This window comes from Pieris rapae, chromosome 15, assembly GCF_905147795.1.
Source record: "Pieris rapae chromosome 15, ilPieRapa1.1, whole genome shotgun sequence".
In the NCBI taxonomy this organism is placed as follows: domain Eukaryota; kingdom Metazoa; phylum Arthropoda; class Insecta; order Lepidoptera; family Pieridae; genus Pieris; species Pieris rapae.
In genome coordinates, this window is record NC_059523.1 from 8,227,075 (window position 1) to 8,371,253 (window position 144,179).

General features: G+C 32.1%; 1 protein-coding gene and 1 long non-coding RNA gene across 2 annotated transcripts; one reads left to right on the top strand and one right to left on the bottom strand.

Moving 5' to 3' along the window:
- The first annotated feature begins 37,733 nt into the window (after nucleotides 1–37,733).
- On the top strand, nucleotides 37,734–64,656 carry LOC110996626 (chaoptin-like). The gene is made up of 6 exons (XM_022264388.2): nucleotides 37,734–37,914; nucleotides 57,598–57,774; nucleotides 59,361–59,505; nucleotides 60,003–60,113; nucleotides 60,359–63,351; nucleotides 64,133–64,656. The coding sequence occupies exons 2-6, from the start codon at nucleotides 57,600–57,602 to the stop codon at nucleotides 64,417–64,419; spliced, it is 3,711 nt and encodes a 1,236-aa protein (XP_022120080.2). The 5' UTR covers nucleotides 37,734–37,914; nucleotides 57,598–57,599; the 3' UTR covers nucleotides 64,420–64,656.
- A 10,902-nt stretch (nucleotides 64,657–75,558) lies between these two features.
- LOC110997897 lies at nucleotides 75,559–76,007 on the bottom strand. The gene is made up of 2 exons (XR_002600350.2): nucleotides 75,888–76,007; nucleotides 75,559–75,802 (listed from the first exon to the last, which is right to left on the bottom strand). It is a non-coding gene; the product is annotated as an uncharacterized LOC110997897 (long non-coding RNA).
- Nucleotides 76,008–144,179: the final 68,172 nt, after the last annotated feature.

Below are 144,179 nucleotides of genomic sequence, written 5' to 3' on the forward strand. Positions count from 1 at the left end.
TCATTGAACTATATAATCCCCTTGTTTTGTTAGGCAAATATTCATATTTACAGGTCAGTTTATACAATGTAAAGTATGCATAAATGTTTAATCCGAGTTTAGAGTTTCAATTGTTCGTGGAGTTTTGTTACATTTTGTTCAGAGGGTTTTACCGGGTTGTAGAAAACCCATATCACGAAATGCACGATATAATTATTTTATTGTGTATTTTGTTTACTATAAAAATATATTTTTAATAACACTAAATCCAAACCTAAGTAAGCTACAAAAAGCAACACTTAAATGTCAAGAATTTGATTTGTTTACACTATTATGCTGACATATCGCTTCCTACTTACGCCCGAACCCAATAATTAATCCACAATCTCAGATTGCTTTCAATCTGAGATTGTGGACTGATCAGACCGTGACAGTCGATTGATCTCCTATCTGCATCCCAATAACCAAACCCTACGAAGACAATTCATTTTTGGCGACGACTAGTATGCAATCTTTTCTCTCTTTACACTCACATTTCATAATCAATATAAACCAAATAAAGTAAATAAATCCGTACAAATAATATTAGAATTTACATGTCTATGATTAAAACATATCATATAGCTTTTTAAATTATTTTAAAAGCTGGTGTAAGTTGAGATATTAAGATATTGGCACACTTGATCTGTCATTTTTACACAAAGGTATCCACATCCGACCTACCATGGATAGCTTGTATCGACAGATGGTTATTACAATCGATTGGTTATTGGCTCTTTTATCAATATTTTAATTAAGATGTCTATCTTAGATGGTAAAACTGGATTGAGATAGGTTATTGGGTTTGGGCGTAAGCCGAAATCATTGTTGTTTCGCCGGTAACTAACTCCAAGACCTTCGATTTCCATGTGCTACTATTTGTTACTGTATTGATAACTAAAGCGCTATTCAATACTGTCAAATACTAAGACGTAATTCGGAACATCTTGAAGCACCTTCTAAGGTTAATTTACGTTGTGGAAAATGTACGAGAATGTCTCTTAGTGCAGCATTTCAAGCCGAAGGCTCTACTGCGGAATGCTTCAGTAAATATATGCTCTTGGTCCTTTGAGTCAGTACCGAAATAGCCTAGCTCCATTGGGCGTTTGAGATCCTAAATAAGCTAAGAACAGACAGTTAAAAAAATATTTACATTTAAATTCTAATAGGAAATAATTATTTCTTCATATTTGGTTATTAACGTAATAACACATTCAAGGATTTTTAAGGATTAGATATCTTACGGTAATTATTTTGTAAATCGGGTGAAACTCCCGTATTAAAACATAGGTTGCCCGAAAAATGCCCGTGGAAGAAATTATAACCCATCCCTACAAGTACTGCACCCTATCTTCTGTATTTGTTTGGTACGGTCTGAGAATCCTTCTCAGCTCTTGCTGTAGTCAAGTATTTTCACATACCAATAATGGGTGTGGAGAGGCGGATGCAACCGCCATATCGCATTTCGGGAAGCGGATAAGGCTTTGCTGCTGCCGCATTCCGCATAAGGCGATTGTTGGTGGCACCTTGGGATTTTAGTGGGTATACACAAAAGCGAGTCCCATATAACGCTCCTGCACCAAGCACTGCGGTAGAATATGCGTAACACAATTCCCAAAGAAGAAAAAACGATAGCTATATATATAGCTATATAGATAGCTTTATAGTCTTGTGTACAAAGTTCACAGTTTGATCTTCAAAAAAACAATGTTTTTTTTTTTGAAGATCAAACTTACCAGTTTATAGTTTATATCGGCTTATGTGTACCTACACTCTGCAGCTGCAGATAATAAAAAGTCAATTAATAGAAATTACATTTATTTATAATTTAATTATTGATATATTTTATAGTTATTTTTGTAATATATGTGCGACCTTACCGCTATTAATTACAGAAATGATATTGCGATTATATATACCACTGTCATTTACGCAAGTCAGCAAATCCTTTGTTAAGTGCATTCAAACGTGATTCATATTGTAAATGGAATCGCTATAGATGCTTTTCTAGCTTCGTTACATTTGTTTTAATTATATAATTCAGTTTAAATTTAATTTAATTTATATAATGTCTAATGTACTAACGAAATAGCTAATAAAGAAGTCATGAAAAATAAGAAAACAAGCATGGTAATTAAAAGAAAGGTCTTCAATACTTGTGTACTACCTGTACTAACATATGGATCACAAACTTGGGCGCCTACTAAAGCGCAGTATACAAAGGTACAGGTGTGTCAAAGAGCGATGGAACGATGTATGATAGGGAAAACAAGAAGAGACAAAATAAAGAATACAGTATTAAGGAAAATAACTAAGGTAACAGATGTTACAACAACGATCAAGAAGCTAAAGTGGAAATGGGTGGGACACATCGCAAGAGGTACAGAAAAGTGGAGCAAAAAACTGCTTAACTGGTGCCCAAGGTACAGCAAGCGCAAAAGAGGGAGACAACTGAGAAGGTGGATTGACCACATTAAAGAAACGGCAGGTGGTACATGGCAGAGAGTGGCACAGTGTAGAGAGGAATGGCGGGATTTGGAGGAGGCCTTTGCCAAAAAAGGGCACACAGATGCACCTGAATTAGATTAAAATGAAAATTTGTTTAAATGTATAAAATATGTAATGTAGATTATCTGAATAAAGGCTATTATTATTATTATTATTATTATTATATAATGTCTAATGTACTAACGAAATAGCTTAAATGTCCTTTCTCGTTTATGTGTTTGCAGTGGCACCAAAGTAAACCACATAATATGGAAATTGTATTCGTTTTTACGACAAAATCCCACGCGAAATTAGAGAATTATCACTAAAATATTCAAAGCCCTCGTTAAAAGCAAATTACGAATACTTAAATGATCCTAATCCTTGGGATTGATTTGCTCCAGTTCAAACAATTTGTGTGACTCAAAACTTAGCGATTAAAAAGAGTGGCGGAAAGTTTGTAGCCAGTTCTTCTTGCCCGCTTTACGCCCTTGACTTGCGAACAGGTAGTAAATGTAGATTTATAATTGCTTTCATTTATTTTTCTTGACGTTCATAAGTTTAGTTGTTTACATATACGAAATATAGAAGATTAAAGATATTTTAGAGTTTTGAGTTTGAAAAAGACAAAACAATGCCTAGTTATTATTATATTGTATATTTAAAATAATTATGATACTTATTATAAGTATCATAATTATACTTATAATAAGTATCATAATACACTTTGCTAGCAGCAGAAGGTCAACTAGTGTAAACGAATAATATAAATAACCAATATTAATAATTAAAATAAATAATTTTTAATTCCAAAGGAACAGTCAATTAAAATACCTTTAGTAAAAATACGGAATTGAATTTGTTTATTCTTGTAACTAACAACTTACTCGGTGTTTGAGAAAAACTCGCAATTTCCTCTAACACTCGGAAAAGAGTGATATAAATCGAGCTAATTAGCAGCTGCAAGATAGTTTTTATTTGCTCGCAACGCAGAGGAAAAATGTGAATTGACAGAAATTTAAAAACGGAAGCTAGACGGAATGGCCGTTAATAGTGTTGCCAGGTAAACTGATTTAGGTTTTTATATGGAATACTTTTGCACCTACGCACGCTCGTATCTGCTCATGTGTTTGAGAGACGATACCTGAGAATATGATCTTGACTATACTTTTTAACTATCTAAAGTTCCTTACAACCCTAAATAGAATTTATAATCGTAAAACCCAATTTAAATACTAATTTCTTTTTATTCTAATTTTCAAATCCTTTATTAAAATCATGCGTTCTTTTTTCAAATTTATCGAATGGACCGTGGCAACACTGGCCGTAACTCGCGCCAAATGAAATGTTGATTTTGCGTCGCACTTCACGTTCTACAGTCGGCAGATGAAACAAAATACACGTTCATTAGCGCTGTACGGAAATTATATTACATTCAGTACTTGATTATGAAATCACCCACCCGTCCTATATTGCAAGCGTACTTCGAGCTCGGAAGTCATTAAGACGTAAATAATGCTATTATTGCCTCTTAATCGTTCATTATTGATACGTTTAATTTATTGTATTCATTAGGTACTTAATGTTTTATTAAAATTATTAATAATCAGTGTATAGATTGAGTTGCAGTAACAATTTGGTTTTAGTATTGGTTAGTGAACAAAAAAAATGTGATATATATTGGTGCCTTGTTTTTTGTCTGCCCCTAAATTTAACCAAAAAACCCACACCAGAATCTCTTCTACTCAGTGACTGGGTGAGTAATACCCACTAAAACCACCTCGAATAGTTCCAACAAAGCTGAGTTACAGAGATTTCGGTCGGAGTAGCTCTCGCATTCTACCGGGACCTCAACGGTTGTACACACTATATAGAAGGTAGGAGCATATCTTCTTCTATATACTCCGCGATGTAATGGTGTCTACTAGAGAGGGTTTTTATTCATATTTAATTTTATCTATTTATTGGCGTTTTTCCGAAGTGGTAGGCAGACAACACATAGCTCCATTTGTCCTTCAATCATATAGATTGGATTTTATACTTTATTTCTCTTGGTTATTGCATCATATTACCAAAAGTTCTTGATTCGAGTCTTGACTTAAATTTATTCGATATAGTCGTAGAAAAGTTCCTTGTTTGGCATTTACGGCACTTCTAAACAGATATTTTGTTAGAAAACTTATGTAAAGTAATGTTCAGAGTTGGAGTCACTCTTAAATAATAGTCCTTATATTTAATTCAACACACTTATCACCCCGAGTAGTGTCGTCGGTAAGAAGCCTTAACCACGACAATTTTAAAAGATTTATATGACCTACCCTATGTGCTCCATTTTACATTAAATATGTTTATAAAATAATTTCATCTACTTTTTTAAATAAATAGTAACAACGCAATATAGATTTTTGTTTACTTACATTTATGAAGTAAAATACCTAAAAACTTTTATTATTAATCTCTTAATGATGTAACCAAAACCTCATCAAAATAGTAGGCTAAAGTAAATCCCTATTAAAACCAGAATATCATGATACACTTTTTGTTAAATACGCCACTCGGCGTGCTAATTAGATCGTAATGGATCCTGGCAGAATTTTGCTTGACTGCTTTTGTGAAACAGCACGCATCGCCGCGCCCTGACACAATCGTATTTTAAAATAATTTTAAGGCGCAGTTATGAACGCCGTGTAACATTAGCGTCAGTGTTGGCGATATGAAACAGAATCCTCTCTGCGACAACTTAATCCCAGGTAATGGCACGTAATAAAATGTAAGAGGCCAGAAGTAACGACAGACGTGCGCGCGTGACCCGTTATCTCAGATGACTTAAGTAAACACATCTTATAGCTAAATCATTTAATATACTTAGCGATCCATATTTGGAACATGGCGATAAATTGAGTCATTATAAAGGTTTAGGACGGTATCCTATGCTAATCGCTGTCGGCATTCCCTTTATGACGGTGGGTTTTGACAAATTAACGCGTCACCAGTGAGATACGGCGCGCGTCCCAGGGCTACCCATCAATATCGGAGCAGCAGCCATTACTCAATACCGTTCAAGTGGAACTGCCCAATTTACAGCTACATTTAACTGATTTGATTGAATCCACCGAAAGTTATCTCCCCTCGGTCCGATGTCCGCGAGCTCGTATTTTTCCGGTCATCTGCGGGGCCACCTGCTTATTGCCGCGATACTGAATATTTATTGCATCCAACAAATTTTAATATTTCCCGAAAATTGTGTCTCGCTGGAAATGTACAATGGAATTTTTATGTATTTTTTGTATCTATTACGGGTCGTAGCATCTATAGAATAGCTATAAAACAAACAGTGTAATATTCAGGTATTTGCGAGTCGAGCAAAATTATATCATCTTTTGTTCTATTTAATTTCCGGCATATCATTGTTTCCCTTTAATTCGCGCCGTGTCACAAAGTTAAACACGGAGAGAATTTCCGGATCACGTAAGGGTGGAGGTTAAGTTATGTATGGAGGTAAGACAAGTGATGTATCGCGGCGCGCCGAGCGCATGTTGGACCCTGAATATTTACGAGGAAGGCGCGACTCATCGGCCCCTATATGTAAATGATGCCACTATTATCGCAAGAAGTATAACGTGATGACAATATCATGCCAATTATGTATGTATGTGGACTCTGACGCACTTAGACGCTCAATAGGTACGTTGTACGTTCCAATTATGCCAATACAATAAATTACCATAATATAAATAACCGACCCGATGATATTTCAAGCGATTAGGTTGCAGCGCCATCTACCGGGCTGGTTTGTGAATCCAAGGCTCCACCCATACGCATACAAAAAAACTCATTCAAATCGGTCCAGCCGTTTAACTGCACAGGGTGTGAAATATTGATTGAGATCGGGTAAAAGTAATAGGAGTCCAAATCAAATCAAATCAAAATATCTTTCTTCATATAGGTAAACATGTACACTTATGAACGTCAAGAAAAACAAATTAAATTAACTGTATTAATATGTGTAACATACATATAAGGAACATAATATAATCAAAGCATAACTGTATTTTTTCTATAGAACAGGGGGCAAACGGGCTGGGAGGCTCACCTGATGTTAAATGATACCGCCGCCCATGGACACTCTCAATGCCAGAGGGCTCGCGAGTATTGATTGTTTTTGAGAATGTATTCTTTGATTTAAGCTTTTAAACATATATTTAAACGTAAACGAAGTCACTAGCGTTATCTTGTATATCGTGATACATTTCAAAGCGCTGTTTATAATGTACCCCGGCTCATCTCGTTGGTCTACTGTCGAGTACCGCCCGGAGACGTGTCGCATTATACATGAATAGTTAACTATGCTTTACAATACAACTTTCAGAAGACACTCCTGTGTATACGTTGTTCTAACCAAGATCCAACAGCAATTAGCTGAAATATGAAACTGCTCCGAAGACTTGCTGGAACTTTGAGTAATTTGTCTTAGTAATTAGGTGATGTATTAATTAAGGTCATTTACGAAATTGTGAACTTTTAAAATATCATATTTCTTTCACGGGTTGAAGCTATGTATTATAAACTTATTACTCCGGGAAATAAATACAGATAATATAACTTTTTCTACAGCTGTGATACTTTTTACAGATGTGATTCAATAAGGTATTGAATGTCAAAATGTGTGTGTAAATGTATGAAAGTTATGTTAGTAAAAGACTTACTTTAAGAATTACTACATTAATAAGCTGTAAATGTGTTTAAATGTTGATATATTAAAGTATTACTTTGGCAATATAAGAATTGTTGGTTAATATTATTAAGATATCGACACTTTTGAAGAATACCCATAAATCTGTAAGTCAATAAATATTTAAAAACAAGGCAATTACTTGAAAGAACCTTACCCAATGGAGTGAATAAGGAGAAAATGAAAACATAATGGTTCCCACTGTAATTTCTCTCGTGGACATTTTGTTTTCTTTATTGGTTATATTTATTATGGCCTGAGGCTGAAAATAAATCTTCCCTCGTTTCAAGTGAATCTTTTGTCTCACACTTTTCTAGATTAAGTATCAAAATATTTTACCGTTATTTTATCACAATATTAATGGTTATAATGTCTGTATTTATTTTAATTTAGTAATAAATAAGATTTAATTTCGATGATCGAACGGAAAAATATCCAGAAGTCATACGTACGCATACATATTTATGATAGTTTCGTCAAGTATTCGTATACGTCAAGAGGATAATTTCAGTTTTTGACAGTTTGATCTATTGAACTTTTCGTATAATTTGTATAGTACACGTATTTTATTAGAACGATACATGTTTGCGTTAGGAACTAATTTGATCAGATAAAATAATTAATGGCGGCTTTGCTATTTCACATACAGTTTTTATGCAGTTACGGTAATAATAAATATAAATTTATTAATAATTACATACATATAATATTACATAGATTTATTAAAAACACAATAGTGTAATCTATTAGGTATGTGCTTCAGATCTCTGTACCTTTCTGTATGCTGTTTCACTATCATTTGTTTTTTGTAATAGACAAGCCACCTTATTTCATCAGATTTCGTTCTGGTCCAAGTCCCACCCTCCATTTCTTTGGTCTAAGGTATGCCGGTTTTAACACGAAGAAGATTGCCTAGATACAAATAAAGTACATTGGTGCACGGCCGGGGATCAAACCTACAACCTTATGAGAGTCGTACGATGAAGCCCCTAGGCCAATACAGCAAATCGATTTATTAGCTAATGACAAAATAATGTTTTTGATTTTCACGTTTATGAGGTTTTGATTAATGATTTATTGAGACATTAACATGTAATGTAGTTATCAAAAGTCGTGATTTATTACTCTTTTGTTTCGAACTATAGTGGTCACGCACTAGTGATTAGTGAGTAGTTTTTTAAGCAAAGAAGCAGCCCCACAAGGGAAAAGCGCTTACTGTTAAATCAAATCAAAATCATTTAGGTATCACAACGAACGTCAAGAAGAAACACATATGTATTAAATGATTCTAATTTTAAATCTACTGCCAGTTCTCAAATCAAGGCGCAGAATGGAAGAGAAGATCTGTCAATAAACGTTAACGGAGTTAAAACAAAGTTTTCATGAATCATTGAAAATCCCCTTCAACAACATCATATTTTGCTTTAGTCACCTTTTAGTTCTACAGTATGTATTATTTTATGTTGGACATAAATATTAGTTAGTAAAATTTAATTCTTTTTTAAGTATATTTGCTTTACCAAAAAAATGTGAGAATGTTTATGATAAGTATTATGTGAGATGTCGATAAACATATTCTTCCGAGATTATTTTTGTCAAGGCAAGTTATTCTGTGACAACAAATATTAAGACTTGTTTGTCCTACAAAAAGATTTGGACCCAACGCGGTCACACGGCTACAACTGAAATTATCTCTAACGAGTTAGAAGTGAAACTTTAGCACCAGAAACATCTAAAGAAAGTTAAATTGCAAAAAAAGTTGCACGATAGCGCGTCCTGAAATCAAAGTGCCTCGTAAAAACATACCTAATTAAAAATAACTGTCAGAAAGGAACACCACACGATGTACAGAAAAATGAACAAATGTGGTTAGCCATCGACGCCGCCACAAACTGCAACGAGCGGCAGGGATAGCTGAGTAAATGCAGTGCCGGATTGCGTGTTTAAGAATATAATTACTCCACTCTAAAACATTATATTCTTGGCGCAAAAAGAACAATTACGCCAGATTTCTTTTGTCTTTAAATGAGTTAAATTTCATTTCATTTAACGCATAAAATTCTATAAAGTCGCTAATTGTTTACTGTATCTATATCGTTGCGGAGTGCGTGATTAATGGGTTGTCTCTGTGGTTAGGGGAAAGATTATGAAGAACGAATTCTGTACGGCAACATTTTGACATACTACAGTCACATTTGGTTACTGAATTATAATGAGAAATGATTAATACATACTACTGATTCAAACGAAATTAACGGGGTACTTATCATACTAGCCTAGTCTATCCGTAGCAACTCTATGACTCAACTCTGTTGTCGTTTTGATGTGCTTTATATTGAATTGTATTATTGTTCATTCTATATTTAAAAATTTGGAAAATTTGTTCCGTGTCATGCAAATTTTATGTGTAAATTTGCATGGAACAAATGAGTACTTATAGAAGAAACATATAATTTAAAAAAAACACTTACGTAAAAGAAAAAAATAAATAATACGCTTTTATTAGTCTAGTAGTATCTGTTTATGTTCGATAATTTTTGTAGCGAAGACGCTCCGACTCTGTTTCGTGTAAATGAAATACACCTAATGGTATGAACTCTACTTATAACACAAACATTTGCACGCCCGCATTCTGTACTGAGAATTTCCGCGAATGGCACGGTAATGTTGACAATACACCATATCATTTAGAATACATAAATACGATATTCGTTGACAATGTGTTCACGTGAAAATGTGACCGTTTATAAGGAAGGAGTGGCGTGAAAGCAGGGTGCATAATTTTCTAGGAAAGTAAGCGATAGATAAGCTCATAACGAATGGCTTATTTTTAAAGTGTTGACTTGGAGACATGGAAAGGTCGTGGGTGATTTATTGAATGTATTAAGTAAATATGCATATAATTATATACACGCTCGCAATAGAATTAAATTTAAATATGTGATAGCAAGTTATGTTTAAGTCTTAGAATCTGCCATATTATTTTAATTTTATATAGGCGTATTCATTATTGTAGAATATTTTGTCAAAATATTGACTATATATAATCAATAATCTTTTTTTTTATATATAAGTTTACTCATGTAACGAAATAAATAGTAATTAAAGATATTACTAGAGTTCTATTGTTTATATTTTGTCTTTAATATTAAATCCAAGCAGTTTTTAATCATAAAACGTGCTAGGGAAAAGTGTATTTAAATGCTAAATTCTAGACATACACATTATAATATATCATTTATTAAACAAAACACGATCATATAGTTACATTATTTTGATAAGAATTATAGGTCTTCGCCGTTCTAAATTCAAATTAGGTCAAACATACGAACCTGAAAATTGTGAGTATAATTAAAACAGTCAGCCATTGAAACTAGGTTTTTCAGAGAATCTACATTAGATTTAAAATGTTGAGGTCAAAACATACCTCTAAGTAACAAATGAAGCTCTTGCGTATTTAACGGTTATTTTAATGAGTACCTGATAGGTTCTTTTATCGCAAATAATTAGTATCGTAATTTGAATATGTCAATAAAAATTGTGTCGTTATAACAAAAGATTTTTTTGCATTTCATTAACACTGATTATTGATTAGCTGAGTTTTTGAAACAAAAATGTATCCCGAGATTATCAACCCCTGTTTGAGTAAAAATAATTCCATTTTAAAAATAACTCAGCATATAATTTAAAAAAAATAACAGGATAATATAAAATGTCTCAATTTTATAATAAATCAGATCAAATACAAAAATCATTGACTAGTCATAATAGTGTCAAAGTCAAAAACAACTTTGTAGCCTTCTCAAATTGTCAATTAAAATAAACGATGTACATTTCAGTTTAACTCGTTTTATAAGTTGAATTATTCATTTTGTATAGGAATACTTTGCTATATCAGGATTTAAACCTATGAAGACAATTAATATGTAATAGTATTTTTTTATTTAACTTCAGAACGCACATTAAACTAAACACGAAAATTGTAAAATACAAATGATAAGGTGGCCTAATCTTTAAGTGTAGAGTTAAAACACACCATGGGGAATTGCTAAAAATCATGTTAGTATACTTATTTATTTATTTATTTAATTATAAGTAATCTAACAGCTTATAATTATACATATTATAACACAAAATATTAGGACAATACAGAAAGCCAAAACAAATTACATAGATAGACAATTTATGTATAAAAAACAGAAAACAAACAAGTTCATTAATAGATAGGATAATACATTTAAAAAAAACAAAAGAATAAAATTAAAGTAAACTGAAATTTGAAATTTAATAGACCGAACATCTTCTCTGAACACGCTCCATATCAGATCATGCCATCACGACAAAAAACAACATCACACATTCTATCCGGAGGCACACAAGCAGCCACTATTAGTTTAATATATACTTTCGATGAGCATCTGCGGCACCAAGAGATTCGCTAATGCGTTGCCGACCTTTAAGGTAAGTTTATTGGAGGCCCCAAGGCCGTTACTATTCGTAACGTAAGTTGTCGTAAACTCTTAAAAAGTTTTCTTTCGTGGGACTCCAGACGACAGGATAAAACAGGTGAAGGGATAAATATTAAGGTCACAAACTACGCAACGCAAAAGTCAAAAATACAAAGCCAGGATGGGTCGCTAGTACTTAATAATACAGCGCGGCTTCTAACCAGTTTCCTTTTCCTTTTATGCGGGGTGAATCTGTCTTGTTTAAAATTCAATTTTTTGTTTGGGTAAGTCGTCGGACATCAAATTCACCTCGACACTTCCGCATCGGAAGTGTATTGAATTAAACAACGTTTCCCGAGACGCTTGAAAATAAAAATATATTTTCACCGGTAAAATTAATCGGGCAGAAAATTTACATATTTTTTTAAATGGCAATGATGGATCACCGAATCTATCGTCAGTTAATCGAGAGTAAATCTCTTCCGTTCTACGCCCTTGATTTGAGAACTGGCAGTAAATGTAAAATTAGAATCATTTAATGAATATTTCTTTTTTTTTTTGACGTCCATAAGTGTACATTATGTTACCTATATGAATAAATGATTTTTGTTTGTTGGTTTGTTTGAAAAAAAAAACAATTTTTTTACCATATACAATTCTATTGGAATTGTTGCTATACCGCCGTTTCGCACGGAATAACAGAGCTATTCCTAAAATAATATAATGGTGTCAGTCAGTCAGATCATCTGATTTCTGTCATTTCACAAATATTTATTCTGTGTTTTAATTTCAAGTTAATGCAACATTAATAGCCTGGCATTGTATAATGGAACATTTAAATAATTTGATTGATCGTATTGGGGATGAGGTAATTAAAATAAAAAAAAATATTTTTTTTGTTGTGTTTGACACCTACCAACAGCTACTTCTTCACACTATAATACGGCAAAATCGAGATGACATGATTTATGCAGTATCCCGTTATAGAACAATATTTATTTTCCGAGTTTTATTTTAATACATAGTATACTATCGATTAATGTAAATTTTATGTGCCCTTTTTTACTACAAAAAAGGGCACACAGATGCACCTGAATTAGATTAAAATGAAAATTTGTTTAAATGTATAAAATATGTAATGTAGATTATCTGAATAAAGGCTATTATTATTATTATTATTATTATTATTATTATACTATCGATTACGTGGATAAATTACTATGGACTTGCTCGCGATTAAAATTAAGGAATAGATTATTCCTGGTATAGTTACTCAACATATAAATTGTAGTTTGGTTGAGCCTCTAAGAGAGTGGCGCATTTCACGTCAAAGCAATGATCTAAACCAATTTATCGAATCTTCAATCCGGCATACAGTTCCGGAGTCCTTATTTTGATTCCCGATAAAATAATAAATTTAAGGAAGGCTATGAATTTTGAATATTCGACTGTCACATAAGAAGTTACACAATATTTAATTTTTCAACTGGATTTTTCTTTCCAGTTCAGGTTTTCTAAATTTATGTACCTACTGTTTTTTTTTAGAACGCAATAATCACTTCATACAGACGAAATCGCGAGCCTCAGCTCGAAGGAGGTTAATAATAATAATTGCTGAAATTATCATCACATTAATTCGTTTACTATTTTCTTGTCACTAATAATGGCGATATTCTATTAATTAGGACCATTCATTACTAAAGTTTGTTGCCATTATTATGTTGTTCAGTATTCTCAGAAACAGTTTTGTTTTCCCATAGTTTTATTTCAGAATGAAAGAATTACAGATAATTATAGTTCTTAAAGTTCTAAAACTTTACATAGATTTCAAACGCAATTTGTTAATAACTATTAACACTGGGTGTATATGATCCGAAATATAAATATAATATAAATAATTTTATTAAACATATTACACTTAATAATGGTCAATAGTAAAAAAAAACTTTTACCCTTAAATTTTTGGCTTTGGGCTGTCGGTTTATGGGCTTCACTGTGCCTGAAATATATTGTCGATTTCCTGGTCTACATCATATAATTTTTAATTTTTACTATATGATTAAGATATATGACGCTTTGAATAAAGCGATGTACGGCACTCATGGACAGCTGCTACGCCGTAGCACAGTACCCACTGTGCTACGGCGTATCTTGCCGTTCAGTGGACGGTACGCTCTTTTCTTAAAGACCCTTATGTCGTATTGGTAGGAAATGGAGATAACTAATCTCTACGCCAAGCCAAAAGATCACGATCAGAAAAAGCAGACTCCCTACGTTTGGATGCCATCAAATGGAAAGACCTGATACCGCGGAGCTCTCGCTCAGAGGTGAAAGCATTGCTACATGTGGTGCACCTCCAATACAATTTAGCTTTTACTAATCAAAATTCCTACCGTATTGTCGATTTTGGACACAGTCAAATATTTTCGTAAATCACCTGATGACATTTAGTAAAAGAGGTTGTATCGAAGTCAACTTGGAAGGAAAAAGTTGTTTAGTAAGTACATCAGTGGGTCCCTCGGGAGCGGGGCCACAACAAATTACTCGCAAACAACTTCGAAATAAATTAACTCTCAACTTTCAAGTATTCTTTTTATACAAAACAATTTCTTTGTATTCCGTTAAGTGATTTCAAAAGTGTCGTTTTGTCCTCTCAATCTGAATACATCTTAAAAATATCTTCCTAATAAAACAAATCATATCTTCTTGTGTTGGCATCTTTCGTGGATATTATCCGAATAACTGCTGATAGTCTGTAAATTTCAATAGACGATACGAAATTCTGTATACAGTCTCGATGTAGCTTCCTCAATATCTGTGAAGCTGGAAGCACAAAATGACATTGGGATCGCGTGGTGCAAAAATTGAACATTAAAGTTAGTATCGCAGTACGTAAATAAATTATAAAAACTACACAAATACAGTAATAACTTAAAAGTTTTAGCAACACTGGTTTTATCTACGTAAGTATTGATTAGTTATAAACGTAAATTTTGCAGCGAATATTTAAAAGTTAACAAATATACAATAATATTGATTCCATTAGAATTCATTTTGAAAGTCTATGTGACCAATTAGCTGGAAATCTAAACACCGCGATCAATCAAACGGATCGGTCCACGAACGGAGAAGCTATGCTAAACTACAAAATGGGTATTATCAAGGTAATTTGGCTGTTTAAAGCCAGTTCAAAGTCAATGACTAAAAATTTAAGAGAAATCCGTTGGCCCTTCCAATTCCATCGTCTTATAAAAAAAAATCTGTGGCGCTACAACCTCTATAGGTCTTGGGCTCAGATTTCTGAATCCGTTTCATGATCATTTTTTAAATCGAATAGGCAAGTAGGTGATCAGACCTGTAACAGATCAGTGACCAGATCAGTGCCTAAAACACGTAGTCGACTCTTTGTGTCTAAGACATGTCGCTTTCCTCACGATGTTTTCCCTCACCGAGCAAATGTTAAATGCGCACGTAGAAAGAAAGTCCATTGGGGCACAGCCGGGGATCGAACCTACGACCTCAGGTATGAGAGTCGCATGCTGAAGACATTAGGCCTACACTACTCATTGTCTTATACATAGATACAATACAATACATTCATACAATACAATACATAGATATAATATATTCAACAACCACCCTTCGCATGCTATAGCCTGCGTGGATACGGGTGACTAAACGTGTTGATTGTCATTGGAGTGACGCCGGAATTAAATGTTAGCTAGTGATATTTCCCTAGAGATGGTATATAGTTCGATGGATAGTATAAGCCTAAGCCTTGTTTCTTTTTATCAATTTAGGGGAGGATTTCAGTGATGTTTGGTAATTATTTTAACAGACAATTTTTTTTTATTAAAGTATTCCTACAGCTTATCATTAAACAATATTCAAATTATTATTTTATACACAAAAGCTAAAACGGAATACACATTGAGTTAATAATGTAATAAATGTGATAAAGCACATTTTTAGAAAGCACAAATTTATATTAAATTCTAAATTATAAGTTCTGAGATTGATTGATTGATAGATTAAAATACATATTTAATTTCAAGGAACAAACAAGGACTAAAGAGGACATATACATTTATAAATAATTATATGATTAAAACTAGATTAGTATCAAATAAAAATTCAATTTTGTATGTTCTAAACTTAAAGCATAATATAAAGAATTGTATAACTTTATTTTATTTGAATGAAGAAGACCGTGTGAAGGACCTACGCGAGCTCCAACTCCCTGTTTGGCAAGCGGAAGCGCTCTCTGGCAAAGGTGGTATTCTCCAGTTTCAGAGGCACTGGTTCACTTAGGATAAGTAAAGGATCACAGATTGTTAACTCTCTGGTATATACGAGTATATGTATGGTCTATAGACAGATAGGCAAACACGTGGGTACTTTGTGACATCTCCATTTACTTTATTGAAGCAATATAGCTAATTTAACCATAACTAAACAGTTTTTTTTAACATTATCGAAAACACACATTATTGTACATTAAGGATTTATATTAATAAATCTGATGTATGTATAACTTTAGCATATTGTAAAAGGGTTTTTCATGATATTAACAAAGTAATTTCAACTTCTCCTGGGACTTGGGGTACAAGATTCCACTGAACTTAAGTATGTAATTAGCCGTAAATTGCATTCGAAATTGGTCCTTCGGATATTAAGTTTAAATGTCTAAATTAGACCTTTAAAACTGAAATAATAGAAGATTGTTTCACGATTTATTAGGCGGTCCTTTACCTTTTGTCTGCGGCCTGGAGATAACTACCCCGCTTGACAGTCGATTGTTTTTAAATTAATGGTCTGTGATTAGTTATACTGATGTATACACCGCTGATATAATGCTTTTATTAAAATATAGGTACTTATAGAACGTATGAAAGTGATTTAAGTTTTCTACATGTTTTTAATCTTATAACTGTAGTTTACTGTACATTGGTAGTGTGTGTATATTCACTTACTACTAAAACTGTAAACGCGTCCAGTTGTTTGAACATATTCATAGTTTAATATTGAAAATGTTTTTGTATGGTTGAACGAATCCTACTAATAAGTTTTAATTATAAATTTAAGAAATAAATACTACTATGAAATTACGCTTTGACCAAATTGTTAGAGATGCAACGCGGAATACAATGATTCAAATCCGTTTAAAAATAATAACAACAGTATATTTGATAGATTTTACTAATAATGACAAGTTTAATACACTTACAGATAAGAGTTACCATAACGATACGGTCGTGGTTCGGGGTTCCAAGTAATCGAATAAATTGACAAGTAATTTGGCGATAGATTCAACAAATCCCTCGCCTCGAACACGAAAAATTAGATTATCACCAAACAGTTGAATAGATTCCATACTAGCTGGAAAAACTTTTATAGGCCATCTTTCAAATGTTGCTTGAATTTTGTTATTATTACCAGCATTTTCAATATAATTATTATTATCTTGAATCAGTAAAATAAATATCAGTTGCGCTTCAACTTTAGGTCTTGGCCTCAGATTTCTGAATCTGTTTCATGATCGTTTTTTAAATCTAATAGGCAAGTAGGTGATCAGCCTTGTGACACACGTCGTCGACTTTTTGGGTCTAAGACATGTCGGTTTCCTCACGATTTTTTCCTTCACCGTTCGAGCAAATGTTAAATGCGCACATAGAAAGAAAGTCCATTGGTGCACAGCCGGGGATCGAACCTACGACCTCAGGTATGAGAGTCGGACGCTGAAGCCACTAGGCCAACACTGCTCTTGAATCATATAAATAAATGTTTTAAACCTTGCTTATGCGTTGTTACACTTCAAACTATCAAGTGACCATATATTTTAGTTTATATTAATATTGATAAATTGATTTTAGGTGTTGTTACATAAATGTTGGTGAAAGATAATTTACGACTCCCTTTCATTTGAAAGTCGGTTTACAGCACCTCTGGAGATAGCGTCAAAATGTTGTATTTTCAGAAATGCAGATATTATACTGAATCTCTAGCTCTGATTCCAGTGAAAGATTTGTTCAAAATCTTAGTCATCCGATTCTATATAATACCGTAATTAAATTTAAATTTCTATTTAGTATAAGTTTAAGTTTGCGATTTTTGTTGTTTTGTCTATATTTTTATTTCTAAATCCCTACGTTTTTTCATTGATTGTTTTTAATTTAAATGTTCTAATACAATTAATAGGTATGTGTCTAAAAATTGTTACATGTTTGTTTCTACTTACGATATTGGTAATAACTATCAGATTAATCTTAGCTACAGATACTTCAATATAATCTTATAATCAACAGGAAGAATAAATTCTTGTAATATTTATGTTTATTAGTCAGAGGCTACATAAAATTAAATTAGTATTGATTGTTGCATCTCCTGCACTAGCCGGACATGATTGATGGCGCATTCATCTTACATAGCCATCGTATACCTATTTGTTTTGAATCAAATTTTCTGTATATATTTCAAATTTTCTTTGTATATAAAAGCTTTTTAGAGTCTGTGCGGTAAGAGAACCGTAGAGAGATTAAAGATCGCAGTAATATTCTGTTATGTTGATAATAATGATACTATAATATTAATATAAATAATAAAAAATAATCATTTCACAATTCGCAGTTTAATTATACAGAAAAGTTAATCGATAGTTTTTGCAAGACGTCCGTCGTTCCACAACCAAGCGATTCTTGACGCAATTTTTGCCGCGCACTACCTCTATGCGGAACCCGCTGCCCACTGAAGTATTTCCTAACCAATTCGACTTAGGGTCTTTCAAGAAAAGAACGTACCAATTCTTACAAGGCCGGCAGAGCGCTAGTGAGCCCTCTGGCAGTGCGGGTGTCCATGGGCGGCGGTGTCACTTAGCATCAAGTGAGCCTCCCTCCAGTCTTCCTCCTGTAACATAAAAAAGTGAAAACATTTGTAAGGCAAACCTGTACTCCGTCCTAAACGCTGGGGATTGATTTATTTGATTGTTATAACTAAAATAAATCAAATCTTATTGGTCCATTCGAAAGCTTTAAAATATTGCGCGATCCGTATAGCTAAAACGCTTTTTCGAAGAAATATAAGGCCTTCAAGGTGAAAAATTGGTTTTACTTAGAGTCATTGTACATTCGGAGATCTATATATAAAGAGTATTTTCCTGAGATTATTTTTAGCAGTCAAAAGGGTCAAATAATCATTTACCATATCGGTTAATGTCATAGAAGTATGGGTAATTTTTCGGATATAAAAAGGTTTTGTTTTCACCACAACTATATAGTTTAAAACATAACTGTAGATGAGTTTATGTGGGTAGTATAGTATGTCACGAAACGCCCAGATATGTAAGTATGTAATAAACTGGTCTATCTATACGTGAACGTGTATTTCAATTTGGGAGTTTTGAATTATATATGGATTAATATATAGATGCTTCGTTGCTGACCTCGACGTTGTTCGACGTTGCTCAGATATGACCTGCCTAATTAGAGAGACTAAAGAGAGAGAAAGATGGAGCAACATATTTTTGTAAGGGAATGCTAGGATAGGTAATTAAAAAAAAAGTATTGCTTGGAGCACAAACATTACGTATAATTTTGCCTAAACGCCATTGTCATTTCATGACAATATCAATGAACAATATACGAGTATTTTCCGCAAGTCGACGGCGTGCGTCAGACGTAGGAGACTGATCCCCTAGATACCTATTACAAATTAAAATAAGCATATACTGAAATCTTAGACCCAGGCCTAATAAGTAATACTAACATAGCAACTAAAACTAAATATGGATATAATCTGAAATAAATTTTAATATTATTCTTACGAATTAAAGTAGGACTTAACACGAGTATTTCATATTACTGTTATTAAAATAATCTTGAAAAAGTCAACTACATACAATATACTATGTCGACGTTGGAGACTAATGAACTGTTTTGTTAAAATTGGCATCACGTGCAACCTTAGAACCCTCTTTAAAATAATTAGCATGTTTTTTTAACGCGACCCCTTGAACTTCGGTGTTATAAAGTTTAAAACTCTTTACCTTTTAAAGGGTGAATATTTCATTAAGGTTCAATAATAGGGATGTTTCTGGACAGTGGTTGTTTTGTACAGCCCCTAATAGAATCTATAAAAGCAATTGATAGGAACTCAAAATATACAAATATTTTTATAAATATATGACAATATATTATATTAATGAATACGTGTCGTTTTAATGACTTAAATTAGATTCTATGTCAGCACTTGGCAAAAATATTATTTCAACAGTGCAACTAAAAAGTGATGACCAAAAATAAATAAATTACTAATTAAATATAGAACTTAAATTTCAGTGAGAATGTTTATGGTAATTTTACGTGGTGTTTATTAATATATGAATATAATGCTTATATATATTATATTAAAAAATGTGTGCCGTCACGGGACGCCTGGCAGATTGTGAAACATCGACATTATTTTGTAAAAGTAATAAGCAGAAAAGAACAGATTGTGGTGACTAAATATGTCATAATGATCAAATAAAATATTACGATTTTTTTCCAGATAACGATGACTATTTGTTGAATAAACATTATTTTCATTAAATATTTTTAATGTGAAATTTACTACTGCATTTAGACTGTATATCATATAGCGTGGCGACTGGCGACGCGTCGCCACGGCATGCGTCGCCACGCCAGAAATCGGTTTTACGTGCGGCTATAGATGTTTCACATCAATAATTTATTTGAACAAATTGTACATATAGTAATTTTAATATACCTAATAACTAACCTTAAAATTTAATAATTAAAATATATTATTAAAAGGAGTCCCTGTAGGCAAGGTTCCGAAGATACTGGCAGCGTTCCCCCTTTGAATAGCTAGACTAATTCTTTGTCCGAGGTAGCTGCCAGCTTTTCGGTCTCCTGCGATGTCGACTAACCTTTTCGATACTATAGGAATATGTATAGGAATATATACTTCTGAACTAATTACTACTATTTTCTATAGTAGTACTATTTTAACTAGTATTTTCACACACTTAGCTCAGATGATCATCGTGTCTCGCGATAGCCAGATATTATTTCCTTAAATATTACATCATCTATCGTCATGAGAATGTAACACGTAATTAAAATTCTCATGAAAAAATTCCCAATAAAACACACACACACAACATGACCAATTATTTCATAACTAAGCTATAACGGCAAAACGTAGTCTGAGCAAGAGAAATCTCTCAAACATTTATCGTTTTGAATTCGAAAATTTGATTACCATAACGCGAATTTGAATTTTAAATCTTCTCGCAAAAGTACTAATTTCCTGTAAGTTTATAAAACTATGTAAGCAATGCAGGTACTACGTCCGTGCAAGCCTGACACCGCAACGCTAACAAGGGACGCACTAATTAATTTCTAGTTAAGTTTACGTCTCGGAAACTTACAGTTTCTTCTAATAAGGTGTATTATTTTCAAGAAACCGTCTCGGAGCCCTTTAACTGGATTCTTTTGTAGTGTCGAGTTGAACTCAGCTCGACTCGACACTTGGAACGTGACCAAAGGTACATTCTGTATGTTATGTAATTACATTTTGCATACAAGCAGGTGTTGTGACTCTGTCCACGTAATCTTCAATCAAATGAGAAATAAAAATAATAAAGCTGGTGCTACGGTTTCTTTAGGTCCTGGCCTCAGAATTTCATTTCTTTCATTTCTGAATCTGTTTCATGATCATTTTTAAATCTAATAGGCAAGTAGGTGATCAGCCTCCAGTGCCTAACACACGTCGTCGACTTTTTGGGTCTAAGACATGTCGATTTCCTCACGATGTTTTCCTTCACCATTCGAGCAAATTTTAAATGCGCACATAGAAAGAAAGTTCATTGGTGCACAGCCTGGGATCGAACCTACGACCTAGGTTTGAGAGTCGCACGCTGAAGCCACTAGGCCAACACTGCAGATCAAATGAGAAATACCATACCCATAAAGATTTGGCTCAGTAGTGTGACGTGACCCAATATCAATATTGTGTTGTTGTTTAAGATTAAAATATTATATTACGGTAAAATTGTTACTGATACTACTAAAAAAAGATGTCTAACATTTTATTTTTAATAGTTATAACTACAACAGTACCGACTTGTCGCTGGTCTTGTCTGTAATGCCCATGCTCACTGATATTCAAATATAATCAAAAGTTTCCCAAGGATAAATCAGTTTCTCTTTAAGATTCATCAAATTATTCTCCATTTCAATAATTTTACCTCGTCTACGTTTAATAGGAGCCGTGGCATCTTAATCAACGATCTACGAATATTAATTTAATATCTTAAAAGTTTATAAAAACTTTTTGATGAAACAAGAAATTGCTAATGTACCAAGAGTGAGAGGATTTTTAACGATCGTAATTTATTTAATTTGACTTTTAAACGAAGTGTTATAAATGTATCTTTGTTTTGGTTAGCTGTTCGGAGACAGGTGCATTGTCAAACTTAGATTACTAATGTATGGCCCAATCCACGCGACATTTTTAATTACAATCTTTAAAAAATGCGGGTTTAATGTTTTCTTTTCGCAGCAATTCACTGTAGGTCTATCGTAAGTCTCGTGTATTAATTAAAACTCAATTTTATAATTCCTGTTGTCAGAATAATAAATGTGCGTATGTTTGCATTGTATGCATTTTGCCCAACCAAGGCCTTTTTTGTTTCAAGTGAAACAACAACTGAGATATTTCTTTGTTTTTGTTAAATAAATATAATTATAGTTATATAGTTGTTGGCAGCTACCTCGGACAAAGAATAAGTCTAGCTATTCAAAGGGGGAACGCTACCATTATCTTTAGAACCTTGGCTAAAGGGAATCGTTTTAATTATAAATTAGGAATATTAGAATTAAGTCCTTTTATATATATATAAGAGTGTCCATAACAACATCAGGTGATGTCAAGTTATACTGCCACCCATGGATACTCGACAGAATGCCGGTGTTTTAGGAACTGGTACGCTCTTTTCTGGAATGATCCTAAAAAGTCTACAATTTCTTCACTTGCTTTAACCATTAATTATTTATTTGATACCCAGGCAAAAGTCAAAATTAAATTTTGGAAAGTAACAATTAAACTGTCAAAACTAAATTAACTATTTAAAACAAACCTATTAAGCATGCATACATTGTCCATTGGATCTTCAAGTTAGTCACCACAGCAGCTGCTATTTCCTCAAACAGTTACAGCATCTAAGTTTAAGAGTACTCACGTAATATAGTGGAAAACTATAGTGGAACGTTTCTCGTAAAGTATCGCAGTAAACAGTCTATGTATATTCATAACTGGCGTAGCTGGGAGCTTCCGAAGTAAGATGAATTACATCGCACCATCAAATACGCCTCGCTGAATAAAGATTGGCTTTCGCTTTTACAAAAGATTTTGTTAATACATATTTGATTAGTACGAGTTATCCTGAACAGTTGTGGACTTAGATTATTTAAATTAAAACCTTTGAATATGTACCACTGCACGTAGTAGCAAATAATTGTGAGGCAGAAATAAAATCATGAATACTGTTGTTAGTAGAATTACAATTCATTATATGATCGCTATTTATGCAATTAATAAAATTATAATGTGGACGTCATTAGAATGATCAATGACGTTGTATTTAAGGAACAAAAAAACAATTACTTTAACATGTATACAAATGCAGGTAAGTTTAAATAAAATAATGTAAATTTGTAGGCATCTTGGCCGCAGCGACCTCTGTTTTGGCAAAAACAAACAATTCAGCTAAACCTAATAAAGGCTAATGAAAATTTCAACCAAATTACGCTGTTGCCTTGAATTTTGATTTAACCAACGAGAAACACAATTTTGAGTAAAATACTGTTATAATTTAAAATGAAATAAAATCGAACTGAATCTACAACATTATTTATGGAAAGACTAACAAACATTTAGGGTTGCCTTTAGTGAGAATAAATAAAGTTGGCGTATATTTGTTGAGTCCATAATTAGTAAAACTGTCACTTCCGTATAAGAAAGTCCTATCTTCTATATAGTTTATATACAATTATACTTTTAGAATACTTAGGGCCTGTTTCACAATGTCTGGATAAGTTCCAAATAAGCTATTTGTTACTTATTGGTATGATAAATAGTATTTTTGCGTTTCACGACTGTCAGCGCTATACGTCATGAAATTCGAAGTATCTTTTTTGGAACTTTTATCTTTCGAATAATTTATGTGTTGCATAGCTATTTGGCACTTTATCCATACATTGTGAAACAGGCCCTTAATGTATTTAAATTACTTAAGCCGAACTCAATTAATCGTTTTAATTCCCATGCGTTCTCTACTACCGTAGCAGTCGTAGCAGATTCGTAGCACATAGATACGCTCTCTCTGAAGGGACCTTAAATGTGTAGAAACATAGCCAACCGCTGTGCCAAGCCTTTGTGAATACTTAATGAGCGGCCTTCTGGTAATTAAAACTGTTTGTGATAAAAATCTTTACACGCTCCGCAAAGTACAAATATGTTTGTTACCTTATCTGCTTAATTATTTTATTTTTAAATCCCGGGAGAAATTGCGATGTAGCAGCTATATTACCGATTGAATATTGAATGTGTTCTATACTTCTACATAAAATTATATGACCTCATATTAATTTGTGAAACGGTTCGTTGAAATATTTGTTTTATTAGCTTTATATATTTACAATTTACCGCAATCCATTAAATCAAAATAAATATTTTTCAACATGGGTTACGCCTACAAACATTATATTATATACAGAATTATTACTGTTTATATTTTTTGTTAGCGCCAATATCATTCTAATTAAAACACTAATTTCTTTTTATTTAATCAGACACTCTTAAGTCTATATAGATATTATTGTGTTGGTTACAATATTCTCTTAGATATTATACTAGCGACCCGCCCCGGCTTCGCACGGGTGCAATGCTGATACTAAATACAATACAGAAAATCTGTGAACGTTGTATAAAAAATGTGGGTTATCTATAAGAGATAGACATATACCATCAGACTTTTCTGTAGACCTTTTCAATGTGTACAATACTTAGTACATTATTTTGATAAAACTCGTAGGGTTCAGCCTGCGTTTGCAATGTAAGCGGAAAAAATGTAATTATTTACGACATCACATTAGAAACCTCAAAAATAACAGTACTTCTCTACTATTTAATGGATGTTATTATACATATAAACCTTCCTCTTGAATCACTCTATTAAAAAAACTGCATCAAAATCCGTTGCGTAGTTTCAAAGATTTAAGCATACAAAGGGACATAGGGACAGAGAAAGCGACTTTGCTTTATAATATGTAGTGATAAGTAGGTGAGCTTAGACTATATTAAATCATTAAAATTGAAAATGGCAATTGCAGTCCCTGTAAGACTTAGGATAAAATAATTTTATCATCTGTTAGATACGTCTAACATATAAAAGCAAATTAAAACATTTTTTTGGAATCCAGAGTAATATTTAAATGTACTTTACTGGTTAATTAATTTATAAAGATAATATTTTTTGTCTAACTAACCAAGGTATGATGAATTAAAATACTGTGTAGTATCACCATTTCAGTATTATTTCAAAACCGTGTCACAGTTGAAGATTAATTATTATTAATTCTTAGCAACCCAATTCCTAAGCTCTGTGACAAGCCCCTATTTTAGTAACGTTCGAATGCTCTAGTCAAATTACTGTGCGCGGAATTGAAACAAATCTACTGAGGTCTCAAACTTTCAATTTAAGCTCGACTCAGCGTGCTATTGTAATTGTTTAGGGATTCAACCCATTAACAGTTTTAATGGATTAATTCTAGTTCTTTCTTTTAGATTAGGGTACGGAAACATTAATTATTAATGTTTATTACTTCAAACCTTGTGAGAGCATTCCCCTTGGAGAGAACTTGCTTATGTTTGTGTATAATTAGGCTAATCGTGAATTATCGAGATTAATTAATATTAACGAAACATTGATTAACTTAAAGTATTGTTAACATAACAACATCTTTAAGTGCTATTGCTGATGCTACGCGTTCGTATTTTCAATAGAATCAAATATATATTTATCTTTCTTTACTAACTAATTTTATTCATATTTTTTATTGGTCCGGTTTCTCACTGTTTCGATTTTTTGTTCGTTGTTGCTAATCGTTGTCGGTTTTTCAAATACTTTGCACTCAGACAGTGAAGAAAAATATGGTCAAGAGTTGAACTTAAAGACGAAAATTAATTGTGTGTGTGAAGTAGGTCATTTAAGATTTACATTTATCAATGAAACAGATACAATAATAAAACAATATTTTAGGCCGAAATACTTATAAATGTATATTATAAACGAAATAGCTTTATTCAAAGGTTATTAAAAACTTAATTTCAGCTATTATGGATGAATATTTTGATTTTAGTTAAGAACTGTGATTATTTACAGCCCAATGGCCGATTTTTAACTTTGACAATAGTTCAATCCTTATTTTTATGCCTCAGTAGGAACGCAGTGTATAAAATTGTAGAGCCTCGGAAGATATATTGATATGTGATTTCAATTCACATAGCTTTCATAGCAATATATCATGCTAAGCATGACATAATTGAACAATTACTGCGATAACTTCACCTTTGCGTGTTTTCATAATTTATACTGAAATAATAATTATCATCGTCACGCAAATACATAATTATTTGCTACACGCACAATTTGTATCTTCTAATAAAAATGTTGACAATTGCTCTCACATTATTATTAAGTACCTGGATGACCAATCCTTAATTAACATGTTCTAAATTTGAAATTTATTTGTACTAACTATTATGAATATCTGATCTCATATTTTATTAAAAATATCTAAGTGTTGATGAAGTAAAACAATTTTTCAAAATATAACAATGAAAAAAACTCATTTTGTATCGCGCAGCCCGGATATACAATGACCACTATTTAAGTCTTGACTTGTTTAGGCTATCACGGAATGTGGTTAAAAAGTGTATTAAGAATATCCTTAGCGCAAAATCACCTGTATCATGCGCACACCTCATATACACACTATCACGTAGGTACATACCCTCACTTTTACACTATCACACAACACAGCCAAATTAGGTATCACTTAGTTAAATGTATTGAATACTTTTTCTTTGTTTGTTCCTATTTGTTAATCTTTGAACATTTTTGTAGTAAAATGTACCATGTATTCCATCTTTGGCTATATTTTCAGTGTATTTGTTTGTTATATATAATTTATGTTAGCTGTAGAATTACGAAATAAATAAATAAATATTTCAAAAGCCTTATTACATTGGTTCATATAACAATAATACAATCCTTTTTAAACGCTTTCCTTGTAAAATATAATGGAAATTTGGTCTATATCTATTAAGGTTTATTCGCAACACACGAAATATTTTTCTGAATTACACAAAGTTTTAGATTTAGGTCAGATAATAATTTAAGGCTATCCAATCCAACTGTTTGTAATTAAAAATGTAAACGCAGTCTTTGTTTGCGAAATTATGACGAAAGCCCATCTCGCTAGAACAATAGCACAATAATGCGGCCGGAATTTTTGGTACCGTTCGAAATGTGCATCCATGTATTCATTAATTTAATCCTTAAGGATGAAAACTCCGGAAATGCACTCAGAGACGAGCTCGACTTATAAATTATTCAAGTAGCGAGACACTTCAAATATAGAACAGCCGTTGAACGTTATTTTGAGAACAACGACTCTGCCGACATTGAGCAGTGCAGGCCGCTAATAGACAATATGGCTAAAGTCAACCTGCCTTTGATATTGGCTTACAAGCCAGCTGACAATATCTTATGGTTAATCAATTTAGTAACCTTACATATAAAGATACATAGATAATATTTAAAAAAAATAATAAGACTATATAATTTTTTTTTAATATTTACTCTCTTCTCTCTTGTTTTAGTAAAGACAAGCCTATTTAATAGCTTAAAAGCTTTTTTGGATAAGACTTATGGGGCGACTTGAATTTTGGTTGAAGTTTCGTTGCGACCAAATCATCGTCGGTGAAAAACGGAAAATTGATTTGAATGAAAAAAACGTAGTGAATGAGATCTTTATAACAGAAATAAATAGCTTATTTCGTTATTTCTGTTCTTGTAGTATTTATATTACTCATTGTGTTTTGGAGTTGCATTTTGTTAGATAAAGTACAAGCTTCATCTTGATACGCCTTCTGAACCCCGGGTTTTATTTGGCTGCATTGAATATAAAATTATGTATACCTATAAACACTGTCACATCAGCTTTTTCCGAAATTATACCAGTACAAGTTCCAATAATTCTAAGTGGCCCTTAAAAAAAATACAATTACATAGATTTTGTAAAAAAAAGAAAGCAATAATACGCAGCATTCGAAAACTAAATTTAAAATTTGATTTTTTTTCATTTGATCCATAATTTGTAGGTTTTCAAAATCCATCTGATTTTTAATTTTATTTTTTACCTACCCTGTACCGTATACTTGCGTAAGAAATGGGCACGATACATCCATAAGAATATAACAGTAAGTATATTAGTTTTTTCTTTAACTTTTTTTTGCAGGTTTATACAGCCAGCACTTACAAGCATTACCAAAAAGGTTAAAAATTCAAAGAGTAATTACAGGCATACTAATTTTGGATATACTAGAATAAAAATATTGTCTGGCTCAGTCCGGCACCTCGACAAAACTGCTCGAAATATTAAATTGGTTTTGAAACTTTACGTAGTTTCACTAACGGGAGTTTCAAAACTGAAAATAATTTCAACACAACTGCTTCTCATTACACAATATTACTGTAACTTATACAAGGATGCTTTCTTTTAATGTTTATACTCTGAGATGAATAAAGTTTATGCAATAATATTTTTTTATATTAAATTTCATGTGAGTTTAGTTCTATTATCTGTGCGATTAAGATGGCGATTTGAACATTATCAAGTTTCATTGTATGGGACAGTATTGAGGGTATAGGATTTAACCTAAGAAGCCTTCATGCCTATCAGACCAAAACGAAGGCAGGGTCCTAGATCCTATCCTAGATCTAGGACCCTTTGGTTATATGTCACAAAAACAAGTAGGCCTTTATAAGATATACAATACATTGATGCGATAAAAAATTTAACAACACTAACAAATAACAGTTGGAGTCTGTCACGGAATCGATTTGTACAAAGTATAATCTATGAACATTTAGGGATCAATAAAAAGTAATGATAAGTAATGACAGCAATTAGTAAAACTAACTATTATTTAAGTTATACTTTGTCATTTATGTAGCAATTAAATGTATAATACAACCCGTTTCTTTATTACTAAATACATCATTCAAAAACGCAAATAATAGTAACTGTATGAACGACAGTTTTGTACTAGATATAGGTATAAAGAAAAAGGGAGAAGACTAACCAAAATTATATACAATGTGTAGCAAGTTAATACAAATTGTTTTATTTTTGGAATCTCGCTGTTTGCCTAAAGGGCTGGATATCTCAGCAGCTTAACAGTCAGCCGGTTCCTCTCTCTGGCTTTGCCGCGAGGATAGATTTTAATAAATCATTGTTATGGGATCATCCAGACCCATTTCACACTAACAGGTTAAGATGATGTTCAGCCTTAATAAAGTATGTGTACGCCAACATCATCCATTGAGCTATGGTAGCAGGTCGTGGTGAAGGTAGATGTTCCTGACGTAGACAGGTGCCTATCGACGTGATTGCTGTTTGTACGCGATGACACCTTTCTTTGTGATATAAACAACGATATCATTTGCAAATAACTCCACAAGTTTCCAAAGTTCTAGAAATTGTCGCCAGTGAATACATGAATAGAACCGACCCCTGACTCCAGCCCTTGATGGGTTGAGGGGCTAATAGGGGCCCCTTTATCCCGCATCGACAGAGTACCATGTACACGAGTCTTATTGGGAATTGATGGTGGTAGATCCTGTAAACCAAACCGTTGTACCAGACCTTATTCCAACGCTATGTTGAAGAAGAGCGCACCTGTTGTTCTCGGTTTTAGGAAGCTATTCTGCTCCGTGCTCCTATGGACTTGATGAATGCACGAGTAGGCCGGCCTAAAGCCAAACTGCTCGTCGGGAACTGACTAACCTTATGTCGTATTGAGTGTTTCTCTTACCATCCCAAGGGTCTACTGTTTTAACGACACAGTTTCCTTTTTTGGCCATTTTTCCCCTGCTTCTTAATATGTATTCCACTTGATGCCATTTCAGTCTTCCATTAGTATTTTTCTATACTTAAATTAAGTTTAATATTACTCTTTAGTATTCCATTAAAATCTATAATAGTTATAATGTTAAATATAAACGGTTCAGAGGTTGTTTGTATAGAAATTGTTACAATATACCTTAAAATTTGCATTGATATTTTAGTGTATAAATAATAACTGCTTTTTAGTAAGGTCTGCAACGTGTATACAAACTCTTCCTATATATATTTTATGTTTTCGTTTCGTTCTTGTATTCATTATATTTTAATTTATCTCTTAGCTTAATTTGTAAGGAACTTAAACTAATTTGTACTGTGATGTAGCCTTCAGGCACCAAGCTTAGCCGTCAGTGATGTTTTTAGTCTAGTGTTTTATAATGTTTAAGCAACAATACTAGCATTAGAATTACGTCGAAAGAATTATGAAATATGATTTCGTTTATGTTTAAAAATCCAAGATATATATGGCAGTCACCTGATATACATATGCCATAATTGTTTTGTTTTATTAAAAATAAAATAAAAATAAATAAAAATAGCCTTTATTACTGATTAACCTGATACAAATATACATTAGATTTATTTCAATTTTCGGTATCAGTTTGCCTTTTGGCATAGGCCTCCCCTAGGCTTTCCCATCCATGTCTATCTGCGGCTTTTCTTTGCCATGTTGTTCCAGCTATGTTTCTAATATCGTCCTCCCATCTTGTTTTTGGCCTTCCTTTCTTTCTTTTCCCATCCCGAGGATACCATTCAGTAACATCTTTTGTCCATTTTCCCTTCTTGTTTCTTACCATATGGCCTACCCAGTTCCATTTAAGCTTTTTCACTGTGTGAGTGACATCCATAACTTTTGTCTTGCTTCTTATATTCTTAAGTTTAACTTGTTTTGTTTTATTACTTTTGTTATAATATAAAGTAGTTTTATTCTAGGAATACAGGTTTTCACATAATATAATTATTTAACTATTTGTAAAACCTATTTTAAACGAGTAAGTGTGGAGTTTCTTGCCCATTCCTCTCCACGTGAAACTACCTTCTGGAAGGGGCAACTAGAATCATCTATATTTTATTTAACGTTCAAAAGTGCCATTTTAAGAGGTCTAATTGGAATAAATGATTTGACTTGGCTTGAATATTAATTGTAGTTATTTTACGTTGTTAGAACTTATCAATCGAAACATACATAAAAAATGAATTACTTAACACTCATTAAAATAATGAACCTTTCCGCTAGAAGTTTCTAATTGTATACTATTCAAACCTAGATTAAAGAATTCCTGAAGAAATGTAGTAAATGAATGTTGGTAGCTATACTGAAACATTTATAAACGATCGCCAAAAATAAATTTAGATTGTGTATTGATTTTTAAAGGGCGGCCGAATATTCATGGAAACAGTTTTATTTTAAAAGCTCTTGGTTCACCTCACAGTCAACATGAAATTATATCCTTTAAAAGCGAAACGTTGAAATTCTTTTTTAGTGATTTCAATGAATTGATGTCTAGAATTTTTTTAGTAGAAAAATTAAAGCATATAGATCTTTTTACCAAAATGACTTTTTCGCCGGAAAACGAATGCAGGACATACTTAAATGAAACAAACAACTATAAAGTCATGGGGGTGATATTTTTTTTTTTATTAAAATTAAAAAAAAAATTAAACAATACAATAAATTTAAACAATTTTTATTATTCTTTATTTTATTTATTCAAGTAAATGAAATCACCAAGTCTTTGCTTAAACAAAGAAGTTGTCTAGGAAATAGAACCATAATTTAGAATATAATCTCTACGTGATATTCATAATATCTGAGCATGGCATAAAGCAAAAGTAGAAAATGTTGTCCGTTAAGTTATATTAAAATTTATTTATAACTAATTTATATGATACGAAGGACATTATATATATTATTACATATTACTAAAAACTTGGACATACGAAATTGTAATTAACAAAGAAATTTAAGAATATGAAATACGAACCTATAGTTTGGGGCGATGTAAAGTCTTCAAAATTCAAAAATATTATTATTAATCTTAAATTTAAACGAATAACAATAATTAAGATAGTGTAGTTATAGTGTACGCGAATAAAGCCTATTTTAATGTTTTATTTCATTTAATTATTATTATTATATTGTATACTAAATGTGTTATTTATTATGGCTTATTCTGGGACTTTACGCCCTGTTCCTACTAGGGCGCAAACGCGGAAATGTCTATTTCTGCGGCTGTTTCATTGATTATTTAAATTAGAAGATTGATCAAGCGAACTACGTTATTTAATCATCATCACAGCGTCACTGCAACTTGATTAGTACGACATTCAATTAAGAGAAACTCCTTACAGAACCATGGAGCACAGACAGTAGTAATGACCTTGATTCCATCTGACGTCAAAGCACCACCACTAAGCCAACCTGTAAAAAGGGTGCATAATAGCAATATCCTTACAGAGTAATTACTCTCAAGCGCCGTCTCCATTGCAATTCATATTCCATGCAAGACTGAAATAATACACTGCTTTGTAAGATTTAAGTTCTTTGTAGTTCCCCTCCACTCATACAGGGATATGAAAATAAAGGACACGAAGCGTAGATCAACTTCGAAGTGCAAATTAATAAAAAACTTTTGACGCAGAATAAACTGCTTCCAAACTTCCGACCTCGAAAGAGCCGAGAGTGATGCTGTGACACAAAATAATGACACAAAGGCTTTATTTTAAGAACCGTTATTATCTTTCCGCTGCACGACTCGTTTCTCCAGGCAAAATTAAAATATCTTGCTGGTACTCGGTTTAAAGGCGAGTTCTTTGACATTGTTTACAGAGCGATAAGGGGTAGAATAAATCACCTAGGTAATACGTACTGTTTTTATGATATATACTATTGGAATTTTATTGGAGATTTATTATACAATATCCAACATTCCTAAATGTCTTGATGATTATGAAAATGTTTTTTTATAGAACAGGGTGCTCACCTGATTGCCAGCGGGCTCGCAAGTGTGTTGCCGGTCTTTTAAGAGTTGGTAGACATTAATAAGAAAAACTTACGACATTTTTGTTATAAATTTAAGGACTGATCTCGTCACCAAACTCCAAAAATGTACATTATTTCTTTTCATTTTTCGTCATCATTTCTTGAAGTAGGGAGAACGAAAAAAATATATGGTGGATATAAGTAGTTTAGATTTTGTGGAGAGATTGGTGTAAAGGCGGTAGTTTTCTAAACACAACAATTCTATTTATAACAGAATATTATTGTTAATCAATTTAGAATACCAATTCACAGAATTCTACTGAAGTAAACATCTTGTTAGCATAAAAACTGTTTATATTAAGTCTAGAGCAGGAATTCGCTTGAGATTTATCGGTTTAACCGTTCAAGTCAATGCGAGGGAGTAGGGTGGCGCATATAGGCTTATGAGCACTCGTGGGTACAATCTTAACACGGTCGGTGCCCGCACTTGGCGTCGGCTCAAAACCTCTTCATTCCCCTATGTCTCGCCGGTAAATAATTGCGGCGGTACCGCACACCACTCACCCCGACAATTACGTACACTTTATTTAAAGGTGCTTCGCGTTTACTGTCTTACCTTAGGATCTTTGTAATTGTGGAGAAGAGAGAGACAACATCGGTATGATGTAGACGCACAGTTTGATGTTTAAAAATAATCTTCGGTCGACGCGAATAAGTTGGCGCGCACATAATGCACATAAATAAAACTAACAAAGGTGCTTCGCGTTTACTGTCTTACCTTAGGTCTTAGGATCTTTGTAATTGTGGAGAAGAGAGAGACAACATCGGTATGAGATATAGACGCACAATTTGTTGTTTAAAAATAATATTCGGTTGACGCGAATAAGTTGGCGCGCACATAATGCACATAAATAAAACTAACAAAGGTGCTTCGCGTTTACTGTCTTACCTTAGGTCTTAGGATCTTTGTAATTGTGGAGAAGAGAGAGACAACATCGGTATGAGATATAGACGCACAATTTGTTGTTTAAAAATAATATTCGGTTGACGCGAATAAGTTGGCGCGCACATAATGCACATAAATAAAACTAACAAAGGTGCTTCGCGTTTACTGTCTTACCTTAGGTCTTAGGATCTTTGTAATTGTGGAGAAGAGAGAGACAACATCGGTATGAGATATAGACGCACAATTTGTTGTTTAAAAATAATATTCGGTTGACGCGAATAAGTTGGCGCGCACATAATGCACATAAATAAAACTAACAAATTACATTATTTACATAATTCACGTTTCGAATTTTTTTTAACAGTTGTGTTCAGCGATTCACAGTGACAGGTGACGTCATCGTCATTTAAATAAATTATTTTTATTTATACTTATAAATGTGAATTTTTTTTTTATGACACTGTACTTAAGCTATTTTGATGAATGCTTTGTTCATTAAACATTTTACAATCAATTAAACAACAAAACATTATTAATTTATGTTAATTTATGTATGTTTTTTTGACGTTCATAAGTATTCATGTTTACCTATATGAATAAAGATATTTTTGAGTTTAAGTTTGAGTTTGAAACATTCGGATCGGTTCAAAATTTAATATTACATATAATCACCTTTATAACCTTATCCCTATGCAAACGAAGTAATCGACAAAACCAAGTCTGAAGACATCGTTGTTCCAACGGCGTCTATAAAGAGTAGACGCTCTCGAATCGAAAATTATAGTTCAGATAAGGCCGCTTAATACCGCTTTATTACTATTAACAACATCTTCCTTTTCAAAAGCGGTTTATACAAGTGCTTGGTACTGATAAATATTTTCACTCAAGAAATCCTCTATTCATAGTCTCCCTTTTTTGTTTATGCACTCGCCTTTATGTTTACAGACAAACATTTGGTGAGGATATTCCGAATATGTAAAGTAGGCGTAATAAATTGTTAACAAATGTCAGCCATGTTGGTTTTATGCGCTTATACATTATAAAATATTCATTGGAGTTTGTCAACGTATAGGACCAAGAATTACCTTATGTATAATGAAAATCTGATTCGTAGAAGGGACTTTTTCACACGCTGCTGATGCGCTGATGTAGTTTTGTTTCAGTGACGCATTATAAACAAACATTTAGAAAAACAAATGACGTTAGGACTGGCGGTTGTTTTAGCCAAACCGACAAAGTGATTATTTTCATAGAACAGGGGGCAAACGGGCAGGAGGCTCACCTGATGTTAAGTGATACCGCCACCCATGGACACTCTCAGTGCCAGAGGGCTCTCAAGTGCGTTGCCAGCCTTTAAATCATTGTACGCTCTTTTCTTAAAGGACCCTAAGTCGAATTGGTTCGGAATTACTTCAGTAGGCAGCTGGTTCCACAAAGTGGTGTAGCGCGGCAAAAACTGCCGTGAAAAACTCGCAGTTTTATGCTTGAAATGATAAAATTAAATAATAATAGTACCATCTCACAACGCCTGAACTAAAGTACGGTGATATTAAAAAAATGTCCAGGTTTACAAAAGATATGTTGACCTACTTGCCATTATAAATCATTCAAGAAGTCACAGAGACACGTTTGCAACTGGGAGTATATTTTGTACATTATTTTTCTGATGATTGTTTAATGATATTTCCTTTCGCGTACAAATTAATAATATCTTTTTCACGTATCCGAGATCAAATTGAACCTATGCAAGATTATAACTAATATATTATAGTCTAAATATAAGAAATTATAGTCTCAATTCACAGCCGTATCGATGTCAATGAAAAAATCATGACTGGCTTACTTTATGTATAAAAATAGGAATATATAACATTCTAAGTATGTAGTGCGAGTACTACATACTTAGAATGTTATATATTCATATTGTACTATGAAGTTTCGTAATGAAGTCAGTTCCGCTACTAACATATAAAGGCTCTCATTTAGTTTATAATTTGTTTAGGTTATAGGCACGTGTAAAACTGTTTGCAACCTTTAGTACCTAATTAGTTATATTATTGTTATGTATAGCGCCGAGGATTTAGCTGCGCCGACGCCGCCTCCAAGTGGGTTATGCGTTCTATACATTTTTTTTTAATTATACAGTTTAAACGTCTCAGCATCGCTGCAGATTCATCGCAATGGAGTTTGTGTCTAGAAATGTAGTTTTATTTAAGTGTCATTTACGTTGCCTTTTCGAGTGCTTTTCAAAAGACGTGGTCAGTATCTTAAGAGTTATAAATTCGCGGAAAAAAAAATATTTTAGAATTTGTATTTTGAATTGTAAGGACTAAATTATAAATAACGCGGCATTTTAGGTGAAGTAAGGTTCATAATATTTGTATATATATCTCTCTTTTTTATTTATTATAATCTATATAATTAGTAATACCAAACAGTCTTCATGTAATTCCCAACTAGCTTTTAAACTATTAACTTAGCTGTTTATAACAAGTTCTACGTTCACAAAGTGTCAAGAATCAGTAATGGAATACATAACTAAGGAATGTCAAAGCCAAATTCAACGATTTTCCCGATAGTATTTAAACTTAAGCCTCTGGTGGTCTCCTGGACCTAGGTTTATCCGATTGCAGCCAGCTTAATCTACATTTAGCCGTTTAGCCACTTGTAAGCCTAAATAATCCTAGATATAGGCGCACCTCGTAAACTAGCTACCCGCCTTGGAAAAATAGATACGTTTTAGAAATTTCAAATGCAAGAAATTGTGATATTTGAGCAGTCTAAAGATGCCAGAGTTTAGGAAACTTTATTAAGCAATAGTTATATAAATCTTTATAGGTAAAGTAACCTTCTACCTTTCAGGTCATGGCCTCAGATGATTCTGTTACACAGATAGGTAGATAGTTGACCGCCTGTCAACTTGTTTTGCTGCACCCTACGAACCTCTGTCACATGCACATAATGCTCAATTTGTGCTCAACCGGGGATCGAACTTACTACCTCAGGGATGAGAGCCGAATTCTGAAGCCACCAATCTTACCTCTTTTAATCTTTAACGAATACAAACGAGAATGAATAGTATTATATAATTATGTATTCGCGTATATATTGTTTAAGTTTTTTAAATATAAAGAACTCACGATAACCGTATAAACATTTTTTAGATACATTTTCAATTAGATTTATACCAAAGAAGTTTCGACATCTTTAACGAGCTGTTCGAAATTTAATTTGATACTACATTATAAATAAAAACAAATGAAAACACATACCATTTTAAAATATACCTAGTAGAGGAGGCTTTTCCGCATCAGCCTGCTGTCAAAGCATGAGCTATATCCACTTCAAGCCAACCTTACTATAAAACCAAAATACGTCTTCAACTGCCGTACAGACCAGGTTTCGCATTCTAGCAGCAGTCAAAATAACAAATGTCTTAATTTAAAAATCTGAAAATTGTATTAAATAAAGCCGTTTTTTTATATAAAATTTTTTAACATTTTATCGCTAAAAATCTATTGAATAATTGAGCGCTCGGTCAAATTCTCGGGTATACCTTATAAAATATTTACCGATGTCATACCAATTACGTTTTAAAGCTGCAATCTAAAACAATTACTACCCTATATTTCACTAAAAAATATTTTTCGATACACAGTAATATAATTTTTTTATGATTTATTATTCTTGGATATGGAAATATTAATATTATTCCGTTTATAGAAATATTGGGGAAGTACGAAATAACTACGGCATAGTTGAACACAACTGGCCAGGTAGCTGAGGTGGAAGATGAAAGGCGGGCGGCGCCTGCCCAAAGCGGCCTTTGTAGGCTACGAAATTCAGTATGAAACCTCCTGAGCGACTGAACGGACGTATGTGCCGTACTCAGGCCCTATACAGCGACCCGGCAAGTTCAAAATGTTTCGTTATCAATTAAAGGCACTGCAGGCATCCGCGAGTGACGGATAGTTGCGGCAAACGTTCACGTGTAGCTAAACTTTGAATTTGGAACTTGTGTTGAGTGATGTGATTTTTAACTATTCGTAAGTATTTTTAAATTCATAACTGGCAAATGCCATTTTTGAAAACGAGTAACGAAATTCTATTTTTAAAAATTATTAGTTTGAAATAGAATAGTTTTGGGTAGTAAATTGCAGTACCGTTATTAATCAGTTGGTGTAATAATTGAAAGTTAGTTTATAGCCGGAATGGATACTACATCATGTATTTAGAACACCAATTCATCAAGCCCTAGTTCGTTAGCTCATCTACGAGCCCCAGTTTGTAACAAATAGCCTCTTGAACTAGGCGCAGTTTTAATGAGTAAAATCCCAATTAATTAATTTTAAACAGATAGTGGTCAGTTTAATTATTGCCGAAATTATACAAAAGCGTTTCATGTACATTCCTACACTTTTCACGCGTCCTTTAACTGCGTTATGTTTAAATATATGTATTACAATCTGCTTAATATATTAGAACTTATAACTTATTAGAACGAAATGTATAAAATATTTAATGTATGTAAATTAATAAGCTCAAGATTGGTATTCTTAAAATTGTATTCTCATTATAATCATAATTAATTTTATTATATTCACAATTAAGATATTAATTATGTTGATTAAAGCTGTTCGAAGCTAATTATAATTACCAAAACTCCTTAACTACATCTCGTGATCTATAACGGAATATTATATTGAGTTTCACTGTCGCTTGCCAGTACTTCGTATTAATTTTATGTCGCTAATTCTTTAAACGTCAAAAGGATATATTCTGCCCGTAGAATATGTTTAATAATGTAAACGCATTCCTTCTGAATAATTAATCAAATCGCGCGACGAACTCTTAAGATTAAGTTGATTAAAACCATATGCTAATAGGTAATTTATATTATATATGACTTAGGTAATTTACATACAAATTTCAATGCGAGTATACGGCGTATGCCTTTGCTGCTCTTGCCAATATCCAAATTCCATTATATTAATAATAGAAATATTCAAGAATTTGATAGAACGAGTTAATCTTAATAATGGTGCAAAATAAATTCGTTTTTTATTTCATAGTCATAGTCATCAAGGGTAAAAAAGAAATTTATTTGCTAATATTCTGGTCAGTTAATGTTTATTTAAAGTCCTTAGTTTTATTTTCTTTATAATACACGTTATATTGTTCTCACGAGTATGTAAGTGCGTGCTCCTATTTCACCATGCCTCCTGCTGATAGAGGACAAATCTTTGTTTTTAATTTATTTCTTATTTTGTATTACTAAAGATGTCTATGGAAAATGGGTTAATGGATGCAGCTCCTTACAAACGTTGTGTAAAAGAAAAAACTTGGCGATTAAAAAGAGTGGTGGAGAGTTTATTGCCAGTTCTTCTCTTCCATTCTACACCCTTGATTTGAGAACTGATAGTAAATGTAAAATTATAAGCATTTACTATATATTTCTTATTTTGACGTTCATAAGTGTACATTATATTTCCAACATGAATAAATGATTTTTGAATTTTGAATTTATCTAATTGTATAATCTGATGCTTCGTTGTTGACCATGGCGCTCAAAGATGAGCTGCCGATTGAATAGAGAGAGATTTTATATAATAATAGTATTGTCTAACAAAAGCTTCTATAGTCATATCATTTAATTTTGAACAAATCTTATCAATTATCATTTAGCCCTGCGGTTTTCCCAGGTTCTAACTCGATGCTATATAAACCGTAAGTATCTGGTATTAATTTAATAGTCACATAATATACATCTCACAGTATCTTATATTTATTATAAAAATCCTTTATTTAAAAATATGCAACACTTTGGATATTCATAGTCGGAAGTTATACAAGTCGCTGATTCAGTTTTATTTATATCGTTCCTCACAGCGTTTCGTATTTTACATAGAACATAAATATGAGATTTCCGCTGTAGATTTAAAAAATGTAGATACATTATGCGTCGTTAGTTACGGGGAGTGGAAATTATTTTGATGGTGAGCTCAAAGAGAAATTCCATTCGTCTATTAATTATTACATAGACACATTACCAGAGGTCGGTAGCAACGAAATTTACTATCTGCTAACGATGCTTGATTACTCTGTGGTTTTAAAGATATTAATATTCAATGGTACATCTGTAGCGAAGTTGTTAATTTTACGAAAACAATATGCTAATTGCTTGAAAACAAAACACAACGGTATATTTTGAAATTTCGAAGACAGAATGATGTTTTTAGTTTATTTATTTTTTAAAGTTTACCACAACATACATAGAAGTATAGTAGTAGTAACTCTACGACATAATATTTTACAAACTTTCTATCTAAAATTTATGGCAATTTAAGTAAACTTAAGTATCACAAAAGAGATATTAAAAAATGCAATTAAAATATACACAAGATAAAATACAATGAAAATATTTTTGTCAAGCAGAAAAAAATATTAGCAAAACAGCGAATTAGGCATCCAACAATGCTTTCTCTAAAACCGATCCGAAAATATAAGCGGATAAGTACTAGTTTTAATAAAAAAAGCAAGTATAATCTAGTTTTCTACGTTTATTATTCTATCGTACAATAACTTAATTAAATCAAAATAAATTTATTTATTGCACAAGAAATCATAAGGTTTAGGTTATAACACTGACATGTACATTTCCTGCCTTCTTACCTTTTACATTTATTTTTGTAATTTTAAATTATTTTGCAGTTTTAGTGAAACCCAATGTCTTAATTTTATTTTAAAAATAGGTATTTAATGAATCAAAATCTAATTGAGAGCTTACAAAAATACTGATGATATAAGACATACTATCTTTATTTTTTCCATTATCATAATGGTTTTATTGTGGTTATTTTGATATTAAAGTTTAACTTAGGCGTAGGCGATAGGAAATATTTGTAATAACAAAAGTAGGCGTAGACAAATACATAAACAAAATTGGCGAGGTTTTCCGTTGATGTTATTGATAAACTATATTTTTTTGTTTATGTTATTGCGGTCACAATTGTCGTACAATCCAGTATTAAATATTCTACTATCTTAAACAACTGTATAACCTAAAATTATCAAATAATACACTACTACTCAAATTCAAATTCAATATCATTTATTCATATAGATAACACAACGTACACTTATGATCGTCAAAAAAATATTCATAAAATGCTTCTAATTTTACATTTATTTATTTATTTATTAAGAAGATTCACAGCACAATACAGAAATAGATGTATATACATATAACATTACACTTTTTTAATCGCCAAGTTTTTGAGTTCATACAACATGTTTATAAGATATATCTTCTAATCAAAAGTTCCAAATTTAATACATATAACTTCTGTTTACAATGTTTCCACAAAATACTTAAATAAAAGACTGTGTTCATTCATATCTGATACAAACGACTCCGTCCAGGCAACCCTTGTAAACATAACAATCTATAAACAATATGTAATATATGTGAACATTTTGCTATTCTATACTAATATTATAAAGAGGAAAGGTTTGATTTTTTGTTTGTTTGTATGAATTGAATAGGCTCCGAAACTACTTGGCAGATTTGAAAAATTCTTTCACTGTTGGAAAGCTACATCATTCCTGAGTGACATAGGCTATATTTCATTTTCAAAAAAAATAGGCATCCTTACTAAAATTACGATAACATAAACATTTGTTTATTATTTGATACAATTCTAACAGATGGCGCTGAGTTAAAGGTAGTTTATAATATCATAAATGGAAAAGCAATTAGATATTTTTTTACCTTAAAATAAACTTTATTCTATGTAAACGAAGTCGTGGGCATCGACTAGTATATCATATAGAGCTGTTAGTCATATCATATCTAGAGCTGTTAGATAAACTTTGTTATAAGTACATGGACTCACGTTGAGCGCCACTATACACGCTAAGATGCTAGCTCATTGTACTGAGGATTACTCTTTCATGGACGACAAACTCAACTACAATGCTATAACTGAGTGCTGAAATAAAGCGGGATCGTATTGTTTATTTTCTTCTCAAGTCTCGTTTCCGCTGGAAGTAAAGAGAAGGTATTTAAGAGTGTCTGTAAAAACTAAAGATGATAGAAAGCATTGAACAAACATTTATATAAACATTTTGCAAAAGAACACAACATTGTTTACTTTTATAAAAATGTAAACAAAGCAAACCAGACAAAACGTACGAATGTATCTATTTTGAAGATCCCGAATAAAATCGATATAATGATAAATTTATTATTTCCGTTTTATTTATATTTATGAATAATTAAATTAATGGTTTACGTTTATTTTGTATGAGTTTCACGAATAATTTGTAAATCTTCAATCCTAATGCTTAGTAGCCGTTAAATAATGACGTAAGCAGATTTACTTCAATTCCCCCTCCCCCTCTTGTCAGGAAAATAAGGTAAAGCTTTCAAAAAAATAGTTATAAACGTATTAAGTTTTTGTAGGTACCCTTTATGCATTTCGGTTTCCAGCATAAACAATGTGTGGGTAATATGTGTAAAAAAGTAAACAATTACTGATGACGTTCTCGCCCCTATTAAAACCCCTCTCCTCTCGTGTCTATGAAATTAGCAGAATACTTACTAGCAGAACACAAAAAACAGTTCGGGCAGAACACATAATAGTTCTATAGTTCCTGATAGTTTTTATAAAGAGTTCTAGATTTTTAAGTCCAGAAAATATTTTACGTAATTTAAAATTAATTTAACGTATAACATGTAATCTTGAAAATATTACAATCATGGCTTATTTCAAATCACATTTATACCTAAAATATTTTTTTTTTTTGAATGCCAATTCCAAACAAAATAATATGATAAATATATTTACCCCACTCTTAACCCTCCATATTTAGTCAATACGAGTATTGTATGTATTGAAAAGCCTCGTGTTACGAAATAAACTACTTAACACTTAATATATGGATCTATAAGTATTGGTTAGTCAATTCAAATTACTGTGCAACGAAGAGCAAAAATATTTCTATAAAAAAGGAATCCATTAAATACATAACACGAGTTAGCAGCACGCAAGAATTATTAAAAGTCACCATGCTTTGTAATATGGCTAATTTGCTTTAATACAATCCAGTTACTGAAAGTGTATGACTTAAGTAATTTCATTAGTACATTAGCAAGCCAATACAATAAAGGAATACAAAAGTCACTGCGCATTTAACTCCAGTATTAATAATACTAGTGTGAAACGATTCGTAGTCCATTAGTCAATTCAAAGGACGGGTGTCATTGGATAAGCGTGGGAATTCCTGTATACTGTGCGCCTGCCGAATTTCCGATAGTTAACTTCCCTATCTTACAATAAACTTTGCATCCTTGACATTATAAGTTTGAAAGAAACTTTATAATGGTAAAAATGCGTGCTCTATTGTTCTCTATTTAATTCAAATGTTCAAATTTAATCTAATAAAGATCTTATTTCACGTGTATATTAATTACATATATATGTATTACTCATCTAATGAATGTATATTTAGCATTGCCTATATTGGCAGTAGCTAGTCTGTGGTATAGACATCACGTTTCCAGTGCTATGTTCCTAAGTTGTCTATGGACACATCGTACGTCATGCGTCAGCTGTCAGTTGCAACAGATTCCGCCAATATCCCTTCCTTAAATGACGGATTGCACACAGAGCCTAAATGTCCGGAACTATATAGATATTATAAACAATCTACTATTTTTTTTAATGGTTTCACAATTATTACATTGTAATTCATAGTTAAACATACTATTTATATTTGAAATCTACTTAACGTTTCCTCACCAGTCACCAGAGAATCACAGTGAAGTATTTTCAAACCAATTCGACTTAGGGTCCTTCAAAAAAACAGTGTACAAATTCTTAAAAGGCCGGCAACGCACTCGCGAGCCCTCTATCATCGAGAGTCTTCATGGGCGGCGGTATCACTTAACATGAGGTGAGCCTCCTACCCGTTTGGCCCCTGTTATATTAAACAAAGACACCTATATATTACTTTACTGTCAAAGTCTACGAAAATCTATTAACTCAACAAAAATCCCACGAAATCTAGTTTTTAATCCGCCAAAAAAAAATTGTAATAATAAAACTTAACAATTATTCTTATTTTAACCTTCAATTTTACCTATTTACTTCACACCATATTACACAAGACTTTGTTACCGATATTGCCAAGTTTCAATAATACTATTATTATCATTTCCTACTTAGTATTAATATATTCTTTTTTTTGCGATTGAGGCGCAAACTAGCTGATGTGGTCTCTGGCAGAATGACCAGCGCTGTGGAACACTCTGCTCCTCAGCATAATGCTGAGCCAGGGCCATTTACAGCCACAGCACACACGCAATATATGCTTGAGACGAGCCGAAGGGGAAAAGGAAAAAAATAATATACTTATCTTTATATCTTTTATTTAATTTTTTCTCTTTGATTACTGCTGTGTTGTGTATTTATGTGTGTGTGTTGTGTTAAATAATATGTCTATGTCTATGTCTAAAATGGTTGTTAAAATATAGGTACTAAATGGAGCTAGTAAGATCTCATCGTAAAGATATATTTGTAATAGTAATCAATCTCCGGCCCTAATATGTCTATTCGAAAGCTCGATCTACGCAAAAACAGGTTGCAGTTGCTTTATAGCCTGATTTCGATATAGCATCAATCACGTTCCCCATCCTCTGCATCAATGCTGCTTGCAATATCGATCACTGGCGCCAAAACTCACAGTATAATTAAGTTATAAACACACAATTTCTTATACGCGAGTATCGCAATAAAATATCTATTATAGTAACTATAATGAAGGATTTTTTTTAATATATATTAACCTACTAAACATCTAAGTCATTACCTGTTGTATACAGTAATTTGCCTTACACGATGCCGGGGTCCAATTTATTCATTTATATTAAAACTAGCAAACAAACTTCGTTTCTGCTTAAGATAAAAATAAAAACGTAGGAGTAGACTACATTTAACATTTAGGGAATTGAGATGTCCGATTTACAGATCTAAACGATATGCATACAAAATTTTACTAAAATCAGTCGAGCCAATTCGGAGGAGTTAAAATACAAATAAAAATATATGTCCGGCCGTACGAGCCTATTACGCCACTAGTGTTCTCATAAATGTACAAAGTGTAAGCAGAATCTTAAACTTTCGTAAACTTTCATCCTTTTAAGCAAACAGCGATCTCTTAAAAATCAATTTCACAATAATACTTTCTACTCGAATTAAACTTGCCAAATTGCGTTTTAGCAAATAAATTTTATTTCCATAGTCATTCATCATCCAAGTGTCGAATGAAACGATCGTGCTTGAAACCATTAAAATGCCATCAATAAAAAATTAAATGCTGTCGAGTGGGGGTGGATTATGTATCATCGGATTTCGTGACAGTTTAACCTGGGTAAGTATACGTAGATTTTCGTTTAATTAATTAATTTGCATTCATGACCTTAACATTAATTCTCATTAATATTATATTCTAAGTTTATGCACTAAATACACACTTTTTCATTTATTCTATTTACGTAAATAAAACCGGATATTTTACTTCTAAAAGGTTAAATTAAAAAAAAAACATAAAATAATAAAATATAACTAGTCGTATAAATAATATACGAATACGCTTAAATACGAATAATATAATATTAAAAAAAACTGCGGAAGGAAACGGAAGCTGTATTTGGGTACTTATTAGTATGAAACTTCTTCGCCTACGAGTCTACGATTAGCATTAATATAAACGCCACTGACATATATATTTTAACAAAGAATATATTTATGAAAACTCTAAACACCGAGATTAACTAAAAACATGTTTTAAAACAAGATTTAATGTTAACCAGTCAGCACATTTGAAAAGAAAAATAACCCATGTGAAATTTTGTCAAAATTTTAAACACTTTAGTAAATTACTTTTTAAATCATTTTTATGAATTTAAATAATTTGCGAATGTTCCAAGGATATGAACGAAGTTTTAGGAACACTCAATATCCCTGCAGGCGTTCTTTGAAATATATTGTATATCATAAGCATATTATTTCCCTGTAAGGACCATATTGATACCAAACATATCACCTTACACAAATACATATATATGCTTTGAATTTAGTGCTTTGATTCCTAAAATATATTTTTTTAATTAAGGCTTTATTTGAATTCCGTTTTCCATGCAGATACTTGCTTCATCAACAGTGAGTGATTAAGGATATTATAGTAATAATCTTACGAGTTGAAAGAATGCTTTCCTATTTCAACTCGATCGCTATTGTAGGCTACCAAAAATATCTGTTATATGATTAGTCATTGAATCATCATCATGTCTGCCTTGTAGCTTGATTACTAAAAAATCGTTAAAGTTTGCGCGTTTGCTCTTTTGTTTTGATTCACGTACAATAAAAGCGGTAGAACGGTCAAATATCAAGTCAATGACGCATTTCTTGACCCCACGTCATACATGACGAAAAGTTTGATTTGACAAAAATAGCTTTTAATATATATTAACAGTTATATAAGAAGCATTCATGATTTTAATACACAAGTTACAATTTTCCAAAGATCATAGAACAACTTAATATGACAATAATGGTCTCTGATTCATTCATTTGTTTAATTAGTCATTATTTTCTAGGGATTAGGTACCAAATTATTGGTTCAGCAATCTAATCCAGTATCTCTGAGATTAATTTTTACACGCTATTTTATAAATGATGTACTAAAATGCACGTAATTAATCATACTAACGTTATATTTTATTTAAAGATTAGTGACGTAAACATTTTTTGGTATTACTGATAAAATGTTTGTAGTTTAAGATTATAACATACATTTTCGTATGAACTACATTTAGAAATAACATTTCTGTCTGACCTTTTTCAAGCCGAAAAGCCTTTGAAAATATGTTCATGAGGTTAGTGTTTCCAAATTTATTGCTTGGCGTATACCACATTATTAAATTAAATCTAAAGTTTATTACTTTTGAAATAAAATTAAAATATATCTTTACGTAATAACATTGATGTTCTCTCATATAAAGTGGTGTTTTTTAAGCCTGAAAAAACTTTCCATAGGACATATATATTTATATGTATTTATTATTTATTTATTTATTAACACTTCGTTGCATTACATAAAAGAAAAAAAAAACATAATTTAATGAAAAGAAACTGGCGGCCTTATCGCTTCCGAGCGATTTCTTCCAGACAACCACTTGTTACATGTATTGATCATAATTATGACAAGTAACTGACCGTCTAAATACTAGAACTTTTACTTGTCATCGAACTAGGTCTTAAAGTTAGATAGATCACGGAGAAACTGTGATACTTATAAATAAGGAAGTTTTGTAATTATGACAAATAAATAAAATGTTTGTCTGTATATGCGATTTCTTTAAAGGCCGGCAACGCACTCGCGAGCCCTCTGGCATTGAGAGTGTCCATAGAGGTATCACTTAACATCAGATGAGCCTCCTGCCCATCCATATCAAAAAAACCTGATCTATATGATATGGAAATTGGGATACCATAATAATAATGCAGATTTACCTATTTATACTAAAATATTTATTTACGAAAAAAATGAAAATTCAAAATCATCATTTATTCTTTTAGGTAACATAATGTACAGTTATGAACGTCAAAAATTAGTACATTTAAATGCTAATAATTGAGAATAAAAGTTCTCAAATGAAGGGCGTAGAACGGAAGAGAGGAACTGGGTAACACTCCACCACTCTTTTTAATCGCCAAGTTTTTTGTTTACACAACGTTTGTAAGAAGCTTAAGCGATTACATCGTGTTCCGCATGACATTTTGAGCAAAGATTTGCCTCTATTAGCAGTAAGCATGGTGAAAAAAGAACAAGCCCCTACATTCTCGTGGGAACGCAAATACATAGTTGAAATAAAATCACCGCATATACGAATTCAAGTTCGATTAGTCACCACTATAATTAATTTATTAACAATTCGGTACAAAAATAAATTATTAACGAAATACAAGTGGTCAATAGTATGATTTCATCGGAATAATCGGAAATAAATTTTCACCGACTGCCACAGATTAAATTAAGAATAGATTAAAATACTTGCTGTTTGTTTTAAACAGACCACAGATTGTCGTTAACATTTCTACTCACAATTATTTTCCGTTTCTTCGTTATAAGCTCTCCGCTTACGGTAGCATTCATTTTTAATTTCTTTCATTTGGTTGTTTTTTTTTTTCATTTCCATTTTATTTAGATTTAAGGTCGACGCTGATGAATATTCAGTTCTCTTTATTTGCATTATTAAATGTCTACATATAATAAAAACATAATGACTAGGAAAATGGTAAGGAAATGAGACGCAGCTCAATACGATGGACGGACTAGATAGGAACTAAATTTTGAACAGAATCTTGAAAATATTACAACTATGTAATATAGGAACAATAAATGTAACCTTTATATATATTTAATAAACAAAGTGTGGTGTGGTTTTATGAAACCACGGTAAAAGTGAAACTTTTTTCACATTATAGACATTTAACTAAAATATTTTGAAATAATATTAAATTCAATTAAGGGTATAAAACCGCTTTATCAATCTGGAAAATTGGAATGATAATGGGACTAATAAAAGTAGACTAAGTCTCCAACTAATATTTTTATTGAATTGTGTCTTAGAAAGTACGACATACATAATACTTAACAATTAAATAATCTAAATTAGATTATATACACATGTTAAAAAAGCGTGGAGCACTGGCACAAATGAATAATAGTCTATACACTACACAATATGTGCGCCGCCATATTGGCCTTGCCTGCTAAGATGAGCGCCTTTCACTTTATCCCTACTCCGCGGCCGACCGTCACGTGACATGCGGCACACAGACCAAAAAGTTTGAGACGATAATAAAACTTTCACTTTAATAATTTCTTTAACATAAAAACGAGAAGACGGGGTTTTCAAAAGAAAGACTACAAGGATCTTTAACTGATAGAAGTATAATTCAGGCTTCCAACATGAGTTAAGGCAGAATCTAGAAAATAGCAACGAAATCATTTAAGAAATTAAGCAATATGCAACAGCTTAGTTGACAACCAACATGTATAATATAAAAAAAAAAGGCAAAACCTAGGCACTAAATTCTCTCACGCCATTTTCTTAGCTGGAGACGAAGGCAGCCGTATCTTTTACAAAGGGGTTGGCAACGAGCAAAGCAACACGAGAAAGTTATATTGTTTTATTTTAGTACTTTCCTTTAATTAGACGTATTTTAAATAATATGTTGATTATACATAAATAATCTTTATACAAATGTCGATTTTCCAATTAAAGTTCGGCTGTGAAGTATAGAAGAAACGAACAAGCCGGGACCACATTCGCGAATCTCCTGGTTATCTAACATGCCCATTTCTGGGCGGCGGTGTCACTTTATATAGAGTGAGGAGACTTTTCAAATATACTTTGCCACTTATAATTATAGCTAGTATCGGACTAAAGTTGAGATGAATCACATTTAAAAAAGAACCTTAGTAAGCTGTTTGAACTATTATAAAACTACAGTTTATCTATCAAAATTTCAAAAGAAAATTTTGCTTTACTTGATCAATAGATTACCCAATAATTGACTTCATTTTGCTGGCTATTACATCACCGTGTAAACGAACAAGCTGCAAGTCTTTAATTACCCGAAACATTCCGAGTAAACATGAAATAAAAGCACTGTTATATACTTACAGTTAGCACTTTGTTAATACCTTGTCTGTACCCTGGTTTCGGTGCCATGTTTCGTGTTTCGACACAACTAAAGGTTTAGTTTAAGCTCGCTTAATTTGAATTCTCTGTACTCTATTTGTTATTTAAATTAGACTTGGAAATAGACATTGTTGTTTTTATAGCTCCACCCTTCGAACACCTGTTCTGTTATAAACCTTTATATTTTTAAATCCATAAATATAGGTTTATAATAGCATAGCATTAAACGAGCAACTCTTGTATATATATATATCATTGGAATGTCGGAATCGGCTCCAACGATTTTCATCAAATTTAGTATACGGAGGGTTTCGGTGGCGATAAATCCAAGTAGCTAGGAATCATTTCTAGAAAATGTCATTTTATTCGTGTGTTATCAACTTAAGCATAAACTTACTTTTTTTTATTGGAAGTAAAATAACAAAAAGGTGGCGTTTGAGTAGTCCCAATTTAAACTGAAAAATGACTCTGCCTGACAACGATCGGCGAATAATAATACTATTTGTTTTTTATTTTCTTTAACGACACAACAATACTAAAGCTATTCCAGCAAATAAAACAGTAATTTTATTTGTATGTAATTCGTACTTAAATAATTAAATATACCGAGCAAAACCGGTCATCCTGGTACTATATTATTAAATATGGCCAGATACTAGGTAACTATTTCCCTGCGTTTGAAGTAGACTTATCTCCATTCAGTTTAAACAATATACATTTGCCTACTCTGACAAATGGTTCCTCAATTTATTATAAAGGATTTCTTAAAATTTATTAACATCATTTATTTCCTTGTTTTATCATATTTTTTGTTCCATACACCTTTTCCCCAAAGTGATAAGCGGAGATAACACACCTGCTCGTCAAAACTTTGAAATATCAATCCAGATATAAACAATAGCACTATCAGTAAGAACAAATACATTTAACATAAACATGTATAGCAAGAATAACCTCATACTTTGTGGTATAGCCACAAGGATGGCACATACGCCCTGTTGGAGTTGTTGATATCAATATTTTCAGCGCCGCTTATTAATTAAATATTCAAATAATTACTCACATAGAAAATTAAAAACTAACTAAAAGAGATCCAATATTAGCAATATATATTATGAACATTTTTTCATGTCACATTTGCCTCTAAGTGCTTGTCACATTAAAAAATGTATTTTGTGTTTGTTTTTACCAATGTGTCAGTGTGAAGAGCGTTGGCAAACTTTATCAATAAAAAAAAATATAAAAAAAAATATGCTTAGGTGGAGTCTATGGCACAGTGATCTTGCGCCTTAATAACACTTTGTTACTCATAAAAACGTGGTCCGTTTAATTCAGGCTACTAAAACTATGCAACTACTTATTATAAAAATAACTCTACAAAATGACTTCGTTATACAGAACATTAGTGGTAATATATTATTCATGAATCGCGCCAAGAATTTTAAATTACCGAGTAATTTGCCTTTAAGTATCCGCCCGAGTAGCGTAGATGAAACTAGGTACTCTCAAAAGTTTTTCATCAATACGGAATTTGTTAACAGTTCTCGTTCTATAAAACAGTTTCTTAATTGTCATAGTAAAACTTAGCAAGAACAGAAATTATTGAAGCACTAATATAAGTTTGAAATTTTAGTCATTTTCATGCGACATATAGAATTTTATAGCATTTAAACATTCCAATATTCCATGATGTCTTTACTAAGACATCATGGAATATTAGGATCTAGTCTAACTTAAGACTAATAGGTAATTTAAGTCTAACATAGTATACTAATAAGGATTTTTCACATAAGGTCAAAGAACACTACTTACAGTCTCAATTTTTTATAGAACAGGGGGCAAGCAAGGAGCTCACTTGATGTTAAGTAATACCGCCGCCCATGGACACTCTCAATGCTAGAGGGCTCGCGAGTGCGTTGCCGGCCTTTTAAGCTGCCCACTGAAGTATTGCCGTACTAATTTTTCTTAGGGTCCTTCAAGAAAAGAGCGAACAAGGCCGGCAGCGCACTTGCGATCCTACGTTAGTGTCCATGTGTGACCGTTTGCCTTCTATTACATAAAAAAGTAATACCGGTCTTTTCAGTTTTACAAAATTCTATTAAATTATAGCGAGTGTAAGGAAAGTGTTGACTAAAAAACAAAGATTGTTGTTGATTATAATAACCTTTCATGAATTTATTTCACAAATAACTTCAATTTCTGAAGCGAGTCGTATTATAGCGTATGAATAATACAGTGGATCTACTCTCTATGGGTCATAGCTTCAGGTTGAATATTTGATACATTTCCTTTATAATATCCTTCTATGGCTGTCAAACATCGTCGATTTCTTCGCAATGTTTATATTTACCGTACGAGTAATGCGTTTTCTATTTAGGCCATCTCAAATGCGCATATTTCAGAAACCGGGGCTCAAAGTAAATCTGATATTATAACAATCATTTTCTGTATTAGCTTAACGTACGGCGCAGCAAAACTATTTAACCAACAGTTACATAAAATATTGCACAAACATGCAGCTAATAAAGGCAGAAATAAGTTCGTAGCGCAAACTAAGCGTAACCAAAACTTTTGCTGCAATAACAGACACGACATAATATTATACGCCTCATTATAAGTTGCAGCTGCATAGCAGATGTCGATTGTTAAATAGATTTGCGGCCGCGGCAAATTTTAGGGCATTCATCTGGGCCATAATCACTATCGATCTATGTAAAGCCTCTAAAAAACCCAAAGGGAAATGGGGTCAACGTGTGTGCGTCAGTTATGGCATTAGATAAATATTAAGTCATCTTGTCGCCAAAGATCTTCATAGATTAATCAAAGTGCATTCGCTTAAACCATCGCAGGAGAATTCGAAACGTGTCACAACTGACAGAGGGCTTTTGTAGACTCACTCGTAAGGTGTTCAATTGTGAACGTTTGTAAGATAAATGTGATAAGTGTTATGCCGACGAAGTGTAAAATAATGAAAGAATACAATTTATTATACTTCTTAAAAAGGGTGAATAGTTAAAAGAAAAAGTCCACTAACCACCACAGTAGGATGTCGAATGGAAGAGACTAGCTAGTCTATACATATTAATTATTTAAGATACTTGGCTTAGTAAATTCTTGGTAACACTTACAATTTTTTAATTCAACTACTGCTGTATGAGAAAAATGTGTTCACTTTCAGAATAAGACAAGTTTGGAAGATATTGCTTAATTTTAATTGCTTTCGGGTGGGATTGAAGTAACTTTTACATGAATAGTTTCTAAAGTCTCTAGTTCGGTTCCAGGTCAAAACGAATGTGTATTCGCCGGGAGTTAAACTCGGGACTTTCCGGGACAAATATTCTCCAAACAAGAAATTTAATTTTAAGTAATTCAAAGTTTGTGTAAAATTAATGCAGTCAAAACCTGTTATAACAACATTGAAGATACTACTAATATTTGGTCGAAAAAAATCGATAGACGTAAATATCAAGCACGTTATTATTAAGAACCTAATACAATAGAATTAAGCCGGGACCTTTGATTTTGGTCAATATAACCGATATGTCGTTCTTAACGATGTCGTTGTAAACGGTTTTGACTGTATTAGTTACTAGTTCTGCCAGTAATCAGTGAAGGGTTGTATTCCCACTATACCTTTTGCTATTAAAAACCCTCAAATGTGCCTTACATATGAAGTAAGAAACGTGGTTTTTCATTGAAAATACAGAATGTAATAACGCTGCCTAATATATAAAAGAAATTGTTTCCACACTATTGAATTATTTTCACGCTGTCACGAGGTAATAGTAGAGGAAATAAAATTTGGAAGCTCGCCAGAAGTTGCTAGAACGCGAGCACCGCAGCACGATTCAAAGACTACATTTGTGCATTGCTTTTCTTATGCAAATAAGTTTGCAAATGATTTGCAAATTTACTCTCATGGCGTGGAAACATTAACCCTATGGATTTTTGGATTATATTTAGATATGTGTAGGTTCTGTTAAGTTTATAACAACCTTATACAGCATTCAAAAATTAATTTAGTTGACTTTTACTTGCATCATCGGATGTAAAGGCAGAATGCAAATTTTTTATTTATTTATTTTACATTTTTTTATCTTAACAGTAACTACTAATACGATAGAATTCCAAAATAACTCACTTAATAACTAAACTTATATTCCTAAGGGCCTGTTTCACAATGTATGGATAAAGTGCCAAATAGCTATGCAACACATAAATTATTCGAAAGATAAAAAATCCGAATAAGATACTTGGCATTTCATGACAAATAGCGCTATCTGACAGTCGTGAAACGCAAAAATACTGTTTATCCTACAAATAAGTAGCTTATTTGGAACTTATCCGGACATTGTGAAACAGGCCCTTAATCGCATAACTAACAATATAGCAAAATTCCATCGGTATCACCTCGACTAGGCATTCCGTTTTAGTAGCTACCTTTTGTACCTTACTTTCTTCAAGAAAAAGCGTTTTCTTAAAGGTTGAATACAGACTCAAAAGCCTATCGGCGTTGTAGGTATTCTTTTAAAACTCATCTATATGAACATTTCCTAACCTTATCCTATCCTGATTAATCGTGACCTGTTTAATTATATTTCCTCATAATATTTCCTCTACTTTTGTATTACATCACTATACGCTATCTAAGATGATATCTATGAATCCTTAAGATTAGCTTTTTAGTTTTAGTTAGTTATTAATATTGTTTTTTTTTATTTTCTCTAGATTAAGGTTCTATAAATTTAAATAAATAATTTTTTTATATAACTTCTGGTTATGCACTTTTTGCACTCATCATTTTTATTTTTTGTTTCTTTTCTTACTAGCGTTGCCTGGAAGAGATCGCTTGTTAGCGATAAGGCCGCCCGTTGCATCCCTTGTATTTTTATGTATTGTGTTATTTGTATTTCTTTGCAACGAAGTGTGAATAAATAAAAAATAAATAAATATTGTTTGTCTCTCAATATATCATATAGTTTACTCATATTAAATACATTATTTTAACTAGTCAACTAATTCTGAAAAGTAAAAGGGTAGAAACTATCACATCATATGTCAACTATTACATGAATCATCAGATAAAACTATCCATTTTTTTTAATTATTAATTTTGTTCCAAGCCACCAAAATTGTACCCATCATTACTTGGGGACGTTTTACCTAACCCTATTTATCTATCACCCGCTAAATTTTATTGCATGAAAACGCGTGTATATTTTGAGCCAGTTTCATTTAAATTTATTTATACGTACGTGATATTTTAGTGTACGTGATGAGGGTTTTGAATAATTCTATTTCAGAACACTTTTCAGATGACTGTTACATAAATGACTCTTTAATGATTCCCTACGTGTCATATGCAAATAAACATTTACTCAATAAAGCCTGGCTCGACTTTAAATAGCGTGAATTCGTAAAATAAATATTTTGCTGTATTTAATCACATTTTTCAATTGCTGTAATGCAATAAAGCACGCTGAAATATGAATGGATTTTTATGTTAAGAGTTAATCCGTTTATTATTCTGAAAATTATTTAACAAGTACCTTAATTTTATAATGTTTTTAAAAATTATGTTTTAATTACTAGTATTTCTTCAACAAATAATTATTAAACCTGCATTCTGCATATTACACAAGGAAAAATAATATTAAAAATAAAATTAGACTGTCTTTGCACTTCCAAAACTGAAAATTAAAGATTGAATATAATGTAATATCTTGTAGAGACTAACTTAATGCAAACATTTTTTTCTTAGTGTGATATTAAATATTAAAAAGTTTTAATCAGTTTATTAAGATGCAAGTAGTATAAAAATCCTATTAGGCTAAAATTTAAATGTCGCTGATCGTCCTGATAGATCGACTTTTTCTTCAACATACACACTATAAAAACTTTTTATGAAGTTAAAATAACATATTTCGTTTTAAACTATGTAAGTTGCCATAGAGATAAATAAGTACGAACGTCTTAATAATATATAATAAAGCCTTTAAAATAAATCACTGACGCTACAACCTCTTTAGGTCTTGGCCTTGGAATCTGGTTCATGATCATGTTTTAAATCTAATAGGCAAGTAGGTGATCGGTGCTTGACACACGTCGGTTTTCACGCGATGATTTTCCTTCGCCGTTCGAGCAAATGTTAAATGCGTACATATAAAGAAAGTCCATTGGTGCACAGCGGTGCAAAATAAAAGTCAAGTCAAAGAAAAGTTGTAGGTTCGATCCCCAGCTAGGGATCTTTGGGGACCCCTCTGGGGACTTTTCTTTACACCTTTCTGTTTATTGGACCGTTTCTGCTTACTTCCTCTTATATCTTGCCCAGCCCACTTCGATTTCAACTTCTATAATAGTCTAATTTAATCTATCGTTCAGACTCAGACGTTCTGTCCCGCTCTAACGCGTATATGCCGAACCTATATTACGTAATCGTGTGTTAGGTTGATTTTCGTTACGGAATTTCTTGATTCGGTCGTCGCGCTAAAATCTATGCAATAGCTTAAAAATCAGCACAACTAGAAATATCAGTATTGTTAAAGAAATTCTAAGCAATTTGCCACGAAAACTGAAACAGGTCAAGGACACTTCAACTTGTTAATCTTAGCTCTGGCCCGGTTAACTAAAAATCTTTAGTAAAATTCATTTCGGATTTCGAGCCGAAGAAACTGCTGAAATTTCAGCTTTAAATAGCAGCTCCTTAATTAATAGAGCCGTGCTCATTAATTATTTAAAATTAATAAAGGATTTAGTTCCCAATTTTACGTATAAAATCTCCAACATCGGATTCCTTGAATCTGGGCATAATTTGCAAATAATATTTTTAATTGTAATTACGATTGTTATTAATTTTACCTCAGCTTTTAATAAATTAATTGATTATAAACTCCATATTTTGTTTATCTTTATTTCTACTATATATGTTTTTTGCCAGACGTACGGAAATTTAGATGAGTAACGAGGACAGTCGAAGCATCATCTCTATAAAGATTCTACATCGTACAAAACACTTTTAACCAAAAGTAAATTATATTCCGTCTATACGTATATATAGTCACTATGGTTACACTTCATTTTATATGGAAATAACATCGTCTTCGGGACGCTTCATGCTTTATAATAAGGTTGCTATTATATGAATAATTAACGACTTCGTATAGATGTCGAATTTGCGGCGTATAAGTCTAAATTGTTTACTAGTACAATAATAATAAAACAATAATTAGTAATAGTCCTACATCTGTGTTAACAACGTCACACCAGGAGTCCACTTCTTGTACACTGAGAAAGGACGACACACACATAATTTATATTGTATCATTTTGTTTTCTGTATTTTTAAAGGTATCTTATAAAAGCGTGTATGTAATAATTACAATAAGTTCTTCTAAACATCTCCCTTCGTTACATAAAAGAAAAATGTTGTGAAATAGTCACACATAGTAGAAAACGGCTATATTATACCACAACATTTTTCTTTTAGTATTCCATGAAACCTAAAAGGCAAATTCAATTTCATGAAATTCAGTTTGGAGTAAGCGAGAGCATATTTACTTTAAGAATTCAAGGCATTCTCTCAGTATTAATAGCGAAACGCTAAAATGACGTTACAACATATTATGCCCATAAGTAAAGGTATAAAATAAACTTCTTTAATATTCACAACTATAATATCAACCTTCGTACATAAAAAAATCTGTCTGTCTGTATATATATAAAATACAATTAGTTATTTGATACTTGACGCATTTATGTATGAAATGAATTAACCTTTATGAAAATCAATATATCCGTTGAATCAAAACAATTTCTTACTTTTTGAAGAATCTATCTATTGTTAAGCTGAGGCTAAGCTGGTCAAAGGGGATCCTTTTGTAGTTTTGTCACAAGGATATTTGGCTAATACTGTTCGATACAATAAAATATTTTATTTCAGCAATATCTTGTTTCAGTGATGGTTTTGGGCGATGGTAGTGGGCGGCATGCGCTGCGTTTGGCGGCTCTGGCCGCTTGCATCGTGGTGGGAGCCTTGGCCCCCGAACGATTGGAGCCCTGCTCAGCAAGCCCCCTTTGTTCCTGCAGGACTGCGCATATGTCCTGCACAGCCGTGCCATTGCATAGATTTCCAGGTATTTTTTCATTTATTTTTTTATGTCTTTAGTTATTATATCAGCGAGTAAACTTGTTTTTTTAATACAGACATTTGGTAAGGGATGAGATATTTTTTTTTACTTAAATTTAAAATTAGAAGTAGTCTTAACTTTATGACATCATTAATAAATCCCATGGTTTTTAGTAAACTCCACTTTTATGGCATTGACATTGTTGGCTTTTATTGATTATATAAAATGACACGACACATTATAATTATTTACGTGAATTATAACAATAATCAAATTTATGATAAGTTAAGTTAGAAATGAAATGAAATAATAGCAAGCGAATAGTAAAATATAACAACGCTGGGTGCATAACTTTGTTGTGTAAAATGAAGCGATGGTAGTCAAAATGGTGGGCATCTATGTCGTGATTTCAAATATGAATTTTACAACATGTGTTCATCCTTAATGTATATTAAATTACTCATTTAATATCACTCACAGTATAATGCAAAGTTAAAGTTCTGGAAAGTACAGAATATATTGAAGTGAAAACGCCTCCGTAGCTATTAAACAAGCAATAAACGTTGTGTTTGATGACCTAGGCTTTACAGCAGAGCCCAAAGTAGTGATAAAGAACTAGCCTGCCGTTCACAAAATACAACCGACATTAAATTCTTTGCTCGAAGAAAATATTCTCTTAAAATTAGTAACGATGTTAATGGCCCGGCTTATATGGGTTAAATGTAGACGTAAACATGTCAGTTAAAAACTATGTTACAATTATTGCTTCCGTTATAAACCGATATAACAAAAATCTTGCTTAAAACAATGCTTCAAAGATATTATTTAATGTAGTCAGAATGAAAGGTTTTAATTAAAAATAATTATTGTGTGATATGTATATGTAATTATATTGATTACACTTATTAGTGCGGCTAATTAGTGAGCTTTTTAGGTATTTCAAGGTTTTGATATATATTTTATTTATTTATTGCTTAAACATTATGAATAAAGGATACTTATGAAAACACCAAAAACCACTAAGGACCTTGGTGCCTGATATAATTTCTAAGCAATATTCATTTTCATTTTGTTTAAAAAAAACTTAAAATCGATTAATAAAGTTCAATTGATACTTCTGTATTTATTTGTTAACTAGGTGGAAGTATTTTTATTTTCAAAAAAATGTTAAAACACAAATTTTACTCAAAAACAAAATGTAATGCATGATTTTTTTTAAGATAGTAAGCAACGAAATATGTATTTGCCATTTTAATACAAATTTGTAAAGAACTATTTCAGGCATAAAGGCCAAAGTAGATCTAAAAATAGGTAAATTGGCCGATAGAGGCAATTCCCTATTCAAGACTTTCCTAAAGCCAATACTTAAAGATCGTTCAAATAGTTAAGTAGCTATTATATTTTACGTTACTATTTTTATAATTTTACTCTGAATTGAATCCGAAGAGTGATTTGTCTACTCTGATCATTGATTTCATTTGCGGAAAATTTAAAGATGGTATAAATAACTCTTTCAAACATATTCATTTGTTTTTTTTTCAATTCTATTTTAGTGACTTTTAGTTTCTGTATTGAGAATATTTTATTTTCAGAATGGCCTCGGGTAGAGCTTCAACACTTAGATATAAGTATGTCAAATTTAGAAATAATTACTGAAAGTGCACTGGATGGATTACATTTACAAACATTAGTTTTAGTAGCGAATAAACTACACTACATCGAAGCCCATGCATTAAGGTAAACATTGGAGTGTTTTATTATACACAAGTTAAAAAATTAAAAAACTAGTTTTAGGGCCTATTTCACAATGTATGGATAAAGTACCAATAGCAACACATAAATTATTCTAATTATTAAAGATACTTCGCGTTTTATGACGAATAGCGCTGACAGTCGTGAAACGCAAAAATACTGTTTACCCTACCAATAAGTAATAAATAGCTTATTTGGAACTAATCCGGACATTGTGAAACAGACCCTTAAACTAATTATATGTCAATAAGATTTATATACAACTCTTGGACCCAATGTTTGAGAGCTTTAATTTCACGGTCCATCCATGATTTTATATCTTCATAAAAATAAAAAATATTAATAACTATTTATAATAGACAATGTTCCACCGCGCAGCGACAATTTTATTGCGGAGTATATATAGAATCCCATTTTGCAATGAAACGAGTAGAGTGCCCGTTTATTTACTTTAACTTTTTAATATGTGTTTTTTTTTTCAGCTCAATGGCCAGTTCCTTGGCCTCTTTAGACCTTGGTTACAACGAATTTACAGAAATACCGGAACAAGGCCTAAATGATTTGAGAGTTTTGAATTGGCTCAATTTACAAAAGTGCGTATAAATTACATTTGAATAACTATGAAAGGCGCTTTTTGGTATTTTAACGTATATTAATATAATTTGATATAAAATAGAATCTCTAAGCATTTAGAGTCTTAAATATCAGTAAACTAACACTTCCTGTACCCTTACTGCAGTCTCAAAGAGCGTCGTTATTAACTTAGTCAACAACTTCAAAGTTTTTTTTTGTATGTTCAGTACAAACGGGTCTTTAACTTTCAACACTTTTATTTCAGCAATTTAATATCACATATCGGACCAGAAGTGAGATGGCACTACTTAGAAGATACACTAACTAGTTTATCATTGAGTAATAATCAAATATCACATTTGGAACCCCAAGCTCTCTCCACTCTTACTCACCTGTTGCAGTTAGACTTGGAGGGCAATTATTTACGGAGCATCAGTTATGATTCCTTGCCCCAGTCCCTCACGGTCCTAAAGTTATCGAATAACTTCCTATACGGCATCTCCTGTGATTTAATATTTAACCTCCCTAGACTGCAAATATTACACCTACGTCATAATTTAATTACATTTCACACGAATGACACTTGTCTACACAATAAAACAAAACGATTGGAGAAATTGGATTTGAGTAATAACAAATTAAAAGCAGACATAGAAATCAACCTATTCCGAGAAATTCAAATCAGACAGATAATTTTAGACCTGAACGATTTGATCACGATACCAAAGTCGGTATTTCTGAACAATCGAATAGAGCGTTTGTCAATTTCCTATAATAAACTGACGTCGATATCGCGAGACTTATTTTTATCGTTGAAGAACTCGCTCGAGCATTTAGAAATAGAGCACAACAAATTGTCCTATTTGCCGGACAGTCTAGCGCAGGTTTTGCGACTGCGTCATTTATCTTTAGCCTACAATGAGTTGGAGGAGGCACCTCCATTGCCGGCTCGTATTCAGACGCTGTCGCTTGCCGGGAACTTCCTAACTTCCATGCCTTCCACCCTCCACGCTCTCGAGCCCGGTTCGATTCGTTATCTCGACCTTAGCTACAATAAGATATCTAATTTGCTGCCCAATGAATTCCGAGATTGGTCGACTTCCCTGGGGACTATAAACTTGAAAGGTAACAGAATTGCACAGATAAATAATAATGTATTTCCTGTTAGCCTGCCAGTGAAAGAAATCAATTTAAGCTTTAACGACCTGTACTATGTACATCCACAGTCGTTCTCTAATTTATCGGGCTCCCTGCACGTTTTAGAGTCGTCTTCAACTCTCTTCAGTGGATACTTTCCGATCGAAGTCGACGATGGGTTTGAAAATCTCAGTTGGTTATCGTTTGACAATAACGATTTTCACATCCTTAAAATAAGCGAGCTTGCAGCGTATCCATTTCTAAAGTATTTAAATTTAGATTACAATAGAATTATAGAAATAGTGATAGATGACCACAGTAGTAATGTTTCTTCGACTATTAGCAATTTAAGAATGTCATATAATTTTCTAAGTTCTATAAGTAAACAAAGTTTTAGTCGTACCCCAGAATTAACAAATTTGGATTTATCATTCAACAAAATCAGTAACTTGACGAAATATACCTTTTCCAACTTATCTAATTTACGATATTTATCTCTCGCGAGCAATATAATTGACTCGATGGAGACAAAGGCATTCGCTAATTTACCCAAACTGGAGATACTGGAACTTCAATGTAACAACTTAAGTTATTTGTATCTCAACTCGTTACATAATGTCTCCAACGAATACGTAACTTTTACTGTAAATGTAAGCAGGAATATAATAAGATTTATAGAAGGAGATACTCCTATTTCTATTAATATTTTTGACGGCTCTTACAATGATTTTTACGAGGTGCCAACAAATTTTTTTATCGCTGTAGAATATACGATAAGACATGTCATACTATCGCATAATAAAATCACGCACATTGTAAGCGAAGCGTTCGGTCAGTCCGCCTTCCTAGAAATTTTAGATTTACATAAAAACAGCATTAGTGTAATAAAAAGAAAATCATTCTCCGATTTAGTGTCCTTGCAAATATTAGACCTCTCATTCAATGCAATATCGCAGTTATCTGTGGAACAATTTTATAATTTAAGAAAACTACGATACCTAAAAATGGACCACAATAACATTAGACTGCTGCCTAGAGATATCTTCAAAAACACTATAATAGAGCATTTAGATTTAGGTTTTAACGAGATATCGCTGTTTCCTGTCACAGCTCTGTCGCAAATAGGTTTTACATTACGACACCTAGATTTTACTGGCAATAGGATAGAATATTTAGACGGTAACATATTTCGGAACACACAATTCCTATCAAGCCTTAGCTTAGGAGGCAATCTGCTAACGGTACTATCTGATAACACGTTTTCCAGTCTTGGTGGCTTACGTCGCTTGGACTTAAGTTTCAACTCTATAAAGGCAAACTTTAAGGAGCTGTTTCACAACCTTCCCAACTTAAGGCATTTGAATCTTGCAAACATAAGTTTAAAGTCGGTGCCTTATCTACCTTTAACGAACTTAACGAGTCTCAATTTGACTTCTAATTACATTAACAGTTTTAAAGAGACTGATGTTAAACGATTAGTGAACCTTCGTCGCTTAGACATAAGCCATAACAGACTAACTTCTTTAGTGCCAAAGATGTGGATACATTTGAGAAATCTCAAGATATTAGATGTTTCATATAATCCCGTTGTAAGAATAACGCCTAACAGTTTTAAAGGCTTGCACGACTTGTCACATTTAAATTTAAATGGTCTTAAGTACATTGATATCATTGACCAAGATTCTTTCCGTCCCTTAACTTCCCTACGCTCCCTGCATCTTCAAACTTGGTCCGCAATAAATCATTCCACTTTCCGGCTCGCAAACATTACTTCCTCGCTTCCCTCACTGTATAAATTAGTAATACATTGGAAAGATAAAACAATGAATGAGCAGCTGCATGGAATTGACGCGAGAAAATTGCGATATTTAGAAATAAGGGGCATCAATTTGGAGAGGATACACGACGATGCATTCGAGCCGTTCGCAAGCAGCCAAGAGATATTTATCAAAATCACGGAGACGTCAATATCAAAACTTCCTCCTGCATTTATGAAGCACCTCGGGCAAATACCACAACTGGGCATAGACATCAGTTACAATCAAATCGCTAGGCTTAATCCGGCTATCTTCTACCCAAATTTTACGAGCTGGAGTCACGTAGCGACAAAATTGCTTTCAGGTACGAACATATTGCTGAACTTTGATAACATTTCATCATGCGAAAATACAAATAGAAAAACTATCGATTTAAAAGTCAAAACTGTTTTTTAAAAATTGTACATATATTGATAGATTATCCGCCGGAATTAATTTAATATTCAACTACGGATATAGCTTGGTGTTATGGTAATTAGTTTCAAAATCTGCGAAACAATTGTTTTGTGATGATGAATTAATATAATCTATCTTACTTTAAATTTATTCTGTACAAACATTACCTGTCCACATCCCTAAAATTCGTACTAACTACTCACTGACGTGAGACTGATCTTAATTTAGATTTTCGTGAATCATGTGCACTTTTTACTTTTTGTTTTTCACGGATCCAATATTGGTTTAGATTTTTTTTATTCCTGTTTAGTTTCTACTTAATAACTAAATGTAATATGTAATTTTGCACTTCTTGCCTACCGTATGTAATTGAAAACATTTTTCTTTCTTCACTCACATAGGTTGCCTGGAAGAGATCCTTCGAAAGCGATAAGGCCGCCATTATATTCTAATGTAAAGTTGATAAATAAATAATTAAATATAAGTAAAAGAATTAACATGAAAGTATAACTATCGCATTATATTAATGAAATTATATTATTTCATCATCAGCCAAATCGTATTTATTTATTAACCGAAACTATCAACAGATGGATCTTGGTAATGAGATTTAATTCTTAATACGCCACAATCTCGAAGAGGAAAATTGGGGTTGAATAATAAATAAGTAAACCCTTGTCACTGTTTAGGTGGTTTAATTCTCACCGGGAACCCGTTACGCTGCGAGTGCGGTTTGGCCTGGCTCGGGGCGTGGCTTCGCAGATGGTTGCAAGAGAACGAAGCTGGCTCCGAATTAAGAAGAGCTGTCCACACTGCAACCTGCACTGATCAGGCAGGACGACAAGTTCCGTTGTTACAGCTACGCGCGGATGAGGCCGAATGCCATGCTAGTGCTCTCTCGAGTGACGCTCAGCCTAACTACTCCAGTTTCATTTACAAAATGACGTTTTGTTTGTGGATCCTCATTCTTAGGTGATAAAACTAGTAGAAAAGTGTACATACGTAGTCAACCAATTGTAGAATTTATCAGATAGTAAGCATTGTATACCTATTACGTGTAATCAATTTTATACGTAAAATATATTCTTATTTTTCTGTAATAGATGTAGATTATAATTGTTTCGTTTAGATATTTCGTAAGCCACTCCAGTCAACTTTTGTACCTAATTTAATTAGTCAAATTTTAATGTTGTTTTTATTGACAGTTAATGTCCATATGAATTGTCATATGACACTGTAATATATTATGTAAATATGTGAATTAAATATTTTTCCTAAATATTTGGTTGTTTAATTTTCTTTGATAGTTTAATATAAAGTGAACTTTGTTACACTTGCGTAATAATGTTCTAACAATTGTTAACACAGAGTTTTAAACCATTCTCTAGACAGTGAACCTAACGATGTGTCAGATAAAACGATGATAGTTTTCTGTGAAATATTTTACACTTTTTGAAGTTATACTTCTTTTGGCGCGATGGAGAAAAATGATGAGAGTAAATTTTTACGATGCGCGCGCACACCTGAATTCGACATCGTAAAGTTAGGTCTAGGTGGCACGGAAATCGATAACTACACTCAAGTTATATATTCTAGTATTTTTAAATTTAGAAAACGTGTTTCGTAACAATACAATTAAACAGTGTGAATAAATATATATTATTATGGTGTTTTTAAATCTATCTAAAATTTCATATTCGACAGTGATAGTATTTACTAATAATTTATTTATTTAAATAAAATCTTTTTGATTAATATTAATATTTATCGTTAATCACTTATGCATTTCAGTAATTTTTTTCCATACGCCAAAGAAGTATAACTTCTAACGCGTGGACATAAGTACACACACTCTTTTCATATAGTACACAGAGTATACAGACAAAAAGCTCATCTAAACACTAACGTAATTTTAAAAACTACACCCGATAGTCACGAAATAGAATTATCTTCAACACTCCCGCAATCTTCATCCAGCAACGATATAGATTACAAAATCACAGCGAACTCTTGCCAACGACAGGTTATTGATTCACGGCTAAGCCATTTAAAAAGTAGTATTAAGGTCAACTCTGCCCTAGAGAGCTGCACCTCAAGCATGATTTGCAAGTGCTACTGCTGACATTTTAAAATTAAGATGAGGCAAATATTATTTTTAATCTTCTGCTAATATATTAAAAAATAAATCAGTGGCGCTACAACCTCTTTAGATCTTGGCCTCAGATTTCTGAATCTGTTTCATGATCGTTTATAAATCTAATAGGCAAGTAGGTGATCAGCCTCCAGTGCCTGACACACATCGTCGACTTTTTGGGCCTAAGACATGTCGGTTTCCTCACGATGTTTTACTTCACCGTTCGAGCAAATGTTAAATGCGCACATAGAAAGAAACTCCATTGGTGCACAGCCGGGGATCGAACCTACGACCTCTTGGCCAACACTGCTAATATATTAATAAGTTAATAATATATAAATATTAAATTTTAGAATCTGTATTATCCAGTTTCAGTTTTCGTAATTATTACTTGAAATGTGTTTGGAAATATACGTAATATTATATCATTTACCTATTAATAATCTCTGATGATGCATATGATTAAATTTGACTTAAATTAAGAAGTTAATCAATATAGCTGTGACCCGTATTTTAGCAAGGGTGATAGAAGTATTAAAAATATATTCTAAAGTGCACTTATGCAAACCGCTCTTCTAAACAATATTGTATACCACTTTAACAAAGGAACACTGAAGGACGATTCGAGAACATCAATAGCTTTGAGTCTTTGCATAAATCCTGATATTAAAATAGAATTGAATCTATTTCTTATTTACGAATAAAATACGCGCGTTTTATAATAAAAAAGGGTAAACTTACTTACTGACTTAATAGTCGTCGAAATAAACGTAAACAAATAAATAGATGTGGCTTAGCATCATTTTTTTTCTTTTCATTTTTACGGCGCAATTAGCCCACTCGTGATGGTGAACGCAATTATCGTGAGGAAACCGGCTTCCTATAATCGAAATCGAAAAAATCGACAGCATGTGTCACAGAGAGTGGATTACAAATTTGGAGACAAATCTGAAGCTAAGATCTTAATTAGCTTTTACTTTATTTATTCATGTTTTTTACTGTAACAACATTTAACTTAACCGTCTAGCTTACTGATAAGTAAATTAAGTTTAACCTTATTTACTAATATGAATAGTTAACATACGAAATCGCTTAAACTATTCATCGCAACAATTATTGTTTCAGATGCGTTGGCAAAGACTATGCTATATGAAAGACATAAACCAATCAAGTACCTAATAAAAAAGACGCTTAACAAATACACACTATTAGTAGAAAAGAAGGTAGTTTTTGCTGGAGAATGTCCACGTCAAGATACTGGTTAGAAAAATAGCTATTGAATAAATTAACGTCAAACAAATTAATATATTGTATAAAGTTAAGGAAATTTAACAACTGTTTACTACATCAGTGACAGTACAAAAAAAAACTATGCAGAGAAAAGTTTCATTTCCGGTCGAGTTTATTGTACTGATTACGACTATTCCGCTTGTTGCTAATGCTCCGGAATTCATTTAATTTTGCCCGCTAACTTTTGTTTTGGTTTCGTATAACAGATTGTGATAATGGCTATTTTAACGCCTAATCTGTTTTTAACATTTACATTTTTATAACCTTTAAAAGCTATAGAATGCTTAGAACTTTCATTTCAACTTGCAAATATTTGAGCGTTTACGAATAGGGATGATTTTTTTGCCGCATCAGCTAAAAAAGTTGTACCTTGGTAGAACTGAAAATGTTTAGAAAATGAAAAATGGCTTATTATAGAAAGTTGCCAATACTCTTATTGTTTTTGGAAGTAATCTCCGTTCCTCTGTACACATCGTCCCATTCGATGGAACCTTTAATAGATTTTTTGGGAATAAATGAAAGTCGCATTTTTTAATTTATATTTACTATTAAAATTTTAATTTTAAACCTTTTTATGCCTTACATATTTTTTTATGTTTAATTGGCGTTGTAATTGATTTTTGATTTGATATTTGTTTAAAAACACAGAGCAGATTAGGTATAGACGGTAATTGATATCTATAACAGTAATATGTATATAACGCAAGACAGAGTTCTATATATTGAAGTTATTATTATGTGTTGCTCGTCTGCCGGGGATATTACGCACCACATCTTTGCACGTAAGTACCAGTTCTCTAATCAGACACATTTTCCCTTTCACGCCTGAAGTGTATTTTAAGCTATGAAAAAAAAATGCTGTGCTGCACTAGTGTTCAATTTTCGTCGTTTATTTTCTTGAAGCAATTATTTTTACGTAGAATTTAGATGATATTTTTAGATTTAATCAAATTAATTCATAAGTCCCTACACTTGTACATATGGATTATTATTATTATACTTTATTTCTATACATTGAACACATTTTATATAATCGACGCAAGCATCATAAATATTCAAGCCAAACAATAAAGTGACGTAGTGTTGAAGCACCTGTTATTTTAAGCACGATAAAGTATTATTCGTTAATGCAAAACCACCTTATAACGGGTTAAGAACCCCCTGCGTCAACCTACTAGGTCTATAAGAATGCAAATTCATGCTCACGAAGGGTTTTAATTGAAAAGCCTACGTTTGAAGGCACGACATACAAAGTTGCCAAGTAAATTACTGCAGAAATTGTAGGTGTTTAGCGGTTCGACTTAATCGTCCTAAATTTTAAGTATGAATCCGATGCCATAGTCTTTTATGAACGAACAAAATTAATTGTTTTTTTTTGCATAAGGTTGGATAGATGCTGTCTGATTCGGTAATTATTTTTATTTAATTAACTATTTATTATTTTCACATTCATTGATGAGAGAAAAATATGAAAGTTTTGACTGCAGCGCCATCTTCCGGGTTAATTTGTGGATGTATGAGTCCAGGGCTTCACCCAAACGTAGAATACGTAGATGAGTAGAATTATTTATATATGTAGGCTATGCTATAGTTTAAGTTAGACCAAACTGCACACGGTGTGAAAATTTGATTAAAACCTACTAAAGGTTGGCAGTCCATAGCGGACAATATTATATTATAAATTAATATTATATATTAAAATAATATAAAATAATAATATATAGGGATCAAAAAGCTGCTTCTTCCATGCGTTTTTATCCTTATGTGTCTCCCCCATAGTGTAGTTAATCAGCTACTATACCAATTTCCTAATCCATTGAACCCTGGTTATGAACATTGACTGACCCTTTTTGCAATACACCACTAATAACTTCTGTCTACAATACTTAGTTGACTTTTTCGGCGGGCACAGAAGCAGGCAACCCTCTCTAACTAACTTAATATAGTGAATCTGCCAAAAAGTGAGTTCATTTTAATATAATCCAACAGTGAAAGACGCTCCGGGATCAGTAACCAAACTTCTAGATGTAACAAATATCATAAATTCTAAGCATTCTTCGTTCAAAGTTCGCCAATATCATCAACTGTGCCCCCCAGAGTAATAAATAAAATATCATTGCCCCAATCGTTTAATTTGCATACATTATGCAGCAATGCCTAATACCAAAGGACTACAAATGCTATTTATCATAGTACCATTATGATATCAGATAATGCCATATTTCCATAACGAAACAACGTGAATGCTTTTTGTGCTTCTCACTTGTTCTATTTGAAATAATTATTTACACACACACATGCAGTAGATACGAAAATAAATAAAACATGTCAAAGGTGAATACTATATTAGTTATTTTAGAAATCCTAATATATGAATTAAATGCAGTGTTTTTTGCGTATACTTACCTGAAGCGGATCAATTAAGAAAAACCTCTTCAGATATGAAATGTTGTTCAAGGGCGGATTCAGCTAGAGCGCCAGGAGTAAAACATAGTCGTGGTCAAGTGAAGAACTTAAACGTTTCTCATCATACAAAGTTATAAATAAATAAATATAGCCTTTATTGACAATCTTGTAAGTTACATTTTATCTTATATTAAGTTATGGAATGGTGCCCTAGACATAAAACGAGAAGAAAAGGTAGACAACATCGTAGATGGTAAGATGATATGAAAAGGTGGCAGGAGCCTTGGATGAGGAAAGCAAAAGATAGATCTTTGTGGAGAAATCTTGGGGAGGCCTATGCTGAAAAGCAAGACAATCAAGAAACCGGTGTCTATTTATTTATTTATTTATTTATTGGGAAACCAAACAGAGACATCCTTAATAAAAACAAAGTCAAAAATAAAACAAATACAAACACACTGGATGCATCCACAACAGGTTACACTTATATATGATACAAAAAATTGTTATGGGTTTTTAAACTATAAAAAAAAAACAAAAGAAACACATTTTGAAATATTTATGACAAACCTTAAGCTAAGTAAATACTAACATGCATTAACTAATTAACTAAACTTATAAACTAAAATTAACTTTAACTAATAGGTTATGGGCGCCAGGAGGATTTTTATACTTGGGTCATCCCACCAAAACCCGCTGTATGGTAAAGGAGTGTTCACAACACAGTGACACCAACTTCATCCAAACATTTGTTTGCTGAATATTAAATTTGAGGGCATTTCATAAAGCTAAAAAAAACAAACCAAAAAAAACATTTCAAATACTAAAATAAAATTAAGCCACAAGATAATAATAATAAAAAAAAACACATACCCCTCAACACAGTAAAAACACTAGAACCAAAATGTTAATATTAATTGTGTCACCGACACGTCCAATTATCGGCAAATACTAACCGTGTCTGTCCTCTCGTTCCTACCCTCTTACTATCACATTCCCCCTACATACAAAAGAAATGAAAAGGTATATATAAAAATAAAAAAAAACATTTTCATTTCTTTAACTGCTGCTCTCTATTCCAATATGGCTTTAAGTCCTTAGCGTGCCAAACCCCTAACGGTTTGCCGTAACAGTTATTCAACCTAAACACATTATTTGATAATTTTTCAACAATTATAGCTTTATCAAACTTTGGTGCCAATTTAGCCATAAATTTTTTTCCTGCGTTAGACAAAAATTTATTCCTTTTCCAAACGGTATCACCCACATTAAATTTAGCCTCTCTATATTTTAAATTATAGTAAATTGTACTTTTTTTATGTGCGTCTTTTATCTTTTGTTCAACCTTCTCATAGATACTCAAAAGTTTCTTATTATCTACGAGATATTGTGTTTCATTAATGCTTAAAGATTTGTCGAATGTATTAACTGTATCATATGAATTACTTGTGACTTTGGGGGGGATAGCTGTTTCTCTGCCAAAGAAGAGGAAAGATGGAGTGTAGCCTGTGGTTTCATGAACTGAAGTCCTAACAGCATGAGCAAAACTTTGTAAGTTTACATCCCATTCATTATGTTTCTTACTAGTAATGAAACTTGATATCATTGTCCCAATAACCCTATTCACCCGTTCTGTAGGGTTACTCTGTGGATGATAATTAGGGGTATACCAAATTTGAGAGTTATAACTATTAATTAATTCTTTAAACAAATTTGATTCAAATTGCTTACCATTATCTGAGATAATTGCTTTTGGAACACCAAAAAGTAAAAATTGGCTTTCAACAATACTGCAAATTTTATCTGCTTTACCAGTTTTTAGCGGAAATAGTAAAACAAACTTACTAAAAAAACAGGTTATTACTAAAAGCATAGTGTTACCACTTTTGCTTCTTGGAAACGGTCCCATTAAATCTAATGATATAATTTGCCACGGTCTATTAACATGTCTCTGATGACCCATGTGACCAAAAGGTAAACGTTGAGAAACTTTAAATTTTGCACAAATTTCACATTGACCCACGTGGCGTTTCACATCACTTAAAATACTTGGCCAATAATAATACTGTTTTACCCTAAAAACCGTTTTCCGAATGCCTAAATGACCCGCCTTTACATCATTATGACAGCGCTTCAAAACATTAAACCTAAGAACCTCCGGAATATATAACTTCCAATCATTAGCCTTATCAGGATATTGTTTTAAACAAATCTTTTTATACAATAAGCCATCCCTAACTCGCCATTTAATATCAGAATCACTATTCAAGACACTTTTAACTTTATCTTTATACCATTCATTTTTATGTTCCTCTCGTATTTGTACATCATCACCTTGAATTTCAATCGCGTTAATTGATCGCGACAAAGCATCGGGTACTACATTAGAACTTCCTGGCCTATGAACTATATCGAAACTGAAAGCTTGTAATTTCATAGCCCACCTTGCCAGTTTGCCATGGGGATCTTTCATTTTATGAATCATTTTAAGTGCGCTATGATCCGTCACTACAGTAAAATGAGACCCATCTACATATGGACGAAATTTTTCTACGGCATAAACAATACTTAATAATTCTCTTTCAGATGTAGAATATAATTGTTCTCGGTCATTAAGTTTTCTACTTAAATATGCAATTGGTTTTTCTAAACCGTCAATCTTTTGGCTTAAAACAGCACCAATACCTTTATTTGATGCGTCGCATTGTATTATAAATGGCTCTTTAAAATCCGGACATGATATAACAGGAGCCGATGTCAGGATGGTTTTTAAAGCAACAAATGCTTTTTCCGCATCATCTGTCCATATAAATTTCTTTTGTTTCCCTTTTGTTAGATTATGAAGAGGAGCCGCTACAACAGAAAAATTTCTTACAAATCTTCTATACCAACTAGCAATACCAATAAATCTTTTCAACTCTTTAAAGGTTTTAGGACGTTCAAAATTCAAAATAGCTGATACTTTTTCGGGATCAGTACGTAACCCATCTTTATCTACAATGTAACCTAGAAAACGCATGCTAGACCTAGCAAATTGACACTTATCAATATTTATAGTCAGACCTGCACCTTTCAAAATATGTGCAACCTTATCCAAAATAATTAAATGTTCATCAAACGACTCTGAAGAAATCACAATATCATCCTGATAAGCCCAAACTTTACCATCAAGTTCATGAAATAAAATATCCATCAGTCTCTGCTGCGTTTGGGATGCATTTACTAAACCAAATGGCATAACTTTAAACTGAAACAAACCCCGGCCTGGTACTGCAAATGCTGTCTTTTCCTTACTGGAATCCTCTAATTCAATCTGCCAAAATGCAGTTTTTAAATCAAAAGTACTAAGATATCGCGAATTACGTAAATTATCCAAAATCATTGTTACTCTTGGCAAAGGATACGTATCCCTCTTAGTTACTTTATTTAACTGTCGGCTGTCTAAACAGAGCCTGTTAGCACCGTTCGGTTTTTTTACCAAAACTATGGGCGAGCACCATGGACTGTGGGACGGTTCCACCACATCCTTGGCAAGCATATCATCAAGCTCTGTTTCTATTTGTTTCCTTATAATCGGTGAAAAATTATAGTGCTTTTGATAAATTGGCTTACTATCACCCGTATCTATAACATGTTTTAAAATATTAGTTCTACCTAAACCCATGCCAATAAAATGTTGTATAGCCCTTATTTTACTCTGTAATCGACTCAACTGGTCTTCATCCAAATCAACACAACCAATGAGAGCGGACGAATTATTCGACAACGAATCTAAATTAGGACCTTCTCTTTTAAAATGAAACTCAATACCGAATCGAATAAAGAAATCTTTACCTAAAATGAAATCTTGCGACAAATGTGGCATAACCAGTATTGGTATAATGTGAAAATTGTTATTAAAACTAATTGGCACATCTAACAATTCACGAATACAATGGTTTGATCCATCTGCAGTTGAAATATATATAGGCTTAAGACCAACTGTCTGAGACTCTATGCCCATGTCTTTAATTTTCTTTGCCATATCTAAATTAATCACTGACCTCGTAGCCCCCGAATCTAATAAACCGCTAAATTTCCTACCTAAAATATCTAAACTAACATACGACCTGTTATCACATCCCTTTTTAAAAGTTAAAGAAGAAACTATTTTAGAAGACATGACGTTATGAACAAACATTAACCAATCCTGCCATTCATTATTTACACTACCACAGGGAACACTCATTTGGCAGGTCCTTGAGTTTCCCTTTTGCCGTTTCCCTTACAAACACAATCTTTTAATGTCACCCCAAATCGACCACAAGCATAACAAAATAACCGTTGTTTAGGAATTGTACATGACCTAAATAAATGCCCTACTTCTCGACAATTCCAACATCTCATAGTCTTAACACTTTTCATCATGCTTTTATTACTTTTAATAAAATTCAACTCGTCCATTTTATTTTCTTTAGAATTTTTATAAGCTAAATCCGGTTCTAAGTAATCGAGAGAACTTTTTGGTTCTTGAAATTTATCACAATTTATCTTTGTTCTTTCCACCACTCTCAGAATATTACATAAATCAGCAACCGAATCAAACTCATCCCTACAGATTGCCCTTTGAAAGTATGGCTGAAGATTCTTAACGATGAACGAAATCTTCTCTCTCTCTGTAATTTTGTTTGGTAACCGATTAAATAAATTTTGCATGACCGAAACAAAAATTAAAACAGATTCGTGACTCCCCTGAGTTCTTGACCTGGCCTCCGCCAACAACTCTTCCTGATAAAAAGGGGATTGAAATGTACGTTTTAGTACTGCCACTAGCTCCTCCCAGTTTTTAATGTATTCCCTGTTGGCTCTAAACCAAATTAATGCGTCTCCTTTAAAAAAGTCTACAGCATGCCTCCACAAATCTTCATCTGTAGCATTTCTAGCATCTTTGAGTTCGAACACACGCTCAATAAAAGCATTTACACTAAACTTACCATCACCGGAAAAATAAACCCCCCATTGACTAATTGGCACCAGTTTATTTTTGCGAATTGTATTATAATCATCACGCGACGTAGAATTTAAAGGCAAATTAATAAACTTGTCAGAAACATGACCTTCCTCAAAAATATCGTGACCAAAACTAACCCGTTTTTGTTGATGCAGTAGAGCTATATTGTCGTTATTAGTCAGTGTAGCTTTATGATCCCCAATTGATGTACTTGGAAAATCGTTATCAATTTCATTTAAAATTTTTTTACTATCTTCACCGATTGACTTATGTAAAAGTTCTTTCATTTCATTAGTTATCTTATCATTATCCTCTATATCGTCCTTATTTTCTAATTCAGAGAGAAGAACAATAGCTTTATTTATAAGAACTGTACGCTTATCCTTATCGATTTCATGTAAAGGTTCCAATAGATTCAACCTATTTACAATATGAGACAAGCGTGAAACTAGTCGTTTATACAATTGTTTATCTGGTTTTTCATCTAATTCCGAAATGTAACGCAAAATAGTATCTAGCTTATCCGAGCAAACGTCTAAGTCTTTATTAGGGTTCTTTAAACAACCAGAAGGTAATTTTATTTCATAAGATACATCTTGTGACTGTTCAACAAATATCATCTTTTTTAAAATTAATCTTAATGCAGAAGCAAAACCACCTGGCTGCACATAACCACGACAAGCAAGCTCAAACTCAACTTCATCCTTTAATAAATATTGTGGATCCATGTTAAACAAATCAAAAAAAATAAATAGCAGCAATAAAAAAAAAATAACCTACTTTCAAAAAGTCACACAATATGCAAATTCAGTATAAAACATACCAAACTTGTGTACTAAATAAACTAATTAAAAAAAAAACAAAATAAATTCCACACAGTAATATACAAACAGAATACACTTATACAATAGAAAGTAGATGTTACTACACTAAAAACTTATTTCCAGTGGCCTTGCCCAAATTATTGTAACATAGTACATTCCATAAATATGATACAGCTAACACAAAGCAACCAATACATAAGGCAAATCTGAATACAATCCCTTAACTTATAATCTTACAAATAGAATGTACCTATTATATATAAAGAAAACAAAATTATATAAAAATACAATATAAAATGATTTTACTTAACCTTAAATATTACAACTATAAAATAATATTACTTACTACTTTTAATTTTTGAAACTTATGTGCATTTATTTTTATTTTACTTTATAAGTACATACTTATGCACATATGCACGTTGGGCGCCATGTTATGGGTTTTTAAACTATAAAAAAAAACAAAAGAAACACATTTTGAAATATTTATGACAAACCTTAAGCTAAGTAAATACTAACATGCATTAACTAATTAACTAAACTTATAAACTAAAATTAACTTTAACTAATAGGTTATGGGCGCCAGGAGGATTTTTATACTTGGGTCATCCCACCAAAACCCGCTGTATGGTAAAGGAGTGTTCACAACACAGTGACACCAACTTCATCCAAACATTTGTTTGCTGAATATTAAATTTGAGGGCATTTCATAAAGCTAAAAAAAACAAACCAAAAAAAACATTTCAAATACTAAAATAAAATTAAGCCACAAGATAATAATAATAAAAAAAAACACATACCCCTCAACACAGTAAAAACACTAGAACCAAAATGTTAATATTAATTGTGTCACCGACACGTCCAATTATCGGCAAATACTAACCGTGTCTGTCCTCTCGTTCCTACCCTCTTACTATCACAAAATAATACATGACAACAACACACTAATAGTAATATAAAGTTAAGACATTAAGAGTTGCTTTATTCTATTCTTAAACAAAGCAGAGCATTTAATTAAGATCTAATAGGTAATAATGTGATAATATTTATATTTACCTTAACCAAATTTCGTTAATAACTATAAGTAGTATATAAAGTAGATACAAAGTTATTAATTTATATAAAATTAATTAAATATTGAAGATATGTACTTACATAAAATCTGGATGGGGTCATGGGGATTATGACCCCTATGGCCGACCAATGGGGGGGGGGGGCAGGATCGGCTGATTATTGCCGTGTGCGTTAAATTATGTATAGCGGAATTATCTGTTTTATTGATTATTCCTCAGTATTGACGGCGTGTATCAAGCACAGAAGGCTGATTTCTACTTGTCTATTAAGAAAGAAGTTTATTTTGTATTCCTAAGCCATAAGAATTGCTAATGCACGCAAAAATCTATTGGTCCATTCCGAATACTTGACCAAACTATTCAATAGTTTGCGCTGAGTTTGAGGCCTCTTTACTATTCCCGTTTTAATCAAATTAATTTTAGGTCAATATCCGGCCCATCGCCACGCTTATTAAAATTGATTAATATTTTCTAAATATTAGTTTCTCTTGGGGCTCATCAATTTAGATTTATATAGTTGCGGTTATAAATTGCTAATTGATGTTTTGGTATAATTTTAATATTGACAAGGGCATTCTTAATACGTTATATTAGACTGTTATATGAAAAAAGACACTTCAATGGAGAAGGCAAGTTATCTCGATGTGATAAGTCACGATGCTTAAGCTGTAGGAGCGTGTAACCGTGGGGAAAGTTCGAGAAGTATGATCAAGCTTTTATAGGATACAAATAAGTCATTTTTTAAGTTCTTTGATTGACGACGTGTATGATTTGAATGTTTTATGGTATGGTAGTTTTGCTGGGTTTTCTGATAATGATATTATTTGATATCGTTAATTTCATTTAAAATCCCTCCTGCGTATGTTACAAGATACTCAAAATTGTTCAGTGTGCCTCAAAGTCGAATTACCTGCGTAATTCGCCAATGTATCGGGTTTTATCGAACTATGACAACCATTGTCAGGACATTGACCTTGTCTTTACCACCTCAAAAAGAGAGATGTCAAGAAGTACTTGGAGAAGCGGGAAGACTCTGATTTTTTTGAGAAGTAGTTTTAAATTCTTAGTATAATTTGTTGCTTTTAAATGTCAAATTTCAGTTTTTTAATTTTATTCTTTTGTTTTTTTATAAATTGTTTATGTATGTAATCTGTTTTGGCTTTTTGTATTGTCTTAGTATATTATATTTGTATTATAATATATATAAGTATAAGCTGTTAGATTACTTATAATTAAATAAATAAATGATTATTCTGAAGGTAAAATATAAGTAGCAAAGATTAATCAAGCCGATTTCCACTTTGGCGCCTAGGTTCACTACAATACTCTTTCATAATTTACCTCGAATTTATCAGCTATTATACGAGTCTTCCTATTAATTTCCATGTGTAAAATAACAAAAAACTCTTTGTTACTCGACTTTAAATACTAGAATTTTTCTTTAAATAAACTAGCGCAACACTATCACAGCAAACGGATATCCGGTTTGTAATCTACGGAAGCTAGAAGACAGACACAAGAACAATAAAACACCTATGCTAACACGCTTAGTGCTTATCTTAGAAATACAGTTGTTTGCAATTAGCCCGTATTTAACTTGTAACTAAAAGTCCGATTTTAAAGTTTTTTATACCGCGCTTAGCAGATTGTTTTTAAAGATTTATTGGTTTATGTTCCTTTGCATAAAATTATGAATGAAATAGCGATTGTGGCGCATTCCCTTAGAGCTAGGGACCCTACGATCCAAGGCTGTACATTCAAACATAAATCTAGTATCGATGTAGTTAACATTTTGTAAATGAGTTTGTATTAATTAATTTTGAAATTATTAACCGTCTAATTTAAGCAGGTTTACAATTCGGCCGATTATTTCATAGACTTCCTCCGTCCATTGACCGCTGTTAATGATTTGTATTAAATAACCCGCCAATACTAAGAATTGCGTCATTTGTAACTTTCTTAATCAACTTTTCAGAATAATAAAAAATCTGACATATTTTAGCATATAGTATAGATTATAGAGGATAGATTTAGTATTGTCATTTTTAATTTTTACACATGGAAAGAAAACACTTTTTGATCGTACTGAAACTAAGTAATATTATAAACTTATATTATTATTATTATTTTACATAATTTTAAATTTTTCCGACGTTTCACGTGCTATACAGCGTGCATGATCACAGTGACTGAAGACAAAGGGGTTTTAAATGTCAAAAAGTATCACAGCTGTAGAAAAAGATGATAGATTTGTTATTTAATATAGAGATAATTTACATAACTGAGAAATAACCTGCCTTGCCAAGCCGGGACAGGTTGTTCATATATATAAAATTCGTCAAATTCGTTTCTCAAGCCATAGTCTAAGCAAGAAATAGTCTCGAATTTATAATATTAGTAAAGATATCATGTGCACATGGCGCTCATTAGGCGAGTGATATACGTAATTAGAAGTAGGGAATATATCTTCGCTGACACATGCTTTCGAGAATCCCGCTGAGGTTGAATAACACTCAGTATTTATGCTAGACCTTATACACAAAATTCAAATTATACTTTTATTACTATAACATCAAAATTATAATATAGAACTAAAGATATAAATAATAATACTCCAGGTTCTTCTTTGAACAGTTTTATAGACAAATAGGAAGCTTGACACAAATACTATGAAAGTTTTTCTGTGTGTGTCTCCTATACAGATAAGAGTAACCAGAGACTATAGAGTATGGTTAATAGGTCAGGTAACTATTGGTAAAGGTGTATAAAATAGTACCTTAAGTTCGTTAAAGTATAAAGCTATTTTTCTTGTATTTAACGTTCTTTAACTTCAGCGTAAAGACTAAAATAAATTGCGCGTAGAAAGAAATGACATATGGTGCACTGTGATTCGAAGGCATGGTCTTAGAGTTGGGAGTTGCTTGAGACTAACACTAATCAAAGACTAAATTGCGTCAACACAATTATACTAAGCTAATGCTTAAATAATGTCAAATGAAAGAAGCAACTTCATAACATCATATAATATGTTTGTAAAGTCATGCAATCAAATCCTTATTTTTATTTCAAACTTTATTTGTCTGTATATTGTATGTGTTTTTTTTATAGAACAGAGGGCAAACGGGTAAATATTAATATGTTAATATATTTTTGTTGTTAATATTTCTTAAAGCTTCTATGGGCCTATTAACTGAAAACCTTTTTTGTTCTCAAGGTTGAATTTTCTTTGTGATTGTAGTTCCGTTGTGTAGGCGGCCTTAGAATAAAATTAAAACAGTTCATAAAGTATAAGTAAAATATAACTAACTCTCTCGAATAAAGTTCAGATAAATACATAACAATTGTAGCAACTCCGTTTTGTGTAACTGTGAGATAAAAACTAGCATTAATTAATTCAGGATTTACGTAGTAAGGATCGCGTAGAGACTAGAGCAATGTGTCTTGGGTGACAGCCGGGTATTAGCAGCATCCGCCGGAAATGTATTAAAACACTGGTGACGTCATTGTACTAGTTTTCAATTAAAAACCTAATCCGTAGTAACTAATGCTCTTTGCTTCACACCTGTATTGCAATGTATAAGCGGTAATTATATTTTCTTATAGCTAAATGTGCAAATTATTTATCTTCTACTAAAAATCTATCCTGTATTCTAATTATTGTGTGACCAGTGTGTGTGTTTATTAAATCAATATATATTTTTACTGGTAAGCATGCCATGACCAGCCATGCCAACCATGCTAGCTGCCGTTTTCAAAATATTGTGTGTAGCAAAACCAATGTCAGAGAGTGTATGCCATTTTATACAATGTATGTCTAGTATGCATACAATTCAATACTCATAAAAATATACGATTTGCGTACTATAAAACAAAAGTCTATCAACTTAAAGTCTTGGGTCCCAGACCCCAAATTCCCCACGATTACAAAAAATTGCATGATTCGTAAATCCTATTAAATATGTAAAAAAATTTTTTTTAAGTATTTTATCGTACTAAAACTCCTGAAATTGTGTCTTAATACAAAATTATTTGAAAGCGGATTCGAAGAAAACCATTTAGAAGAATCTTAATTTAGTTACAATTTTAAGGTTCATTGATTTGTCAAATATTTTAAAAGCGTGCTCATAAATGTGTCTACCCCAAACCTTACAGAGGGTCACTGGTTTTATTCACTAGGTACGCGATAATAAATCGTCAATGACAGTACCTGGGACTACAGAGATTAAATCGAGCGCTTTATCGCTATAACATATATAACATTATTAATTAAAATAGACATTCCATTTCGTTTTATTAAGGACGTATACGAAATCTTATTTAAATGATTAATATTAATAAGAAAAACAATTTGATTTTCAGAAGTATGAGAAGAGAAGAAATACAAAAGTACATTCGGTGAGTTCTTGATCTCGGCTGCAAGCTCGGCACATAAGATCCAGTAAAAATGTATTTATTTATTCACACTTCGTTGCAAAGAAACACAAATAACACAATACATAAAAATTACAAGGGACACAACGGGCGGCCTTATCGCTAACAAGCGATCTCTTCCAGGCAACCCTAGTAAGAAAAGAAAACAATAAATAAAAATCATGAGTGCAAGAAGTGCATAACTAGAAGTTATATAAAAAAATATTTATATTAATCTATAGAACCTTAATCTAGAGAAAATAAAAAAAACAATATTAATAACTAACTAAAACTAAAAAGCTAATCTTAAGGATTCAAGAATAGCTAATACTGATGTAATAGAAAAGAAGAGAAGATACAATAATTATACAGGTCACGATTGAAAAAATGATCAAATATATAATCCGATAAAGATCGATATCAAGTTCCAAGATAACGAAAATGATACCCTAAGTAGATTTCATTTCAATAAAATATCAACACATAGGTATCGTAATTGAATTTACGCTGACATATTTATAAGGGATGATATTCGCATGTCTCAAATGTTACTTGATCCACGCGTATATCCCTACAATTTATGGCCCAAACCGAATTTAACTTGGAGACAATTCTGATGTAAAACTTTACGATGTGTGACGGAAACTCGGTGTATAATTCCTAACAATGAAAGAAACACGCAAAGAGTTTCAAATTTTAAATTGAATCACGAATACGCATTTCGGAAATATACCGTCAGCGTTTTTGTGCAACTTTGTTTACGATTGAAGTGACTTGTATGAAAGTTAGGCTGTTTCCTGATTGTGCCAGTCAATAGACTTAAGTTATTTTAGCATTTCTATTTATCGGTATTAAATCGTGCGTGCATATATCGTGTTATTGATATGTTAAAAATAGTATTAGTAAAACCATAGCAGCAACTACCCACTGAAGTATTTCCAAACCAATTCAACTTAGGGTACTTCAAGAAAAGAGGGTACCAATTCTTAAAAGGCAGGCAGCGCGCTTGCGAGCCTTCTGGCAGTGCGAGTGTCACTTAGCATCAAGTGAGTCTCCAACCCGTCTGCCTCATGTAATCTTAAAAAAAATAATATAGTAATAAGTAAGTAAGGTGATACATCACCGCCATATTTGTTTAATTAATTTCCAAAATTGTCTAATCAATTAGATTAGATTAGAACAACTTTGAAAGGAATCGAGAGATGACGACGCCAAAAATTGTTAAGAATAAATGGCAACGAAACAAAACGTTGTTTTAAGTAATTGCTATCAAAGAAATATACATACTTTATATATAAATTTAGGTAAGGACACGCAAAACTTCCATATATTGTTTACAAGGGCTAATACAAATGCATGTTTTATGTGTTCGTCTTATAATCTACTTTCGGTACTGCGTGTATCGAGCCTACCTGAAAAATCAGGACGCGGCCTCGCGTGGGTGAATGTCAAAAGTCTAACATTTAATTTATTCGAATAGTTTATATTATGCTTAAAGCATTACATTGGATGCAAATACGTATAAAATACTTTTGTATTTGTCTGGGGTACCTATCTAGTCTAAATTTATTAGTGGCGTAATTCTACATATAATAAAAATTATTGACAAAAAACAATGCTACTAAAGATATAGCCAAAGATATATTTAATACATACAAAAGGTTCGAACATTTACGAAAGAAGAAAATTAATAAAAATTATTAATACTTTTGACTAACTCTGATCTATTTTGTGAGTGAGAAACTGAAGGTATGTACTTGAAGGTGTGTATATGGAGAGTTGTCATTATGTCATGAAAATGAAGGACACCGTGAGAAATTTCTGCAGAAACCCTTCATCTTTTAGTCGATACCAACTCCGGGGAAACAAATACAGATAATACAACTTTTTCTACAGCTGTGATACTTTTTTGAAATTCATAACCTTTTGTCTTCAGTCACCGTGACCACGCACGCTGTAAACCACGCGAAACGTCTATAGCTTCAATCCGGTAGAAAAGTGTTTTCTTTAAATTATGAAGGTTATTTGCGCTATGGATATTATTAATATTCCTTTTAATCATATTCGCCGATAGCTTTTACAAGGCTCAAATGGTGTTCTCTTGTCATTTTAGGTCATCGATTTTCAGATGCACCACCAAAATATCAAATAAAATATTCCAAAGTTAGGAACCACGCTGCAAAATACTGCGTTCAATGAATGGTTACAATTGGACATATATTTTCGGAAGTCCTTTGAAAGTGAATCAAATATTTTCTTTTAGTAAAAAACCTTTCAACAGTCGCAGTGGAAGCGTGTGCGGTGACCCGAAAACTCGCTCGCACTTCAAATAGATACAGTCTCGAATACCTGCGATATTTATCCTTATGAAATATTTTATGGGATTACTAGCGATTCTGCCATGTATTACAATGTTAATATATTATAATGTTATAAATCCTATATACAGAGTAGATCAACTGATCGAATAGTAACAACAAATATAAATAATTTAACTAAAACTATTACTAGCCCACTAAGAAAAGTGAACAATTAAAAATATTTATTGAATACAAAAAAATCATACAAAATTAGTTCTTCGAAAACTGATGAACGCTACGAATTTAAGTATAAATTTTTTATGAAAAAACGTCACTTTAAAAATATACATCAACATTTGAATACTAGATATATGTGTAAAATATAATTCAATAAATTAGAAGAAATAAGAACTGCAATACTGACCATGACTTCTCGATATGATTGTCCATCAGCCATTATTGCTTTCGTATGAACGATTTCAATTTACTTCCCGATTCACAAAGATTCTATAGGATAAAGTTTAGCAACCAAAAAGTAAAGTATTACGTTTTGGGATAACGTCCCTTTATTTATCAAAATGTATAAGACTTGTATAAACAATTCCTCTCTCTCTCTCTCTTAGTTTTGGATTACTCTGTGCCGAAAAAATACATATTATGTTGTTTTAAACTGACAACTGTGTTAATGATCATGATGAACGAAGGCGTTAGTATAAAATTAAGGTTTGATAAGAACAGAGGCAAGGGGCTCATATGATGTTTAGTGATATCGTCACTCAAGAATAGTCGTTTTGGCTTTTGTGTGTAATATAATTATTTGGATATAATTTAGTGATTAGCTGTAGGAATACTTAATTAAAATATAAATGCTATATTTTACATTTCTTTAAGTGATAATTATTTCAAAGGAAATATCTTCGCAAAAAATAAATCATTAATAATAATCTCAATGAAACAGCAATTGTAAATTATTTCAACACAATACTATCCATTTATGATCACGTTAATTAATGCAAATATGCGTGATTAGTAAACATTTCGAATCTAATAAAAATTATAGGATTTGAATAGCACACAAAATGCAAATTTCATCACTATATGCACAATTATTTGGACGTGAAATTATTATAATTAGAGAAGTATAGCTATCGCTTACTAATTACTACTGCTAGCCGGAGCGTTGTACTGTATTATTATGTCGCGGTCTGTGCCCTCATTATGTTTACGACGATAATTTTCAAATTGGACGCACTAACAACTCCCCAAGTACGCTAATAATAATAATCATGAATAAACCTCACCTTGGGAATGTCATTACGAATATTTTTACCGCCTTCATATTTGAAGGAGTGTTACTTATTTTACACGAATTATTTGCGTTTGCATAGATAGCATTAGCGAGCGATAGCAGGTTGAAATGGACAAAACTAATTACACAATGGCAAACACGCGATGGAAAAAGGAAAAGAGGAAGACAGAGCAAAAGAAGGGCAGACGATATAAAGAGAATAGGAGGCACAACTAGGACAAGATGAGCTAACATTAGAAAATAATGGAAGCAGCTGGAAGAGGCCTATGTGTCACAGGACACGCTGATTTCCCAAAACGAGTCATCGTGTATTAGATTAAGTTTTATATATGTATTAGAATTAAGTTTTTTATGTTACTTAAATAAGTGTTAGTATATTATACTCGGTGTCAGCAATAAAGGCTAATAAATTAATAGACTGCATTATATCTACTTATCTTGCACTTTAAATGATAAGCCTCCGCCGAGAAGTTAGCCTAGTAACTTTAACTCATTTAAAAAAAGGTGGATAAAAAAATAATACATTAAAAATCAGCATTACGGATTATAACTTACTTTTTACATTTCTGAGAGTTGTATGTATCGTAAACAATTTTCTCAGATATATAGTTAATTCAGTTTATTTAATTATACTAATAATATAAAGATATAAGAAAATTAAAGACTTAAGATGGCGCCTGTTATACAGTACCGGTGACCTCAGAGCATAGAGAGAGAGAGAGAGATAGCACCAGCTTTCCTCACTCAACGAATAAGATCACACGGTCTAAACTTTTAAAATTGGTTTAATTTAGTGTTTATAAATTTTAAATTATTTTTATAACTATGTAGGTTAAGAAAATTGTAAATACTGTACATATGAACTTTTTAACTTTAAAATTTGATAGAATATTTTAGTCTTTATCTAGTTTACGCCTACAACTTTCGTATTTCATAAATGGGTCACGCAAAAATTTTGGTAAAATCAAAAAATAACAAATTCATAGATGTTTGTGGTAATTAAGTTCGTTAATTACTGTTAATTAAACTATTTTGCCGTTAAAATTGTGAATTGGATTTCAAATAAATTTATTTATAGTTGTATTATTTGTGTCATTGTTGGTGGTGATGCTTAGTTATTTAAAGTAATTTTGTATTATATTTACTACGTATTTTTCATATGCATTCTGATTTCTCTTATACTATGAATATCCATAGGAAGTGGTATATTGAACATGCTATCATTCGTGATCTCTCAATGCATGAACGAGTCAGTAGATCAGCCATAAAAGGCGACTATAGCAGGCAAACAAACAAACAAAAATTTGTTTTCGTTTGAAGAGAACTAAACACTTCAGAGTATAAATATTTAATACTGCTGCCACTAAAGTATGCAAGAAATATCCACATAAATCCACGCCCATGACCCAGAAGTACTAGTACTACTTTTACACCCGATATAAATGTAATAATCATATTACCATTACATCGAAACTCAATAACTCGAAGAACCTTCAAATATAATTGATATTTTCATTTAAAACTGATATCATATTTTGTCTAACGGACGTGACATTTGCAGGCTTATATAATTCTAAATATTTTTTATAATTAAATATTTGATTTTGGAATAAAAGAACAACCAAGGACATAAATGATTAAATATTTAACGGGCGGCCCTATCGCTAACCGATGTTAGGCTTGATATTTCACTAGAATTGTATGCAATAGCGATCTGTTGCATATAATTATAGTGAAATATCAAAGTATTGATATATTTATGAGAGCCTAGTGGCTACAATGCGACTCTCATCTCTGAGGTCGTAGGTTCGATCCCCAACTGAGCACCTATGGAATTTCTTTCTTTGTGCGCATTTAACTTTCGCTCGAACGGTGAAGAAACACATCGTGAGGAAACCGAAATGTCTTAGACCCAAATAATCGACAGCGTGTGTAAGGCACAGGAGGCTGATCACCTACTTGCCTATTATATTTAAAAATGATCATGAAACAGATTCAGAAATCTGAGGCCAAGACCTAAAGAGTTTTTTTTTAATAGAACAGGGGGCAAACGGTCAGGAGGCTCACCTGATGTTAAGTGATACCGCCGCCCATGGACACTCTCAATGCCAGAGGGCTCGCGAGTGCGTTGCCGGCTTTTTAAGAAATGGTCCGCTCTTTTCTTGAAGGTTGTAGTGCAACCGATTGATTTCTTTTTTATTAATCACTTTGCTTTATGTAGTGCTTCATAGATCTTGTTGAAAAGAAATATATGTATATGACAATGTATATATACATATATACCAAAAATAAGCCTTTTTGTGAGGACCTAGGAGTGACGCTCAGTCCTGGGATCGTGTCCTGAGATGTCAAATCTGGCGGTGAGGCAAAGGAGTTCTCGACTTGCAGCTGGTTTTGCGTTCGGTGGTTTGGGAAAGACTCCAGCCTAACAGTCAAGCCACCGGCCCAGCAAGATATTATTGTAATGCCTTGCAATCTTAGAGTGTAGCAATATATAACATGGCAACGGATATAATGGAGAGACTGGGTCTACGGGTACCAAGTAGAAACCTGAGACTTACGTCTAAGCTTTTGGATGTACCGCGCGCACATTCCAACTTGGTTAGCAAAGCGCCACTCACGCGAGCAATACAGATCATTAACAAAATTTCCATTGAGGTGGACCTATTTGTTTGTACGCTGGCTGAGTTCACAAGAGTTGCTTGCTATATTGTTAGTTATAGGATTTAGGAATTTAAGTTTAATTTTTTAATGTTTGTATGTAGGTTAGTTGGTGTGGGTAATATAATGGAATTCTATCGCATTAGTTGTAACTGTTAAGATAGGAAAATTTACTGGAAATAAATAAATAAATAAATAAACACTGTGAACTAAGAAATTCAATAGCACTTCAATATTTCTATTAAAAGCGAGTATGTTTTCTTTTTACGTATTGCTGCATGGCTTGCCTTCGTCGTACGCGTGCGTAGATTACTGAATTTTTTAAATAAAGAATTTGTTAAGAAATAAATTAATTTATTTTTTTTTCACTTCCTATAATACGTTAATAATTTCATGTTGCATTATACAGATTTATACACATATAGTATATATGACAGAAGTCCAACAATGCTGTCAGAATGTTAACATTAAAACACCTAAATCAGTTGACGACATAACATACCTAGGCCTCAGATTTCTCAAAGGTTTTACCGGAACTAGCATTACTTGCTCCATGTATTAAATCAGTGCAACCTTCATTTCTAACCATCAACAACAATTATTAATTAAACATTAGAGGTCCCGAAGCGCAGTCATTACGTGCTGTGCGGCTAACAACTCCTCATTCAGAGAGCGGAAGCCAAAGATTCGCCTGTCGATACAGTTAGCCCGTATTGTCATTTCGGGCCCATGGGACGCTTGCAATTACGCTCCACGCTGCGAGCAACCTGCGTTCGGATGTCACTTAATATTTATATACTTAATATACTTTAATAATTATTATATTAATGCGATTTAGTTATATGGAAATTTATTAACGTACAGTCGTGAACATGCCCTCATGTTCGCAAGCCGCTGGGCCAATACTTAAGAAGAAAAGAAAACAACGGGCAAAGAATACCTTTAAACTTTGACTTATTTAAGCTACCGCAGAATATGGTTAAAAGGAGTATTAAGAATACTCAAAGCACAAAATCATCTGCATCACGAGCATACCCCATATACATACATAGACATTCATAGACATTTTCACTTTACATAACTCACACACCATCACACAACACAGCCAAATTAGGTACCACTTAGTTAAATGTATTATGAATTACATCTCTGGATATATTTACAGTGTAACTGTTTGTTATATATAATTTATGTTATGTGTACTACGAAATGTAAATGTATTACGAAATAAATAAATAAACTGTAATATTAAAGTACCTTGAACATTTGCCACTGTCTAAAAAATCTATATACATAGTTAATTTAATTCAGAATAAAATTCTGATCATAAAAATTGTCACTCAATATAACTTAAGAATAAACTTCATACGGAAGGAAATATTATTTCCTCAGGGTTTTTATTATTTGTGTGTAAAATCTAGTAAGACCAGTTTAACGGCAGACTTTCAATTTATATTAATTCTAGCACTCTAGCATTTTATAAAACACTTTTAATTGTATAACTAACAATGCTCAGTGGAATAAGTATACTTCACTTTGAAGCAATAAAGAAAGGAGAATTGAAGAGTAGGTAGTAGAAGTACGGGTCCAAAAGTAATTGTCCGTGCTCGCAGCAAACGATTTCTATTGCTTATTGCCTCTGGGAGTTTTCTTACAATTTTCTTAATGTTATTGTCAAATAACTGAATTTCCTCAATCGTAGATAACTACTTCACGTTGTGATTCTGTTTCCGAATTTGAATTTCGAACGTTGATATTCTCTTTTGTCTTTTGCAAACAGCTGACGTTTATCGTCTCGAATGTCCTAAGATTCATTACTTACATACTAATTTATTAATTATCTTGTATTACTATAAATCAATTATATATCTATTAAAACTGTATTAATGATTTACGGAAGCACAACTTACGACTTTGACTATGGCTTCAACTATCTTAATTTGCCTATTATAGTTTAGAGCTAATATTTATTTGCTGCCAAAGTTTTCGCTGCAATTATCTTTTCAGGCATTGAAGAATAACAAAATATATGTAATAATGTATTTATAGAGTTTAAATAGTAGATTAATTTAAACAATACATTTCTCTTTTACCAGGAAAAATCTTAGAATAATGTTAAAACTCTCGAATCATTTAAGTCAATGTATAATGATTAACTGCTTCGAGCAATAACTACACACATTTTAAATCATGATAATAAACGATTCATTAACCGCATATAGAACAATGTTTGAAAACCTAGCTTATCCATTGAATGCGTTATTCAAAAATATTTTCCAATGACGCAAAGAGCGTATTCAATGACCAACGTATGAATACTCAATCACGAATGTTACTGACTGACGTATTCTGTTGTTGAAGATATTTTCTTTTTCCGCAACAATCGATGCTTTGAACGGCACGAAATTAACGTCGGATGACTATCGCTTTTTTTCTTAACCGAAATAACATTCCTACCTCTGTGCGTTAATTTTCTTTTCATCAAATACACACAAATCCACTAAGCGAAATTTTCCTTATAGAGAATGAAAACAAACGAAATGACCGCAATAATAAGCTCGGTCTTAAATATTTTACGCTGAAGCTTCAGTCGAAAAGCTCCTATCTCATTTCATTGTATTTACTGAAATACTCTATTTGTATTGAGTCCTGATACTTTTACCTTTCCCTGATATCGATCTTGGGAGCTTACCTTCGTAATCTTCGCATTAGGAGAGTACTGAAGCTGTTTCTAGTATTCTGGAGGAAAATTAAATTACTTACGTGAGTCTTTTGTTTCACGAATAGAATGCTCAGCATTTCTATAATATGGGTTTAAGAATCTATTTCATGTTACTTTATTATTATCCCTTTCAAAAGATATGAGATACGATATTACTATTACTGTTTTGTAAGAATTTTGTTTCTTGAGAATTATCTAACGTAATTTAGGTTTTCAAATACAGTTTGCAACAAGGTGTTTCTAATAATCACTTCAGATGTTTTTACATTGTAATAATAATAATTTATTTCAGTAAATATAAGTCCATATGGTTATTATTGTTTAAGTTAGTCAGCAATATATATATTATATCTTATCTTATATATAAAATTCTCTTGTCGCGGTGTTTGTGGTTAAACCCCTCCGAAACAGCTTGACCGATTCTCATGAAATTTTGAGTGCATATTGGGTATGTCTAAGAATCGGACAACATCTATTTTTCATCCCCTTAAATGTTAAGGGTAGTCCACCCCTAAAATATATTTTTTTAATTTTTAGATTTATTTTTTTATCAACTGTATCAACAGCATTAAAAAATTTAGGGTGGTAGATATACATGGCAAAACGACGTTTGCCAGGTCATATATATGTATATATATTTTATAATTAATGAAATCTTTTGAACCGCAACATTCAATTGAGCAACGTTATCGTAATGGCTAAGCAGGCGATCCTTAGGTCGTGCGTTCGTACCCCGGCTGTGCAAATACTTTTCTCTGAAAAAAACATCGTTACAAAAATAACATTACATTTAATACCATTCAAATTTGAAAATAATTATATTTTTCATTGATATCAAGATTAACACTTGAATGAATTAACTTATTAGTGTAAGGTTCTTTCAGAATAACTATCGCTCCACGTTTCCCATTAATCATTTTTATTGTTGTCGCATTACTAGAGGTCAACGCGCAAGGCCAAGGTGAAACATCATTAGGTTGTTAATACAAGGGTGTTTGTTTAGGATCTTACGGTCAAAAGCATTCACAAACAATAATATTAATAAACACATATTTTAACGTTGTTTATATAAACGAACGCTCTGAAAGGTAATGCAGTTTTCATCAGTCAGGTAATTAAGGGAGTTCATAATAATCTCTAGATTAAAAAAGTCGCTTCTCAGTGATCTATATGGATAAATTCAGGCGAACGGGAATATTTATAACCAATTAAGGCCATGAGTCATAGGCACTAGAGCACCGGATTGCGTTTTAATAGCAACTAATATACGAAATATAGAAATTGTATGATTTTCTTTTTAAAATATCACTTATAATGGTACAAAGTATTCTTGACGCTTTATCACTATAATGATCAATATAGCAATATAGAAATTATGTCGTTTAAATAAAAAATAATAATTGTAATAAGATCCAGTATTGCGTATGTATTTAACATGTTAAGATAATTTTGGATACATTTTTAAGCGCAAAACAGAATATTCATATTGAATAATGCATAGCTATAGACATTCTCATACTGAGAACGATGAAAGCTGTATTAAGTGAAGACTGAAATAAAGCGAAAACTCACAACATTTTACGACCGAATTAGGGGAATTTACTTAATTTATATACGAATTTAATTTGCTTTTTGTGAATAAACGACATGACAGCTTCCTTTCACTTCACTATTTAATAAACAGAAGTGTTCTATGTCCAGAGATTAGGAGATAAGAAGACCTATATTAAAAGATTCTATATTTGTAATATTTAATAGAGGGATTTTCGTAGACAAATATTATAGGTCACGTTTAATATAAAACCTCTTTTGGGTTGACAATACCTTTTATAAGAGTTTCAGAATCACTTGACAATATGGGTCTATAGATAAGGATGTCTCGTATATGTTTAAAATAACATTATTTCTCATTACAAAATATTATTTTTTTAGATGAGAAACTAAATAATCTCGAACAAAATACACGTTTAATTCCCTTTCAAATTGATTAAACAGCTAGTATTACGAATTTTAGACGGTAATTTATTAAACTAAATTAAAATGCTAACTTAAATTGCAGATCCTCAATAGAGTTTTTCAAAAAATTTGTACGCGGCTTCGGCAAGATAAGCTCGCTCGACGACGCATACAATGTGAGGTTGGTTATAATAATAAGTACTATTAATTGATATGCTCACAAAAATATTTGCAGTGTACTAAATCAATGGACTGTACTTATAGACCAGGGTCGATATTTGAAACCAAAAAAAAATAAAATAGGATGAAAACCATTAAAAAGGAAAAAGAATTTACGGGCGATCTGAGGTCGGGAAGGGGAGGGGGTGAGTTTTTAAAGGTAAAAAGTTTTTGATTATTTATTTTAATAACTCTTGCATGTAACATTGTGGAGGAACTTTATTCTTACTCCAACCTAAATGAAGGTTCTTCGACTAGTCTAATATACTAATTAGCAAAATAAGTTTGTACTAAATAAACAGGCTTCGTCATAAAACACATATTAATTTAGTTACACGAGTTATGTCATGTAAGGTTACATATATAATCTGTCACTTGAAGTCAATAAATTATAAAACATCAGTTTTGGTAGTGATAAATGAGCCGTATAGTTTTTCTTTATAGGTAACAGATGCGACCCTTAGTTATAAGAACCCATAGATAATTCAAGTAAGTGTGTTAGTTGATACTTAGCTTCAACCATTATTCAACCGCCATCGAATTTAAATCACGTCATGAGAAATTTTACGATATTCGTTTGTTTTGATAATTTTTAGACAAGAAGCCTATAGACCCTCTTTTTATTACGGCGAGAACCATAGACATAATCGAATTCTAGTCCTATACCTTTAGATATTCTGTGACGCTCTAATATTATTAAGCTTGATACACGTAGTGAATTGGATTCTGGATTCCATTAGTTGTATTACGTACTTGTCTTTGTTACAGTATAGCTCTATGGTATGATAACCTATCAACAACAATGACGCTACTGATCCTATTGCAATCAGGTGCTTTTGTAATTGTTATAAACCCTATAATAGGTTGAGATTATAAAATATAAGTACGGACGGCTGTTTCCGTGTATTTGGCGTTCTAGATTATAAATTGTTTTCTTATGAAATAAATTTTTATACCCTTGGCTAAGTTTTCTTTTACTATAAATTAGGGTTATCGTTTTCTTTTTTTAATTCTTAAAGTTTAATCGTTTTTATTAACTTTAGAATACCATACAAAAAAAATTATGTGGTAAAAGTGATTACATAAATTGTTCAATAATCTTCCTGGCGCCCATTTTTATTTATTTAAATAAATGTTATGATTTAGTTTATTTTAGTTATAATTACAGTTATTTGTTGTTCTATTTTTAAATATTCGTTAGTTCGTTACGTTTTATTAACATAATTAAGCACCCAAACAGGGACTAAACCATAAAAATAATACGCAGTAATACAGAATAATACTGAGAAACTGTTTTAATTAAACCAATTACGTTGTTCCAATCTTTTACGGACGCACTAAGGCATTCCTGTGTTGCGGGCAACAAGAATCTTCTGAGGTCAAAATTGAAATCATACTATAATATTTTATTATTCATAATAATATACACTTATTAACGACAGTAAAATAAAATAATTCTAAATGTACACTTACTGCCAGTTCTCAAATCAAGGGCGTGGATTTGACGAGATGAAATTCCAATAAACTCTCTGTAACTTCTTTTTATCAAGGGTTTTTTTACAAAATGCTTGTAAGCACTATTAAAAGGTACAAGATAAATGGTGAACGAAACATTTGTTACGTAAAAATATACAGTCAAGGTTAAATTTAGACAAAATTGTGTCTGTGTTACAAAAAATGTAAAGTATACTATTTACATTACTTAATATTAATATGTATGTATACGACCGAGAGACACGAAATCTAGTTTTTAATAATTAACAATTATTGTAATTTTTGACTTCAAATTTTATTTTATTTCATTTTTTTATAAATTTTACTATCCTTTACACTGGTAACTTTTTTTTTTTTTTTCTATCTGGCATTTATTACATTCCTTTTCTTTATTTCCTTTGCAACTGAGGCACTGTGGAACATTCTGTTCCTCAGCATAATGCTGAGCCAGGACGAATTACAGCCACAGTACACACGCATTACACATTTCAGCCGAATGAATTTAAATTTATTTTGGCCTGTTTCACAATGTATGGATAAAGTGCCAAATAACTATGCAACACATAAATTATTCGAAAGATAAAAGTTCCGAATAAGATACTTGGCATTTCATGACAAATAGCGCTATCTGACAGTCGTGAAACGCAAAAATACTGTTTATCCTACAAATAAGTAACAAATAGCTTATTTGGAACTTATCCGGACATTGTGAAACAGGCCCTTAATATTATTATTTTTTTTCTTTTTAATATTAAATTTTCTTTGATTATTGTTATTTTATGTGGTTACTTGTGTGTTTTGTCTCAAATAAATGTTATGTCTGTCTGTCAAAAATAAACGTCTCGCTTGTTGTCACACACTAATAGTTGAAGCTAAATATTTCCTTTGTAAAAACATACTTTTCGAACATTTCATTAAACAATCCATAATAGAAATTGCTGATCAGACATTTTAGCTCTTTATTTTCAATTGTCAAACTTACAATGGAATGAATTCTTCCGTTTGTTTGGATCGATAGGTGAACAGTATTTTACCCGTCAGTTTTCTGAAAAAGAAACACACTCGTACCGGAATATAAATAGAAATGAACGCTAGAGCAATATTATTCCAAAACACACAAAAATAATTTTAGAAAATATTTTATTATTTAACCTGTAACGCCAGGTTTTCCTTTGTTTATATAATTGTTTTGTTTTTATGCATACTTAAAGCACACTTTACATTTTTAGATGTACATTTCCTAACATTATCAAATCCTGATCAATCGTGACCTGTAAAATTCTTGTATCTCCTCTTCTTTTGTATTACATAGCTATTCGCTATTCTTGAATATTTTTTTTAGTTTTAGTTAGGTATTAATATTGATTTTTTTTTATATTCTCTCTAGAGAATATAAAAAATAAATATTAAGGTTCTTTAGATTAATATAAATATATTTTTATATATAACTTCTGGTTATGCACTTCTTGCACTCATAATTTTTATTTATTGTTTTCTTTTCTTACTAGGTTGCCTGGAAAAGATCGCTGGTGCCTCTCCACTACTGGAAGTTGGCGGTCAGCTCGTTATGTTTCTTCTTATTCTTGGCCAAGCACGTTGTTCTACTTTCACGACTTGCTCCTTCTGCAAACGCGTCTTTTCCCCTCGTACTTACCCATCATGATGACTTGAAGAAGTACCGTTCTTGTCGAAGCATATGTCCCAAATAACTTATCTTTCTTGACTACATTACAATTTAAGTAATTTAAATATTATATTAAAAGTTTTATCAAAAACTTATCAACATTTCTCAGATTCAACAGTTTGACAAAATTAAAATAATTCCCACTCCCATAGAGCATTAGTAAAACTTCCTGTAATTAACGCTTACATAATTATATAGTATAATTGACGGCATAAAAATAGTTCACTGAAAATTTATAAACGTTTCCGCTTTACTTACGTTTTGTAGGTTACATGACAGGTTGAAAGCATCGAAGGAATATTGGAATGCATTGTGACATTTCGAGTTACTACGTATAGGTTTTAAAATCGGAGCTTTTAGTATTGAATATGTAGGGGAGCGCGGGGCTGGTACTAACAAATTTTGCATTATGATTTATATTTTCGTTGATAATAGACTTTTTCATTTTATTTTTTATTGTAAACATGCTTTGGTTATTCAGCTATGATATTAATAAAAAAAATCATCAGATACGTAAGTGGTTCCAGAAAGAGAACCATGAAAACCAAAAAAGTCATTTGTTAATATATACCCCGCACGTGGGGCAAATATTAACGGAGCTGGGGTAAGTATTAACGTAAGGGGCGATTAATAACAGAGACTAAAATTTTATCAAATACTCAAATAAAATGTCACTCACATTAATGAAAATGTTTTATTGCCTTTAATGGTAAACAAATTAGTACTTTTTATGATAGGAACTGAAAGAATGTAACAAATTATTTTAATCTACACACTTAAAAATAATCATTGCTACAGTTTCATTAATTTTAAGCCTTAAAAACATAGTTTAAACTTAATGTTTAAAAATTACTTAATTTTTTTAGGTTCAACAATCTTTCAGTTTCTAAATAGTGTAGAAAAAAATAGTATTATCTTATAAATCTGTTACAAACATTTTTTTTTAATAGTTTAAATATAATAATTAAATAAAAGTCACATAAACTTTTTAGTATCAACAGTCTTAAAGAATCTCAATGAGTTAAACAATAAAGTATTTTAAATCTACTTCGAAAAATGAATGAACATTAGGTCGGTTGAAGGATGTTGCTCTGCTTAAGCTGGCCGCCTCAGGACTCCGAATAGGCAAGGATGCGCTGCGCTTCATAAAACCAGCAAACCGATCTCTGCCAGCCTTTCCGTCTCTTTTCCAAGATTCTGGAATATTTATCTATCTTGTGTCGAATGGCAAGCTAATTTTTTGACATCGTCTGGTAGCAATCCAAAATAGATAGGTATTAGAACATTTTACTAAATATTCAGCTATCATTGTTTCTTGCTCAGAATTGAAAACTAGACGGTTTTTTTATAACCCACTTCGACAGAAGTTCCCTCCTTTTTTTCTTTACGTATTTAAACAGTGCTACGTGACGATAACATATTCAGTAGCAGCATTTATATTTCTATATTTCCTGTTTTTTACCAGAACTGTTTCAGCTGCCAGCTCAAATACTTTTTGAAACATAGACCCCCCTTGTACTCTTCATTTTGTAATTTCTCATTCTATAAAAAAACATACTTATTGGAAAAACACTCGTTATTATAACATGTTAATACTGACCCCACTCAATTTGTTAATTTTAGCCCCCAGGTCACTTTTTATATTTCATCAAATACAGAAAATAAACTAATCAAAATAATTACAAACAAGTATAATAGTCTAATAATCAATAAAATACAATTCCATTTAGGATTGAATTCGATTAAATTTAGCGTAAAAATAAATCTTAAATCAATTTATTACGAAGTACGAAAAGTTTGTTTACCTGTCAATTCGAGGTGATTACGCATAACTATCACTATTGTCGGCCGATCGATAAGCGACAAGTTAGGACATGTTCGGTTGTGTATATAGTTACTCTAAACCTAGCCTCATTTTTTTATCACTTCACGTTTGGTGGGAATAAGCTTGTTAATTCTTACCCCCGTTAAAACCAGCCCCGCTCTCCCCTACCTTTTACCATCGAAACTCTTCTGACCTTCGACCTTTGATCTCCTGTACCAAATTGACTTTTATTTCTATATGCGCTATTATTATATAGTATGCTAGTATGCTAAAGGAAAACATATATACAAAATATGATCATCGGACTTCGAGGAAAAATGCAAATCCATCTCGAGGCCTCGCACAGCGCTTTTCGCACTTAGCTCGTGGCGTTTTCTCTCTCTTTATGGAACCAGCTTTCAGTAGAAGTATTTCCGAACCGATGCCAATTTCAAATAAAAGCATACCATTCCCTGAAACGACGGCAATACACCGCTAGACCCGACGTTGCAGGTGTCCATGGGCGTGGGTTATCACTTTATACAAAGTAAGCCTGCTAGTTCATTTCAGAAATAGTAAACTTATGCTTAATGTTAACTACAATCGGATGGACAATCGGAAGGACAAGGGGGCGATTGAATCAAATAACAAAACAGCCATACGCTACTCTATATTTATATATTCAAAAAAAATATATACATCAAGTATTGTGATGGAAATAGACAGTCGGGTACTAAGTGGCCTCACAGGCCTTAATGCATAATTGGCTCCAATAAGGATAGTTCTGGTATATTATTATTACCTTTTTACTAACGGACTTAAAGCCGAAAAATACCACATATGGATATTTAACTAAATCCTACACAAACAATGCTGACAGTTTAATTTGATACTTTAACCGTTGATAAATGTCATTTAACACTTTTAAGTAAACTTAATATTTATTTCTTGACTAAAAGAAAAAACTTGGCGATTAAAAAGAGCGGCGGAGAGTTTATTGCCAGTTCTTCTCTTCCGTTTTACGCCCTTGTTTTGAGAACTGGCAGAACTGAGTAAATGTAAAATTAGAAGCATTCAATGTATATTTATTTTGAGGTTCATAAGTGTACATTAAATTACCTAAATGAATAAATGACTTTGAAATGAATTACATCCCTTGATTGTAGTTAACTTAAGCATAAGTTAGTAACGCCTTTAATTAATTCTATGTGAAAATAGAATGTATGATACATATAATATCATATCATATTTTGAATAAAACTACAATGTGTGTCTGAAATAATTATAGATTCATTCTTAAAAAAAGAAAAAGCTTTAACCGAATAATTAAACAAAAATTAAAGATACACGAAGAAAAGGAATGATCGAATACTTGAAATAGTTATAGAAACAACATTAAGAATTTTCTTATTTCATAAAAGTTTTTCAAAAGGGATTATTTCAATCTAATTCCTAATTAAAATCTGAAAATATTTTAATAAAAAACTTAATGTAAAAATTCAAGTGATATGCCAAAAAGCGTCTTTTTCCACAGACTAGCTAACTTTCAATGTTACAAATAAATAAAACGTCAGTTTTCACACATTGCTAATGTCAGGACATTTATATTATTATAACTTACATATTAAAAATTATAAGTCATCATATTCGGAATTTCGATTAATTTAAATAGTAAAAACTTTAAAAAATACTTCAGCGTATAAGGACGACTCTTACAAGCCTGCCTTGTCTGTTGGATACAATAACATATTAAAGTAAATCACACGTTTAATTATAATCGTTATGTATTGTACAATTTGGTCATATGTACAACATATAAAATTCTGCCTTATGATGAAGTCTACATTAAATTTGGGTTTAAAAAAAATGTGCTTACTAATAAAAACTTATCTTTAATATTTTCGCCACTATCCACCACAAACCATTCCCAACTGGAAAACATTCCGTTGGGAATGGTTTGTGGTAGAAAATAGAAAAACTAGAAAACATAGAAAAAAAAAAATTAGTGAACACATATTGTCTGACAGACATGACATATATTTAGAGTGCGCCCAATCCGCTTGTCGCGAACAATTGATTGATATCCACACATCTAGAACACATCAACACGAACAAATAATGGCCATACATCTCTGCCAAGATAACTCTCTCCCCAGGTATACTTTTTGTTTGTGCGACAAAGAGAAAATTGATAATTCATCAGCGACCGCCATTGTCACTGATATACGTGATTCAGAAGCAATTTGTTTTTATACTTTGTTTGTTAAAATGCGTATAAATTATACGGGACAGACAAACAGTTTAAAGATATTATCTATATTAAAAAATATTATGTATTTTTTTGTTTCATAGGACAGGGGACAAACGGGCAGGAGGCTCACTTAATGCCCTGTCCCACGAATTGTGTGTGTGTGTGCTGTGTCAGTCTTGGGGTGGACTACAGTGCGCAGTGGAGAGATGGAGCACTGAGGCGCGCCGGTCCGTAATAACAATTAGTCATTTTAGTCTCAAACATTAAATTAATGTTATTTGACAATTTTTTTTGAACTGGATTACTTGGCTTGCGATAAACTATATCGTGTAAATTTCAAAATCATGCACTATATAATTAAAAAATATTATTATATATTTTAAATTTTAAGGTTAGTTATTAGGTATATTTTTATGTATTATGTTATTTAATTTTGCTCACAAAATGAATTCAAAATGTCTAAAATTGTCTATGTTTGCATTTTTTTCTATCGAGCGAAGTTATTTAAATCGTGTATTAATCTTTCAAAATGGATACATAAACTACTCAACTCCACTATATACTTCCATTTGATTTTCTCTACTTTAATAAACAATGACGAAAAATGGAAAGAAGTAAAAAGCTTTTTTGGAGTTTGGCGATCGGATAGGTCCTTAAACATGAATTTTTAGTGTTAAGATTCGTTCTAACTGTTCATATGTCACGGTGTTCTCGGGTTTCATTTACCAAATATAATATAATCCTTTTTCAATAATTACTTGCACATAAAAGTAAATAAACTAAATGTACATTGTAAACGCATTTTTTTAATCTAAAATTAAAAACCAAAATATACTATAATCACTGATATTAAAGAAGTCCTTTTATCCAATGTTCCGAAGATACTGGTAGCATCCTCCTTTGAATAGCTAGACTTATTCTTTATCCGAGCTGCTCTTCGACTGTCTGTCTTCGACTGTCTGATCTGTCGACTAACCTTTTCGCTTTTTCCATAAAAAACCTTATGACGCTAGGACCCCACGGACCAAGGGTCCAGGGACACGGAATGGGACAAAAACATATTTAAAACCCCTATATTTGCTTTAATTTCAGCTGCTTCACAAGCTGCACCAACTCTATTGTTGTTGGTGCTATGTAGATGGGAAGGAGCCAGCCTGATTTGACAGGTTGCCATCCCATACCCATAGTATCCGTCCCATCTTCCATAGAATCAAACTCACACCGGTCTCTTGCCCTCGCCTCTTGCAATACCCGTTGGCTGAAGTAGACTTGGCACTCGTCAAGGGACTGGTGTATCGAGAAGCGGCCTGCACTTTTTTGGTATGACAGGTCGTGATGTTCTAGCTTGTCAATATATAATATAGTATATATATTATATTGTTTTACGCCATTTAATTTTATAGGTACGCTCAATTTACATAATATTTTGTAGTAAGGATCTGAATTAAACCTCCAAAAGCCGCCTTTACGCCCCAAAATGTTTTAATTAAGAACATTCTTAACTTCCAACCTAGAAACCCGTCTCAAGATGAAGAAAGTATGTAAGCCATGTTGATTTCCAAAAATACATAACAAGTAATGTTAGCTCAGCTAATTGTGCGTTTCTAAACCTCATTCTTATTTGAGATCGTGAGTTCAAGCCCTGGCTGTCCACTATTTGCATTCACACGGTGCATTACCTGCATAATTCGCCAATGTTTTGGGATTTTTCGAACTATGACATCCATTATCAGGGTATTGCTCTGTTCCACCTCAAAAAATCTATTATTTGTGGATATTAAATGTTAAATTTCAGTTTACTTTGGTTTTTTTATGTATCTTCATCTATTAATGCACTCACTTGCTTGTTTTCTATTTTATATACATATATTGTTTATCTATGTAATCTGTTTTCGTTTTCTCTATTGTCTTAGTGTTTTGTCTTATAATATGTATAAGTATAAACTGTTAGATTACTTATAATTAAATAAATAAACGAAACACCTCTCGTAAAACCGAGGATTTCGGCATCAAAAACACGCTTTCTGACTCACAAAATGATATTATAAACAGATGCCCAAATAGGTGTCCAATACTAAACTGTATATACTATTAATAAAAGTGACTTACATACGCAACGCTTTCATGAAAGTTTATTCACGTCATTTTAACTAAAAGCGCAGCAAACAACTAGTTATCTATTCAACACTAAATAAACGCAAGAGTTTTCTGTGTTGGTGATAGTATGATCCAGTTCTATTATTCAGTGGCTCAGTTCATACAGGGACTGTGACGTCAGAGTGGGATTAGGCGTCGTTTGCAAGCATCTGCCGTTCCTGAGATGAATTTAGGTAACCGACGCAAGCGACACCTGTCTGACACGAGATAATTCGCTACTTATTCGCTGGTGAAATATGAAATTCTTCATAAAGGATTACCAGAACACATCGCATGTGACAGCCTCCGAATATACAAGGGCTTTTCTTGCCTATCTGAAAATCCATGTCTTCTCAAAGTATATTTGTCGGGCGCAATTCGAATTCAATCAAAAACTTTCTTATTATTTAAGTCATAACAATTTTAAAGTATTTTAATATGTGTTCAAAGAATGAACGGCGGAATTTTATAGAGAATTTTATGTATTTAAGTTAAAACATTCAAAATTTCACCTACGCTGATAACATCGTTGTAGGAGGTTGAGTTACATAAAAAAGTTCAATTTTCGGTTAAATAATATTTTTGGGGGAAATCTATTCATTTGGTTTAAGGCTTTTTAGTGAAATATCAAAAAGGTTAGTCGACATCACAGGAGACCGAAGAGCTGGCAGCTACCTCGGACAAAGAATTAGTCTAGCTATTCAAAGGGGGAACGCTGCCAGTATCTTCGGAACCTTGCCTAAAGGGACTCCTTTTAATAATATATTTTCATTGTTAAATTTTAAGGTTAGTTATTAGGTATATTAGAATTAACTACAACTATTTTTTTTATTTGGTTTTGTACTGGATTTCCGATTTTGCCCCTTTTGGAACCATATCCTAGTATATTTTTATGATAACGGAAAACAATATTTAATAATGCCTACATTTATATGTACAACGTGGCACTCACCTATTGTTTTCACCTCTTCAGATACGGAAGTGCACAAAATCATTACCGGTGTTACATAATTTAATATAGATATTTACAGATAAAGGATGAATGTTTGAATGTATTTAGAGACTCATTAATCCATATTAGATTTATGGCTTAAAAAAATATAGAGCATTACTAGCTAGATGAAGTCAGCGCACACTTTTATGGAAACGGCTATTTTTAGCTTAAAGATCTATGTTTAAACATTTCTCCTGTGTAAAGCAAATAGACCGGAAATCTATGCAGGTTGTTGGAAGGTCCTGTCCACATATAAATGTCTATGACGCACTACGTTTGAATTTGGATTATGTTTTCTTCACTTTTGATGTGTGTTGTCATTTATAGATTCATTATATATTTTCTCTTAAATAAAACACAATGTTACAAGTATTACTTACGTTTTATTTAATTGCTATAGCCACTAGTCCTCCCTATCACAGGTTCACGTAGAGACTAGTGTATATATACAGTATTCTTATGTCCGTTGATACCGTACCATTATTAACAAAACGTTAATCTACTTTCCAAAAACTACGGTAAAATCTATAAGAATAAAAAATTCGTACCGAAGCTAAAAACTGCAAGAACGAACGACAAAGTTTAAAGGAAAGTTTTTATGGAACATGTCCAGAGAGTGCAAGAGACGTGAACGTTATCCATTACCGTAACGAACTTTGCGCCGGCCGATTCATTAGAAATCCATTCATCTAAGCCACAACAGGCGCACAGGTATTAACTACACTCTGTACTTAATGGCCAAATAAATATATGACAACACGACTAACGGTTTAAACGATTTCCAGTTTATGCCTCAACTATAGCTTTAATGTTAAGTAGTATATTACTAGCTATTCATTAAATATTGTACATGAGCTGGTGTTAACGGAATAAAAATAAGTAAATATATGACAACACTTTTCCAACTTGGAATTGAACAAAGTTGAATATTTATTTGTGTATGATATGTATTGGATTATAAATTACATTATTTATTGAAATTATATGGTGCATTATATATTGTAAATCCATGTATCGGGTCCACATTATGCGCAGGTGTTAATATGGGATAAGTAGATATATGACTACACAACTTGTTTATGCTTCAATTATCTTAAGATTAAGTAAACGTATAAATAATCTGTCAACCATTAAAAAAGGAGAAAGAATGGAGTCATGGAGAGTCAGAAACCGAAATAGAAAAGTTAGTAGAAGCCCAATAGGTGAATACAATTGGTTTGGGCAAGGAAGACCTGCTGCAGCTGAAAGCCAACAATTGTTGTTGCCACAGGACCGGTAAAAGTTTCTCCCTTCGGAGGCCAAGACACTTTTTGGATCACAGAGTCAGCGAAATAAATTAGTAAGTAATTAAAAAATAACACCTCACCCAGTCTATACTTTATGGACAAATATATATGTATATGACTTCCTGTTTTAACGGCTTTATGCTTCAACTGTTCTTAAAGTTTAATAGCTCCAAAACTGCATCTTGTTACGTTAGTTTTAGTGCTTTAATTACTGAAAAAGTTCTTGAAAACTTTTGCCGAGTAGCGTAGTATATTGTTCACTTCTACAGTTCATTTTGTTATAAACAAAATATTTTATACAAAAACAATGTTTACGTGTGAGCGATGTAGCTGTATTGTATAATGCATACAGATAATTTAATAATACTCTATCGATTCCTACTTTAAAATATACAAAATGAAGTTTAATTTACAGCAAATCTTGTCTGGGGTCAAGAAACGTGTTTTAAGAAGGTAACTATAATATATGTAGAAACTGTAAGTTTCTCGTAGAAATAGATAGAAGTTATTATTTTGTTTTACGTTGAAATATACATGTGGCCCACCTTCAAGCTTGATTAACTAACCTAACAAAATATTTTTATCTTGATTCTATCGTTTATTTTATCAGCAGGCTCGAGTCAGGCTCTTTGCTTTGGCTGGTCCAAAGGTAATCAAAAAGTCCCGGTAAAATTTACTGAAACTTGGGGTCTCAGTATACTACCCTGTATAACACTATATTGACCCGCGCATTTCGTCATAATCCTTTAGTATTAACGCGATATCAAATGTGACATTCTTTTGTTCACAGATGAGTTTCGAGTGTACGACCACGAAGTAAAACACCCGCTTATCCTAAACAAGGCTTGTGTATGGCTAAATATTGTAGTATTGTTTTTAATATTTTAGTATTGTGTGATGATTTACTTTATTATAAAAGAGTACTGTGATTTTTTTACGCCGGCTATTTCTCTCGGCCTACATCCTCTGTCTACTTTGCCGATGAGTAGGGATGCCAACAGGTTCGAATTTAATGACGTGGAATAAGTGATAGCATGATCTTATGTTCCAAAATAAACTTATTATATTTATTTATTTAACACAGCTGTGACGATGTGAATAATTCTTTTATTTAAACAAAAACAATAAAACCTAAAACAAATAGAAAACGTACGGCAAAACAAACATGTTGAGTTAGTGTGGCAAAACATTCAAACTTGACAAATGCGACGGCTGAGTGAGCAAAACGCAGCGGTACCTGCATTTAGTTCAGAGTAAACTTTTTGCTTTTCAACTGAAGTATCTATTTTAAACCGCTCACTAGTCTACCCAATATCCGTTAGGGAATGAACACACTCGCAACGATTGTCCGTGAGGGCGCGATAACAAAACTTCGTCCGCGCATTGTCACCATTTTGTATTAAAATAATTTTACGCTGAAATTGTGCTCTGACAATTTAACATTTGATGAGAACTAACATCGTTTAGCAGTAATGTTCTCTTTAAATATATCAGTTAATGCTTCATAGAATACATACGATTCGATAGTTTTTTTAATTTCTATAAATTGTATACTAGCTGACCTGGCAAACGTCGTTTTGCCATGTATATCATTTATAATAAAATTTAGGGTTGTATGTATTTTTAATGCTGTTTATACAGTTGATATAAAAATAAAAATTTATCTAAAAATTAAAAAAAAATATTTAGTGGTGGACTACCCTTAACATTTAGGGGGATGAAAAATAAATATTGTCCGATTCTCAGACTGGGTATGTCATATGCACACAAAATTTCATGAGAATCGGTCTAGCCGTTCCGGAGGAGTTTAACCACAAACACCGCGACACGAGAATTTTATATATATATAATATATATATATATATAATATATATATATATATAAGTTTGACACTATTTCTAAATGACTTAACTAATTATTAAGGTTCTTATTAATTTTGAATATAACAAAATTAATATGACATTTGCATGCCTATTTATATATGGCTGATTGTGTGATAAAAAAACAATAGTAGTATTATTCCAAAACTTCCTTTCAAAGCACCAAAGCTTCAACAATGTTCTGTCGGAAACAATATTATATTGTCAATAATATTTCCCATGTGCCAACCCTTATGGTGTGAGTGCCAAGGTGACGTGAGACCTATATATTTTCTGTATGAGAAAAACATATTGAAGCAAATTTAGGAGAGAAACATGAAATTCCCAGATGGTTCAGAGTTAGCTCGTTAAGTTGTAGAATGTACGAAGGCAATGTTTGCTCAGCGCCCTCAAAACCAGGGAACACTCTCAACTTAAACCCTCGCAATCTTCGAAATAAACATGCGCCGAGACCACTATCTCACATCCTTAAGTTTCGTCGCGTAACTTTGAACTAATCTTACAAATTACAGCCGAAAATTGAATATTTCTTTTAATTTCAAGGTTCTAAATTAGTTTGGTGTTTACGATACATATACGTTTCCAAATGACCAAAGTCAACGTATAAAACACTCACAAAAAACACTCCCAAAAAAAGGACGCCTCTAAGTACGTAGAATTTCTTTCGACTAATGAGACATGGCTCACAGTACATGTACTAGACTTTCTTTTGTTACTTCGTAACTGAGTGTAAAACACTATGAAACAAAAAAATATTTGTCAGATACATACTAAATGTCATCACTGCTTTTGAATAAATACTCCGAAGCCACTTTAACGAGGGTTGTATTTAAACTAGAGATAGGTGTAAATGGACATGCAAGCACTTATAGACAGAATGCACAATGGTAGCGTGAATGATGTTAATACGATTAATGTTGCGAAGACAAAATAATGATGATAGCTTATAATACTATTAATCCTGACATAGTTGTCCGATTACTGAGGAGCATGGGTAAATTGGGATCCGATGTTATCGATCAAGAAATTAAATAGGTTTCTTTCAATAAAACGAAAAAGTGAATATATCTATGTCAATTTTTTCGAACTTTAGTATCAAGTATCAAACTAAGGGCTCGACTCTTACTGTATTACATCTAGCAGTAGCGCGGATGTGAGGCGTGGAATATTTAAGAAACACAAGAAGGCATCTCGTTTGTGATGTGGTGCTACCGTCGCATGCTTTGCATCATCTAGATCCAAGGAGTAAATGAATAAAAAACTCCTTCAATATATCGGGTCGACACGAAAGTTTATGCTGTTTACATGGGTCATCATCGATATGACTTGTTTCATCCTATAATGGTGGGCGAAATTCAAAAAGAGAGGAGAATTGGAGAAATGTGGTGTGAAGAGACGTTCTGCTCCGTTCGACACTAAAACGCTCACTGAAAGCAGAGGTGCTCTAGCGATACTAAAACCAGCCTTAGCAATAAAGTGGCATTTGAAGGAGAAGACAGAAATAGATGACTTAATTGTGAAAAATAACTTATGAATTTAATAATATTTGTTTAAATAATAATAAAATAAGGTTAAAACATTAAGAAGTGAAATCTAAAGTTAAGCATAAAATAAATACTGATATACCGACAAGTTACATTAGAAAATTAATTACCTTCGTCAAAGTCTACTTTGAATTGTAACAATTCAACATTTGGTTTTCAAATATTTTAGTAAAGTTGAATAATATTAAAAGAAACCCACGACAAAGGAAATAACAATAATAAAATAACTTAATAGCCTTATGAATCGAAGTATTTATTTCAATAGCTATTGAATGTTGTAGTTATCAATGTAACATTTTAAAAATAAAATAAGCAGACAAAGCCTTTCCTACTTTTATTAAAAGTTTTAAGAACCTCTTTGGAAATTACTTTTTATCAGTTATTTACAAAGCCCTATACATTATGCCTTTAATTTCAGCATAAGCAAAACGTAATTATGTAGCGGGTACCTCCTTCAGGAGTTGAGTTTTGAAGAGATCGATAGTTTTCTATTATGCATGATTAAAATAGATACTACAAAAGTTTTATGGATGTGTGTCCAACGTTATTTTAAACATACATACGCCTAAATAGAGGCGTGAAAAAAAATGTATTCATCTGTCTAAAATCATTCCTACAGTTCAAACGCCACATCAGCCTAAGGCCGTATACATAGTAAATCACTTACTTTAGATATATCTTCATCTTATATATAAATGACATTAAAGAAGAAAAAAGTCTCTTTGATAAATTTAAGATATCTGATATATAGGCTCCGAGATATTTTCGTTGATCGAAATTCGCGCCCAAAGATAAAGAATTTGTTAGAAGTTAAGAACCGACAAAGTCTTAGGAGCTAATTACATTGTTATATAAGAAAACTTTTCGGTCCACTGAAGTTTCTTTACATTTTGATGGAGGCTTATCAGGCGCTTGATCAATAAAATAGCTTTATTAATTAATATTAATTTTCACTTACGCAAAGTTTGAAATGATAATGTTTGTGATACTTATATTTTAAAATCTCAGTGTCTCAGTGATTATTGTGCATACAAAAGCATAATTATTTTTAATGAGCAGTATTGGCCTAGGTTAGCGTGCGATGATCAACCCTGAGTCAGTATGTTCAATACGCTGCTACAGTGAAAACATCGTGAGGAAACCGGACTGCCTTAGACCAAAAATCGACGGCGTGTCTCAGGCACAGAAGGATCACACAGTTAACACATATCACATCCAGAATTCTGAAGCCCACAGCTATATCATAGTCACCACTTGTTTTTTTTTATAGAACAGGGGGCAAACGGGCAGGAGGCTCACCTGATGTTAAGTGATACCGCCGCCCATGGACACTCTCAATGCCAGAGGGCTCGCGAGTGCGTTGCCGGCACTGAGGTTGTGGTTTTGTTATAGAACCTAGAAATCGCAGGTTCGTTTTCCCATGAATCATTATCAGTTATATTTAATCTGTGAAATAGACGCAAATACGAAGTTGTGTCTTCTAACATGCGGTTTAATGTGATTAAATAGGCCTTATTCAAAACCACTACACCAACTCTCCCAAGATGCTGAAGGTCTGTCAAGGAAAGAGAGGCAAGGAAACAATTGGGGGAGGCGTATATCGACAGACAACCTGACCAAAGTGGTTGCTAATAAATTGGTTATTTTGCTAAGTGCTTTAGATTTAAGAATACACTAATTTTATAACAATAGCAAGTAAGTTAAAAAGGTCAGCGAATAAAGGGCTTTTATTATTATTATTACACCAACCCTCACTAATTTTGTTAGTAAAAAGTAATACGTTTTGCTTCGCTTTGTTACACAAGATGTTTTATGAAACTTAAGTAGAATGCTTAACGCTCTAGTTAATTAATACAAATACAGAATACACCTTGACATACTTAAATACAACGTTCTTTGAAAGTTAAAAGTTCTTTGATTTTAAGCTTCTTAATAAGCATTATACAAGCGCGTTTTTCTTCGTGTGAACACTTTTATTATATGCTCAAGTATATATAAATACAGTTTTGCGAACTTTGCTATAAACGCTGTTTCTTCTAAATACGTCGGTCTTTGTTGTTTTCGCGTTTAAACCATTATTTTAAGTATTACCTAACACAATTTTTGGAGATTTTGGAATCGCCCTCCCCATGAAAACCCCTAGTAGATAAATAATTGACCACTGAGTGACAATATATAGAACCAAAAATCGCTATTTCTTATATACCTTTGGTATTGTTTTACTCGCGTAAATATTATTAAAAACATTGTTTAACGCTTCTGTAACGCGGAAGAGGTTTGAACAATGTTTATAAAACCTTTTTAAATTGGTTACGTTATACTGGAACCGTACGACCGTCATAAACATATTATTATATTAGCTTATACTAAGAGCTATGTTTTCAGGATGTATCTTAGTTGTACACTTTGAAATATTTCTTTTCCATTACTGTTTTGGTTATTTTTGTAATTATTTATTTATATTAATATTAACTATATATAAATAAATACAAAAATAATTATATATAATTACAAACAAATACACTGAAAATATAGCCAAAGATGGAATACATGATACATTTTACTACAAAAAGATTTACAAAAGGGAACAAACAAACAAAAAGTATTTAATACATTTAACTAATTGTGATTTAATTTATTTAACTAAGCCTAATTTGGTTGTGTTGTGTGATAGTGTAAAAGTGTGGGTATGTACGTGATGCACACCATCACGTACGTACCCACACTACACTATGTGGAGTGTGCTCATGGTGTAGGTGATTTTGCGCTATGGATATTCTTAACACACTTTTTAACCACATTCCGCGATAGCCTTAACGAGTCAAGGCTTAAATAGTGGTCATTGTATGTCCGGGCTGCGCGATACAAAACTGAGTTTATGACTACAGGGTTTAAATCTTACGCTTAATCAATAAGCTAACATGACTCATATATGCACATTGATTGATAATAATGTAAAAATTTATTTAACATGAGTAAGCGAGTTTAAACCACATGCTTCATTTTAATGTAACGCTTAGTAATATTTCAAACAATACCTGCATAATAACTGAACATTGAAGCACTGATGACGTATCTACAAATCGAAATCCAATTTATTCGAATGGCAGACCACGGAAGTCGACAGGCGAAACATTTCGAAATGAACGTTTAGTGACTCGTCATGTTTTATTTTTTTGCCTACAGAAATCAAGCGGAATTCCTCTCTATTGGTTAATAAAAAGCCATCATTTGTCACTTTTTTCTTTATTCCAACGATTCATTGATTTTCTCGGTGTCTACAATTCTCGTAGCACCATGCTACAAACATTTTATACTACTACTACACTAACCATACCGAGTGTCAATAATGTAAATTAATTAATCAGTGTATAGAATAGTAGATAGTTAGTAGTTAATGTCCTATAACCCCTAGGTGGGGCAGAGGGCGTCCACAGTGAGTCTTCATCGCGTTCGGTCTTGGGCCTCGTATTTAACCTCGCTCCACGTTCTATCAGCTCTCTTTGCCTCGTCTGCTACTGTACGGCGCCAGGTTTGCTTGTACAATACAATACAATAGTAGATAGTACAACGTAAAACACGTACTATTTTTTTTGTAAATTTTAAGCACTAATTTCTTTTAGTCAAGACACAATCTTATAGAACAAACGAATGAGAGAGTGCGATAGATAAGAATGTGATAGATACACAGCAGATCGTCGACGCATATTTTTCTTATCCAAACTTATATATTAAAAAGTTTTTTACAAGAAAATAACGATTATTAAATATAAGGTGTATTTTGTTGGTTCAATAGGAGACTAGTTTAAGAAAAAACGCTTCACTTATACTGAACTATGTACCGAACTTATATTAAGGGCAGAGATTGTATAAAATAAATTGAAATAAAAGTCCGACCTACAGAAGCCGCGCTTTAATTACAAGTAAAATAAAATATATTTACATACCCATGTTATAATTTTACTAAAGATTTAAAAGAATAATATAAAAATATAATGTTTGTAATATTTAATATCAGTATTATTTGACACGTTTATAGAAACTTGGCAGTTAAGCGCACCTATCGAGAATGTCATTATCACACTCGCCGTTCTGAGTATAAAATTGATTATATCTTATACGTTATCATGTTTCTTTTACTTGATGTACTTACTGTTACTTGTAACCTAACTTATAGACAATTCTAAAATCTTTGTACGATTAGCAATTTAAGATACTTTCGAGATTACAATTAAATTTTTACTATATACATTTTTCATTATTTATATCCCATCAAAGTGAGATACTTCAAGATAATACGGCTCGTACGGTGATGAAATGAGGCAGGAGTGAGCAACTCATACTACTCTTGAGTTCTCAAACTCTATGGAGAGTGTCCACTCTCCATAATACACAAATATACAATGTGTTTGCGTAGAGAGAGAGAAAAAGCCGATTAGTTATATATAAAACAATCCTTATCTTAGGGTCTAAGAGACTACCAAATTATTTAGTTTATATTTATGTAGTGTTAGTCGGTAACCAGCATTCTGTATCGGACACATAGTAAATTTTTAGATTCAAAACACTTCGGTTTCATACGTTTCCTTCACATTACATAATTGTACACATAAAAAAAATTCCTCATGCACAATGGTTTGACTTCCCATTACCTACTAAGCTAAAACTGCTCAACATCATTTGCATGCTTAATCAAAATAATTATTTCACGGCAAGAACATCTTTCAGAATAACATGAATTCGAAATATGCCCCAAACTCCCCTTGCTTGTTAGGTACTTTGAGGTAAATTGTGGTTTGTTCCGCAATGCAATTCCCGAAGGTGATTAACCGCAGATTTTATTTAACGTCGCATAAATTACACTGTTATAGATTCAGTTTTAAAATCTTTCGGAAAAACTGTATGAAAATATGTACATAATTCTTGTTTTTGGCACGGAAGCATGGAGTAAAATACTTCGTTGCATGTATACAGAAATATAGTACAATTAACATAATTAAGTAAAAAGGCTTCGCTTCTGGTGGCCTTATCGCTTTCGAGCGATCTCTTCCAATACACTACTCTAAATATATATGTTTTTATCAGATAAGGTAAGCTTAAGAATTGCAAATATTTATGACATAATAAAGTAACAAAACAAAGCATACAAGTCAAAGTGAAAATAATAAGGCATAATAAAAAGTGCACATCATTCATAATAATTTCATAGTTAGGGCTACGATATGGACAGATTATACTTGAACAGTCGATATTTAAAGGAAGATAGGAAAAGAACTGAGCGGATAGGGACACTGCAGAGACCTTAAAGGATTCGCCAAGGAAGGAAGAGTTATCAGATGGGATGATAATAACTGTACCTTCACACCTTCACACACACACTCCCATTTTTATACTCTTAATATATAATATGACGTTTTTCTAAGTGTTGTTGAATAATACTGTGTCATAGGGTATATTTAGGGTAATTTACGAAAAGCATTTGTTGACTCATAACAAATTCTTTCTGTAAATATATAACTTTAATCAGCGGTTTAATTAACGAAAACGCCGCTATCGCAGTTAATTAGATTTTCATTAAACAAAAATACACACTTTCAGATATCTACGAATCGTCAATACGTGATTAATATTTCAATAAATCTTTTATCCTTGTATTCAGCTCTTAGTAACTCCTTTTCTGGGTAGGAGGCTTCAAAAGTGTTTATCAAACAATTACGCCTATATGAAATAATTGGAATGGACGTAATATTAACGCACATTCAGAATGCATGACTCCAAATGGTACATCGTAAAATGAAGCATAATAGTGTCAGTGATAGAATTTCCATTTCACATTATACCAAATATATTATGCATTTGAACTGCATGAACATTTAAATCTTCCCGTCCCATCGTTTACAGGGAACCAGGGCCTTTGCATAATATACAAGCTTTGAACATCGAAATATTAATATTCTAGAGAGCAACGTTACGCTTAAGTGTATTAACGGGATTGCTATGTGTCTAAGATAGATTCCTCTAAAGACAACCGATTCAAAATCTCATCTACTTGCGATGCAATAAATTTGTACATGCAATAAGCTTATAGTATTCAATATTTCCCAAATTGTAAACAAGTCATTATAAAGCGTATCTATACTCGCATATAATTCAATTTTTTTTTTAATACTCGACCTAAATAGACTTATTTTCTTCTTCACATGCGAAGGCTGTGACATACATGAAAATAAAATCGCAAGTATTCGAGTACCATATAAACAGTATTACATTGAGTCCATGTTATGTTTTCTATTGAACAGATGACCTGATCACCTGATGTTAAGTGATACCGCCGCCCATGGAATGTGTTAATCTATGATATGGTGTCTATGTCAAGTCATAGGCGGTTTTTAATCAATATGATATTCGTCTTTTCGTCTTTTAAAATAGATCAGAGATAGAAAGAAGCAGCTAGTAGATTCTTATAAGATTCTTCATCATTGCACCATCCTAATTTTGTGAGAACTCGGAGGCTCCTTCTCCCTTATCATAATTGTACCAATCAGGCTTTATTACAAGCGGCCTTTTTCATCTCACAATGACAAAGACGTCACGGTCTAAATTAAACATTACTTACAATGAGGGGACATATTTTTATAATGGAATTACTTTATTTACAATGAAGACTGCGAATAATGGAAAAAAGTTTATTAGCTACGTATTTTTATTATATTAGATCTTTCATACTAAAATTGCTTGTGCTTATAATCATTGTTTCAATAGTTTAAAATACCTTAATCTATTAATACAGACTATAAATACACGAACCTAATTCGCTGTTTTGCTGATGATTTTTTTTTCTGCTTTAAGTACCAAAAGTACTTGGTAATTATATTGTGTATTTGTCTTACCTTGTATATGTTTTTAATTTCTATTTTTGCAAAACTTATGTTTACATAAATTGTCATACTACTTTAGATAGAAGATTTTATAAAAGCAGATTTCGTAAAACGTATGATGTTGGAGACTTAATAAATAAATAAATATAAATAATTCCTGAATGTTCCAAATAAACTCAAAACATTTGGATAATATTTGTGTAAAAGGAATGTATTGATAAGTTCTCTTCACAATTTTACTGAAAAGATAAATGTTAAAATATCTTTGGCAATCACATTCGTTTATCGGGTTTTCTTATTGTGCGTACCGTGCTTGTGTACTTTAGGCAGAATAAAAAATAATCTTCAATTCATTCAATAAAATTAAGTATATATATTTCTTCAATGCAAACATGTACACGTTTCTCGGCTTAGGCTTTCTCGATTTATCAAGTTATGTATCTACTTATACTATACATCGGTATTACAAGGAAAATACTATTTGTAGAGAATCAAAAACTATTTCTTCTAACAAGGCTGAAGCTAACATTCCATGAAATTGAATCCATTTGAGATCAAAATTTTGCTACACGAACGTATATTTTTAGTAAATCCAGAATGTTCTTTTGAACTCAACCACAATTGTTAAAAAACATAAAGTATGACATTATTTGAATAATTATTAGTTCTAATTTAATTCACTTTGTAAATTATAACTTATAAGTTTTGCCGATGAGTCATGTACTTGATGAGAGTTTTTGTCTAATATATTTAAGGGGTTAGGCGCTGTATGCTGAAATACAGGTTCACATCTAGTTCAGCGTCAGATAAACCTGACTAATTATGTTTATATAACTAGCGCAATTAGATATAAGTTTTTCCTGTGAAACAAACTTGAAATAAATTATTATTATTATATTATCTAATTAAAAATCATTTATCCACATATGACTATGACGTTAGATCCGAACATTTTAGTCTTAAGTGGACGGTTATTTTGACAGATATTTGAATTTGACAACAAATATTTGACAGACAGGCATGTGAAATGAGTAAAGGTTCTCCGGCGATGCGAGAAGTGATTTCCTCTTCTGTACCTCCAATTTCGAACTCGATGCTCCCGAGGTGGCGTTTCTTATCATATATACATCTAATTATACTAGCATTATAACATAAAATACTTCATTCAATCTTGTTTCACATTCAATACGGGTATTGGAATCAGGGAAACCTTATCTACAATCGATCAGCCTCGACATCTGATTAATTACACTCTCATTTATCTTTTTGTGAATAGGTGTTCTCACAAGGGACCCAACTATCATTACGATAAGCACTTTATTTTGTTTAGGCGCTGACAAGATCTGAGACAATATCGAAGGCTGACAATGGAATTTAATTAACCCAAATTTGTCCTTTTGTTTCCAAGATCCATCCATGCCTAAAATGACGGTAAATGTAGGAATATAGAATTTGCTGATGTTTGTGGAATTGATGAAGTGTGAATTTGATGATAGAGCAGTGATGGCTTGGCCAATGCTCTTCTCTATATAAGCGAGTTTAATTAAAGGTAATGCGTTCAAACTCTGCTCAGCATCAATTCAAATTCAAACTCATTTATTCTTAGGGTTATGCCATTATTATTGTTGGTAACATAATGTACACTTATGAACGTCAAAAAAAGAAATGTACATTAAATTCTTCTACTGCCCGTTCTCAAATCAAGGGCGTAGAACTAGCTAGAGAAAAACTGGCACTAAAACTGAAAATAGGATTTTCTTCGTAAGTGCACAATCATCTTTTGACTAACTTGTGACTTAATGATCAAATCAATGGATCCAATCTGAGACCCAATTCCAAGAAATCGTTATAGCGCCACGGTGCTATTATTGTTTTTAAGACACGCAAATACAGAATACATTTTTTTTTTATTTCAGTATGTGAACCCGAAACAACGTTAATTCGCAGTAAATCGAACTAACTGGAACGGAACTATGAAACAGCTATAAGGAATAGGTTAACGTCATTATTTGTTTGTGGATCATACAAGTAAAATCATAAAAGCCCAACACTTTAAATGTACATATTTGACAAATTTGATTTCGAGAGTTCAATCTCGTGACACAGGACAGAGGGCATACATTTGATCTAACTGTGATACTGAAGTGATTATAGATCTTTCTTTTTTTCATCGCCCATGGCACAGGCTATAGTCTTTCGACCATGCCGCTTATATTTTGAATCTTTCAAATGTCAATGTCGCGTTAAATCCACATAGTGCTTTGCTCAATAGTCATCTGTGAATTTTGAAATTATCATGGGATGTTAATTGATATACGCGGAACTAACAGACACTGGACATAAACAATGTACATAACGTTGCATATGTGCAAATACACGCGTAATAGAATAACGGGGACGAACGACCTAAATGCTATGCCAACACGTTAAGGCTTCATAGGGTTATGCCTTTTTTATAGAATGTTTCGAATAATTTATTTATTTTAAATATTCTTTAAGGGCAAGAAAAGAATAATCTTCAATAGGAAAACTTTATTACAACTTAGAGTACTTTACTATGGTCTAACGGTTAGGATTTTTTTGTAAATGTCTATGTTATTCAGATATAATGTGGCATATGGGGAAATAATTTCTTAAATCAGTGTAGTAGTTTTTAAGTTTATCCGTTACAGAAAAATATTCACACTTATTGAATTATCAAAGTATAAGTAAAGTATAAGTATAAATTATTAATATCTAACATATAAAATCCAAAATTTCCTTCATATAGAATAAGTATAAAGTATGATTCTATGCTTCACATAAGGCAAAACATAATATAACTGAAATAAAGAATGTATGTGGTCGTAACTCAAATTCACTAATAATAATAATTTAAAAAAAAATAAAAATAGCCTTTATTGTTGTAACAAGTTCTACACAGAGTAGTTTCGTGTGTCTAAAATTAATTTACTTATGACTACTATCTAAAAAACATTTTGACTATTAACTAGAGTTTAACTAATATAATAACAGTTTTAATATCTATTGATTATTATCGGCAAACTGTAGTTCGGTTACAACTTGTCTTCCGACAAAGGCCTCCTCTAAGGTCTTTGTAAAATTTCTCGATTTGTATTATGTACTTTCCATGGTTTTCTATGTGTTCTCCAAATCTTCTCATTTCGCTGATGATCCCATTTTATTACTCAAATTCACTACTACTAATCGAATATTATAAAACCCATAACATTTAATATAAAGTGAATAAAAATAAACTCTCGATAAAAGCTATAGTGGCGATATTGGAAAGAATCACAAGTAGCAATATCTCGGAGGGTATTCAAGGTACTCTACGCACTTCGAATATAATGCAATTACTTGAGATGGATTGCCCCGGTTCGAGACGCAAGGACGTCGTATAACATCCTTATCGACTCGAGGTACCCATTTTATGACGTCTTCAAAAAGAATGGATAAGAATTTTACAGCTAAACGCGTTTAGTATAAAAAATTTGCTTTTAATATGAATCTTGATTCCTGAAACTTTTTCCACCTTATTTTATATGATAAACTTATTATCTATCTTATATTATGATTAATAAGTGTTTTTTTTGTCAAACTGTAACGAGGGATAAATTTAGTAAGACATTAAGAGGGTTTCTTTTTAGTTGTTCGTGAGTTTTGGTCATATTGCCAGCTCCTTCTGTCTTCTTTGCCGATGAGTAGGGATGCTAACAGGTTCGAATTTGATGACGTGGAATAAGTGATACCATGATGATCTTATGTTCCAAAATAAACGTATTTCATTTTTATTGAAAATTTTGTTTGAAATTGCATGTGTAAGATGGATGATTTCTGTGAGAAAAAATGTGTAAGAAATACATAAATGTCTGCCGCATGCTTAATTTCGTATTACGAGTATATAAGTTTGAGCTTTTTACAGCTTGGAAGATTTTTGTTGAAAGAGATACGATTTTATTACAAAACATGACGAGAATCAATCTCACTGATCGAAAAATATGGAGTTTCTCATTCGAAACTTTATAATTTCACACACGAAAAATATTTCAAACCTTTTGAAATGGTATTACATTGCACGATTAACATTTTTAATTTATATTTCCATATTTTAAACAGCAATATAAATATTGACTTATTGAAGTATGAATTAAAATATTGCAGAGTATGTAATTTCAAAAACCCTTCTTAAGTTATATTCAAGTTTTGGATTTCATAAACAAATAAAACATTCACTTAGGGGTCCAATTTGCCGCGTCATAAATCTAATAACTGACTAATTCAAAGTTAAAATAAATAAACGACTATATAGAGACAGACTATACACAGATACAGCGTTTGTTACCATGGTTACCATAACAACTACATTAAAAAAGAAGCAATTAGTTTTTTAATCGTTTTGTTGGGTAAGTGTTCCGTTTGATTATGATGGGTTACCACTATCTCTAGATCATATCTTCATGCGATATATAACGTCTTGAAAGATTCGGCACGGATTCGTCTTCCTTGATTTACTTTTTTGTATGGAACAGGAAGTCAGTGGATATGTCACTTTGAAGTAAGGAAAGTATCTCCATGGACAATTGCAAGCCACAGCACCAACTGTCTCATGGGGTTGTCTAATCGTTAGGAATACGACTCCTACTGGTTTCCTAATGTGTTGAGTGTAACACTATGCCGCGGCACTTTGCCTTAAAAAGCGAGTGCATTAGTAAAAATAACTTCTATAATTTGAAGACTCATTTTTTACACTGCAAATATTTAAAATAAAAGGAATGTTTGAATGACATAATTTTGCCAAAAAGTCTGTCTCAAATTATCGCTTATATCATAGAAAATAAATGGCTTCTGTATTTATTATATTATTATTTTTAGAAGCTACAGAAACTTATTAACGAACCAAGAAAAGGAAATGTAACGAATTTAAAATTCCATTCTTTCAAAGTGTTTCCGAAGTCGGTTAACAACTAGAATTCTTTGGTGCCGAGTGCTATTGACTCTTAAAGGCAAGTTTCTAATTACGTTCTACAATTACAATGATTGTTATGCTTTTGTTTGTGCAATTATTGCTTTGTCTGAGAAATAAGGTGAAATATTGAAGCAAATATGGAAATAATGGGCTTACTAAATGTAAAAACAACTGGGACTCAAGTGGTTGAATAACTCAAGAAAATCACCTCTAAAATCGGCTTTTTGGAATAATAATAATTGAATGTAGTAGTGTTTAGGCATCACTTGAACTAGTAGACTAAAGGCACAAAATACATCTAAACATAAATAATTATAATAAATAATCTCAATATTGACATATATTTTATTTGAAGAAATATTTTTAAAGAATACAAATACTGTTTACTATTTAATGGCTGTCATATTATTGCCGCCATCTTGGCCTAACCGCCATAGAACTGTGTCTGCCATTTGTACTAGTACTTCTCTATAAAATATAAAATAATAAAACACTTTAATAAGTTAAATGTGAAGTTTTACATCGATTCCCACTAAAACACAAACTAGTGAGTTAATTTTAAACGCCTTGGCGGATATTAAAGGCTTACAGCTCATATAATAACGAAACGTTCTTGTTCCTGAAACCTATTAACTTCTCGTTACGCCAATAGTTTTCATATAAGTAGGGTTATAATTACGTAATATTAATATTACATCCGATTAATATTAATCCAGTAAATTATAATGTTCGTTTAGTATGGATAAATGTATTAGGTACATATGAAACTTTAGTAATGTCGTAATGGCCACTTTGACCTCAAATAACCTCTTTAGTTAGGAATTCCAAATTCGATTTTTCAACTATTTATTCTTGAGAAATGCGCTCGTTTTTTTTAGGGATCAATGAACTACCTGATGGCAAAATCAAAGTACGTACGTACTTTCATTTTTCAATCACGTACTTTGATTTTTTAAATATATTCTATTAAAAAATCTTCTACTTTTGGTTTCTCTCAAACAAAACGCCAATTTTATTTCTAAGGACAAATATTTATAGTTCGTCGAATTTTGGTAAAAATACAAATATATAAATTAAAGCGCACAGCTTTACTGTTACTAAGGAAATTTTCTAACATTCACCATACACTCTTATAACTAGACACGTAAATATATAATATTTAACAAATGAAAGTAATTAATAAGTTAACATTAGATAATTATTTGGCAAATAAATACAATCTTCTTGATTACAATAACATATTACCTATGTTTTATTCACAAAACTAAGTTTCATATAAGTATTATAAAGCTTGCTGTTAAAAAATAATTTGCAAAGTTTATGTATTATTAATTAAAAATAATACGATTATACAAAGCACTTTGAAAACTGGCTCGCCCTAGCAGCCCGCTTGTTAATTACCTACTGTAGGTGGGTGCTTAAAATATATAGAAGTTTACGACAATCTGCTACGGATTATAGTTTTATTAGAGAACTAATTTCTAACAGCATTTAGTTAATGAACATGGTAATTATAAAATAACGTTAACCCACTTATCAATAAATCTAAATCAGTTTTATTTACTTAAAAATTGACCTTGTCGCTTCAAGACAATACATACTATGTATTAGATTGCACACAGAAAAGTGCTGAAAACTAAAGGACTGGTTGTTGGCAATTTTCCTCTTTGTCATTTCAAATTTAGAAAAAATCCACTATGTTTTTCTTTTGTTTTTAAGCCTGCCCATTATCAAACATCACCCAAGGAACAATTACTTGGACTGAAAAAACGGCTTAACTAATAAACATTGTAAGTAAGATTTTATCAAGTTTTTTCTAAAATTATCCTCACAAATTTACATTTCAATAAATGAAAGAGTAATTTTGTTTGATTATAAAAAATATTTTATACTATTTACAATATTCTTAACAATATTATAATTAAAATATATAAAAACATTAAAAGTTTGGTCCCTAGGATAGTGTACCTCTTGCGCTGAAGAAGTAGAGAACGTAGAAGATTTATACTGTATATATACTTGGAAGTCACAACTAAAATCATATACACATTTCAGTCAATTAGGTTATACATAGTTGACATATTTAATTGATAATTAGTACATGTGATGTTCACATAAATTAGGTCAACATTCACATATGCCTGGAAAAATATTCAAGATAAATCTTAGATTAATTTATAAGTAATATTTTTTGTCACCTAGAAAGATATTTAGTAAAATATAGCAAAGAAAGTTCTCATCCACCTTCCTGTATTTCTGTCTCTAGAACCGTGTCTTTGAAATTTAGTTTGTCTATTGTTTTTTTTATACATTCTACTAACTAAATGATGACATTACGATACTTATACACCTAATAAGTAATTAAAACATTACTAATAATACTGTATATTTATATGTTGGAAATCTTTCTTATATATAAAATTCTTGCGGTGTTTGTGGTTAAACTCCTCCGAAATGGCTTGACCGATTCTCATAAATTTTGTGTGCATATTGGGTATGTCTGAGAATCGGACAACATCTATTTGTCATCCCCCTAAATGTTAAGGGTAGTCCACCCCTAAATATATATTTTTTAATTTATTTTTATTTTTAATCAACTGTCAACAGCATTAAAAAATACATATAACCCTAAATTTTCAACCCTCTACGATCAACCCCTATTTTTTATTATAAATTATATACATGGCAAAACGACGTTTGCCCGGTCAGCTAGTATTACTATAAAATAAACAAGTATTTTAGTAGGATTTTTAATTATAATAACTACTCATACTCTATCTTAAGACGAAGACACTCTGTTTTTGTTTAAAATCCTTTTCTACATAAAATTTTATTTATTTAAGTTTTACACCATTAAATATGCATTTTAAAACGCGATTACTATTTTAACCCAGTTGTAGTTAGTTGACATTTATGGCCTGTCTGCAATATGAAATATTAATAAATAAGTCTATCTACAAAGCCCGCCCTTTGTTTCTGATGCCTCAATCATTGATGCCCATGTGGGCCACTGACCTCTGTGTGCCTTTCAGCCGCTTTCAATGCCATCACGACTTCCACGTCCTGTTTATACTGTATTTTTTCTCGCCAAAAATTCAACATCGCTCATTTACCATAGGACAAATTTGTCCCGAAGATTCTCTTCTAACGATAAAGACTTTAAAATTACACAGTTATTTATTTAATTCAATTTTTTTTTTCAATTTCAAAAATTCTTTAATTTGTTCAACAACAATTAAAAGTGCTAAATGTCCAGTGTACATTAATTTCCTGGAATGTAACAAACTTATAACTAAACACATTTTTTTAAAGCCGTATTGCTCTTTTTAATAATTTATAAAAAACAGATAAAAACCAAGTTATAATTTTTCGAAGCTTAACATTAACGAACTAAATTTCATAATGAGGTAAATTGGGAACTATGCAATCTTTAGATGAGATTTGCATTTTTGACATGTTTAGATTTAATAACTAAATAATTAAATATAACTCAAAATAAATAGGGTAGCACCGAGAACAAGAGCGGACGGCAAGCAATTTATTTATTTAATTACAGTCGTTTAAAGACTACCCTGTATGTTGCCGTCGCAAACGAAACGTGTGACGTCAGTGATTTCGGACCGCTGAGGTTCTGAGTGTTCTGTTACTAATTTGACGAACGCGTCAAACGATGAATCTTCAGGAAATCTCGGTGCACAAAGATCACAGTAACCAGCATACCCACATTTAATTCTTCCTTTATTTTGGTAAAATTAATATATTCTTTTGCTCGCCGAATGGCCAGTGTTTAGTACTCAAATTAATGGTTACATTTTTGCAATCGATATTATGTACTACTAAATCGTTACACAAACTTCGTCGATAAATGATCGATCATTAAAAGGGGGCTCCCTAGACAGATTTATTTAATATTATTCTTTACTTTTTTTATAGAACAGGGGGCAAATGAGCTGGAGGCTCTGATGTTATACCGCCGCCCATGGACACTCTCGATGCCAGAGGGCTCGCGAGTGCGTTGCCGGCCTTTTAAGAATTTGTACGCTCTTTTTTTGAAGCACCCTAAGTCGAATTGCTTCGGAAATACTTCAGTGGCCAGCTGGTTCCACAAAGTGGTGATGCGCGGCAAAAACTGCCTTGAAAAACGCGCAGTTGTGGAACGGCGGACGTCGAGGTGATACGGGTGGAGGTAGGCGATATATGCTAGAATATTACCACTTTCATGTTCATAGATTATAGATTAATTAATTAATTATCTATTGCCTTAATTCCTTATATGTCCCAGTTTGCGCGCATCTGTTAGTCTCACCAAAATAAAATAAAATAATTTTATATTTATATCTTTGTTTAATAAAATCGACGTCTAAAAAACAAACCACCCGTATAATTGGTATACCTTATATAATATTGCCTTATATATGCCTTATCCCTTATATAAATATAAGGCTATAGTTGTACTTATAATTCGTAAAGGTAAATTAACACAATCAAATGCAAGCCTTTGTTAAACACAAATTACTGAAGTTTGATATAAATTCAGTAATATTTGCTTCATTCAAATTTACGCTCGGATCTCCCGTGATATGTGTGTCAAAATTCAGTGATTATTACAGCGAAACCATTCATCACGAAAATAATATTCACCTGCATGAGCTATTTATGCGTGCCTTTGTTACAATGACTCTGTTTTCGCATTATTAAAGATCCACCATTTTCCATCTAAATTATTGCATTTTAATTATTATACGAGTATAAACAGTATTTAAATTATGTATTTTATTGCTTTAGACTTATGTATTACTAAACGCTGTATTTAACGTATCATTATTAAATAAACATAATTACTACTTTACTCCTAATATTTATTTATTTATTGTATTATTATACTCATTTATTTATTGACTAAACTACAGCTTTTAAAGTCATAGTCAGAGATTTCTGTATCTTTCATCATATTTTTTATATATCTTACCATGTGTCATATACGCATAGACTTGGGAATTATCTCAGAAACTTCTAAAGTTGGGAACATACCAAAGAGGAATGGAAAGAAGAATGGTGGGTGTAACACTGAAACGTCGGGAAAGAGCAGAAGGGATAAGATCAATGACCAATGTAGAGGACTTTATAAAGAAAATAAGGAAATTGAAGTGGCCCTGGACCGGGAAAATGACGATAGATTGCCGGTTGAAGTGGATAAAAATTATTACAGAATGGCAACCCCGCGGTTTGGATATGGACCAGAGGAAGATATATTATTAGGGAGACGATATAAAGAGAACAGGAGGCACAACTTGGATAATCAAATATCAGAAAAGAATAGAAGCAGCTGGTAGAGGCCTATGTATCACAGGACAATAATAATTAATAAAATAATAATAATAGTATTTATATCATAAATATCATAAATATAATAATTATAAATAAACGCGCATTTAAACATTATTTTAAAATAATAAATAAAAAAACAAAAATAACAAATAATTACACTAATAACCATTGACCTTTACCGAGAAGGCTATAACAATTGTAAGCCTATATCGTATGCTTACGGGAAACCATAAAAAAATATTGGTAGAGGAAACATAACACTGAAAAACAGATTGTAACTCGTATTCCACAGACTATGTAAAAGTATAGATAAAATATGTGATTGGGTATATAATGTAACTAGTTGGACTAGCTTTAAATTAGGCTAGAATAGCCTATTTCGTTGGTAATGGATGGACTAGCATCTCGGGTCCCATCTATATACCGAGAGCCTATAAAACTGGTTTTAATGTGAAATCTATTGACAAGAGGTTACTCTGTTTTGTAAATAACAAAGTGTGATCTGTAGACTTATCTCACGCACTGTTTTGACCAAAACTCGTATATAGTTAATATGGTACAAGACCTTTAACGATATTAACATTATATTAATCAATGGTTTATAACGTGGAATCACAAAAAAGTAATAACGAATACATTATCTTTTTGAAAAAATGTCTGGAACATTAGATGTATAATATAAAAAGCAATCGATTCTGTTTTCTTTTTTACACATAGAAGTTTTTTTAAATAATCTTAAAATTCCGACTAATCTCTACTTGAAAATATAACCAAGGAACTGGTAAATCAAGACTTGATAGCAACATTAGACGATCATGTTGCTCGGTTGCTGAGTTTAAAAGAGAAGAACTTCCATTAACAACGAGACGCTCTACATCGACAGTAACTGAATAAATTATTAAAACAGATGAAAACATTGTCATGGCGGATCGTCATTAATTGTTTGTTTTATAGCAGAAGATTTTGTTTTTTCATTGTATCATATGGTTGTATAAGTGTAACCTATTGTGGATGCGTCCAGTGTGTTTGTTTTGTGTTTTATTTTTGACTTTGTTTTTATTATAAGGATGTTTCTGTTCGGTTTCCGTATTTAAAATAAAATAAAAAAAGAAACGTAGATGTGTGATGAGTCCATAATATTATACACAACCATATGGCCTGGGTGCACAGAATGCTTTCTGACACACAGAAACAAATGAGACTGAGAATTTCACAGGGTATATGGATTAATTACGACAAGATCTTGACAGAATTTTGGCTCAATAGTGCTGGACAAGCATTATCATTATGGTTCGGAAATGAAAAAACAGTCCATGACTTGGAAGAATACTACAGAAAAATACCCTACTATAATTAAGGCACTGACACTCAGAGACCCGCATTGATTAAATAAAAATCTTAAGCTATTTAGTAATGATTTAATTGGATTCACCAGAAATCTTTTTGGGATAAAAAATATTTTAAAGCTCCATACTTCCTTAAACCAGTCGTTAACTAGTCGAACGTACCTGAATTGGACTTTTCTTTTTTCAGTTTGTTTTGTTTCACCATTCATATAAATTATAAAAATGTAGGGAATAAAACAACAAGAATATTAAAAAAAAACTAATTTAAAACGATTTCTTGGAGAAATTAATTACATCCCCGTAAGAACCGTAAGTAAAAGAAGTTAATTCTAGACTTTGTTTTAACAACCCTGTGACAGTTTTATAAATCTCTAGAATAGTCTGAATTTCTTACGAGATACTTTTTATTAAAAGATTACCGAGCGAAAGAAAATGTAAAGCCGTCAAAAGTTATTTTAAATCACCTTTCTTGGAGTAAAAAATGCTCATTTAATTTCAGAATTCCGAGAAGCTTTTCTGCATACTGATATATTGAATAGTAGCGTACTTACTATTCAATTTATATATTTTCCTCTGTTGATATCGAGTTATTATTTTGTCTTTCAATTACAGAGGAACTATATATTTAAATACATTTTTATTTAAACACCAATTTATTATATTATATTATGAGCTCTGCCTCGCTGACAATTGCTAAATAATACTCGAAACATCGAGTTAACAAAATGATTCCGTGTGTTAAAGATTTATTTAAATAGTATTCATATCTGTTTAACATGATTTGTATCCTACCATTTAGCGCAACGTTTGTATTATTTGTACTGTATTCTTTCATAACCTTGCCAAAAAAGGTTACTTACTAGTGAGTTGCCCGTTGCTTGTAATTTTTAACTATCTACTTTATACACATAACTATGGCATTTTTTAGATTAACATCATTTATCGACGTTTTTATGTAATACATACAACAGAACAAACTCGCCTCTATTCTCTGTTTCTATCTCTCATAGAAGTTTTTACTACCTCTAAAACAAATGCTGTATTGTTCAATTTCACTTGTCGATTTTAACGTTGGATGCTAAACGCTCGATATTATAGCGACAAAAAATAGTATGTCAAACTTTTTGTGTTCTCGATTCTCCACTTCACATTAAAAAAAATTTCAAATTCGTTTTGCAATGCGCAGGGTTTTTCCTCAACTTATTCCTATACCGAAAATGTATAGAACTTGTCTTATATACTTCTTGTTCATTCTGCGGCATCCATTGCTGCCGGGTATAACTTTTCTCTCTTTTCCTTTCCACCCGAATTGCCTCACACATTAAAAAATCTGTACTTTCAAAGTCGTTCTTCTTAGAGTAAATTCTCTCTCTTTCTTTAGATAAGAAACGTACAGACAGTTAACTGAGATCGTTCGTTCGATACGACGAATTCATTAGATATTCATATGACCAACAGTGATATGGAACATGTTCGAACTCCAACGATGATTACTTTACCGAGTTCTCTTGGGATACAGGACATGTCATAATACTGTAACGACATATTATTGATTCGACCAAATCCCGCGGGCACTTGTCAATATTCCTCAACGAACGTGATCGGCAATTTAATAATTTTCATGCCACAATTGATAGTACTTTTTTGAATAAATATTTGAACAACGGGATAAAATTTTAATAATACAATCGTTTCCATTAATACGTGAGTACACAAAGAATAATGGAATATTATAATACCGCAGAGATGTCCCTTTTTGTAAATAGTATAGTAATTTTAGTGACACCATAATAATAATATTTTATGACAGATATATGTAGGAGAAATACCGTCACTCCATCGATATTGATATCGTAATTATCGGGTTTAGTGGGGGTCATGTGGGTAAAATTATAACGTAAGTGTACAAATAATTATTGTACATTATTAAATTTAAATTGATTCCTTTTAACACTAAGAACACTTTAGGATAGACATATAGCTTAAACGACATCGAGCAGCGGGAACAAAGCACCGAACTTTTTATCAGAATCTACTAAACCCGAACCGGTCCAACGTCTCATCACCTGTAAATAATCAATCATGTAATATCCTGCGCTCCCTGTACGCACTGACAAAAGTCAAGATGGCACCTCGACCCCACTCGAGCCATGTATTCAAAGTATGAAACAAGTATAATGATGCGTAAAAGTAATAAAAGAGATCTCAATGATTAACCAGAACAACAAAAATCAACAGTGAATCGACACGAACATAACATTTCTTAATTAGCCTGGTATCCCATGTCATGTTAATAAAATAACTTGGTATGGGTCCTTTTTGCAATACTGATCGAATGTTTAACATTGTGTTAATTATACGTAAAACTGCAAATGAAACTCTAAAATGTTAAGATTAATAATTTTATAAGTCTCCATCATGCCGGTGCATATTGGGAGCTCAAATACCACCTTCCACCTTCCAGCTTCCAGCTACCAGCTTGAAAACTGGCAGTCGTTCGCGTGGACTCGACTCCCGGTCGTGGTATTCCTTGGGTCATTAGTCTTCCAATTGTTTAAAAAAAACTATACTCCTTCAAACACCACCAACACATTGTGTGTGGTGTCCATGAGCTGCGATCGTTGCCTCTCTTGGGCATCCCGTAGGCTCGTTGTCGCCTAAAACTATACCAAAATCTAACATTTTTCTGAAAAATCTTACATCAACGCTATATACTTAACGACTTTTAGTTATAAGATTTGCTGGGGAAACTCAGAGTGAATTCTAATATTTGATCATAAACGTATCTCTAATCAAAATTCGACTTCAACTCTCAACGTATGTGGTTAATAGCCTTGTTTAACTAACTGTCCTGTCACTGACAGTTTCAATCTAGCGGACGTCATCTCAGTCAATACATGTAATAAGTCTCTCAGAAGTCAACAAAGTTTGGGCAGGGCAAACGTCTGGTTTGATATGTACGTCGCCACTAGCGGTTTCAGTTACCTTTGAAGTTGCGGCTGCTAAAACTGCGGTCGTATTGACAATTTCATACAAAGGACACCCGAATATCAAATATCTGTTGTACAATGATAGAAGCGATCATAAATTTGCTTAATTATTTTGCAATAAGAGCTGTCTTGCTAGCTATGTAGCACGCCACAAAATATTGCCTCAATTATAGGCTTGCACATCGCAATGCTTAAAAAACTATTTAAAAAATCTTACAAATTTTTAAATACTACAATCTTCAATAACTCAAGCACAAAACACAAAAATAAATCTTTAATTGCTCCCTGTCCAGTACTAAGATACTTTTTGGGTCGCAGAGCCAGCGACCTATTTTGCCCCTGGATACTGTACTCTTCTTGAACTCAAATGAACTTATCACGTCTACATCGCCATCAGAACACTGTATGTTCCAAAACAATTAGATCAGTTTTGACAGTGCAAGTTTCATACATCAGCAACACGTCATTGTATTAATATTAACAGCTTGCCTTTTCACTGATAATGAAATGTAAAACTTAATCAAATCTCAATGGCTCCTCAAGCATTCAATTCAAGGAAAATAATTTGCAGTAATTTTTAAAGTATGAGGATTTTTAAAACAATACAAATAAGGAACTAATACGAGACGAACGGCGCGTGACTTGTACCGATTAAGCTTATTGCAAAAAGGTGTCCGATTCTACTAGAATTATAATAACATTTTTCTGTACCTTTCAGACCTTTATCAGACTATCCCTTACGTCAGTTCACATCGCATTTAACGCCAGCTTCGTGACCATAGCGTACGTTATATCGTTTACGTAATGTGCAGAGTTTGATCGTTTGTAGATATAAAAACTATTAAATAGTAGATGGCTTCAGGTACATAAGAGATATTCTATATATGTATGTTTATATAGTAACTAAAAAAACACATGTAAGTGTTTTAAGTGTTGGTCTAAAAATATGTTATATTATTCATAATATTTAACTCAAGGTGACAATTCATTGAATAAACATTTTTTTATATTTTTTTTATAGAACGCTACCGCAGTTTAGGATAATTTAAATCTGTAGTTGCAGTGGCGTTAACACATAAGTTTTATATCTTTTAACAATAATTAGTTATTTTATTGGAACGTTTTTTTATATTATTCATTAAATGGCGACATGTGAACGTATCTGAAACAGATATGTATATGTAGACATGAGGTTTAGTCTGTGACTCCCAATTACTAAATAAAGGCTCATTTACACGATGCCATTTTCTTGTACATACCAGAGGAATAATTGACGCTCAAGAATTGTACGCAACTGTTTACACTTGAAAACTTGAATGCAATTATTCTATTCATGTTTTGACATGGAAATAATTGCACATATCTTTTGTTTACATCAGTACAACTATTTTTAGGAAATTATTGCTAGCAAGTTTTGAATTGTCTAAACACAGGCTTGTACGTGCGTATACCATTTACTGGCGCTTTCGTTCAAGTATTGCACGTATTTGCGTTGGCGAATTTTTCATTCAAGTCTTGAATGTTTTAGAAGAGAGGTTTTAATATGAGTAAAAAGGTGTTTAAATTCATTTCTGCGGATATAATAAAGTTCATTGAGAATTATCGCAGTTATGAGTCATAAGAATCAAGATGCACGGAAAGCATTTTTACAAGAATTTGAAGTTGACGGTTTCGGACCGAAGGACATAACAAACAAAATAAAAAATCGTGTTTGCAAATGAAGAGATAATTGCGTAAAAGTTTTCCGTAAGAAATTATTGTACGTAATGTTTACATCAAGAATAGTTTTGAAAGGAAACTTTTGAAGTGAAACTTCTTTAGAATCGACCTGCATCCGATTTCAAATCAGATGCAACGGAAAAAGCGACAGTAAAAAGAGATAAAAACATAAATTCATAAGATTTAACGTCGGAGAAAATGAGATAGGAGGCATTATACAGCCTCTTTTTACTGCCGCTGTTTCATTTAATCGAATTTCAATCTTTCGTTGTTTTAGTTTTTGTCAAAAAGTTAAAAAAAAAGTTTAATACACTTAGATAGTGAAAAATGTTTAATTTATATATGATTAATTTTAAAAACTTTGTTTTTGAAGGTTTCACTTCTACCACGTGTAAATTGCATATATGTTTTTTTCTATTGATCAAGATTGTTATTTAGACTCTGCAACTCATTTATTGCGTCGATATAATTGTATGCTACAGGCAAGAAACTTGCCTCGTGTAAATGGCGCTTTATAGTATGAACAATGTTCGACTTGCTTCTTTAACCCCTTCTAACCTTGTATGCCGAACTTCAGTTTCGCTGAGTAACGTTAAAACGATTTATCAACTTCAATGTTTTGTAAACACGCATATATTACTCCAAACGCCAAATATTTCACTATGTGGTACTAAGTAATAAATGTGACAGCATTTACTTACAGGTCACAACTCATCTATGAATGAAAAACTGCGGTCGCCATATTGAAATGTCATTCAATTGTCAGTATGTACCTAATGTATAAAGTTTGATATTTAAGTTTTTTGATAGATAGATTGCATAATAATACCTTACTAAGATATAGTTTGTGGTACTAATGTTTAAATGGGGCTTATACAAATGAGAAGGTATGTTAGCATTTATCATTTATTAATCTAGCTCGCAGTACAGTGTGATACATTATTCGATTTCAAAACAGATAGTCTTTGGTTGCTAAAAGCCCTCGAAACGTTAAATATGTTAATCATTTTATTAATTCATGTGTATATCCATGTATTATTTACCCTTATGATAATGTTTTACACAAACTAACTAAAAACTAACGCTTTTACTAATTACCTCTTGGCAAACCAATTTCCCTAATTTTGTCCACTTCAATTTTAATTGGCAACACTGAATCGACAATGACGACGCCATTCATCACAGTAAAGTTGGTGGGACTGTAAATGGAGTAATGCAAAACTATAAGGTAGGCCGTCCATTATTGCACTGATTTGTCACTGGCTGATTCATTAGTCAGGCATTAATCTCGGAGCCCGGGATCTCTAACATGATAATGCATTACTTTGTTTGTGATTCCTGCTCTAGAAGTTTAATTTTATTCTACAGTCTCTCAAGAGTGGGATAAAAAGGAGCTTTGACAAAAGTTTTGTGGACTTGGTTAAAACCATGCTTAGTTTAAAAAATATGCTCTTTATACAGAAACAGAAAACAGATTGATTAGATACATCCAGTTATCACACACTAAACAACATTGGAAAATTTTAAACCCAATTACACAGTATTTTACACTAAATACCACACAACATACACATATTAAACTTAATGACTAAAAGAAAAAAATAAATATATGTATTATTATATTAAAAAATATGTTTTTTATATATATATATATATATATATATACGACAACGCTAGACCACACACTGCACAACAGACGGCTACCAAATTAGAAGAGCTTCAATTGGAATGTCTAAGACATCCTCCTTACTTCTTACAAGTAACTTCACGTAACACATAACTTCTTGCAAGGGAAAAAATTTAACTCTGATGGGGCAGTCCAAATCGCCTTCACAGATTTTATTGATTCCCGTCCGACTGGTTTTTTTAGTAAAGGGATCAATGAACTACCTATGAGACGGCAAAAGTGCAAAGAATACAAAGGTTCATACTTTGATTAATTAAATATATTATATTTAAAAATATTCGACTTTTTGTTCCTCCCATACAAAACGCCAATTTCATATGTAAGGATATGCACATTCTAGCTTATCTTATAAAAACTGTTACATAAATGTCATGTTACATTATTAAGGAAGCTTTGCAAAAAAATTACAAGTGGCAAGACATAAATGTAGAACGTGCCGGCACTAGAACGCTTAGTTATACTTGCATTCATGAGCTTCATACAAACAATTTTTTTATACAGGAAAAAAAATCTAAAACTATTGTTATAAATGTATCCTAACAAAACGCGAATTGAAGGCGTGCAAGTTTTGAGAATAATATATATTTCAAGACTAAAACGTAAAAGTAGACGACGCTAAAGATAAAACATCTATTTTCCAAGGTCTTTTTACCAAAACCAATTGAAACCTTTGGCCTTTGAAATCCAACAGCGTTATATAAATAAAGACGAAACCAAGTTCACAGACTAACACAATGATTTGTTTGACGTATCTTCGGTCAACGGCCATGAAAAATTTATGAATTTCTTATAAGTTAATTGCTAAAGAAAAGGGGTCGGCCATTTCCGTGCCTCAGATCGATTATATGTCAAAACTAAATTATGGACCTTTAAATCATACTTAATGGTGAATACGCATATTCTCCTTCAATTTATTGGACGGTGATAGTGAAATAGGTACATCAATAAATTAGACTTAAATATTGGTAAGGTTACTTTATCAACGTTAACACTCTTTTAATGAGGTCGAGGTTTTTAGGAACCTTTTCGTAAATTATGACGGCTTTACGTTTTACCATGCTTCATTACGTGGGCCGAAAACTACTACGGGTTGATCGTATAGTTAGGGATTACATTTTCAAGAATCTCATCGCTGGGGAAGGTTTAATAGGCGATAAAAAGTGAATTGGAGTAGCCTTTCCAGTTGAGCCTACATGTGTTTGTTTTATTGATTACGTTATTATCTTTAAAAGACATCGCTATAAAAGTCTTACATCAAACTTACATCATTGCTGATATTTTACTCTTCGAATATTGGGTGATGACATATCGAATGACGTTCAGTTTCGCGGTCATTTAGAAGGAAAAGCTAAGTTAGAATAAAGCCGCCGGTCAAATTTTCGTCGTACCAGTCACTTCTGATTCAGATTATTTATATATATATATAGATACGCTACCTACATTAATTAATATTCTTATATTCCTATAACTTGTTCGTACATATTCACAGAATGATACACTGAAGAAAATATATTTGATTATATTTTTAATACGCTCTTAGGAACATACTTAGTATTATATGTGTATTGCTTTTTTCCGGTCATTGCATAGTTAACATCATGTGCTGTACTAATACTAATTAATTATAGATTTACTAACTGCGACTATAAGCCATGTAATTTGAATAGAAATTAACTGAAATCTCGGGTCAAAGCTAATTCGAATTAAACGTCATACAGTACTAAATAGCGGAACCTTTGACAACTAGATTGAATAACATTTGTAACTATTTGGAATCATTACTATTTAAAACCATTTACTATTAGAAAATTCAAAATTAGGTTCTATGTGAAAGATTCATTTCGATTGTGAATGGTCAAATTTGCCTCTAGTCGAAATACGGACAACCCCGCGTCTTCGCCAAGTTGTATAGTGATTAATATAATAATATTACAGAAAGCTAAAAAGGTAACTTAGATAAACACTTTATATGAAACTGAAAAGAAGTAAGTATTTATTTATTTATTTATTAAGTCTACAACATCATACATATTACTAAATCCACTGATAATTTTATAAAATCTTATATCTAATATGTACGACAATACATGTAAACATAAGTTATGCTAAAAATAGGAATTAAAAAAAATACAAAAACAAGATAAGATACATTAATAGACAAAAAAATTTAACGGGTGCTACGTGTGGTGACTGGTCGTGCTCGAATTCGTGAATGCGGTGATGTTAGTTATTTCGACTATGTATTTGCGTGTTGTTTCCACGAGAATGTAAGTGCGTGCTCCTATTTCATGCCTCCTGCTGAGAGAATCTTTGACAATCTGAGACAAATCTTTGTTTTTTAATTTATTTTATTATTATTTACTTCTTAAGTAATAAATGTAGTAGCTCTTTACAAACGTAGTGTAAAACAAAAAAAACTTGACTATTAAAAAGAGTGGCGGAGAGTTTATTGCTAGTTCTTCTCTTCCGTTCTACGCCCTTATTTGAGAACTAGCAGTAAATGTAAAAATTAGAAGCATTTAATGTATATTTCATTTTTTAGGTTCATAAGTGTCCATATGAATAAATGATTTTTGACATTGACATTTTAACAACAAATAATACTTAATATTTCAAATTACTACTTAAAGTAAATCAGAATCTTCCCGCCTCTTCAAATACTTCCTCACATCTTTAGTTAGATAAACCCGAAACATTGGCGAATTGTGCAGGTAATTCCAGTTCGTATGAGGCACATGGAACAATTTTGTGTAAGGAGAGATTTTAAGAGAAATTTATGACGGCAATTCTATAATTTAAAGTCTTTAGATAGCATTTTAATTATTTACGATATCTACTTGACTTGATAATGACAATTTTCCGTTCAAACTTCCATTCCCTATATCAAGACTACGGCCCCTTTTTCGCGGTAAAAGGTAATGTATATGCTTTCCAAAGGTTAAATATTTTCCTTCACCAAATTCATTAAAAACATTTTAGTGGTATTGGTGTGTAGACAATATAACATGAAACTAAATAACATGAAACATAAACAAGTCTTTCTAGACGAAAAGCTCGTATTGTTATTGATTATATGTCACAACTAAAATAAAATCTACTTTTAGAGCATATCTGAAATAAAAATAAACCTGAACACAAACCGGGGTTGAACAAACAAAAATTCATATAAGGAAAACAAAGTGGAATTCCCGTTAGTTTGGCGGAATGTAATCATGCAATGCGGTTATATTTACCAAGATATTTAAAGGAATCACAAGATAGAAAACCAGCGAGGAAATAGCAATTTTTCGTTGAGGAAACAAGCCTTCTGACACGCTATTTTTCCATTATCCAATATCAATATTGTTTTGTCTTCGTAAGAACGGTGAGACTCCGCTAATGATAACATTGCATGTTCTTTAGAATGTTTTACAAGATTTATACGTTAAAGTTCATATGGAATCATGAAACATTGATCATTAAATCATTTTATACCTTAATAAATACGATACACGGCATTATGGCACACGGTCATAGATATAAATACAAAAAACAAGTGTATGTGAAAAATTCTCTCAATCCTTTTTAGAAGCGTACTCTAAGAACGAGTCAGATTTTGGTATCATTGTTTTGTCTTTATCACTCACATGTCACTTAGTAAAAAGATAAACGAGACAAAACACTCTTTCACCTTTATCATTATGATTGACACTTAGCACAAATATTCTGTAATTCAATATTTTTTTTGCATTTAATTGAGATTTTTTATAATAATATCTATATCACTTCCATAGCGACATTAGACTTTAAACATTTCTGTTACTTTTTCATTGGAATCGAACTGAGGAACTCCATCTTCACACCACGCAATCTGTATTGACCGCCATACCAAGAAAAATTTACAAATAAAGGAAGAAAATTTCAAGAATAAAAACATATGTCCTATCCATTTCTCATAAAAAGGTATTTAAATTTGCAAGAAAATATTCGGAATACAAAAAATACGCGCGTAATTGAGAACCACGAAGTACTAAAAAAACAGTTAATTTGCATACTATAACAGCCTCGCGCTTTCGAACTAATTATAATTTTGTTTATTCATGCGTGAGGTTCATATATTTAAGCTTCGTTTATCTATATTTTATTTAAATTATTTAACAAAAGAAAACTTAAATTTTCTTAGTAGGTACTATTTCTAATAGTTTATGTCCAACTGTTATATCACGCTCATCTTTGAAACTCCTAAGCATAGCTCCTATTATCAGGAAGCTTAGCTGCTATCATATAACAATGCTTTTTAACGCAATACATAACTTTAGTTGTCCATTCAGCAGATGTTTCGTATAAAATAGGGCACCTACAAAGGTAGTTCTCATATTCCGACCATGTATTTAAAGGTGACATACCTTCGAAAACCAATAGCATTATATTATATACGTAATTTCTTCCAATTGTATAAAACTTCGTTGTTTTCTGCTATCAATACACTAAACCTCAGATTCATGGAATGCTACCAATGTTTCGAATCTGAATATCATTCATACATCCTTCAAAATATACAAAGCAACTGAGTAATTTAAGAGCAATTATATCGTATTATATTATATTTTATACTAAAATTCTGCATAGTATAAAATATAGTTGCTTATAACTGTACGTTTTTAGTTTTTTACGTAATATAAGTAATTTTTTATCCTATTATACGCAGACGTTGTCGCAGGGTTATCCCCAATATTCCACTCATAAACATTACATCGTATAGCCACTTGACATTTAACAAAAGACACCCTATATATAAACCGAAGGTACCTGAATATGTCAACGTGAAGAGGGTTTTAATTTAAAACCCAATACAATATCGTTTCCATAACAATATAAACAAATGCTTGATTGAGTTTCTAAATATACATACATTACTTTCTACAGCAGAGAAGCGTATAAATTTTTACGATTTCATATATTCAATTCTACTAATCAAATGTCTAATAATTGATATAAAAATTTACCTATTATTCACTGCCTATTTGGTAAATGTCAATAATTTAGTTTGAAGGTCAAGTTACTTAGCAAAACTTAAACTGTCAATTTACAATTCGAATAGTAATTGCACGATTTAACTTAACACAATCAAGGATTTTAAATGCTACGATGCCGGAAACTCGAATAATGTTTCTAAGTATACAACTAAAACTACACGTACGTCGCAAGTGTAAAGGTATCTTAATTCAGGAATAAAAATGAAACAAGATTGCGGACAAAGGCAATTGAAGGGATTGGTATGTAGCACTACAGTTATTGCAGCCAAGGTTACATTAACAATTCAGCCTGTTGAGTAAAGCCACTGCCCAGTACGACCGATGCCCAAATTGGCTTCACTGTGGAGGCTGTATGCATTTTAAATCAGACACCACCCAACACATCACACATGGATAAAACAAGCAAATATATTTTTCAGCAAAGACAAAACGTAGTTTCGCTATGCAAATATTCTTCATAGAAAGCTTAAACCATTATAGAAAATAATGAACAAAAATAAATGCGAAATCTATGACATACTTCTATGTCGTGCTTGTCTTCAAAACACATATAACTCTATGATAAACCCATTTTAAGTTAAGCTAAGGTAGTCAATCACAGCCCACTTAATATTTAAGCCTTAACTTTAATTCAAAAGCTAATCTACAAAGGTTCAAAATTACATAGTTTATTATAATAACGAGCCAAAAACCGCGTTTTGACAAAGGCTAAACTCGTTGATTTTCGGTGCGAACAGCGATAACATTAATCTCCGCATTAAATCTGACATTATAAAATTCAATGAGGATGTTTCTATTACCCGGAGCTAATCAATTGAATTGAGCAAATTGAATCTTCCACTGGGTTCACTGAGCAGATAATTCATTTGCGAAGATGGTGCCAACCTAATGAAAATTTTATAGAATTTGCCCTTCGCAATTATTATCGAAATGGGAATAAAGCACTCATTATTTCAGTACACCTCATCGGTTGGATTTCAAATTGTGAAATGTATTTTTTAATTATACCATTTTAATATGATACTCTGCCGACTGAGTGGCTATAACTGGTACAATACTGAACAACTTATTAGAATAAAAGAAACAGAAATGTACAAGGAAATAATGTTGAATACTATTCAAGAGATATTTTTCTAAAATTTTCTGTAAATATAAAAAAAAATAAACTAAAATAATGTGTTTCCTCATCCCACTTACCAATGTTATTTACTTATGTTATAGATAAGTCACTTAATACCTCCGTCGATAAAATAATCGAGGAATTAGATAGACGTTATCCATGTAAATTTGCAACAAAATATACAGAAATATGTCTTTCCTTCGTACAGATAAAATCTTTGTTTACATTCATAACACCGACATACAATATCATAATATATATGGGCCGGGTTTTGGTATGGGATGCCACCTGTTCAGACACACTGGCCCCTACCCATCTTCATGGAACCAACAACAGAGCTAGTGCAGCTTGTGATGCGGCTGAAAAAGCTAAAGCCTGCAAATACAGGTCTAGGGTCTGAATATGATTTTGTCCCATTCGGTGTCGAGACCCTTGGTCGGTGGGGTCTTAGAGCGATAAGGCTTTTTAGGGAATTATCAAAAAGGTTAGTCGACATCACAGGAGAACGAAGAGCTGGGAGCTACCTCGCACAAAGAATTAGTCTAGCTATTCAAAGGGGGAACGCTGTCAGTATCTTCGGAACCTTGCCTAAAGGGACGCCTTTTAATAATATATTTTTATTATTAAATTTTAATGTTACTTATTAGGTATATTATGTATAAAGTTATTTGTTTTGAATAATTAATAGGTTTGATAAAAAAATATTACATTTTATATAAGAATATGCTTTATACTTCATTAAGTAGCTAACTTCCGCAACAGCTAGAATTTTTCATAAAGTCCTTTGTTTAGTTTAAGAAGTTGTTAGTTAATTCTAAATTATGAAAGTTCTTAAGGTATGGAATACTATATTGTACGATTCTTGGTAAACCACCGTTTTATATTTTATATCAAAGAACTTGTTTTTCTTTATATTTTCATAAAGCCCATTGTAATAACACGTGTAAACGCGACGTGACGGTCTGAGCCATCATTACTCATACTTTCCTTGACACAATACACTAAAGTTCACACCGACGTCTGCCTAGTGGATTAAGTACCGCTCGATTACAGCTGTGTCCAGTGAACATTATACTTCAACTGTTTCTTTGAGTTTCAGTTAAGTAGGAAAACAAGAGTTACTTAGAAATATATAATTTGTTAATCTATGTAATCTGTTTTGGCTTTCTGTATTGTATTAGTATTTTGTATAATAATATGTATTAAGTAAGCTGTTAGATTACTTATAATTAAATAAATAAATAAAATCGAATTCAAATGCCTAATAGTAGGTACCTTATACATAATCACGTGGGTGCAAGAAATTGCAACCCTACAGTAAAGACTTCTAAGGCGATGTCAATGTAATGGAAGATGGTTGCTGCAGCAGCCAGTCACGGGGTCTCTTGGTAGAATGCTTACGCGACCCCAAGTTACCCCAACGGTTACGTGATTGGTGGGAGTGGTTTAGTGAGTAGGGCTTTTACAGCGAGTCCCACACTCTGTGCGGAAATGCATTCCCTTTAATAAAAAAAATGTATGTTATACATGTACCTAAAAAGGATATCTAAAAAATTTTCACCATACTAATGTAACTGTTATATATAAAATTGATGTCATATTTGAAATATAATAACTTCTGTTGTTTTACTAGTAATATTGTAAATTGAATTTACCAAGCTTTTTATTTTTTGTTGTGTGTATTTCATTTTGTATCTAATTGGGCTAAGCCTAACATGGCAGCTGATTTTTGTGAATATAGTTCAAATATAGGATAGTTATAGGGTCAGTTGACGGCAAGAAATCGTAACAAATTAGACATAGATGTGTAATAAACGATCGTGTTTGTTACACGTTGATTTGTGTAGTCTATGTCTACATAGACATAGACTACACAAACAAAAACACACAAAATAACAATTATCAAAGAGAAAAAATTAAATAAAAACATATAATGAAAGATATATTTTTTCCTTTTCCCATTCGGTTCGTCTCAAATTACATATTAATAAATTTCCCCCTCATTTGAAAGCGAAACAAAAATTTCCTTGATTATTTTTCTTAAAACATGTCATCGTGTATTTGTACGTGCATACATTGTTACATTCAGTAATAGAAAGATTAATCCATTGGTGCACAGCGGAGCTTAGAACTTCTGAATAATAACGCACTCTGAACTAGGCTAACAGTGATCACAAGTTCATTTGTAAATGGTAAATAGGCGTATCAAAGAAATAAGAATGAATGCTTTTTTGGGTGTTCAGATATAATTTAAAAGGAAATGCGAGCTGCTCTTGAAGTCTCTTCGGCCTCGTCGAAGCTTCTAAACGACCGCCTATTTTTAAAGTCAAGAACGTCGTTTACAGAATAAATAATTAATATGAAATAACAAAGAGAACGATCAACTTATTCTTATATTATATATAGCGTCTTGATTTAATTCAGAGTTTATTTACGTACTTTTTGCATAGAAAAATTGCATAAATTTATTTATAAAAACTAGCTTTACTCAGTGGTTTCAGGATGCTCGACTCTGAAAAATATACTCTTTAAACGATTAATTAATCTATTGCACCATTTAACTAATGTATGTATGTATGGATGTATGTATGTGTACTATCCTTTTATATAAGAATGAATCACCACATCCCTTGGTCACGGCATCACGCGCGAACGGCTGGACTGTTTTAGCTGATTCTTTTTTTGTTGTGTTTGTTATTGTTAGTCTTATAAAAAATAAGTAAGGGTCTTATAAAAAATTAAATTGAACTGAAAGAAACTGAACGTAATATTCAAAAAAGCCAAAGTATAAAGCAAGTACTTTATAATTTCTTCCTTATGCTAGATTTGAAACAGCCAAGGGAAACTTCGTAGAATTTCCCGACGCAAAGGAACAAAGTAAGCTAGTTTCACCATTTTAGATTTATGTCCGGACAATGAACTAATCCGCTGACGATGGGTTTGCGAAGGACACCTGCTGCACAACAAATGGAAACTTTCATCCAATAAAATTTCTTCGTAGAAATAAAATAGTCTGAATATTTAATATACTTCGTAGAAAACAAAGTTCGAATCTTATATTTATTTATTTTTTGGTTCTCGCTCCGTGTCTATAAAAGAAAAAATACTTTTGTCTTTCATCTTCATTTAATATTTGTTTTGTATATCATAAAATATGCAACACAAATTTAACTGTAGTGAAAGTCAGCACAATTAATTGTAATTTATTTTAAGTATGTTTTAGTCTTAAAACTTAATCACTCATTAAGTAATAATTACTTACATCTAAAAGGTAATATAATATATAGCAAATTTATACTTATGTAAAAGTCTCTTAGTCAGTTACCAGCATTCTTAGTGGATCAGTGGCGCCAAAACCTTTTAGGTCTGATCCTCAAATTTCTCAATCTGTTACATGATCATATTCATTTATACTCACAAGGGTTTAAGCAATTTTAATTTCATCTATACTAATATTATAAAGAGGAAAGGTTTGATTTTTTGTTTGTTTGTTTGTTTGTATGAATTGAATAGGCTCCGAAACTACTTGGCAGATTTGAAAAATTCTTTCACTGTTGGAAAGCTACATCATTCCTGAGTGACATAGGCTATATTTCATTTTCAAAAAAAATAGGCATCCTTACTAAAATTACGATAACATTAACATTTGTTTATTATTTGATACAATTCTAACAGATGGCGCTGAGTTAAAGGTAGTTTAGTTTAGGTCCGTGTCGTGGTACCAACGTTTCACATAAGTTCTCCTACGGTTTCCCTTGATTAATTTACTACTATGTAATACAACAAAAACCTTAGCCACAGCAACGCTTGGCCGAGTCTGCTAGTTTGAATATAAGACAAAACTAATCGATAGGCTATGAAACATATTTGTGACATCGTACATGTATTTCCGATGGTGTGATTCTGACTCAGTGGATTTATGATATTGAGATAGGAGGGGAGAACCCACCTGTGTCTGAACTTACACTTGTATACAATCTTCTTGGGTGGGTACCTAATAATAGTAATATGAATGGGTGACCTAAAATTTGAAAATACTGTAGACAACGAAAAAATACAATCACAAAATCAGGAACGATCTTTATTAATTATATTTATTAGGTATTTGATTTTGTAGATTAGTTTTTAATGTATTTAATAATGTTAAGTTTTTCTTTAGTTAATATAAAACTGTTTAATTATATTAAATACAAAACGGGACCGTTGGATATTTAATCGCTTGTGTCGTCTGTAAAAAATCTTAACGTTAACGTTGTTTTGATTTTATTATAAATTTAATATTTGAAAAACATTTTTGTTAATTTAAAGCAATATTTATATGTATATGTAACAATAATTATTTTGTTTATAATACAAATGAAGCTTCAAGAAACAACATTTGACTACAAAGCCAAGTTCCAACGACGTGGGTTTATCTAATGCTTTGAAAATCTTAAGAAAACTTGTTAGCACTAATTGAAATTGTAGTGACATGACAATATCAGGTTACGACATCTAAATTATAGCAAGTTGACGAACAAAGCCGGTCCTCTGTGTCTAAGTAATTAATACTAACATAATACTTGTGAAACTTTCTACACAGTTCCTGAATAAATAATGAACACGAATTATATTCAATTTAATACGGCGGTGACTACGTGTTCTCAATTTAAATTCGGAAACTTGCGTGGCTTCAAGCTGTGAACTTCAATTACACGTATGGGACAGTTAAAGAATATGTACTTTGATTACTCTAAACCAGTGATTCCCAAAGTGGTCTACATCGACCCTAGGGGTCTATGATAACCTGCAAGTGGTCTACGTCAGCGAAAAAAAAATTTGGGGATCCATGAATAGAAAATGGGGGTCCACGATAGTGGGCCTCAACACATACACTGATAGTACCTATTTACTTACATCATACTATCTTATAATATCAAAACATATACATTATTTATAAAAGTACCAATGAAGCAAGAATATTATATATGTTTATGAAATTGTGTAAGTTGTAGGATGTTGGTATTCGCTTTGTGTTCGCAATAAATTTTGAACTCGTAAAAACAAAACAAAAAAATTCTATTAATAAATGTAAAAATAAACATGTGTTTTTACTTTAGGTTTTTATAACTCAACTTCACTACAGTTAGAAATTTACAGGAAATCAATATGAGGTAAGTAGGGGGTCTACCCAACACAGAAAAACATGGCAAGGGGTCTACGACAGAAAAAAGTTTGGGAAACTCTGCTCTAAATAGACCTGTATTGCAATTCTTATATAAATTATTTACGTGTTATTATCTAAAGATTAAGTACTATAAATGGTCCTTGAAAAAAGCGTGTGTATTTATATCCGGGGCTTGAACACACGACATCAAGTTGCATTAACACTAACTCATCTCAACTTTAATAATAGTAATAGTTTAGTGTTCTTTTTCAGTTGGCTTTGTCATGAACGGAGCATAACTTTGCCTTTGACTAATTGGAATTATGAAGCAAGCAAAGGATTACACGATTGAGCAGCTTAAAATGATTAGGAACGATTAAACCAACTTACATTGCTAAACTTAGCACTCAACCTATTTAATACTAAATTCAGTTATACCTACAAACATGGTTAGTCATGTATTATATATTACTTGAGTACATGATATAATGAACTCATTGAACTAGATCAGCTAATATTATGCTGAAGTTTCTTATATTTAGATTTAAGTTTATGGTATGACGTTTGTCATAATTACACAATGCAATGTACAGGTGTCATATGAACATATTAAGAGAACGCTACTCTGTAACTATTTTGAAAACGTCATACAATCTAATGCAAGAACCCATTTTCTAAGAATATGAAGAAAGGTAAACGGGCAGGGCTCAGCTAAAGTTAAAGGCTACCGCCGCCTATGTACACCCGCAATAACAGAGGACTCGTGAATACTTTGCCAGTCCTTTGAAAATTGTTTTATTTTTATAGAACAGGGGGCAAATGGGCAGGAGGCTCATCTGATGTTAAGTGATACCGCCGCCCATGGACACTCTCGATGCTAGAGGCTCGCTCGCAGCACACTCGGATGATGAAACTCAACTGCGTGTTTTTATAAAAAAAAAAAATATTACTTAATTTGATCAAATAAATGTAATAATTTTTCATGTGCGGCAAAGTTTAGTGGTTGAAGCTTCCTAAAACTATACTTCTAATAGAATAAAGGCGAATTTTGGCAGATACGAAAAAAACTTGTGGCACTACAACCTCTTCATCTTTACCTGAGGTTTCTTGGTCAATTCATTGTTTAATAGATAAGAAGGCCTGACACACGATGTAGATTTTTGTCTAAAGC

Excerpts from the sequence above, each read along its gene's own strand:
- LOC110996626 (XM_022264388.2), top strand. The coding sequence starts at position 57,600 with ATGGTTTTGGGCGATGGTAGTGGGCGGCATGCGCTGCGTTTGGCGGCT. Across the intron at positions 59,506-60,002 it reads ATCGAAGCCCATGCATTAAG|CTCAATGGCCAGTTCCTTGG; the intron begins GTAAACATTGGA and ends TTTTTTTTTCAG. Across the intron at positions 63,352-64,132 it reads AGCGACAAAATTGCTTTCAG|GTGGTTTAATTCTCACCGGG; the intron begins GTACGAACATAT and ends GTCACTGTTTAG.